Raw genomic sequence first — 121,896 nt, 5'->3', positions numbered from 1 at the left:
CCTTAAGCTCTGTGCTCACACAATTCAACAATATGTTTCCATTTTCATCAGGGTCCAAAAACTGATGTTTTCAATTGATTTGTAGCATTGCTGGGAAATTAAACATTGGAGTTTGTTTATTCAGTCCACTTGCAGCAAATAAGTCCCTTTAAGAGAATTTTAGGGGAGGGGAAGTAGAGGGGAGGAAAGTGAATGTTGTAACAGGAATGTAATAGCTGTTACTGCTGACCCATTCTCCCACTATGGCCACAGCTATCGTAGCCAACCTCTCAGCTGATACAGGAACAAGGAGCCAGCCTTGAGTGAGGGTCTCCATCTGCTTTTATTCCCACTCTTTGGGGAATGATTTTGCTTGAAACACCATCCTCACCCCTCCCACTTGATTTGCTTCCATAAGTGAAACCATAGCATTCTGAGATACTGAAGGACATCTGTCTCAGCCATTTCAGAGGTGCTGATGGGCAGAAATCTGACTCGAGAAATCTGTCTCTCAGCATTGATCCATTTTTGGACCACATGACTTTTACTGCTTTGCATTCCTTGAGCATTACTTTAGAGCTGCAAAGGTTTGTTATTTGCTAAGACTGTGTTCTGTCTACATTTGCTCTTAAGATTTTGACATTTATGGGCGGCACGGTGGCACAGTGGTTAGCACTGCTGCCTCGCAGCGCCAGAGACCCGGGTTCAATTCCCGCCTCAGGCGACTGACCGTGTGGAGTTTGCACATTCTCCCCGTGTCTGCGTGGGTTTCCTCCGGGAGCTCCGGTTTCCTCCCACAGTCACAAAGATGTGCAGGTTAGGTGAATTGGCCATGTTAAATTGTCCGTAATGTTAGGTAAGGGGTAAATGTAGGGGTATGGGTGGTTGGCGGGTCGGTGTGGACTTGTTGGGCCGAAGGGCCTGTTTCCACACTGTAAAGTAATCTAATCTAATCTAATTTATATGCAGCTTTGACACCTAGAATCCCTACAGTGTGGAAATAGGCCCTTTGGCTCAACAAGTCTACACAACCCTCCGAAGAGTAACCCATCCAAACCCATTCCCCTACCCTATATTTACTCCTGACTAATGTACTGAGAATCCCTACAGCTTTGTTCTTATTCAACACCCTGTAAGGAGCTAGTTCACTGTGTCATCAAATCCACAGATGCCTGTGTTTATACCAAAGCTCTTTTCTTCATCATTAATTAGCAACAGGATGATTTCCCAGCAGCATCCCAACCACTAACAACTCTACCCTCACCACTGACTACACACATAAAAGGTCATAAGACAAAGGAACAGAGGTAGGCTATTTGGTCTGTCAAGTATGTTTCACTGTTCAGTGAGATCATGGCTGCTCTGAGAATCCTCAACTCCACTTTCCTGCTTTTCCCCATAACCCTGGATTCCCTTAATGATTAAAAATCTATCTCTTGAATAACCTCATGATCCTGCCTCTACAAGCCTCCGTGGTAAAGAATTCTAGATTCACAGTGCTCTGTGGGGAAAAGAAATCCTTCTCATTTCTGTTTTAATTGGGTGGCCCCTTACTCTGAAATTAGCTTCACTGGTCCTAGATTCTCTCACAAGGGAAACTATCACTGCCCATGTACTCTGGAAAGAATCTTGTCTGTTTCAAGATTTTTTGTTCAATCAAGACTGACATCCCAGCCAATTTATTTTCTCACTTTTCCTTGTCAAGGTGCTCAGTTTTCATCATCCACACCTAGGTGAAAGTGAGGACTGCAGATGCTGGAAATCAGAGCTGAAAAATGTGTTGCTGGAAAAGCGTAGCAGGTCAGGCAGCATCCAAGGAGCAGGAGGATCGACGTTTCGGGCATAAGCCATTCTTCAGATGCTGCCTGATCATCCACACCTACCCTAGCTGAGATCAGCCACTTAGTACATCAAAGGAAACAACCTAATCTAGGTCATAGTGTCATAGAGATGTACAGCATGGAAACAGACCCTTCGGTCCAACCCGTCCATGCCGACCAACTATCCCAACCCAATCTAGTTCTACCTACCAGCACCTGGCCCATATCCCTCCAAACCCTTCCCATTCATATACCCATCCAAATGCCTCTTAAATGTTGCAATTGTACCAGCCTCCACTATTTCCTCTGGCAGCTCATTCCATACACGTACCACCCTCTGTGTGAAAAAGTTGCCCCTTAGGTCTCTTTTATATCTTTCCCCTCTCACCCTAAACCTATGCCCTCTAATTCTGGACTCCCTGACCCCAGGGAAAAGACTTTGTCTATTTACCCTATCCATGCCCCTCATAATTTTGTAAACCTCTATAAGGTTACCCCTCAACCTCCGATGCTCCAGAGAAAACAGCCACAGCCCATTCAGCCTCTCCCTATAGCTCAAATCCTCCAATCCTGGCAACATCCTTGTAAATCTTTTCTGAACCCTTTCAAGTTTCACAACATCCTTCCGATAGGAAGGAGACCAGAATTGCACGCAATATTCCAAGTGGCCTAACCAATGTCCTATACAGCCGCAACATGACCTCCCAACCCCTGTACTCAATACTCTGACCAATAAAGGAAAGCATACCAAACACCTTCTTCACTATCCTATCTACCTGCGACTTCACTCTCAAGGAGCTATGAACCTGCACTCCAAGGTCTCTTTGTTCAGCAACACTCCCTAGGACCTTACCATTAAGTGTATAAGTCCTGCTAAGATTTGCTTTCCCAAAATGCAGCACCTCGCATTTATCTGAATTAAACTCCATCTGCCACTTCTCAGCCCATTGGCCCATCTGGTCAAGATCCGGTTGTAATCTGAGTATTGAGTAGTTTTTTCTTTGACTGGTGCACGCTCAATGGACTGAAAGGTCTGTCCTGAAAATGATACCAAAGTATACTGCAGATGCTGGAAATCTGCTGGAGATAAAGTAGAACTAACCTTTCAGGTCCAGTGACCCTTCTTCAGAATCTCAGGCCTGTTCTGTACTCTGTGATAATATGATTCTAAGCCTCAGATCTTTATTTGATTTGATTTTGATTTTATTGTCACGTATGTTTTACAATAAGAATACAATACAGAGAAAAGCTTTCATTTGTTGCTACGATGCTGTGCCATTTTGAATAATTTAAGAATAAGGAAAAAATGAAAGATATAGCTCGAAGACTCCATCAGTCCTGAGCCAGTTCATCACCACCAGCATCGCCTGTGCCGCCAACCTTCTGCCATCACCTCACCACCGTCTATACCAGACCCAACCAATACCAAAGTCGCTGCTGCTCAGGTGCCATCTTTTCCACTGGGCTGATACTCCTCCAATACAACCTGCGCCAGACCAACCAATGGCAGAGTTGGGCCTACCTCATCAATGTGGCCACAACGCCCTTCTGCTGCTGCCAGTGCCGGACCCAATCAACAACGAAGCAACCAATCTTCAGGTGCCAAATTTTGCCACTGAGCCTACCTCACCAACATTGTCTCGGATGGCATGGCAGATGCCAATTTCAAATCCTGTGATTGCTCTGGAAAAGTAAGTAAGGGCTCACTTAAGGTCTGCGCTGGGCCCACTCTCCTCTGCACCAGGCCTGCTTGAAGTCTGCGCCCTGGGCCTGGCTTGAGACTGTTTGAGGCCTGGACGCTGGGCTCTCCCCGCCGCTGATGCATCCAAGCTCTGGACAAGGTAAGTTAATTAAAAAAGGAAAAATAAGAAAAGTGGTCAGAGCAGATGAGCTCTGGTACAGGAGCCCTACTTCACTGTCATCTTGGACCAGTGACCACCTGGGGTTTGTATACTCCTGTTTACCTCCTGGCTGCTCAATTGACTCTTCCCTGCCTGCAGAAACTTTGTTGACTCAGCTACATATGCACAAAAAAATGCCAGAGTTATGGTGAACAGGGCCAAAGGCCTGAGACCCAATGTGTCAAGAAATCATCAAGACTAAAATAATCTATTATAATTCCCTGCACAGAAACAGGTCACTTGATCCAACTGGTCAATGCTTTTTTTTATGTTTCACACAAACCTCTCCCAACACTACTTCACCACAATGAACCAAGATAACTATTAATTTTTCAGCTTCATGTGGTTTTCTAGATTATCCTTAAATGCTTCTTTGTTATTGTGTTCCATTTTCTCACCACTCTCTGAGCAAAGACATTTCTCCTAATTTCCCTACTGCGTTCACTTGTGACTATCTCATATATTCCAACATTACAGGAGTGATTATATTTCAGGAATGCTTAATTGACTGCAAAGCTATTTGGAGCACCTTGGGTTGTAAAAAGCATTAGACATATGCAAAATTTCTTTTTTTAATGGCCTCTAGGATTTAAGATTCCAGGATAGAAATGAAATTTGAATAACAAATATTAACCTTGTTAGTAACCTAAGTCTTTACAAGATTGAGTCAAAAAAAAGAGTCGAAAAGTGTGGCGCTGGAAAAGCACACCAGGTCAGGCAGCGTCTGAGGAGCAGGAGAGTCGATGTTTTGGGCATAAGCCCTGCATCAGGAATGTGGGTACGCAGAAGGGGGCTGAAAGATAAATAGGAGGGGGGGTGAGGCTGGGAGCAAGGAAACTGGGAAGGTATAGGTAGATGCAGGTGGGGGGTGATGATGATAGATCAGAGTGGAGGGTGGAGCGGATAGGTGGGAAGGAAGATGGATAGGGTAGGACAGGTCAAGAGGGCAGTGCTGATATAAACAGGAGCAAATGATAAATGAGGACAGCTATGACAACCCCACTGGTCTTGGCAAAAAGTGCTTGTCTCCACAATAAGTGAGTCGGTGCATGAAATGGCAACATAGCTGCTATGTTATTGGATGAGTAATCCAGAGGCCAGGCCCAAATGTGCACAGATTTGAGTGAAGGGCTCATGCCTGAAACGTCGATTTTACTGCTTCTCGGATGCTGCCTGCCCTGCTGCGCTTTTCCAGCAACACATTTTCAGCTCTGATCTCCAGCATCTGCAGTCCTCACTTTCTCTTCAAATCCAACCATGATGGCTGGAGAATTTTGAATCAATTCTGCAATTAGGAGAGTAAAAGGGGGTACAGAGAAATGCTAGGACAGGATTAAGAAAAATCCCAAGATATTCCACAAGTATGTTAAGGGAAAGAGCAGGGCCCATTAGAAATCGAGGGAACAATCTGTGCACGAAACTGGAGGACACTGAAGGAGTGTTATGTAAGTACAGAACTTGAAAAGATGGATTGTGAAGCTCTTGAGTGGATTGATGTAAGATGTGAGGGGTTATGAGAGATCTTTACAGGTTTAATAGTGGACAAATTCCTAGATCCTTAAGTTGTACCCCTGCTGCTGTGGGAGACAAGGGGTCCTGACCAAATTTTTAAATCGTCACTGTCTCAGGAGAGATGCCAGGCTGGAAGACAGCTAATGTGGTTTCACTTCACAAGAAGGGTAGTAGAGATAGACTAGTGAGTCTTACATCAGTGCGAGCAAAACTATTGAAGAAAATAGTGAAGGAGTAAATTAATTTCCAGGTTTGACCAAGGAGAGTCAACATGGCTCTGTCAGAGGGAGGTTATGCGTAACAAATTTGAATTATTTGAGGTGATGACCAGGTGTGTAGATGGGAGAAGGACAAATGATGTAGTTAATATGGATTTCAGCAAGGCCTTTGACAAAGTCCTACATGGGAAACTGATTAAAAAAAAGTAAAAGCTCATGGGATCCAGGATAACTTGAAAAGTTGAATAAAAAATTGTTTAGTGGCAGGAGACAGAGGGCTATGGTAGAAGGCTGTTTGTGTGACTGGAGGACAGTGTTGGAAAATGGGACTAGTCTTTTTTTCCCCCAAGGTAGGGGACTCCAAAACTAGAGGACATAGTTTTAAGGTGAGAGGGGAATGATTTAAAAGGGACCTAAAGAGCAACTTTTTCACGCAGAGGGTGGTACGTGTATGGAATGAGCTGCCAGAGAAAGTGGTAGAGGCTGGTACAATTACAACATTCAAAAGACATCTGGATGGGTATGAAATAGGAAGGGTTTAGAGGGATATGGGCCACATGCTGGCAAATGGGACTAGATTACTTTAGGATTTCTAGTCAGCATGATGAATTGGACTGAAGGGTCTGTTTCCATGCTATATAACTCAATGATTCTATGACTAGTGTAGATATAGTGTATTTTTGGTGGTATGGATTCATAGAGTGTATAGCCTTTTCTGTATTGTATGATTATAACTAAATAATGGTGATCATGTAACTAGTTGATTATCCTGGTGGCTCTGACATCCATAATTATGAAGTGCTTCGAGGGGTTAGTCATGGCTCATATCAACTCTAGCCTCCCAGCTTGCCTCAATCCCTTGCAATTTGTCTACTGGTGCAACAGATCCACAGCAGACGCCATTTTCCTATCCTTACACTCATCATTGGAACATCTGGATAATAAGGAAACCTATGTCAGGCTTCTACTTCTTGTTTACAGCTCTGTCTTCAGTACTATAATCCCAACTAAACTAATCTCCAAACTCCCAGACTTAGGAAAGAGAGAGTGCTTGGCTTTGTGGTGTAGATAACAATCTCTCCCTCAATATCAGCAAAACCAAAGAGCTGGTTATCGACTTCCAGAAGCAAGGAGGAGGACACGCCCAACATCAATGGAGCTGAGGTGGAGGAGGTCAAGGGTGTCAAGTTCTAAGGTGTGATGATTACTAACAATCTGTCCTGGACCCCCTAAATTGAGGCATTGGTCAAGAAGGCACAACAACCTCTCTTCTTCCTCAGAGAGCTATGGAAATTCAACATTTACAAACTTTTACAGATGCACCATAGAAAGCATTCTATTTTGAGGCATCATGGCTCGGTAATGGCAACTGGTTTGTCCGGGACCGTAAGAAACTACAGAGAATTGTGAACACAGCCCAGTCTATCTTGCAAGCAAACCTTCCATCCATTGACTATACTTCTCGCTGCATCTGTAAGGCAGCCAACATCATCAAAGCCCCATTCCACCCTGGTTATAATCTCCTCCAAACTCTTCTGTGAGGCACAAGATACAAATACATAAACACACATAACAACAGGTTCAAGAACAGTTTCTTCCCCACATTTAATAGACTTCTAAATGGACCTCTCCAATTTCAAATCCAATGCTGATCTTACTTTTTGTACACTTTCTTTGCAGCACTCTGTTCTATAACCTTGTGATCTTTGTATGTTATAATCTGCCTGTACTGCATGCAAAACATTTCACTGTACCTAGGTACATGTGACAATAATAAATCAAATCATAAAAGTCCATCTAGTTCAATAATGGAAAGAAATCTTCCATTCTTATCCGGTCTGTGTGACATGTATCAACTCCTGAAAGAGAGTTTTGGGAGATCATGACAAATTTGGAATTTCTTCATTGGTTTGTTTATTTATTGGAAACAGCAGATCCTGGAGATTTATCTACCTTCAGTCTCATTCATTTCTCTATTATCATGTGTTAAACTTATAGTCTATTCCCTCCATTGATTTATTTCTCATTTTTTTGATTTTCAAAAATAAAATTAAGCTGTTAACAAAATGAAGGAACATTTATTGTTAGATGAGGCTAATACATTGACACATTTAGATCTAGTGATCCGCTGCATTTGTTTGCAATGTATACATGTTCACTGAGTTGAAGGAGAACAGTGATGGGAAAGTGACATCTTCCTGCCAGGCAGATATTGACATCTCATGTATTCTTTGGGTAGACACTGTAAGCTCTCACTGCAATTTGCAACATCCCTAACAACATATCTCAATCTTGATGGAAGGAAGAATATACATAACTGAGGCAGGCTAAATTTCCAGCTTTAGATAGAGAATGCTGAATTGTTGGCAATTCATTTAGACAAATTTTGTATCTTCATCTGCTCACCTTTGGATGTGCCCTTGCTCTAAAAAAGAGATTCCTATTGGAGTGACTGCAGCATTGGATTTGATTAACATTTTTCTAAAACTTGCATCTCCAGAATCTGCTGAATATGAAAATTGGTATTAAGGTACCAGTGAGATAGGTATCTCATTTTCTCAATCACATACTTTATAAGACACTTGGCACATCAACTCTGTTATTGGACGTCTGCTTCCTATAAGGTGGATTTGCAATCTTTGATATCTGATTGCACAGAACAAAGTGAGCTTAATTTGGAGTTAACCTTAACAGTTGCTGTGTCTATTGGAAAGAAACAACGCTTACAAACCAATTTTAATCCCTTTCATTGACATGTAAGTGTTAGAAAAGGTACAGCTGTTTCTGGTACTAACTGCTTCCTATATTTATTGTCCCTTTTCCGGCATTACTGTAATTGATACATACTTGAAATGGACTTCAACTGGGATTAAAAACCCCAAGAGCAATTTAAAGCACAGTCGGGTAGCGTGATGAGAGTGATCACAGATGGGCTGACTAACTTGCCTCATTTGACATCTTGCATGACTTTAGCTCCTCAGTTCTTTCAGTTAAAAAAGGCAAGAGAGGAACCAAATGATTGTCTGATAATCACTCAATGAGTCCGATGACTAGTTTACAATCGTGTGGGCTAATGTGGCACTGAGTTGGGTTTGTTCCTCTCCTCTTTTCACCATGTCTGTTCTTCAAATGCCTCCTCAACAATAAATCAACAAATGTCTCTTCAGGGGAAGTGCTCAATTTAAGTTTTCTCTTTGTGCTGTCGAAGAACCTGCAAGAAGACCTGCTTCACTTGGGCCACTGTGTCATGGTACAATTTCAGATCTTCTTCTTTAGCTTTTAAAGTGCTTTGCAAAGCGGTTTTTAAGGCTTCATTCTCATCCACCTGTATGGCAAGTCTGAAATAAAGAAAGACATTTCTACATTCAGATTAAATCATCAACACAAACTGACAACTCAAGGAGGAAACAATTTCAGGGTTATACAGAAAGGAGAGTGGGGATAGATGGTTAATTGATATATGTACACAATACAATACAGCACAGGAACAGGCTCGTCAGCCTGTGCATATTCCTAATTTTTATTTAGACCTGATACGTATTGCCTATCCGTGATTTCTATCCCTGTTTGCCTCCCATTCATATGTCAATCCAGGTATGTCTTAAATATTGCTAATGTACCGGCTCCCACTACCACCACCACCACCAATGGCAGTGCGTTCCAGGCACCCACGACCATCTGTGTGAAAGATTTTCCTCATGCTGTCCCATAAACTTTCATCTTCTCACTTGGACCTGTGCTCTCTTGTAGTTGACCTTTCCACCCTGGAAAAAAGCCTCTGACTATCCACCCTATCTATGCCTCCCATAATTTTGTAGACATCTTTCAGGTCACTCCTCACCCTCTGTCTTTCCAGTGAAAACAAACTGACTTTATCCAACCTCTCCTCAAAACTAAACCATCTAGACCAGGCATCATCCTAGTAAACTTTATCTGTACCCTCTCCAAAGCATCCACATCCTTCTGGTAGTGTGGCAACCAGAACTGCAAGCCATATTCCAGATGTGGCCTAACTACATTATATATAATGTCTAAGCAATTTTGAAATTCAGATTTCTTTTCAAAAGAAAAAGGAAGGCAAATTACTTTTGGTTAGTTCCATGAAGTGTTTTTCAAAAAAAAGGTCAGGAAGTATTTTGAACAGTGACCTAAATACAGAATTTCTAATTTTATCCTTTCCTGGTCTGGCCTACATTAGACTCCAGAGCTGTAGAAATGTGATTGAGTTTTAACTGCCCTCTGGACAATTAAGGATGAGAATAAATGCTGATATAAGCAAAGATCCCCACAGCCCATGAATGAATTAAAAACATTTTTTTTAACTATTGAGTTTAACTCAATAAGGCAATTTGTTTGATCTTGACTTTAGAACTTATAGGTCAAAGCTTCAGCTCAGAGGACAGTTTTTCACCTTGTAGTTGAACCATATTTTTCAGTTCAGTTCAGGGGAAAAAGTCACCATCAGCAGAAGTAGTCTCTGGACTGTGAAAGTTTCAAACGAAGATAGCTTGGATTAAAGTCTTCAAGTTGTTAGAACTAAGTAAGCTCAGACCATCAGACATATCAGGTTAGACCATTGTGAAACATGCATGACAGGGACTCAAAGGAATTTTAAAACAAACAACCTCAGCAGTCCGATGGAAAGAAACTGGAAAGTGCCATCTCAGATTTAAAAAGCTGATCTACAAGTATTATTCTCTGGGATTGAATCTCTGTAACAGATAGTGTTGGGAAACATGTTGAAACTTTGCTTTGACACATTTGTATTTTCTTCGATGTAATAAAGTTCTGTTGTTAGAATATATCTGCAACCTTGTCTAAATATGTTTGAGTGGCTAATCACAGAGGATAACCAACAGCAAAAATTAACAATGTGATTTATTGAGCTAGTTTTCATTCTCATGTCTGATTTGTCAAACGTTACCTGGGATCACAACAGTTGTCTCAAAAACTGTACCATAGACATGATGGCCTTAGTGATCTCTTTCTGTAAAGTACGTATCAGCCATATCTCAGTTGAAGCATCCTCATCTGAAGCAGGAGGGTTCAAGACCCACTTTAGGGATTCACATAATTTGGGTTTTAGTGTAATACAGAAAGAGTGCGATGATTTTGACCTGGAGATGCCGATGTTGGACTGGGGTGTACAAAGTTAAAGATCACACAACACCAGGTTATAGTCCAACAGGTTTAATTGGAAGCACTAGCTTTCAGAGCACTGCTCCGCAACCTAGTGCTTCCAGTTAAATGTGTTGGACTATAACATGGTGTGTGATTTTTAACTAAGATTTCAATGAGATGTTAAAACCAAGATAGGTGTAAATGATCCAGAGGCACTATTCAAAAAGGGGAAATATCTTTGTATCCTGACTCTTATTTATTCATCATTCAAAACTAACAAATTCAAAATATTTGGTTGTTTGTCTAATTATTGCTTGTGGGACCTTGCTGTGAGGTCTCACATTACAACAATAACTGTCTTGTACACTTCAAAATTACTTCATTGGCTGTAAAGCACTTTAAGCTCTTCTTCTGTCTAAAAATCTTGGAAAGTAACTAGGATTACTGCCATAACCACACAGGCTGGCAACCTGACATTTGAAAAAAAAGACAAATATAGGAAATACATAGCAGGGTCGTCAGCATCTGCAAGAAAAACGCATCTGCAAAAAACAATTTCCATTTTTTTTGGATGGAACCTTTCAATCCCCTTTAGCTACTTTCCTATATTTGTACATTCTTATTTTAAATTTCTACTTTAGTCTGAAATTTTGGGGCTGAAAACAATGGAACAAAACAAAAGGCATCATCACCACCTCTGCAGCATCAGAAAAACAGAGCCCGGTAACTGAAAGCATCAATCGAGGTCATTGAACCCTACCTTCCTCCCTTTTATTTATCAGATCTTAAACCCTAATAAAATGTTTCTTCTTTGTTCCACTTTGTAATTCACTAAAATGGAGGTCTCCTTTTCAGATTCATTTGGGTTCCACGTGACTGAGGAACTACAGTACAATATCTGAAAAATACCATTGTATGCGCACATTATGTCCTTAATTTATATATAATTACAAATGTTTAAAAGTTCATCCAACTTTAAAATAGGGAAACCATAGTTTCTAGTGTTGGACATACAACCAGCAGTACAAGAAGGCAGCTCACCACTACTCTCTCAAAAGCAGTTAGGGACAGGCAATAAATGCTGACCTTGCCAATCATACCCACATCCCATTAAAAAAAATCACAAGTCACAAGTCAAAGAATAGAGCTACAGGTTTATTTTTCAGTATTGAACACAGCTGTACAGGTGAGACAGCATGTTTTATTAATCTCAAAACAAGGGAATTGAAATGTTAAACTTTTTCCATTCTCTAAACACTATAGAGAGTCAGCAATGTAATGAGTTTCTTCTCTACGCTATGAATTCCCTTTATTGAATTTTTGTGCATACTAAAGAAAGCCTTTATTAATCCACACTGTGAAGAGAATGTTAACAAAACACGCATCTGTACTTAGCCATAGTGTTTTCTATTTATAGTTCAAAACATTGATAAAGAAAATTGCTCTTGCACAGTATTCTTGTTTGAAAGGCCCAAAGGATCTCATGTAAGACAATGTAGATCAGGGACAGTGCGACACATACAAATAAACAACACAAGAAACTGAAATGTTTCTTCATTAATTTTTAATGGCATGTGGATGTTGCTAATGGGGCCAACATTTATTGTCCTAATTGCTCTCAAGGTGTGAATATCTGCCTTCTTCAACTGCTAAAAATCATACAACACCAGGTTATAGTCCAACAGGTTTATTTGGAAGCACTAGCTTTCAGAGCACTGCTCCTTCTTCAGGTGGTTGTGCAGTATAAGATTGTTAGACACAGAATTTACAGCAAAAGTTTACAATGTGATGTAACTGAAATTATATATTGATAAAGACCTGGATTGTTTGTTAAGTCTCTCACCTTTTAGAATTACCATGTTGGTTTCAGTTCTTTCATATGTAAACCGCAAAAACTTTTCTATAAGTTACATTCTCAAGTGAACGTTAACAATTGGCCCAGATAATGCATTGAAGGTGCGAGCTGCCCTGTGTGAGGCTGTCTGAGCCACAATGGTCAGATTGATTCTAATCTAAAACACGGATTTACAGAATCTTACATGGATTCATGCAGTTTTTGAGCAAAGTAAAATGTAATTCTGCAAGTACAAATTCACCCCACAGACTTATATGTGTGTGTGTTTTTGGTGGTGGGGGGGGAGGGGAGAATGAGTGTCTGTGAGAGTATGCGTGTATATGTGTGTGAGTGTAATGAGGTATAAGTCTGTGCGAGGGTGTGTGTGTGGGAGTGTATGAATGAGCATATAAGAGAGGGTCTGCGTGTGTGTGTGTGTGCATGTGTGTGTGTGCGTGCATGTGCATAGTGCAATGGGGTCATCTGTAGTGTGAGATGAACCCAAGGTCCCGGTTGAGGCCATTCTCATGGGCCGAACTTGGCTATCAGCCTCTGCTTGGCCACTTTTCATTGTTGCCTGTCCCAAAGTCCGCCTTGGAGGACAGTCACCCGAAGGTCCTAAGTCCAATGTCCCGGACCGCTGAATGAAGCGTTCTCTGACTGGGAGGGAACACTCCTGTCTGTTGATTTTTGTGCGGTGTCCATTCATCTGTTGCTGTCGCCTCTGTTTGGTCTCGCCAATGTACCATGCCTCAGGGCACCCTTGCCTGCAGCAAGGTCGTGCAGCGTCTACCATAACAAGGTTGTATGATATTGTCCTGAAAGCCCAGCAGTTTGCTACAAACAATGATCTGTTTGAGGTTTGGTGGTTGTTTAAAGGTGAGAAGTGGAGGTGTGGGGAAGGTCTAGCAAGGTGCTCATCCTCATTGATAATGTGTTGCAGGCTGCAAAGAACATGGCGTGGTTCTTCGGCTCCTGGGAAGTACTGAACAACGAAAGGTACCCTGTCGGTTGCAACTTGTGTCTGTCTCCTGAGGAGGTCATTACAGTTTCTTGCTGTGGCACATCGGAACTGGCGATCGATGAGTGAGCATTGTACCCCATTCTTATGAGGGCATCCCTGAGTACTTCCAAGTGCCTGTCACGTTCCTCCTCACCTGAACAGATCCTGTGTATGTATAGGGTTTGTCCATAGGGGATTGTTGTTTTAATTTGTTTCGGGTGGAAGCTGGAGAAGTGGAGCATCGTGAGGTTATCCATGAGTTTGCGGTTGAGTGAGTTGCTGAGGTGCCCATCCTTGATGAAGATGCATGTGTCCAAGAATGAAACAGATAGTGGAGAGTTTGATGGTGAGATGAAAGTCGTTGATATCACTGTGTAGTTGTTTCAGTGACTCCTCGCCATGGGTCCAGAGGAAGAAAATGCCATCAATGTACCTGGTGTGTTGAGTTGGTTGGAGGTTCTGCATAGAGAAGAAGTCTTGTTCGAACCTGTGCATGAAAATGTTGGCATATTAGGGTGCATTCAGGTCCCCATGGCTGTTCCGTGTGTCTGGATGAAGAACTGGTTGTCAAAGGTGAAAATGTTGTGATCGAGGATAAAGCAGATGAGTTGTAGGACAGTGCTTGGAGATTGGCAATTGTTGGTGTTGAGTACTGAGGCTATTGCCGTGATGCCATTATTGTGGGGGATGCTGGTGTAGAGTGCTGAAAAGTCCATTGTGATGAGGAATGTTCCTGGTTTGACTGGTCCATGGGTCTGAGTTTCTGTAAGAAATCTGTAGTGTCGAGATGCCTTCGACACAGCATCTTGAAACCCATTGTACAGGGGACCCCCAGGTTCTGCCGCGACACTATAGATTTCTTACAGAAACTCAGCACCCACAGACCATTTAAATCAGGAACATTCCTCGTCACAATGGATGTTTCAGCACTCTGCACCAGCATCCCCCATAACAATGGCATCGTGGCAACAGCCTCAGTACTCAACACCAACAGCTGCCAATATCTGAGCACCATCCTAAAACTCATCTGCTTTATCCTCAATCACAATATCTTCACCTTTGACAACCAGTTCTTCATCCAGACACACTGAACCAGCCATGGGGACCAAATCTGCACCCTAATATGCCAACGTTTTCATGCACAGGTTCGAACAAGACTTCTTCTCTATGCAGGACCTCCAACCAACACTATACACCAGGTACATTGATGGCATTTTCTTCCTCTGGACCCATGGCGAGGAGTCACTGAAACAACTACACAGTGATATCAAAGAGTTTCATCCCACCATCAAACTCTCCACTATCTGTCTCATTCTTGGACACATGCATCTCCATCAAGGATGGGCACCTCAGCAACTCACTCGACCTCTAACTCACGGATAACCTCACGCATACACAGGATCTGTTCAGATGAGGAGGAACGTGACGGGCACTTGGAAGTACTCAGGGATGCCCTCATAAGAATGGGGTACAATGCTCACTCATCGATCGCCAGTTCCGACGTGCCACAGCAAGAAACCGTGATGACCTCCTCAGGAGACAGACACAAGTTGCAACCGATAGGATACTCTTCGTTGTCCAGTACTTCCCAGGAGCCGAAGAACCACGCCATGCTCTTTGCAGCCTGAAACACATTATCAATGAGGATGAGCACCTCGCTAAGACCTTCCCCACACCTCCACTTCTTCCCTTTAAACAATGGGCGGCACAGTGGCACAGTGGTTAGCACTGCTGCCTCACAGTGCCAGAGACCCGGGTTCAATGCCCGCCTCAGGTGACTCTCTGTATGGAGTTTGCACATTCTCCCCCTGTCTGCGTGGGTTTCCTCCAGGTGCTCCGGTTTCCTCCCACAATCCAAAAATGTGCAGGTTAGGTGAATTGGCCATGCTAAATTGCCCATACTGTTAGGTGAAGGAGTAAATGTAGGGGAATGGATCTGGGTGGGTTGCGCTTCGGCGGGTCGGTGTGGACTTGTTGGGCCGAAGGGCCTGTTTCCACACTGTAAGTAATCTAAGTAATCTAATCTAAACTGCTGGGCTTTCAGGACAATACATACAACCTTGTCACGGTAGACGCTGCAAGGCCTGTCTGAATGTCGACACTGATACCACCATTATGCATAGGGACACTTCCTACCATGTACGTGGCAGGTAATCATGCGATTCAGCCAATGTTGTCTGTCTCATACGCTGCAGGTAAGGATGCCCTGAGGTATGGTACATTGGCGAAACCAAGCAGAGGCTATGACAACAGATGAATGGACACTGCACAACAATCAACAGACAGGAGTGTTCCCTCCCAGTCAGAGAACGCTTCATTCAGCGGTCCGGGACATTGGACTTCAGGCGACCGTCCTCTAAGGCGGACTTTGGGACAGGCAACAATGAAAAGTGGCCGAACAGAGGCTGATGGCCAAGTTCGGTTCCCATGGGAATGGCCTCAACTGGGAGCTTGGGTTCACACTACAGATGTCCACACACACACACACACAAACACACTCTCTCTCTCTCTCCTACAGACACACACTCACGCAGACCTCTCTCATACACTCTCTTACAGACTTATACCCCTTTACACTCACACTCACAAACATATACACACTCTCTCACAGACAGTCATAACCCTGTCCACACACACATAAATTACATTTTACTTTGTTCAAAAACTGCTTGATTCCATGTAAGATTCTGTAAATCTGTTTTTTAGATTAAATCAATCTGACCATTGTGGCTCAGACAGTCTCACACAGGGCAGCTCGCACCTTCAATGCATTATCTGGGCTGACATGAAACCAATTGTTAAAAGTTCACTTGAGAATGTAACTTGTGGAAAAACTTTTGCGATTTACATATGAAAGAACTGAAACCAACATGGTAATTCTAAAAGCCGAGAGACTTAACAAACAATCCAGGTCTTTATCAATATATAATTTCAGTTACATCACATTATAAATTCTATAAATTGCTATAAATTCTGTGTCTTACAATCTTATACTCCACAACTACCTGGTGAAGGAGCAGCATTCTGAAAGCTAGTGGTTCCAAATAAACCTGTTGGACTATAACCTGGTGTTGTGTGATTTTTAACTTTGCACATCCCAGTCCAACACCGGCATCTCCAAATCATGACTTCAACAGTTGCAGCCTATGGTATGTAAATACAACTACAGTGCTGTTGCAAATGGAATTCCAGAATTTTGACCTATTAACAGGGAAGGAACAGTGATATTTCTAAGTTGGGATGGTTAGCAGCTATGAGGGGAATTTGCTATTCATTTGTCTGCTTTCCTGTTCTTCTAGGCGATAAGGTTTGAAAGTGCTGTCGAAGGAGCCTTGGTGAGTTATAGCAGTGCACACCTCGTAGATGGTGTACACTAATGCTACTGTGCATTGGTACTGAAGGGATTGGTTATTGAATGGATGGGCTGCCAATTAAGTGGGCTGCTTTTCCCTTTCTTGAGTTTTGCTGGAACCTTACTGATCTAGGCAAGTGGAAAGTAAACATAGTTCAAAACATTGATGCAAGAAACTGAAGCATTGTTGGACAGACGTAAATAGGGACCAATCCCACCTTATGCCTCTAAATAGTTAACAGACATTGAAGAGACACAAAGTGAGTTACTTGTCACAAAATTCCTAGCCTTTGACCTGCTCTTATAGCCACAGTAACCTTCTTGAACCACTGCACCCCATCTGGTGTAGGTACAGGCACAGATAGGAGGGGCATTCCACAATTTTGACCTAGCGACAAGAGGAATGACAATGTTGTTCCAAGTCAGAATGGTATGAGGTAGGCAGAAGCCTCCCATAACCACCATGCTCCTTTCCTTTTTTTTTTCTTTTTCTTACAAAGTGCATGAATCTTTATTCAAATTCCACCACCAGAAAGATAGGAAAACACCCGGGTGGCCAGTGACAAACACTGCCCTTCACATCAAAGGGCAGTGCTGTGTGATCAAAACAGTGAAGGGGAGGGTAGGGACTAAATCAAAATAGAGTTGGAGGGAGAACTGATGTAATATGACCATTTATTGGCAGGACCTTTCATTCACATGTCCTCACCACATTCAAATAAATACACAATATACCCTCAACACAAGCATTGTTGGACAGATGTAAATAGGGACCAAACATTATGCTTTTATATTTTCACATGGCTCAAGATGGTGAATTTCCCCATTATTTGCAATTTCTTATTTTTGAGTGGTTTTGTGAAATAATTGGAATATACAGGAATGTACTGATATAAAATTATTCTACCATATTTAATTAGCTGCATTACGTAGTACACCAGAACACATCAGCACAAGGACATGGACTCCTTTAAAGCAGCTTACCGAGTATTCAGTTCTTCCACTTGAATATCCAAAGCTGTGGTCAATGGCCTTCCAGGAATTAGGTCCCCACTGCCACACAGGCTCTGACACTGACGGCCTGTGCTGCTGGATGAAACTTCATTGGAGAAAATAGGATTGAGTTCAGTTTTAATTCAGCAATGAGCAGAGAGATAGGAAGTGAATTAGGATACGTGCAGGCTTTCAAAACATACCTGATGATGACATAGCTGCCTTTTATACATTCCACCTGTCAACTTCTAAAGAACTTAATATTGGGTGCCACTTATAAATGGTGGTAAATGCAACGCCATCAGTTTTACGACCCTGATCAATGTCCACTTTCACCTGTTTGGTAAAAGAGCTCATGCTGACAAAACTCAGTAGGTCTGTCAGTATCATGACGCAAACACAATGGGCTTGTGCCTAATCTGAGCACAGCCAATTCCACTGCTGACCGCCAACCCAAGCAGGAGACAGTGAGGTCTGCAGATACTAGAGATCAGAGTTGAGAGTGTGTTACTGGAAAAGCACAACAGGTCATTCAGCATCTGAGGAGCAGAAAAATTGACATTTCGGGCTGGAGCCCTTCATCAGGAAGCCCAAGCAGACTGACCCCATCCGGCCTGAGCACTCTGGGCCCTGAGAGCCCTAGGTATTTCACCCTGATGTGCTCCCCTGTCCCAGGCACTGACTCATTTGGGAAAAAACTTGATAGTGCAGTGTTCCATTAGGAGAATGACATTCCTTTACTCACAGTTACTACCATAGAAATATAAGTTCTCGTTGACCTTGTGGGAAGAGAGGATAAATATGATAATTATATTTGTTATTCTATACTGAAGGCGAGGTATGATTGTACTTTGGGTTTGGAAACACTTCTGCTGCTCTAATTACAAATCTGAAGAAAACTCCCACTGCAGTGCATCGGTGCTAACTCTCAAGAGATCTGCCTCAAACACTACGAAAGCAACAGCCTGACAGTTATGCTCATGGAGTCATACCTTAAACTCAATTTTGAACACATTGAGTTGCCCACGACCTGGGAAAGTTTTGTCCCACCAGCAGACATAGATGTCTGGGAGTTTCCCAGACAGTCATCAACATCGACTCCGGACTGTATAAAATGTCATGGCATCAGGTCAAAAATGGGCAAGCAAACCTCCTGTTGATCACCATGTACTCAGCTAATGAAGCAGTAGTCATAGAGATGTACAGCATAAAAACAGACCCTTCGGTCCAACCTGTCCATGCCAACCAGATATCCCAACCCAATCTAGTTACACCTGCCAGCACCTGGTCCGTATCCCTCCAAACCCTTCCTATTCATATACCCATCCAAATGCCTCTTAAATGTTGCAATTGTACCAGCCTCCACCACCTCCACTGGCAGTTCATTCCACACACGTACCACCCTCTGTGTGAAAAAGTTTCCCCTAGGTCTCTTTTATATCTTCCCTCTCTCACCCTAAGCCTATGCCCTTTAGTTCTGGACTCCCCGACCCCAGAGAAAAGTCTTTGCCTATTTAACCTATCTAAGCCCCTCATAATTTTGTATACCTCTATAAGGTCACCCCCTCAGCCTCCGACACTCCAGGGAAAACAGCCCCAGCCTGATCAGCCTCTCCCTATAGCTCAAATCCTCCAACCCTGGCAACATCCTTGTAAATCTTTTCTGAACCCTTTCAAGTTACACAACATCTTTCCGATAGGAAGGAGACCAGAATTGCATGCAATAGTTCAACAGTGGCCTAACCAATATCCTGTACTCAATACTCTGACTAATAAAGGAAAGCATACCAAACGCCTTTTTCACTATCCTATCTACCTGTGATTCCCCTTTCAAGGAGTTATGAACCTGCACTCAAAAGGTCTCTTTGTTCAACAACACTCACTAGGACCTTACCATTAAGTGCATAAGTCCTTCTAAGATTTGCTTTCCCAAAATGCAGCACCTCACAGTTATGTGAATTAAACTCCATTTGCCACTTCTCAGCCCATTGGCCAATCTGGTCAACATCCTGTTGTAATCTGAGATAATCCTCTTCGCTGCCCACTACACCTCCAATTTTGGTGTCATCTGCAAACTTACTAACTGTACCTCTTATGCTCGCATCCAAATCATTTATGTAAATGACAAAATGTAGAGGACCCAGCACCGATCCTTGTGGCACTCCGCTGGTCACAGGCCTCTAGTCTGAAAAACCACCCTCTGTCTTCTACCTTTGAGCCAGTTCTGTATCCAAATGGCTAATTCTCCGTGTATTCTGTTACATCTAACCTTGCTAATCAGTCTCCCATGGGGAACCTTGTCGAACGCCTTACTGAAGTTCATATAGATCACATCTACCATTCTGCCCTCATCATCCTCTTTGTTACTTCCTCAAAAAACTCAATCAAGGTTGTGATACATGGTTTCCCATGCACTAAACCATATTGACTATCTCTAATCAGTCCTTGCCTTTCCAAATACATGTACATCCTGTCCCTCAGGATTCCCTCCAACACCTTGCCCACCACCGATGTCTCATTGGTCATTGGTCTATAATTCCCTGGCTTGTCCTTAAACAGTGGCACCACGTTAGCCAACCTCCAGTCTTCCGGCACCTCACCTGTGACTATCGATGATACAAATATCTCAGCAAGAGGCCCAGCAATCACTTCTCTCGCTTCCCAGAGAGTTCTAGTCGTCCATTTAGAATACCACTTGGAGGTATAAGGCAGTATCCTCTATTCTGTGTTGTAACAGTTCAGACTGCTGTATCATCCCTGGTCAGAAAACTTTAATAATTTCTGTAGGGGCCCAGCAGAAAAGGTCAGTTAAATACAAATGCACATACTTGCTTTATTTTTACTTGAAGGTTTGTCATGGGTCTTTCCTGCATCCAGTTTGGCTTTTCCAAGTTGTTGTTCCAAAGTCACAGACCACCGCCGCTGCTCGAGGAGCTTCTGTTCAGTTTCCAAAATCTTGTCATTACTATCTTCTAACCTAAAGCATAGTCAATTTAGAAGGAGGAGGGGTGACCTTATTGAAACATTCAGGATTCTTAGGGGGCTTTGATGTTAGATGCTGAGAGGTTGTTTCAAAGAATCATAGAATTCCTACAGTGTGGAAACAGGCCACTTGGCCCAAAAAGTCCACATCGACCCTCCTGAACAGTGTCCCTCCCAACAATTTCCCTACCCTATTACTCTACATTTTCCCCTGACTAATGCACCTAGTCTACATATCCTTGAACACTATGGGCAATTTAGCTTGGCCAATTCCTGGAGCAGAGGGTATAATCTTAAGAGTAAGGGGTTGTCCAGTTTGGACAGAAACAAGCAATGTTTTTTCTCAGAGAATTGTGAATTATTGGAATTTTCACTAAAGAAGGGCTGGCGAGGCTGGATTGTTAAGTATTTTCAAGGCTGAGATTGGCAGATTTTTAATCAGTAAAGAAATTAAGGGTTAATGGGGAAGGGCAGGAAAATGGAGTTAAGGATTATCAATGCAGCCATGACCTTATTGAATGGCGGAGCAGACTTGATGGACTGAATGGCTTTCATCTTATGGTCAGTGGTGTTGTCATTAGGTCTTTTAAATCTCAGCAAATGTCTCAAATTAAATTTAGATTGAAATAATTATCGTACCAACTGTAAAAACTTACTGAAAATACTAAACGATTCTCTTCAAGTTAATTTGTGCCCTGATCTTACCTCTTCTGTAGAATGGTAACTAGCTCCGTTAGTTTGTCCCTTTCTACTTCTGCGGCTTGGTAAAAGGCTTTGTATTCTGTGCACTGTAACTGAAGAGCTTTTGCATCAGTTCCATTCACGCTGTGGAGAAAGAGAAATCATGTGAAGGATTCACAGCTTCATTTGGTTTAAATTCATACACTATTTGTTGAGGCTGTGTTCAGGGGGCCATCCAGTTTAAGCCTATAGCACATTGTGATGGCGTGGGCCAGGACTTGCTTAATACTGTCCTGAAAGTATATCTAAACTTTAATATTTACAATACACCAGTCTGAAAAGGACATTTCCTTGCTCTTATCTTGTAATCCTAACCCATTCCCAATTCAGTCAAAGAATTACCTAAAATGACTTCTCCTTCAGTCCTCGTACTGATAATGCTGGTGTTCCCCTAAGGAAATCTAAGGAACATCAAGGAAATCTTCAGCCTCCACTGATTTCCCATCTACATGCTGCCCCTCAGCTCCATCACCTGAAAAATACAGATTCCATGTATACACTGACAACATTCAATTCTACCTCATAACTACCCTTCTTGACCTTTCCAATGTCTGATTTGTTACACGGCAACACCTCACGCTTTATGAGCAGAAATTACTTCCAACCACACATTGGAAAGACTAAAGCTACAAGTGCTCAGTCCCAATATACAATTTCTTTCCTAGATACCGATATCATTCTCTCACTGCCAACTTTCGAAGTTCAACAAAACCACTTGCAAATTTGGTGTTTAACTTGACCCTAAAATGAGCTTCTGATAACATATACACTCCATCAGGAAGATACTTACTCGGGTACAGAGATGAACCTCTGCACCATTACCCAACACTGCCACCACCACAGTTCATCTGCTGCTGAAACTCTCACCCCTTCCTTTCTTGTGTCTAAACCATATTCTAATATTCACCCATTGGTACCCCAAGTTCTAATTTCAATACATTTGAGGTAATCCAAATCTCTTCTGTGTCACAACTTCCATTCACCCCTGTGCTCTCTGAACTTCCTTAATGCCTGGTCCAGGCAATGCCTCAATTTTAAAATACGTATCCTTCTTTCAATGCAATCCAATTCATGGTCTTCCCTCCCAATCTCCGTAACTTCTTCCAGCCCTACAATCATCCAAGTCATTTGTGCTCTTCCAGCCACACTAAATGAGCACACTCTAAGTTAGGGTTGTGTTCCTGAAAACCTGACTATAAGTGAAGCAGTTGGGTTTGGTGATTGGAAATAACTTTATATCTCTCCTCTAGCTTTTAAGTTGAAATAAGTATTTTAAATGGCTAAGTTCATACATTGGCAAATGAAATAACAAAATAAAACAAATTTTAAAACGTAAAAACAAAATATAATGTTCTAATTACAGTACCTCCTGTAACAAAGCCTCAGAGCGGAAACAGGGAGATTGCTCCCCGGAGTCTGTGCTGGACATTTTGCTCGTCAGGCTCCACTTGCTGGGACTGAATGCTGTCACTTGTTCCTGTGGCCACTGTAAAGCAGTGTTTTCTGGCAAGTCCAAAGATTCTTTCCAACTAGCTACTGCTGCTGTCTCTGGGGTCTGATTGGGCAACTGCTCCTTGGCTGTCTACAGGGCTTGGCTTTCCTCCCTCAGCTAACTAAGTTTTTGTTGTAACTGAGCTCTCACTGACATTTCTTTTATGGTTTTCATTGCCAGGGATCCTGCAGCGAGTTGTGGCTCATGACCACTGGCGCAGTGTGCCAGAGCTGATGGATCCGGGTTAATGGGGGAAGAGGGTGATAACTGTTCTAGTTTAGATAGCATTTAGAGGCTCTTCTGCATTGCTCTATTGGCTGCAAGCTGTGCAGAGCCCATGGTTCTGCCGCTGCCGCAGGTGAATGGTGCTGGGGGAGTCTACTGAGCTCAGTTAAGGATTTTGTTCCTTGTTCAACAGGGAAAAGCTGCACCTGCTGTGACCTCAGCGATGGGGTGCTATCAAGCTAACTCATGGCCAGTTTCCTGAGGACCTTGGGGTGGCTCCATCCTGTCCAGGTGGGACCTGGGAGCTGTGAGTGCCTCTCGCAGCTGTCTGATGACTGCGAGTAAGGGTTGGCACTGATGGGCTGTCCCAGGCCTGGTGAATGTGGGGTCCTTGATAGTGGTGCAACATTGAGTTAGGCCACAAGTCAGAGGGCTTGGAATAGCTTTAAGTCTGAGAAAGAGAGAGGTTGCAGAAAAACATACCATTCAGGCTAGGTAATACAAACAATGTTAAAATGTATGTTGCAACATTAAACAAGATTTCTTTTCCTAATGATTTTAAAGCAAATCAATGCTCAGCAAGCCAATGTTAAACATTAAAAACCAAAATAACTGTGGATGCTGTAAAGAAATGAAAACAGTTGTTGAAAAAGCTCAGCAAGTCTGGCAGCAGCCGTGAAGAGAAATCAGAGTTAATATTTTGGGTTCTGAGGAAGGGTCATCGGACCCAGAATATTAACTCTGAATTGTCTTCACAGATGCTGCCAGACCTGCTAAACTATTTCAGCAATTTGTTTTTGCTGCCAGTGTTAAACATTAGTGGACAGCGAAGAGGGTTACCTCAGTTTACAACAGGATCTTGACCAGATGGGCCAATGGGCTGAGAAGTGGCAGATGGAGTTTAATTCAGATAAATGCGAGGTGCTGCATTTTGGGAAAGCAAATCTTAGCAAGACTTATACACTTAACAGTAAGGTCCTAGGGAGTGTTGCTGAACAAAGAGACCTTGGAGTGCAGGTTCATAGCTCCTTCAAAGTGGAGCCACAGGTAGATAGGGTAGTGAAGAAGGCATTTGGTATGCCTTTCTTTATTGGTCAGAGTATTGAGTACAGGAGTTGGGAGGTCATGTTGCGGCTGTACAGGACATTGGTTAGTCCACTGTTGGAATATTGCGTGCAATTCTGATCTTCTTCCTATCAGAAAGATGTAATGAAACTTGAAAGGGTTCAGAAAAGATTTACAAGGATGTTGCCCGGATTGGAGGATTTGAGCTGTAGGGAGAGGCTGAACTGTAGGGCTGTTTTCCCTGGAGCGTCAGAGGCTGAGGGGTGACCTTATAGAGGTTTACAAAATTATGAGGGGCATGGATAGGATAAATAGACAAAGTCTTTTCCCTGGGGTCGGGGAGTCCAGAACTAGAGGGCATAGGCTCAGGGTGAGAGGGGAAAGATATAAAAGAGACCTAAGGGGCAACGTTTTCACACAGAGAATGTGGTGGAGGCTGGTACAATTGCAACATTTAAGAAGCATTTGGATGGGTATATGAATGGGAAGAGTTTGGAGGGATATGGGCCAGGTGCTGGTAGGTAGAACTAGATTGGGTTGAGATATATGGTCGGCATGGACAGGTTGGATCGAAGGGTCTGTTTCCATGCTGTACATCTCTATGACTCTATTAACTCCTTATAGTCCCAATTTTAATCATGCCAATATTAGTCATGCCTTCAATGGCTTCGACCCAAAGCTCTCAACATTTCCCTAAACACTCCACCTCATTACTTTTATACTCAATTTTAATGGATTGCTTCACATCTCTCTCTTTGACCATTTTCTTTATTTGCTCTAACATTATTGCAAGATGGTGGATGTCAAATCTCTCCAACAATTGAACATTCTACTATGTTAAAATGTACTACATAAACATACTACATAATAGTACGGTGGGGATACATTGGCTCAGTGGTTAGCACTGCTGCCTCACAGCATCAGGGACCCAGGTTTGATTCCAGCGTTTGGCAACTGTGTGGTGTTTGAACATTCTCCCTGTGTCTGCATGGGTTTCCTCTGGGTGCTCTGGAGGAATTGTTTTCTCCCACAATCCAAAGATGTGAAGATTAAGTGAATTAGTCAGGGGTAAATGTAGAGTAATGGGGAACAGGTCTGGATGGGTTACTCTTTGGAGGGTTGGTGTGGACTTGTTGGGCCGAAGGGCCTGTTTCCACACTGTAGGGTATCTAATCTAAACTAATTTCTAAATAGGTGTTATTGCCAATCATCCCAATGGTTATTCAGTAAGAACATTGATTTTTTTCCAAACAGTACTGGATTATGGCAGTTCAACATTCAGTTTCATGTCCTCTCGGAACATTTTGACGGGGCTAAACCTAGTTGGCAAGCAAAGAAAACTTCCAATCTATTAATCAGAAATACTTCTTTTAACATTTGTTTACAGGATGTTGGCCAGCATTTATTGTGCATCCCTTTGAGAAGGCGGTGGTGAATACTTTCTTGAAATGTTCCAGTTGTTAGGGAGTAGGTTCACCCACAGTGCTGTTAAATACCCCTAGATCAGTACAATTAGAAGATTCTGTTCCAACTAATTACACATTCAGGCCTCCAACCATATGAATCTGAGCTTTTCTCTCCCAGTTGTGCACTCAAAGCAAAGGGTCATAAAGCTCAGTTACAAAAACAATAAATGATTAAGGTTATCCCATTGCTGGGTAATTCGGAGTAGCCTTAGTGGGGATACCTACATCCCAACAATGTTAAGCACTATTCTACAGGCTGACACTCAACTTACAAACAGAAACTGAAGCCTGAGGATCCACTACAGAAAGTTGTACAGTGCAGGTCTGGGGTAACAGATGAGTTCCCATGTGATTGCTTGGAGTCGGCAGGCTGGTCCGTATTCAAGAACTCAGTGGCCGACCTAAATGAATATGCCCCCAATGTCACAAACTTCATCAGTTAATGTGTAGAGGACTGTGTGCCAAAGTGGGGAGCATGATTCAGTGTTTAGCACTGCTGCCTCACAGCTCTAGGGACCCAGGTTTGATTCCACTCTCAGGTGATTGTCTGTGTGGAGTTTGGAATTTCTCCCTGTGTCTGTGTGGGTTTCCTCTCACACTCCAAAGATGTGCAGGTTAGTGTATTGGCCATGGTAAATTGCCCATGGTGTCCAGGGATGTGCAGACTAGGTGGATTAGCAACGGGAAAGTCAGGTTTATGGAGGTGGAGGAGGGGTGTCCCGGGTAGGATTCTCTTCAGGAGTCAGTATGGACTTGATGGGCCGAATGGCTGCTTCTAACTGTAGGGATTTTAATCTGTGTTTTCCCCAACCAGAAACCATGAATTAACCAGAAGATCCACTCCCTACTGAAGTCCAGGTCTGAGGCATTCAAGTCAGGTAACCCCGACCTATATAGGAAATCTAGAATAAGCAGAGCTAACCAATCTGAAGAAGGGTCTCTGGAACCTGAAACATAATCACTGCTTGCTCTTCACAGGTGGTTCCGGACCTGTTGACTTTCTCCAGTAATTTCTGTTTTTGTTTTTGATTTCCAGCATCCAGTTTTTTGGTTTTGTTTTTATTTAGAAAATTCAGAACCTTATCCAAAACAGAAAACACTCCATTCAATGTGAAGGATAAACTAACCTGATGCACCTTCCGACTGCATTCCCTGAGAGGGGTCGCACTGTTGCACATTCAATCAGGGTGTGCCCCATTTTGGACAGTGCTCTGTTGAAATCAACAAAATAAATGCATAGACTTCTGGATAACGTATAATTGTCTCAAAGTTTACTGAAAAGATTAGTCACTCAATGTTATCTGAATTTTCAATTTTATCAATATTATCCCTTTACACGGGTTCATGAACAACTTCTTCCCTGCTAGCAAGTTTTGAGAAGATTTGTAGCTCAGGCTGAGGTTCTGGATGTAGGTTTGCTTGCTGAGCTGGCAGGTTCATTTTCAGACGTTTCATCACCATACTAGGTAACATCCTCAGTGAGCGTCCAGACGAAGCAGAGACATGCACGAGAATTCCTAGAAGCACAGCATTCCAATCAGAACTATATCAACAAACACATTGATTTGGACCCTATTCACCACGCCCTGTGAAAAAGAACAGGAAATGACATCACTATATGGAATGATGTCACCACAGGAAATGACATCACCAACCCAAGGAAACCCAAACATATAAATATAAAGCATGAAACACCAGCAGTGCTTCATCTGGAGGCCCACTGAAGATGTTACCTAGTATGGTGTCAAAACATCTGAAAATGAACCTTGCAGCTCAGCGAGCAAACCTACATCCAGATTCTTCCCTGCTGTTATTAGACTTCTAAATGGTCCTCTCAAATTTCAAATCTAATGTTGATCTTGCAGCTGTACCTTGTATTCCTCACTCAGTTCAATCACCTATGACCTTTCTGTTTTTGTATGTTATGAATCTGTCTGTATTGCATACAAAATAAAACTTTTCAATGTACTTAGGTATATGTGACAATAATAAATCAAACCAAATCCTTTCTGCCTCTTTTACTCTTGCTCTTTAAGCATATGTTCATAATTTCATTAAGGTTCACTTACTCAGACGAAAGTAGCTGAAACATAAATTTCACCCAACTACAACTAGTGTTGCTTTCACACCAGCCAACCATGTACTTTTTGGCTAATTAGATTTGGTCTCTGAACTGATTTATTTTCTCCTCCTCTGCACCTGAAGCACTTTTATACTCTGAGTAGCAGTAATTAACTATCCAGGACAAAACACTAGCCAAGGCCACTATTTTGACCTAATAATGAGAGTCCAATTATTTAACGCATTTCAATTGGCAAACACTTAAGGCACTCTGAGCAGGAAACCACCCAGGATGAACAGAAGGGCCACCATAACCCCTACTCCCTGACCTGGGCAACCAACTGGGAGCACTGGAATGCATTCTTTAGCATTTGATCTGCACTCAAAAAAATCAGATACAGAACGCCTAGTTTACTTTCAAAATTGGGGTATAGATGCAATCTGGTTTGCTGATCTGTGCAGTTGAGTGTTGGGACATGTTCCATTACACACTCCACCCACTGCTCTGTATTAGTTATAAGGGTAGCTCATTCAACAGAGAAATGACTCAGCAACATTGGTATCCTACTTTATTTCTACAAAGCAAACACTTGCAAGAATCTTTAAATTGCAACAGTGAGAAATTATCCAACCCAAAGCTCAGACTAAACAAACAGGTCACAAGTATTGCAATAAATTAGAAATAAGATAAGGACAAACTAAGACAGAAAGTGTAAATTTGATAGTGGAGAAAGGGACCACTCACTGGTCACACATAAGAAAAAAATTGGAGAAACTTGGTGAAAAAAATGATGAGACAAGCAAGCCCTGGGGAAAGCACTGCAGCAGAAATCCAGCACAACAAACAAAAAAGATGCAAAATAAAATTGAAACCAAAGCTGAACACAAATATTTAGAATGACTATCTCTTCCGACTGTTCATAATATGTAACTTCCATTTTACGAAAAAAAATTCAATGACTTGATATAAATCAGACAGAAGACTGACGGGAGCCAATTGAATTTAAAGAAAACAAATAAAAAGAAATGTATATTATTTATCTGAGGGTGCAGAGAGAAATTTGTGAAACACTGGCATTTGTTACAAGCAAGTAATTGAATACTGGGAGACTGAAGATTGGAAACAGACAACGTGATGTTGATATTCGAGAAGTGTGTCAGAAGAGACAAAATTCAACTGCAGAACAATTAGTTTAATTAGGCCGTGGTTATCTACGTTAGCTGGGTGGTTTTGCATTACATGTAAAATAATGAAACCAATTGTCAGGAGCAAACTTAAGCTTCAAGAATCTCAATGGCAAACAACATTTTATTGAACAATTGTCAGCGGTCGAAAGAGGAAGTTATTCCCACACTAATCCCACTGACTCCTTTGAGGCAGTGAAAACCCAAGTAAACTGTGACAAGCCTGCTGAAGTGGTGTTGCTTGCCTATCAAATTGCTTTTCATATAGTTCCTTCTGAAGGGCTACGCTTCAACTAAAAGTTGAGAGAAATCAGAATGAACCCCTGATACAGATAAGAAACTGGCTGAGGAATAGGAAACAATTCTTAGTTGAGGCATTAAGTCAGAGTTGAAGTGGGAGTTGACACGGGGCATGCTGACACGGGGCACAGACACAAGATGGCCACTGAGCCATAAATTGGTCACTGAGCACACAGGACGGCTGCTAAGCCATTACATGGAAAAGTACAGCGAAGCATACACAGAGGTAAAAACAATGACTGCAGATGCTGGAAACCAGATTCTGGATTAGTGGTGCTGGAAGAGCACAGCAGTTCAGGCAGCATCCAAGGAGCAGCAAAATCGGCATTTCAGGCAAAAGCCCTTCATCAGGAATAAAGGCAGAGAGCCTGAAGCGTGGAGAGATAAGCTAGAGGAGGGTGGAGGTGGGGAGAAAGTAGCATAGAGTACAATAGGTGAGTGGGGGAGGGGATGAAGGTGATAGGTCAGGGAGGAGAGGGTGGAGTGGATAGGTGGAAAAGGAGATAGGCAGGTAGGACAAGTCCGGACAAGTCATGGGGACAGTGCTGAGCTGGAAGTTTGGAATTAGGATGAGGTGGGGGAAGGGGAAATGAGGAAACTGTTGAAGTCCACATTGATGCCCTGGGGTTGAAGTGTTCCGAGGTGGAAGATGAGGTGTTCTTCCTCCAGGCGTCTGGTGGTGAGGGAGCGGTGGTGAAGGAGGCCCAGGACCTCCATGTCCTCGGCAGAATGGGAGGGGGAGTTGAAATGTTGGGCCACGGGGCGGTGTGGTTGATTGGTGCGGGTGTCCCAGAGATGTTCCCTAAAGTGCTCTGCTAGGAGGCGCCCAGTCTCCCTAATGTAGAGGAGACCGCATCGGGAGCAACGGACACAATAAATGTTATTAGTGGATGTGCAGGTAAAACTTTGATGGATGTGGAAGGCTCCTTTAGGGCCTCGGATAGAGGTGAGGGAGGAGGTGTGGGCGCAGGTTTTACAGTTCCTGCGGTGGCAGGGGAAGGTGCCAGGATGGGAGGGTGGGTTGGAGGGGGGCGAGGACCTGACCAGGTAGTCACGGAGGGAACAGTCTTTGCAGACCTCCGCAAAGACCGTTTTCTCTGTGACTACCTGGTCAGGTCTATGCCCCCCTCCAACCCACCCTCCCTTCCTGGCACCTTCCCCTGCCACCGCAGGAACTGTAAAACCTGCGCCCACACCTCCTCCCTCACCTCTATCCGAGGCCCTAAAGGAGCCTTCCACATCCATCAAAGTTTTACCTGCACATCCACTAATAACATTTATTGTGTCCGTTGCTCCCGATGCGGTCTTCTCTACATTAGGGAGACTGGGCGCCTCCTAGCAGAGCGCTTTAGGAAACATCTCTGGGACACCCGTACCAATCAACCACACCGCCCCGTAGCCCAACATTTCAACTTCCCTTCCCATTCTGCCGAGGACATGGAGGTCCTGGGCCTCCTTCACCACTGCTCCCTCACCACCAGACGCCTGGAGGAAGAACACCTCATCTTCCGCCTCGGAACACTTCAACCCCAGGGCATCAATGTGGACTTCAACAGTTTCTTCATTTCCCCTTCCCCCACCTCACCCTAGTTCCAAACTTCCAGCTCAGCACTGTCCCCATGACTTGTCCGGACTTGTCCTACCTGCCTATCTCCTTTTCCACCTATCCACTCCACCCTCTCCTCCCTGACCTATCACCTTCATCCCCTCCCCCATTCACCTATTGTACTCTATGCTACTTTCTCCCCACCCCCACCCTCCTCTAGCTCATCTCTCCACGCTTCAGGCTCTCTGCCTTTATTCCTGATGAAGGGCTTTTGCCTGAAATGCCGATTTTGCTGCTCCTTGGATGCTGCCTGAACTGCTGTGCTCTTCCAGCACCACTAATCCAGAAGCATACACAGATACAGCCTGAGGCCATAAGGATACCAGCACTATAGACACAGAACATAGATAATTAGTTTAAGGCGGTTGGGGGAGAGAATACACATCAGTAACATCTACTGCCCGCTGAAGTGTCGGAGTCCAGCCACCACCTTTAATAGAAATGTTAACTACCTGAGACTGTGTTAACAGTTTAGATTTGCAGTAATGGAAAACAATCTTCCTTCTCAGGAAAAACGATCACAACCAATTACTGCAGCAATGGACTTCTATGTAGCTGCTGAAACTGACAATGACTCTGTAATGTTTTCTGTAAACAAACCATGCTGCACAAACAACGACTCGATATCTGGACCATTATACCATGAAATGTATAAAATATCATGATATGTGCTCCGAGGGTGACAGAAGACTTGCAGCTGACAACAGTGCTGCTGGACGTATATATGAATGATTACTCTGTCTCTGTATACCAAGAAATGGAATGTTTTCGGATGTATGGCATGACCAATTGTACAGATCAAAATATTTTATGAATAAAGTATATTTTTGAAATAAAAAAAGTCTCTCTCTCCCTGAGCTCCAGTTTCTTTGTACAATAAACTCTGTCACTGAATTCCAATTCTGACTCGGAGACCCCCACAACAACTGGTGTAGTCGGCAGGATCTCTTATTCCTGGTGCTCTGGTCAAAGGCCACGATTGGGGAGCCGGGGTAAGAGACACTTTGAATCTGCAAACGGGAATAGTCAGACCGGGCCAAAGACACAGTTTAAAAGGGTATACCATTGTAACGTGTAACTTGTGCAATATTACTGGGATGAGTATAAGTGCAGGCCTGTGGAGCGTAAGTGGGAAAGTGTACTAACTGGTGTGCTAATCAGCCGCTTGTGCTGAAATGACCAGAGGACAGCCTCAAAAACCCTGCTGTAAACCGGTTGTTAAGAGGGATAGCCCCCCATGCGATGGTTGGGAATTGAAGTGGGAATTGAGGTACCAAGGGCACTAGGAGTTGTGAAGCACAAGTGGCAAAGTCGGGTTACATTGGACTCTGTAGGGGCGAACAATGCAGAGTCCAGTTAGAGCCTGATTGAAGGTTGGGTGCTGTCTGTTATTGTGTTTTAAATTGAAGTGGTGAGGAAAAGGAGCTGGGCCCTCTGACCAAGAGCCAAACTCCAGCGGAGTAGCACGTTACCGAGGTGGGAAGCGTGGACACTGTGAGTAACCGTGATACCCTGTCAGTCTGTAGCAGAATGACAGAGCTTGAATAGTGGCGGTGGCCGGGAGGTAAAAAGACCCTCCGGTAGAGAGCACACCGAGTTAGAAGTAGGTTTCTGGACCTATCGGGCGGTGATGGAAAGTAGAGGTGGCTGGGAGGGTAGAGGAGTCCTGTTAGAGAGCACAACCTATTGAGCCAACATTCCAAGCTGACTGGTACATACCGACTAGAAATAGCGGCCGGGAGGGTAGAGAAGTCCCACCAATACAGAGCACACCTTGCTAGGAGGCTGCTATGGCCATATGGACAGTGCAGGGACAGTATTAGTCGCGAGGAGGTAGAGAAGTCCCACTGATTAAGGACACTTTACTGTTGGTGGTATCCGGGGGCACACAATTTGCGAGATGGCAGATCAGGATTTTAAAGGGGATACTGCAGGTTCCATTATTGAAAAATATAAGACAGACAGACCAATGCTGACAGAACAGATGAAGAAAGGTGGTTGGGACCCATCCCAGACATCAGTACAGTAGCGGAATTGGATTGACAAAGAAAAACTAAATAAAACTAAAAAGGTAGGAGTAATGTTAGTGTACCAATTAGCAGTCCTAACTGAACAAGTAGGTGCCTCCACTAGCAGGTGGAGAAAATACCAAGAATAAATTGAGGAGCTGGAGGATAGGATAAAGGAGCTACAGCAAAAATTAGAAAAAGTACTGGAGGATAGGGAGACTGACTCTCTCCCTTCCTACGAAACTGTACAACAGGGACCAACTGCCCCCTCAGCAGAGCAGGAGGTGTAAGAATATAATCTAGTGCCAGTCACTAGAGGAGGGACAGAGTTGCAGTCAAAAGCCAACTATAAACCCTTTAACCTAGGGGGAAAGGCAACAGATCATGGCCTCCCTGGGCAAATAACAGCCCCGAAGTGAAAACACTAGGTTCTGGGAAGAGCTAGACAGTAAATGGGTAGGGCACTAACTGCACTTGAGGGATATACACCAGCTGGTCCAGGCAGCCTGCCCAGTGGACCAATGGAGACAGGTAGCTGACAGACCCGAAGCCACAGCAGTCTGAGACTATAGGGGAGGACGGTGTTTGGAGGCATGTGGACAAGGCAGTAGCACCAGCATGCATTAAAAAAACCTCGCTTGAGCTGCACCACGGGCAGGGAAGGTATGATAGCAAGTCTAGGGAGAGTGCGCTGGTGGAAGGGAATGGGAAGGGATATAGCCAAACACTGCCGCAGATACATGGTTTGCGCATAGCACAGCCCAGGTAGACCATAAAAGTTAGGATAGGACACCAACCAAGGCCAAGAGGACCCTGGGAACACCTTCAAATGGATTTCACAGGGCCACTATCACCTTCCCGTGGGAAAACGTGCTGCCTGGTCATCATAGACCAGTTCACCAGTGGGTAGAGGCATTCTGACCAAGAACTGTACCGTTACCACTGTAGCCAGGATTCTAACAGAGGAGGGGATACCAAGGTGGGGAGTACCCCTACAGATCGACTCTGACCAAGGGACACATTTCAAAGGCAAAGTTATGAAAATGGTATGCCAGCTACTCCGGATAAAACAAAAATTTCATATCCGCTATCACCCCCAGAGCTCAGAGATGGCAGAGAGAATGAACAGACCCTTAAAAATGCTTTAGCTGAGGCCATACAGACATCAGGGAGGACGTAGGCCAAAGTGCTGCCAGCCATACTAATGAAATTAAGAGCCACAACAAATCAGCCTATAAATTAATGACCGGGCGAGCAATGCAATTATCAGAGACCATTATAACAGGTGGGATCAATGTAGGTCCGCTAAAAGACAAAATTTGGAGATATGTAATGGAATTAAGCACCCAATTAAAAGGGATACGTAAGTTGGTAACTGAGAGACAAGAGAAAAAGGACAAGGCAGGTGAACTCAAAACCTTCCCTGAGATCCCAGCAGCTGGGAGCCACGTCCTCATACGAACCCTGCCTGACCAACCAGGTTTTTCCCCAAAATGGAATGGGCCATATGAAGTTATAATCAGTGGTGACACCTGCACCTGTATCGACACAAGGGGAAAAGGCATGTGGAAGCATTGGACCCAATTCAAACTGTATAAGGACTCCTATGAATGAACTAATATGATTGACCATCTCCCATGCACAGACAGGAATTGCGAACATGACAGTGACCAAGGGGAGAGCACCGAGACTACAATCAAGCAAACCACCCAGAGGCACGCATAAAACTGCTGACAAGACAGAGAAATCACTCACTGTTGACGACTTCCAGGTACCATTGCTTAAAAAAAAGAGACACTGACCATTAACCTCATTTAATTTTAATCATGTACATACTCGAGTATATAGCACTGTTTTTAAATGTTGCGATAGCTGGAAGCCTGTCAGGATTTGAGGATACCTCTTTTACAAAACCCACCTAAATTTACATGGGAACCAAATTGTCTGTTACCCATTGGCACGATTGGTTGAATCACTATTTGTGGCCACCCCTCGCGATTTATACATAATAGATACCTTGGGCACACCATTAAGGGACAGCTAGGAAAACACAAAAGGGAACTCCAGGGTAGGTGTGTGGAATTGGTTAAGCCCACCAGCCAATGGGGTCAGGCGCCCCAACAGAGGGAGGGAAAGACATTAAAACATCGCTCACATTAACTCACTCTGTTTCACAGGGTAGAGATGGGGATGTGTTTATGCCCTGGTACATAGAAACAGTTCATGAGTGCAGACACAACGTACTCACCAGCACTGTACAATCACCCAGGGAAAACTTACCTGCACCTGCAGCAAGCAGGCATACTTGAATGTGACGGCGGGAAAGCAGTTTATACGCGGACAGTGCAATGGCACTCACATAAGCTCTGCCATATGGACATACCAGTTTGATATCTACCAGCTGGGTGGAACAAACAGGAAGTCAGAGGCGAGATGGGTGGACAAACAGGCCCAAGAACAGGACCACTGTATGCTATTGGGCAGCGAAGGGATTTGTTTTCTTATTTAAGGGGATTTATGCTACTAGTACACCAAACCTCCCGAACCTTTTCCCAGTAGTAATGATAGGACTTTTCACTATACCATGCCCCAGCGGGGGACATGTTTGAAGAAGGGGGGCACAGTGGCACAGTGGTTAGCACTGCTGCCTCACAACGCTAGAGACCTGGGTTCAATTCCCGCCTCAGGCAACAGTCTGTGTGGAGTTTGCACATTCTCCCCGTGTCTGCATGGGTTTCCTCCGGATGCTCTGGTTTCCTCCCACAGTCCAAAAATATGCAGGTTAGGTGAATTGGCCATGCTAAATTGCCCATGTGTTAGGTGCTGGGGTAAATGTAGGGGAATGGGTCTGGGTGGGTTGCTCTTCAGAGGGTCGGTATGGACTTGTTGGGCTGAAGGGCCTGTTTCCACACTGTAAGTACTCTAATCTAATTAGCCGGAAATTCTGCACTGACTGGCAGACCCCCACCACTCTGGGATCATCACTGGGGTATGGGTTTTAGGATCTCTGTCTTTTGGAGGAGACAGTAGGGGTCATCAGCGCTAAAAACTGAAACTACATTTTGTGTGTCTTAGGGAACAATACATCAAAGGCTCTAAAAGCAATTAATGGTGAATTGGCTGAACTCAGATTTTACACACAGCAGACGCGTTACGCGGTGGATTTTCAGTTAGCCAAGCAACGGGGTGTATGTACAGTCATTGGTGACAAGTGCATAATCCATGTCATTGACAATTTTTACAATATTACATAGGCGATCAAAAACATTCAGGACCAGCTAGATAACTTCAGACAAGGAATCACAGGAGGAGATAGCTGGCTATAATGGCTGATAGGCAAATTCTGGGGATCCTGTTTGGCACATGGGACTGTTTTCCTAATTTCATTCATACTAGTATTCTGCCTAGGCCTTGGGTGTTTAAAGCTTTGCTGTAAGGTGCTACTGATGCGGGTCGTGCCAGGAGCGAGTGTCACCACAGAAGAGCCCCCAATAAAACTCACACTCCTTGACACCCCTCTGGATGAGGAGACCTTAGAAAAGGCTTACCTCTATATATGAGTTGGGTGGTCTGCGGAAGATCTCTGAAGTCACCTCCTTGGCTACAAAGAGGGTAGTGAAGTGGAAGCTGACGCGGGGCACACAGACACAAGATGACTGCTGAGCCATAAGTTGGTCACTTAGCACACAAGATGGCCACTGAGCTAAGACATGGAAAAGTACAGCAAAGCATACACAGATACTGCCTGAGGTCAACAGGACACCAGCACAATAGACACAGAACATAGATAATTAGTTTAAGGCGGATGGGGGAGAGAATACACATTAGTAAAGTCTACTGCCTGCTGAAGTGTCTGAGTCCAGCCACCACCTTCAATAGAAATGTTAACTACCTGAGCCTGCTTGCGTACAAATGTTAATATGTTAGATTTGCAGTAATGGAAAATGATCTTCCTTCTCAGAAAGAATGATCACAACCAATTACTGCAGCAATGGACTTTTGCGTAACTGTAAACAAGCCATGCTGCAAAAACAAAGACTCGATATCTGGATTATTATACCATCAAATGTATAAAATATCATGATACGTGTTCACGGGGTGATAAATGGCTCGCAGCTGACAGCCATGCTGCTGGACCTCTCTCTCTCTCTCTCTGCCCGAACTTCCAGTTTCTTTGTACAATAAACTCGGGTTGTTGAATTCCAATTCTGACTCCAAGACTGGTGATTTTCCCCACAACAGAGTAAAACTGGTATAATTGTCTGAAGTTGCATCCCTTTGTCCTCCTCTTAGTTTTCAAAGCATCCATCCAATTCATAATAGAACCTTACCTGCAGATGTTTAAATACCTGGGCTCCACCACCTATTTAAAACAACGTTGACTAAACTTGAAATGACATAGGTTGCCGTCATTTCTTTTGTTTGTTCAAAGAGTGTGAGAGTTATTGGAAGAGTCAGTATTTATAACCCATCACTAAATCTTCTCAGGAAGGTGGTGCTGGGTGCTCTTTGTTACAAATGAGTGGCTTCCCAAATCTTTACAGAGGGTCGTCAGAATCATACATATTGCTCCTTAATATATTGCACACAGCCTGGGCTAAATGGCCTTTATTCATTCAATAAATTTTAATGTCTTACCGAGCAGAAAGTGGTCTCCCTGTGATTTCAGCGTCAGCTGAAATAGAATTCTCGGTTGAATGCCCATTGGTCTTATCTAGCTGAGCTGAGGAAGGACGATACTTGGGGAGATTCACCACCATCTGGTCATCTGAAAGCTTCTTCTCTTGATGTTGCTGTGAAGTACAATACAGAAAGGTGATCGTAATCATTTCATAGCAACAAGTGAGACACAAAAATGTGGTGTCTTCAAAATGATACAAAATGATGGCAAGGAACCTATAGTGCCACCAGCTTGGCTTACTGGTTGAAACATAGAAATAAGGTACAGGAGTAGGCCATTTGGCCCTTCAAGCCTGCACCACCATTCAACATGATCCTGGCTGATCATGCATTTTCAGTATCTCACTCCCACTTTCTCTCCATACCCTTGATCCCTTTAGTCGCAGGGCCATGTCCAATATTCCTAATGTACTTGCCTCGATAGCTTCCTGTGCTGGAGAATTCCACAGGTTCACAACTTTGAGTAAAGCAATTTATTCTGTATTGAAACTGCCTCAATTATACCTGCACTATTGATGGTTTGCAAAGAGCACTCTAAGATTGCTGCCAGATATTTAATAACGTCAGAAATTTTATTAGTGTGAAAAAATGGAAGGATCTCTCATCAAGCGAGTGTCAGTATTATAGCTTGATATTTTTCTTGTTGTGATGATGCTGCTCCTTTAACAAGATTACGGTGCCCTTAGATTTTCTTTCAGAGAGGCTGTAAAAGACTGGCAAAAGGCTTTTAAGTTAAAAAAAATCACTTGTATAATGAAAGGGAAGTGGCCAGTTCTCCCAGCTCAGCCTTTCTCTGGTTTGATTCAGTTTTGGCATTTTGGCTATTCACTGAAAGCAGTCAAACAGTTGTGAAGCTGCTGGACCTAAGAGAAGCAGGTCCATGCTGACCCTCCCTCTCTCTCTTTCTTCTCTCCTATAAGACCCTGTGCTTGACATCACCTGTTGTGTCAATTGGGTGTTTGTGGGGATTGTTGGAAGTATTGGCAACAGCATCATTAAGGTGGTAAAATCTGTTGGGTTTTCGGATAGGTTAAGTTATTCGGTATTCTGTTCTCTTTTGTTTGTGTTTTATTCAGAATCTTGTAAGTAAATTCTGTTTTATTTAAAACTACATGGTTTGACCAGTTGCATCCCTCCTGGAATATCCATGTTACACTTGCTTAAAACAACGAGCAAAGTTAGGGTCTGCACTACTTTCTTGAAATGTTTTGAGTAGGTCTGGCCTGGTCTATAACAGATTGGGGGCTCTTTGCGAGATTTGTTCTGTAGTTCCAAATTGGGATTAGGGTTGTTGGACTTGAAGGTAGCGAATGTAGGTGTTAGTGTCTTTTGTTCTGGGTGCCGAATTCAGTTGACTTAAACAGTGCTTGGAATAGCAATGGCTCTTTCAGTCACCACAAGTTTTCCGGGGTAGAAGTGACTGTGAGGGTTTTGCAAAAGGTGATTAAGGCCAAGCTGTTGGAAGTAGCAAACAAGCTGGAGCTGGAGTTGCCTCCTTCCAGGAGGAAAGGAGAGATAATTACAGTAATAGCTCCGCATTTAAACTTGCTGGAAATGCCATCAGAATCTTTAGAGATGGCTAAAACTCAATTGAAAATGAAGCAGCTTGAGTTAGAGGCAATAGGCAAGGAAAGGGCAACAGAAATGAAACATTTTGAATTACGATTAAAAGCAGAAGAGAGAGAAAGAGAGGAAAGGAAGAAAGAGAGGGAATTTGAACTTCAGAAATTGGCACTTAGACAGGAAAATCAGCTTAAAAAGGATGGAGATGAAGACTGAAGGCAAGCTTAGTGAGGGAGAGAGTGAGGATGAGCAAACCCATGATAGCTAAAGGCCTAGTGAGAAACTTAATATATTCAAGCATTGCCTAAATTTAATGAGAAGGAAGTGGAAGCCTTTTTCATCTCATTTGAAAAGCTGACTAAAAAAATACAGTGGCCAGTGACCATGTGGGTTTTGTTGATCCAAACAAAACTTGTAGGTAGAGCTGGCGAGGTATTCGCATCGCTATCAGAGGAGATATCTTGGGCATATGAGGAGGTGAAGAAAGCCATCTTAAGTGCATACGAGCTTGTGCCTGAAGCCTACAGATAACGTTTCAGGAATCTAAGAAGGGACCCTGGTCAAACCTACATTGAATTTGAAGAGATCAAACAAAGTAATTTTGAACGGCATTAAAAATGGAGCAAACCTATGATGTTCTTAGAGAGATGATTATTTTGGAGGAGTTCAAAAATTCACTTCCTGAAGTGGTGAGAACTTACGTGGAAGAGCAGAGAATTAAAACTGCAAGATTAGTAGCTGAAATGGCTGATGATTATGAGTTGGTTCATAAATCAAAGTTTTGCTTCCAAAATAAATTTCAATCCGTGAAGGAAAGAAATTGGGGAAAACAGAAATCCTCACATGAAAAGAGAAAGGTAAATCTCGGTGAAGATCATATGGATAACTTACCACAGGGTAAAAAGGAAACCCTTGAAGGGGAAAGAGAAGTTAAAAAACTCCGGTGTTTTCACACAATAAAGTAGGCCACATGAAATCACACTGTGATTGGTTAGGAATAGCACTGGGAAGCTAGATGTAGTAAAACAGGATAAGCCAGTGAGTTTTGTTGGAGTGGTCATAGAAAGCACAATGGAGGCTAGAAAGCTGCACCAGATCTTCTTAAACCATATACCTGCAAAGGTAAAGTTTACTCGCATAGGCCAGGAACAGCAGGTAAAGAGATCATAACATTAAGAGATACAGGATCATCTCAATCTGTGATGTTGAAAAGTGAGGCAATATGTACCTTTGAAGGACTAGAGCCAGAAAAGGCATCAGTAATGGGAATTCACGGTGAGACAAGAAGCGCTCAACTATGTAAAGTGAGGTTAGATTGTCCAGTGAAGAATGGAGAAGTCGTGGTTGGAGTACGAGACAAACTCTCAGCTCCAGGAGTACAAGTGATCATAGAATACAGATGAGGAAGTTGAAGTGGAATTAGTAGAGACTCTGTTTGATCAAATGGTTAAGACAAACCAGGAGCAGACAGATGACAAAGCAGACATCTTTAGCTCAGATAAATTAACTGAGTCACAGCTGAAAGATGAAAATTTAAAGCAAGTCTATCTGAAAGCATACACAGAAAAATAATATGAATGTATCTCTGAATATTATTATATTAAAAATGATGTCATAATGAGGAAATGGAGACCATCATATATTTAGGCAGATGAGAAATAGGCAGAAATTCATTAAGCCAGTGGGTGACAGAACGAAGGTGTTGCGAGTGCCACATGAGCTACCACTAGGGGTCATTTAGGAGTGAGAAAACCTCAAGCTAAAATACAAAAACATTTTTACTGGCCTGGACTGCACGCAGATGTAGTTGAATTTTGCCAGACATATCATACATGTCAGATAATTGGAAAACCACAGGCAGTAATAAAACCTGCAACTTTAATAGCTATTCCTGCATTTGAGGGACCTTTGACAAGAGTCTTAATTGACTGCGTAGGACTCCTACCTAAAACAAAAAGTGGGAATCAGTATTTGTTAGCAACAATGGATGTGTCCATTAGATTTCCGGAGGTTGTTCCTTTACACAATATCACAGCTAAAAGGATTGTAGAGGAATTACTCAAATGTTTCACTGGACACTGGCTACCAACAGAGATACAATCAGATCAAGGGTCAAACTTCACATCGGAATTATTCAAAGAAATTATGGGCAGCCTGGGAATAAAACAATTCAACTCTACTATGTGCCATCCAGAGTCGTGGGGAGCACTGGAAAGGGGGCATCAGACATTAAAGACCATGTTGAAGTTTTACAGTGAAGACTCTCCAGATGATTGGGATAAGAGAATTCCATTGCTACTTTTTGCAATCAGAGATGCACCAAATGAATCAACCAAATTCAGTCCATTTGAATTAGGTTTTGGGTATAAAGTGAGGGGACCGCTAAAATTGATTAAGGAGAAATTGGTAAGTCAGAATTCAGAGACCACATACTTGGAGTCTGTGTCAAATTTAGGGAACGATTAAATAAAGCAGGGGATTTGACTAGATAGCATTTAGAAGTATCACAGCATACAATGAAATAGGAAGCAGATAAAAGAAAACAAAAACTTGCAATTTTGCTATCGGAGACAAGATATTAGTATTACCTTTAGTGATAGGTGAACCTTTAAAAGCAAGGTTTAGTGAGCTTTATCAAGTTGAAAGGAAATTGAGTGAGGTGAACTTCTTGATAAGGACTCCAGACAGAAAGAAATCTCAGAGTATGTCATGTGAATATGCTCAAAAGGTATTTTGACAGGGAAAGAAAGCAAGAAGAGAATGTGTTATAGAGTCATAGAGATGTACAGCATGGAAACAGACTCTTCAGTCCAATCCATCCATGCCAATCAGATATCCCAACCCAATCTAGTCCCACCTGCCAGCACCCAGCCCATATCCCTCCAAACCCTTCTCATTCATATACCCATCCAAATGCCTCTTAAATGTTACAATTGTACCAGACTCCACCACATCCTCTGGCAGCTCATTCCATACACGTACCACCCTCTATGTGAAAACGTTGCCCCTTAGGTCTCTTTTATATCTTTTCCCTCTCACCCTAAACCTATGCCCTCTAGTTCTGGACACCTCGACCCCAGGGAAAAGACTTTGCCTACTTACCCTATCCATGCCCCTCATAGTTTTGTAAACCTCTATAACATCACCCCTCAGCCTCTGACACTAGGGAAAACAGCCCCAGCCTGTTCAGCCTCTCCCAATAGCTCAAATCCTCCAACCCTGGCAACATCCTTGTAAATCATTTCTGAACCCTTTAAATTTCGCAACATCTTTCTGATAGGAAGGAGACCAGAATTGCATGCAATATCCCAACAATGGCCTAACCAATGGGCGGCACGGTGGCACAGTGGTTAGCACTGCTGCCTCACAGCGCCAGAGACCCGGGTTCAATTCCCGCCTCAGGCGACTGACTGTGTGGAGTTTGCACGTTCTCCCCGTGTCTGCGTGGGTTTCCTCCGGGTGCTCCGGTTTCCTCCCACAATCCAAAGATGTGCAGGTCAGGTGAATTGGCCATGTTAAATTGCCCGTAGTGTTAGGTAAGGGGTAAATGTAGGGGTAGGGGTATGGGTGGGTTACGCTTCGGCGGGTCGGTGTGGACTTGTTGGGCCGAAGGGCCTGTTTCCACACTGTAATCTAATCTAATCTAATCAATGTCCTGTACAGCCGCAACATGACCTCCTAACTCCTGCACTCAATACTCTGACCTATAAAGGAATGCATACCAAACGCCTTCTTCACTATCCTATCTACCTGCAACTCCGCTTTCAAGGAGCTATGAACTTGCACTCCAAGGTCTCTTTGTTCAGCAACACTCCCAAGGACCTTACCATTAAGTGTATAAGTCCTGATAAGATTTGCTTTCCCAAAATGCAGCACCTCACATTTATCGGAATTAAACTCCATCTGCCACCTCTCAGCCCATTGGCCCATCTGGTCCAGATTCTGTTGTAATCTGAGGTAACCCTCTTCACTATCCACTACACCTCCAAGTTTGGTGTCATCTGCAAACTTACTAACTGAATCTCTTATGCTCACATCCAAATCATTTATGTAAATGACAAAAAGTGGAGGACCCAGCACCGATCCTTACTGGTCACAGGACTCCAGTCTGAAAAACAACCCTCCACCACCACCTTCTGTCTTCTACCTTTGAGCCAACATCCTTCAGCACTATCCACAGCTCTGCTTAAGTGCCATCTGCAAATTTACTAACCCATCCTTCTACTCTCTCCTGCAGATCACTTATAAAAATAATAAACAGCAGTGGCCCCAAGACAGATCCTTGCAGCACACCACTGGTAACTGAGCTCCATGATGAATATTTCCCATCAACCACCATCCTTTTTCTTCTTTCAGCTAGCCAATTTCTGATCCAAACCGCTAAATCACCTTCAATCCCGAAACTCTTTATTTTGTGCAACAGCCTATGTGTGAAACCTTATCAAACCTTATTGAAATCCATATACACCACATCAACTACCTTACCTTCATCTACCTGTTTTGCCACCTTCTCAAAGAACTCAATAAGGTTAGTGAGGCATGACCTACTCTTCACAAAACCATATTGACTATCACTAATCATATTATTCCTTTCTAGATGATTATAAATTGTATCTCTTATAACCTTTTCCAATACTTTATCCACAACCAAAGTAAGGCTTACTGGCCTATAATTACCAGGTTTGTTCCAAATCCCCTTCTTAAACATTTGCTATCCTCCAGTCTTCTGGCACTACTCCTGTCGATAATGATAACATAAAGTTCAAAGCCAAAGGCTCTGTAAATTCCTCTCTGTCTTCCCAGAGAGTCCGAGGATAAATCCCATCCAGCCCAGAGGACTTATCTATTTTCAGATCTTTCAAAACTGCTAAAACTTCCTCTTTGTCAACCTCAATCCCATCTAAACTTGTAGCCTGTATCTCCGTATTCTCAGGAGAAAGTGAGGACTGCAGATGCTGGAGATCAGAGCTGAAAATGTGTTGTTGGAAAAGCGCAACAGGTCAGGCAGCATCCAAGGAGCAGGAGAATCGACGTTTCGGGCATGAGCCCTTCTTCTCCGTATTCTCACAACATCACCCTTTTCCAATATGAATACTGACATTAAGCGCTTCCCCATGTCCTCAAATTCCACGCACAACTTTCCACGACTATCTTTGATTGGCTCAAATCTTACTCTAGTCATTCGATTACTCCTGATATACCTATAGAAGATCTTAGGGTTTTCCTTGATCCTATCTGCCAACAACTTTTCATGTCCCCTCCAGGTTCTTCTTAGCCCTCTCTTTAGATCGTTTCTGGCTAACTTATAACTCACAAGAGAGAGAGAGAGAGAGAGAGAGAACCTGCACAGTTACTGCCTTTGTTGTTTTTGAATTCATGTGTCGCTGGACATCGGAGTGCATCTGGGAAAATTAACAAACAGTGAATTTCACATCTAATCTTGGAGGAACCGGTTTGGGCGAAGTTCACAACACAGAATCAGATAAGTTAATTGTTGTTTTCAGTCTGTCCAAGAGAAAGGCTGTATTACTGAGTACAATGGATTCTTTCTTGATTATATGTTTTCAAAGATAAGTCTCTTGATTAAACTTAAAATATAAGCCATAGCTCTTAATTTAACCTGGTACAGACAGTGTTTTGTAGAGGAATAAGACGGTGTTATTTTCTGGGTCTGTAGATTGTGAAGGAGCAAAAATGGCCTTTGCAGTGATATGTACTTCTTGTCAGATGTGGGAGTTTAAAGAGAGTTTAAGGGTTACTGCGGAATATATTTGCATAAATGCTGCTGGATGCAAATCTTATCAGATCGAATGGATCGGTTGGAGAGAAATTTGCAACAGTATGTGATGGATGGCAGTTATAGGAAGGGGGGAAAGTCTCAGATACAGTCACACAGATGGGCTAACTCCAGGAAGGGTAAGAGAGATTGGCACCTAGTGCAGGAGCCTTTTGTGGATATACCAATTTCAAACAGGTATGCTGTTTTGGAAAATGTAGGGGGTAATAGATTCTCAGGGGAACGTAGCACGAACAGCCAAGATTCTGGTATTGAGACTGGCTCTATTGCAACGAGGGGTGCGTCAGCTTCCAAGAGATCAATTGTGTTAGGGGATTCTGTAGTCTGAGGTACAGACAGACGTTTCTGTGGCCAGCAGAGAAAAAGCAGAATGGTGTTGCATTTCCCTGGTGCCAGGATCAAGGACGTCTCAGAGAGGGTGCAGAATGTTCTCACGGAGGAGAGGGACCAGCAAGAGGTCACTGTCCACATTGGAACCAACGATATAGGAAGGGAAAAAGTTGAGATTCTGAAGGAGATTACAAAGAGTTAGGCAGAAATTTAAAAAGGAGGTAATCAAGGGTAGTAATATCTGGATCACTCCCAGTGCTATGAGCTAGTGAGGGCAGGAATAGGAGGATAGAGCAGATGAATGCATGGCTGAGGAGCTGGTGTATGGGAGAAGGATTCACATTTTTGGATCATTAGAATCTCTTTTGGGGTAGAAGTGACCTGTACAAGAAGGACAGATTGCACCTAAATTGGAAGGGGATTAGTATACTGGCAGGGAAATTTGCTAGAACTGCTTGGAGGGATTTAAACTAGTAAGTGGGGGGGGGGGGGGGGACCCAGGGAGATAGTGAGGAAAGAGATCAATCTGAGACTGGTATAGTTGAGAACAGAAGTGAATCAAACAGTCAGGGAAGGCAGGGACAAGGTAGGACTAATAAATTAAACTGCATTTATTTCAATGCAAGGGGCCTAACAGGGAAGGCAGATGAACTCAGGGCATGGTTAGGAACATGGGACTGGGATATCATAGCAATCACAGAAACATGGCTCAGGGATGGGCAGGACTGGCAGCTTAATGTTCCAGGATACAAATGCTACAGGAAGGATAGAAAGGGAGACAGGAGAGGAGGGGGAGTGGCATTTTTGATAAGGGATAGCATTACAGTTGTGCTGAGGGAGGATATTCCCGGAATTACATCCAGGGAAGTTATTTGGGTGGAACTGAGAAATAAGAAAGGGATGATCACCTTATTGGGATTATATTATAGACCCCCTAATATTCAGAGGGAAACTGAGAAACAAACTTGTAAGGAGATCTCAGCTATCTGTAAGAATAATAAAGTAGTTATGGTAGGTTATTTTAATTTTCCAAACATCGACTGGGACTGGCATAGTTTAGATGGAGGGGAATTTCTTAAGTGCTTACAAGAAAATTTTCTGATTCAGTATGTGGATGTCCCTACTAGAGAAGGTGCAAAACGTGACCTACTCTTGGGAAATAAGGCAGGGCAGGTGACTGAGGTGTCAGTTGGGGAGCACTTTGGGGCCAGCGACCATAATTCTATTTGTTTTAAAATAGTGATGGAAAAGGATAGACCAGATCTAAAAGTTGAAGTTCTAAATTGGAGAAAGGCCAATTTTGACGGTATTAGGCAAGAACTTTCGAAAGCTGATTGGAAGCAGAGAAAGTATATTCCTGTCAGGGTGAAAGGGAAGGCTGGTAACTATAGGGAATGCTGGATGACTAAAGAAATTGAGGGTTTGGTTAAGAAAAAGAAGGAAGCATATATCAGGTATAGACAGGATAGATCGAGTGAATCCTTAGGAGAGTATAAAGGAAGTAGGAGAATACTTAAGAGGGAAATCAGGAGAACAAAAAGGGGACATGAGGTAGCATTGGCAAATAGAATTAAGGAGAATCCAAAGGATTTTTACAAATATGTTAAGGACAAAAGGGTAACAAGGGAGAGAATAGGGCCCCTCAAAGATCAGCAAGGCGGCCTTTGTGTGCAGCCACAGAAAGTGGGAGAGATACTAAATGAATATTTTGCAACAGTATTTACTGTGGAAAAGGTTACGGAAGATATAGACTGTAGGGAAATAGATGGTGACATCTTGCAAAATGTCCAGATTACAGAGGAGGAAGTGCTGGATGTCTTGAAACGGTTAAAGGTGGATAAATCCCCAGGACCTGATCAGGTGTACCTGAGAACTCTGTGATTGCTGGGCCTCTTGCTGAGATAATTGTAGCACCGATAGTCACAGGTGAGGTGCCGGAAGACTGGAGGTTGGCCAACCTGGTGCCACTGTTTAAGAAGGGCGGTAAAGACAAGCCAGGGAACTATAGACCGGTGAACCTGACCTCAGTGGTGGGCAAGTTGTTGGAGGGAATCCTGAGGGACAGGATGTGCATATATTTGGAAAAGCAAGAACTGATTAGGGATAGTCAACATGGCTTTGTGCGTGGGAAATCATGTCTCACAAACTTGACTGAGTTTTTTCAAGAAGTAACAAAGAAGATTGATGACGGCAGTGCAGTAGATTTGATCTATATGGACTTCAGTAAGGCGTTCGACAAGGTTCCCCATGGGAGACTGATTAAGTTAGATCTCATGGAATACAGGGAGAACTAGCCATTTGGATACAGAACTGGCTCAAAGGTAGAAGACAGAGGGTGGTGGTGGAGGGTTGTTTTTCAAACTGGAGGCCTGTGACCAGTGGAGTGCCAGAACAATCAATGCTGGGACCTCTACTTTTTGTCATTTACATAAATGATTTGGATGCGAGCATAAGAGGTACAGTTAGTAAGTTTGCAGATGACACCAAAATTGTAGGTGTAGTGGACAGCGAAGAGGGTTACCTCAGATTACAATAGGATCTGGACCAGATGGGCCAATGCGCTGAGAAGTGGCAGATGGTGTTTAATTCACATAAATGCGAGAGGTTGCATTTTGGGAAAGCAAATCTTAGCAGGACTTATACACTTAATGGTAAGATCCTAGGGAGTGTTGCTGAACAAAGAGACCTTGGAGTGCAAGTTCATAGCTCCTTGAAAGTGGAGTCGCAGGTAGATAGGATAGTGAAGAAGGCGTTTGGTATGCCTTTCTTTATTGGTCAGAGTATTGAGTACAGGAGTTGGGAGGTCATGTTGCGGCTGTACAGGACATTGGTTAGTCCACTGTCGGAATATTGCGTGCAATTCTGATCTTCTTCCTATCGGAAAGATGTTATAAAACTTGAAAGGGTTCAGAAAAGATTTACAAGGATGTTGCCAGGATTGGAAGATTTGAGCTATAGGGAGAGGCTGAACAGGCTGGGGCTGTTTTCCCTGGAGCGTCGGAGGCTGAGGGGTGATCTTATAGAGGTTTACAAAATTATGAGGGGCATGGATAGAATAAATAGACAAAGTCTTTTCCCTGGGATTGGGGAGTCCAGAACTAGAGGGCATAAGTTTAGGGTGAGAGGGGAAAGATATAAAAGAGACCAAAGGGGCAACTTTTTCACGCAGAGAGTGGTACGTGTATGGAATGAGCTGCCATAGGAAGTGGTGGAGACTGGTACAATTGCAACATTTAAGAGGCATTTGGATGGGATATGAATAGGAAGGGTTTGGAGGGATATTGGCCGGGTGCTGGCAGGTGGGACTAGATTGGGTTGGGATATCTGGTCGGCGTGGACAGGTTAGACCGAAGGGTCTGTTTCCATGCTGTACATCTCTCTGACTCTATGCTCCATCTATAGCTAATATATACTGCCTTAGGCAAAAACCCTTTTAAGTTTAAAAAATAAACACTTGTACAATGCAAGGGGAGTGGCCAGTTCTCCCAGCTCAGCCTTTCTCTGGTTTGATTTGATTTTGGCAGTCTGGCTATTCACTGAAAGCAGTCAAACAGTTGTGAAGTTGCTGGACCAAGAGAAGCAGGTCCATGCTGACACCCTCCCTGTCAGTCTGACCTCTCTCTTGTAAGGCCCTGTGTTTGATTTTACCTTTTGTACCAAAGGGGTGTTTATGGGGATTAGATTAGATTCTCTCCAGTGTGGTAACAGACTTTTTGGCTCAACAAGTCCACACCACCTCTCCAAAGAGAAACCCGCCCAAACCCATTCCCCTACCCTACATTTACTCCTGACTAACACAGTTGGCAATTTAGCGTGGCCAATTCACCTAATCTGCACATCTTGGATTGTGGGAAGAAACCCACGCAGACACAGGGAGAATGTGCAAACTCCAAACAGGCGGGAATCAAACCCAGGACCCCGGTGCTGTGAGGCAGCAGTCCTAACCACTATGCAAGGGGTTGGACCAAAGAGTCTGTTTCCATGCTGTACATCTCTATGACTCTATAAGTACTGGCAACAGCATCATTATTTTGGTGTGATCTGTTGGGTTTTCGGATAGGTTAAGTTACTCGGTATTCTGTTCTTTTCTGTTTGTGTTTCATTCGGTAATCTTATAAATAAATTGTTTTGTTTAAAACTATATGGTTTGACCAGCTCCGTCCCTCCCAAAATATTTACATTACACTTGCTTAAAACAACTACAAAGTTAGGGCCTGGGTTACTTCCTTGAAATGTTTTATGCGAGTCTAGCCTGGTCAATAACACTGTGTTTATACAAAATATGAGTATCAACGAACTAACCATCACTTAGCAATACTACCCACTCATGCTTCCAGTGACAGATTACGTTTTACCCTTACCCTTTGCTTTCTTCTTCAATATCTCAATTTAATTGCTCTGTAAAATTTCTCTCTTTGACCAAGCTGTCAGCCACTTGAACTAATGTCTCCTGTGTGTTAGTGTCAAATTTGTTTCCACTTCTGCTTTAGTTGAGTCAGTAACCCAGACTAAAATCTGCATTCTACCATTAATAGAGGTAACGCTTGTTAAACCAGGTATGACTTGCTAATAATGAAAACTTTTAAATGGGAGCAATCTAAATTTCCAGTGATGGGGCTGGGTTCATTTCCTTTGGCAGGTCAGTACATTGAGTGCCGCAGTTGGGAAGTCACGTTGCACTGTACAGCATTGGTTAGGCCACTATTGGAATACTGTGCACAGGTTCTGATTTCCCTGCTACAGGAAGGATGTTGTGAAACTTGGAAGGGTTCAGAAAAGGTTTATAAGGATGTTGCCAGGGTTAGAAGGTTTGAGCTACGGGGAGAGGCTGAATAGACTGGGGTGTTTTCCCTGGAGCACTGGAGGCTGAGGAGTGACCTTATAGTGGTTTATAAAATCATGAGGGGCACAGATAAGGTAAATAGACAAGGTCAAAATTGTGGGTACGTTCTCGCATTGGGAAGTTGATTTGTAGACGTTTCGTTCCCTGTCTAGGTGACATCTTCGGTGCTTTGGAGCCTCCTGTGAAGCGCTGCTGTACTGTGTCTTCTGGAATTTATTTGGTTCCGCTCCTGCTGTTTCCAGTTGTTCATTATAGTGGCCAATATATTGGGTCTAGGTCTATGTGCTTGTTGATGGAATCTGTGGATGACTGCCATGCTTTAGAAATTCTCTGGCTGTCCTTTGTTTAGATTGTCCTATGATCATTGTGTTGTCCCAGTCGAATTTGTGGTCCGTGTCATTGGTGTGTGTGGCTACTAGGGACAGTTGGTTATGGCATTTAGTGGCTAGTTGCTGTTCATGGAAGCAGATTGCTAGCTGTCTGTCTGTACGTCCTCTATAGTGTTTTGAGCAGTCTTTGCATGGAAATTATGTTTGTCTTGCACATGATGGGTACGGGGTCTTTTGTTCTGGTGAGCTGTCTGAGCATGGCTAGTGGCTTATAGGCTGTCATGAACTGAGTGGAGATGGGATAAAGGTGATAGGTCAGAGGGGAGGGTGGAGCGGATAGGTGGGAAGGAAGGAAGATGGACAGATGGGACGGGTCATGAGGACAGTGCTGAGCTGGATGGTTGGAATTGGGGTAGGGTGGGGGGGGGGGGAGGGGAAATGAGGAAACTGGTGAAATCTACATTGATGCCCTGGGGTTGGAGGGTCCCGAGGCAGAAGATGAGGTGTTCTTCCTTCAGGCATCGGGTGGTAAGGATGGGGCGATGGAGGAGGCTCAGGATCTGCATGTCCTTGTCAGAGTGGGAGTGGGAGTTAAAGTATTGTTAAGTGTTAAACACACTCCACCCTCCCCCCGACATATCACCTCTGCCCTCATCTCCAACCATCTATTGCACTCTCAGTTACCTTGCCCTAGCCCCACCCCCTTCAATTTATCTCTTCACCCTCGAGGCTCCCAACCTCATTCCTGATGAAGGGCTTTTGCCCGAAACATCAATTTTCCTGCTCCTCGGATGCTACCTGACCTGCTGTGCTTTTCCAGCACCACACTCTCGACTTTTAATCTCTAGCATCTGCAGTACTCACTTTCGCCTACGTGGTTAGTGTGTTAGGTCATGGCATGTCCGCGTCGCATTTTTTGATCTTCAGGCATCTGTGGGTGAAGTTGTGGGGATATCCGTTCTTGGCGAAGATTCTGTAGTGGTGTTCTTCTTCTCTTCTTGGGCCAGGAGAGCTTAAGTGTGTTGTAGCACTTTTGAACAGGGTCCTAATGCAGCTTCTCTTGTGTGTGTTTGGGTGGTTGATGTTGTAGTTCAGGATCTGGTCTGTGTGTGTGGTTTTTCTGTACACTTTTGTGGTGCATTCACTGTACTGTGTACTATCACATCGGCAGCACAGTGGCACAGCACTGCTGCCTCACAGCACCAGGGACCCGGGTTCAATTCCAGGCTTGGGCGACTGTCTGTGTGGCTTTTGCACATTCTCCTCATGTCTGCGTTGGTACCCTCCTGGTGCTCCAGTTTCCTCCCACAATCCAAAGACGTGCAGGTGAGGTGAATTGGCCATGCTAAATTGCCCATAGTGTTCAGGGATATGTAAGTTAAGTGCATTAGTCAGCAATAAATATAGAGTACTGGGTTTGGGTGGGAGACTCTTCGGAGATTCAGTGTAAACTTGTTGGGCCAAAGGGCAATTTCCACACTGTAGGGATTCTAAGAAAATTCCAGGAATGGGCGTTGATTGTTAGTTTCCTCCTCTCTTGTAATTCTGATCCCTGTGAGCATGGCGTTGATAATCCGGTGTGTGTTCTCAATTTCTGTTCTTTTAACAATAACCAAAGTGTTGTCCACGTATCTGATCCAGAGTTTGGGCTGGATTTGTGGGAGGGGAGTTTGTTCCAGTCTTTGCATTACTGCTTCTGCTATGAGCCCAGAGATGGGTGAACCCATAGGTGTTCCATTGATCTGTTCATATATATGGCTGTTGAATGTGACGTGTGTTGTCAAGCACAGGACTAGTAGTTTGAGTACGCAGGCCTTGTTGATAGGTTCCCTGTCATGTTGTCTGTTCTGCTGGTCCAGGAGGTTGGCTACTGTCTCTCCGGCTAGACTTTTGTCAACTGAAGTGAATAGTGCTGTTACATCGAATGAGACCACTGCTTCATCCTTGTCTACGTTAATGTTCTTGATGTTGTCTAGGAATTCCTTTGATGATTGTATGGAGTATTTGGATCCACTGATAAGATCTTTCCGTTTTGACAAAGGTCTTATCAATTTACGTGACGGAGCTCCCGGGAGTGCTACAATGGGTCTAAGTGGTATGTCTGGTTTGTGTATCCTGGGTAATCTGTAAAATCTTGGGGTGTTGTTGCTTTCTGGTTTCATCCTTTGTCGGTCAATCCTGGTTATCAGTCTATTTTTTTGTCAGTTTCGTAGTGTGTTGTTTATTCTATTGGTTACCTGTGGCATGGGGTCACGCTCCCTCTGTAGGTAGGTGTCAGTATCTGCAAATAGTTTCTCTGCTTTCTGAATATATTCGATCTTGTCCATGATAACAGTCATTCTGCCTTTATCCGCTGGTACTATGATTGTGTTCTTGTCATTTTTTAGTGTTTTTAGGGCTTCTCTCTCTTTGGTGTTGAGGTTGTTTGTTTGTATTTTCTTTGTTAGAAAGTATATAATGGTTTGTCTGACTGCTTGCTGTGTCTCTTCGGATAGTCCGTTAGTTACATAGAACACTACAGCACAGTACAGGTCCTTTGGCCCTCGATGTTGTGCTAACCTTTTATCCTATTCTAAGATCAAACTAACCTACATGTCCTTCATTTTACTATCAGCAATGTGCCTATCCAAGAGTTGCTTAAACGTTCCTCATGTATCTGACTCTACTACTACCGCTGGCAGTGCATTCCACACACCCACCAATCTCTGTGTAAAGAGACAACCTCTGACATCTAAAACTTCTTCCAATAACCTTAAAAATATGCCTCTTTGTGATAGCCATTTCCAACATGGGAAAAAGTCTCTGACTATTCACTCTATCTACACCTCTCAACATCTTGGACACCTCTATCAAGTCATCCTTCTTCGCTACAAAGTGAAAAGCCCCAGCTCCCTCCATCTTGTTTCATACTTTTCTTAATAAGACATGCCCTCCAGTCCAGACAGCAACCCGGTTAATCTCCTCTGCACCCTCTCTGAAGATTCTACATCCTTCCAATAATGAGGTAACCAGAACTGAACACAATATTCCAAGTGTGGTCTAACCAGGGTTCGACAGAGCTGCAGTATAACTTCGTAAACTCAATTCCCCTGCTAATGAAAGCCAACACACCATACGCCATTCCTTCTACCTTCTATGGGCCAGCCAAATCTGTATTCAGACAGCCAATGTTTTCATTTCCCACGCCTCCTTACTTTCTGAATGAGCCTACCATGGGGAACCTTATCAAATACCTTGCTAAAATTCATGTACACCACATCCACTGCTTTACCTTCATCAATGTGTTTTGTCACATCCTCAACGAATTCAATAAGGCTTCTGAGGCATGACCTGCCCCTCACCAAGCCATGCTGACTATCTCTAATCAAACTATGGTTTGCCAAGTAATCATAAATCCTGTCTCTCAGAATCCTCTCCAATAATTTGTCCACGACTGACATAAGACTGATTGGTCTGTAATTCCCAGGATTATCCCTATTCCCTTTCTTGAACAAGGGAAAAACATTTGACACCCTGGCATTACTCCAGTGGACAGTGAGGGCTCAAAGTTCATCACCAAAGGCGTGGCAATCTCTTCTCTCGCTTCCCGTAGTAACCTTGGGTCTGATCCATGCGACTTATCTATCCTTATGTTTTTCAAAATTTTCAGCACATCCTCCTTCTCAACACCAACCTGTTCAAACATATCAGCCTGTTTCTCGCTGCCCTCACTCGATGCTAAGAATCTCTTCTTCAGACAGTTCTAGAGGATACAGAACAGCATCTCACCCTCCACAAATGCTATAATGCCACCCCAATCTAACCAATCATTTTCTATATGTTGGAGATTCGCATTCAGTATACAAAGTGAGATGCCAATGAAATTCCTACTGCTAACTGTGAGCTCACCAATGTAAAGGTGACAAATCCGGTTGTGCTGGAGTGAGAACGTTATCATAAGTGCCTGGAGATCACTGGAGGGTTCAATGGAGGTCATCCTACATTAAGAGACAGTGTCAAATGTCAAAATCCCTCTCAGTCATGAATACTGATGTATTAAGGACCTCCCCTACCTCCTCTGACTTCAGGCCCAAGTTCCCTACACTATCCCTGATTGGCCCTACCTTCATTCTGGCCAGCCTCATTCCTCACATAAGGGTTTTCCTTAATCCTTCCTACTAAAGCTTTTTCATGCCCCCTTCTAGCTCTCCTAAGTCCATTCTTCAGTTCCTTCCTGGCTACCTTGTGACCCTCTAGAGCTCTGTCTGATCCTTGACTCCTCAATCTTAAGTAGGCTTCCATCTTCCTCTTGATTAGATGTTCCACATCCCTTGTCACCTAAGGTACCTTCACCCTACCATCCCTTCCTTGCTTCAGTGGAACAAACGTATCCAGCATTATCAGCAAATGCTTCCTAAACAACCTCCACGTTTCTGCTGTGCATTTCCCAGTTCTGCCTAATAGCATTGTAATTTTCTCTCCCCCAATTAAATACTTTCCCATACCGGCTGCTCCTATCCCTTTCCATGACTATAGTAGCAGTCATGGAATTCTGATCACTATCACTGAGTTCTGAGCGTACGTTCTAGTGCAGCTCAGACGTCTGTACAGCTTTTCCCCCAGCCTTACCCCAGTTCCAATCTTCCAGCTCAGCACTGCCCTCATGACCTGCCCCACCTGTCAATCTTCCTTCCTACCTATCCGATGCACCCTCCTCTCCGACCTATCATCTTTACCCCCACCTCCATCCACCTATTGCTCTCTCAGCTACCTTCTCCCCAACCCCACCCCCCTCCCATTTATCTCTCTACCCCGGAGGCTCCCAGCCTAATTCCTAATGAAGGGCTCTGGCCTGAAACGTCGATTTTTCTGCTCTTTGGATGCTGCCTGACCTGCTCAGGCAGCATCCAGCAACACATTCTCAACTCGGAACTCCAGCATCTGCAGACCTCACTGTCTCTTTAGATGAAGAAGGGTTGAGAGGAGGACAGCTGGATTTAATGAACTGTTTCTGGGCTGTAGACTTCCTGTAACTCGATGCTAAGAATCTCTTCTTTGGACAGTTCTAGAGGATACAGAACGGCATCTCACCCTCCACAAATGCTATAATGCCACCCCAATCTAACCAATCATTTTCTATATGTTGGAGATTCGCATTCAGTATACAAAGTGAGATGCCAGTGAAATTCCTACTGCTAACTGTGAGCTCACCATTGTAAGGGTGACAAATCCGGTTGTGCTGGAGTGGGAACGTTATCATAAGTGCCTGGAGATCACTGGAGGTCATCCTACATTAAGAGACAGTGTCAATTAGCAAATAGGACCTGGACCCTGACCCCACCCATTGCTACTATTTCCATGCTGAGTCAACAGAAAGCTGATTTGGGGCTTCATGACAGAGAATAATCAACTAACTCTGCATTGAATCAAATGAAGTTCGGGACGTGGAAGGGATTTTGGTCCATGTTCTAATTAGATACTGAATATAATCAGTGGTGTTTGAATTGAAAACTCTCAAATCTAGAATGACTAAATATTGTTACAAACCAGTCACCAAATGCTTCCATCTAAGATTTCAGATCTCAGAGAGGGCATCATGGTGCATACCTTTAGTAACAGTTGTTTGATCTCTTTCTCAAGATCTTTCACTTTAGCTTCCCGCTCAGTTACCATCTGTTTTAATTCTCCAATCACAGAGCCCTGCTTCTGGGTTTCACAGTTCTGCTGCTGGCTCAGAATTTGGCTGGTGTCCTTATTCTTTGACTCATGCTGACTTAAACGGCCCATAATCTCCTGCATTTGTTTCTGCTGTTTCTGTCAAATAATCCATTGTAATAGGCAAGTGTTAATGTTAAAGTACAAACATTTTCTCTTTATTTATCACATCCAACATTAAAACCCAATATTACCATTCTTGCCAGTGAGGAATAGTGAATGCAGGGGATGCAGGGAATGAAGGGGAAGGAGGGGGAAGCAAACAATTCAGGCATCATTCAATTACTTATTACTTTCACTCCTATTTCAATTTAAGTAAATAATATTGCTTACCAGCAATGCACCAACCAGTTCATCATCGTGCTTCCCTTTTTCAAGAAGGGTCACCACTTGACTCTTCAAAATCTTGAGCTCACTGGACAGAACTTTGTTCCGGGCTTTTGATCCATCAAATTTATTTTTGAGTTCCTCGTGATCTTTTTTCAACCTCTCATGGTCACCAGTCATTTTCTAAGCAAATATACAATCACATACAACTTGTACATAACACAGGATATACAGCGAGATTACTATTGATATGACAGCTTTTCCTATTAGACAATAGACCATCTTGTACTGATGGGGCTAATTCTGCCGTTATGTCTCATAGATTGCTCGACCCTACAAGGATGTTCCAGTATTCCTAATGTGTTGCCATTGTTTTCTTCTTTCATTCAAGGATTTAAATTCTTGGATCACTGGGGTATGTTTTGTGGTAAGCATAAGTTATACAAGAGAGTTAGTTTGCACCTTAATAGGTTCGGGATCAGAATTCTGGCAGGCAGGTTTGCTACTGCAACACAGCTACGTTTAAACTAAGTAGCGGGGGGGAGGGGACAAACTGGATGTTTAAGAAGGAAATTGAAGGGAAAGTTAGAACAAGGGAAGTCAAGAAAGACAACGGTATCAATGAGGCAGAAAACTCAAAAAGGGATCATGCTGTAAGGTTGAGTGAAATAGGAGTTGATGGGAAGGGTGAGGGCAGTAATTAATTAAAAATACTATACATGAATGCACGAAGCATTAGAAATAAGATGGATGAGCTTGAGGCTCTTTTGGAAATTGGCAGATACGATATTGTGGGGATAACTGAGACGTGGCTTCAAGTGGACAGGGCCTGGGAAATGAATATTCAAGACTACCCGTGCTATCGTAAGGACAGATTGACGGACAGAGGGGGTGGGGTGGCCATGCTGGTAAGGGATGTTATTCAGTCCCTTGTGCGGGGGGACCTAGAATCAGGGGATGTAGAGTCAGTATGGATAGAGCTGAGAAATTCTAAGGGCAAAAAGACTCTCTTGGGAGTTATCTACAGGCCTCCAAACAGTAGTCTGAATGTCGGATGCAAGTTGAATCAGGAGCTGAAATTGGCCTGTCGCAAACATGATACTACAGTTGTTATGGGGGATTTCAACATGCAGGTAGACTGGGAGAATCAGGATGATATTGGACTCAAGAAAGAGACTTTGTGGTGTGCTTCCGAGATGGATTCTTAGAACAGCTGGTGCTGGAGCCTACCAGGGAGAAGGCAATTCTGGATCTGGTATTGTGCAATGAACCAGAATTGATCAGGGACCTTAAAGTGAAGGAGCCATTGGGAAGTAGTGACCATAATGCAATAAGCTTCAATCTGCAATTTGAGAGGGAGAGAATACAATCGAAAGTGATAATATTTCTGTTGAATAAAGGGAACTATGGAGCTATGAGGGTGGAGCTGGCCAAAGTTCAATGGTGCAATACCTTAGCAGGGATAACAGTGGAGGAACAATGGCGGATATTTCTGTGTATAATGCAGAAGATGCAGGATCAGTTCATTCCAAAAAGGAAGAAAGATCCCAGGAGGAGGCATGGGTGGCCATGGCTGACGAGGGAAGTTAAGAAACATATAAAGTTAAAAGAGAAAAAGTATAACATAGCAAAGATAAGTGGGAAAACGGAGGACTGGGAAGCTTTTAAAGAACAACAGAGGATTACTAAGAAGGAAATACGCAGAGAAAAAAATGTGGTACCAAGGTAAACTGACCAAAAATAAAAAAGGGGAAAGTAAAAGCTTTTATAGGTATGTGAAAGGCAAAAAAATGGTTAAGACTAAAATTGGGCCCTTGAAGACAGAAACAGGGGAATATATTACAGGGAACAAAGAAATGGCAGAAGAATTGAATTGGTACTTCAGATCTGTGTTCACTGGGGAAGACACAAGCAATCTCCCTGAGGTAACAGAGGCTGAAGGACCTGAACTTAAGGGAATTTATATTTGCCAGGAATTGGTGTTGGAGAGACTGTTAGGTCTGAAGGTTGATAAGTCCCCGGGGCCTAATGGTCTAAATCCCAGCGTACTGAAGGAGGCGGCTCGAGAAATCGTGGATGCGTTGGTGATTATTTTCCAGAGTTCGATAGATTTGGGATCAGTTCCTGCGGATTGGAGGGTGGCTAATGTTGTACCACTTTTTAAGAAAGGTGGGAGAGAGAAAGCAGGAAATCATAGACCAGTTAGTCTGACCTCAGTGGTGGGAAAGATGCTGGAGTCTATTATAAAGGATGACACATCTGGATAGTAGTAACAGGATAGGACAGAGTCAGCATGGATTTATGAAGGGGAAATCATGCTTGACTAACCTTCTGGAATTTTTTGAGGATGCGACTCTGAAGACGGACAAGGGAGATCCAGTAGATGTAATGTACCTGGACTTTCAGAAAGCTTTTGATAAAGTCCCACATAGGAGGTTAGTGAGCAAACTTAGGGCGCATGGTATTGGGGGCAAAGTACTAACTTGGATTGAAAGTTGGTTGGCTGATAGGAAACAAAGAGTAGTGATAAATGGCTCCATTTCGGAATGGCAGGCAGTGACCAGTGGGGTACCGCAGGGATCAGTGCTGGGACCGCAGCTTTTTACAATATATGTTAATGATATAGAAGATGGTATTAGTAATAACATTAGCAAATTTGCTGATGATACAAAGCTGGGTGGCAGGGTGAAATGTGAGGAGGATGTTAGGAGATGACAGCGTGACCTGGACAGGTTAGGTGAGTGATCGGATGCATGGCAGATGCAGTTTAATGTGGATAAATGTATGGTTATCCACTTTGGTGGCAAGAACAGGAAGGCAGATTACTACCTAAATGGAATCAAGTTAGGTAAAGGGGCAGTACAAAGAGATCTAAGTGTTCTTGTACACCAGTCAATGAAGGTAAGCATACAGGTACAGCAGGTAGTGAAGAAGGCTAATAACATGCTGGCCTTCATAACAAGAGGGATTGAGTATAGAAGCAAAGAGGTTCTTCTGCAGCTGTACAGGGCCCTGGTGAGACCACACCTGGAGTATTGTGTACAGTTCTGGACTCCAAATTTGAGGAAAGACATTCTGGCTATTGAGGGAGTGCAGCGTCGGTTCACGAGGTCAATTCCTGGAATGGCGGGACTACCTTATGCTGAAAGACAGGAGCGACTGGGTTTGTATACCCTTGAGTTTAGAAGATTGAGAGGGGATCTGATTGAGACATATAAGTTTATTAAAGGATTGGACACTCTGGAGGCAGGAAACATGTTTCCGCTGATGGATAAGTGCCGAACCAGAGGACACAGCTTAAAAATACAGGGTAGACCATTTAGGACAGAGATGAGGAGAAACGTTTTCACCCAGAGAGTGGTGGTTGTGTGGAATGCTCTGCCCCAGAGGGCAATGGAGGCCCAGTCTCTGGATTCATTTAAGAAAGATTTGGATAGAGCTCTCAAGGATAGTGGAATCAAGGGTTATGGAGATAAGGCAGGAACAGGATACTGATTAAGGATGATCAGCCATGATCATATTGAATGGTGGTGCAGGCCCGAAGGGCAGCATGGCCTTCTCCTGTCTATTGTCTATTCTCCCATGCCTCATGCTTACTTATTCTAATAGCAAACTAGTATTTGTCAAGAAGATTCACCCTTCCCTTGTGACACTCTTGGCTCCTCAGTTCTGCATCTAATTCTTTCTCCATTGCTATGCCCTTCCTTTACTCACTATGCTGATTTCAAATCATTAAGCCTCCTGATTAAAAAATGTTGACAAATGGTCACTTATTAGTAAAGTGAATGTTGCTGAAATGATACCTGCTATCAAAGCTTTTTGTTTCCTATTCACTGGGATAAATGCAAAAATACCAAATTTCAAATGATAGCTACAATCTATACTAAAGGAGAAAAAAGTGCTGACTGATAAGGCACAAGGGTTGAACATATTATTTTCATTTTCCTTGCTCCTTCTTTTAAGTATACGGGAGCTTGGGGCTCTCTATAGCTCCCATTACTTTCTCCATTTGCAATGGCCTTGGCCATTCAGAGTTGACTCACCAGCCAAACAGCACCCTTTACCCTGTAGTGTAATTACTGTGATTGTTTGAAATGTGGCATTTTTGTGTTTCACCTGCTGAGCAAGGTATAAAGTAACATGACAATCTTTGCATCAATGTAAATAATGTTTGTAGAACTTGCTACTTGTCTTCCATAATTGAATGCTTATGATATCACAGAACAATGTTTTGACTAGTGTGAACAAATAACAAGATCCTACAACATTCTTGAAGAGAGATAGAAAAGTACAACCAAATCAAACAGTATACTGAACAATTCAGCATCCTCTATCCCCCTGCATTCGTAATACTTAGGGCAACTCAGCTCTGACTTTGATATTTAGAAATTAGCCTTGAGACCTTTGTGAATGGAAATAAATGGTGAATTTCTCACGGGTAGTGCTGTATTATCCAGAGATTATAAAGTACTTACTTCCAATGCTTCCTTTCTTTCTTTCTCTAGTGTACGAATGTATGCTACATTTTTGTCTTGATTTGACAAACGCCGCAATCCTGAAATACCTAGCATTTCCTCTTCCACACTGTGTTCAGATGACCGTCCCTTCTGGTTATTTAGCCCCATTTGGCTTACCAACTCTTGGATCTAGTTAAACATGAGAAATAATAAGATATGCAAGAATAGACTGTGCCACAATGATATTTTTTGCAATAAAACTGATTACGAACCTCAAATATCCTCGGTAACATTGCTAGTCACCAGCAGTTTCTTTTCTTTAAAACTGAAAAAGTGAGCTGAATTGCCTCAGGTCAATCATGCAGAGCATCAAAAAACTAAAAAAGTGCAGCAGATAGAGATAGTGAAAGAAAGAAAGAACTGGAACTTAGACAGAGGCCTTCATGACTTCAGGACATCCCAAAATGCTTTATGTCATACTAAGCTATCCTCATTTAACACTTTTAATGTGTTCCTAAAAAAAGTTTGCTAATCAAAAATATGCTAAATAGACATTGTTATCTCATAAGAAAATGTTTAATTAGAATGGGTTACATCCTGGCCTGTAATTTTTACATTGATAACTATTGACTAGCTTGACTTACTTCTAGAAATCCACTTACTAATTCTTAAGAACTTATTACCTCTTTCAAATTACCTCCAGCTCACAACCGCTTCTATTGCTTGCCCCCATCATATTCCAACCCTGCAGCTTGCCTCTTTCTTCCCTGATCCTCCGGCTCCCCTCCTTCTTGCCATTTCCCTCTACTGAACTCTCGCTGTAAGCAAATACTGAGGAGGAGGATTTTGGCAAGAGGAGGGAATGGGAGTGCAAGAGATTCAGAAAAAGTAGTGAGAAGGAGGGAAGTGGTGAGCAGGAAAGACAGTGAAGCCATAGCTTGATTCTAAAAAAGAATGAGCAAACTCAATAATCTCACGAAAACAAAAATGACAACAGTGATATTTGGTAAATGTCCCAAAATCTATTGAATGCATAAAAATAAAATGCAGAATGCAGTTTAATTAGGGAATACACATACCTTCAAACTGTTGTCATATAGGAAATAAGGCAACCAATGTTTGCATCGCAAGGTCTCATAGTCATAATACCAAAGGACAATAATGCCAAGAATATCGGGAAGAACTACCTTGCCTTTCTTCTATACAGCGGCATGGGTTCTTTTAGAATCATAGAATCCCTACAGTGTGGAAGCAAGCCATTTAGCCCATTGAGTCCACAATGACCCTCCGAAGAGCATCCCACTCAGAGCCACCCTCTTACCCTTTCCCCTTAACCTTGCACTCTCCCATAATTAATCCATTTAGCCTGCTCATCCCTGTACGCTATGGGCAATTTAGCATGGCCAATCCACCAAACCTGCACATCTTTGGACTATGGGAGGAGACCTAAGTACCTGGAGGAAACTTATGTAGACACTCGGAGAATATACAAACTCCACACAGAAAGTTACCCAAGGGTGGAATTGAGCCCAGGTCCTGGTGCTGTAAGACAGTAACGCTAACCATTGAGCTAGCGTGCTGTCCTCTGTACGTCCTAAATGGCAGACAAATATAATTCTAACATCTCATCTGAAAACTGGCACACTAACAGTGTAGCACTTCCTGAGTAGTGCAGTGAGAATGCTCATTTTTCCAGAATGGGACTTAAACCTACAACCTTTTAACACAGAAGTAAGATTACAACCACTGAGCGACAGCTGACAATTATGAACATACTCGGCCCTTCAAATCTACTCTGCTATTCAATAAGATCATGGTTGATTGATTTTAACCTCAATTCTGCATTCTTACAATATTCCTGACAATATTTCATTTCTTTGGTAATTAAGAATCTATCTAAAATATTTAAAGATTATGCATTAGGTGTAATTTGATAGTACAAAGCTAATCTTTAATAAAGTGTAGATTGCAGGAGTGAGGAAGGACTGAGGGTACTGCTCAATTTTGTAGAAGGTAAAAAAAATGACAGAGATTGGAGGCTAAGAATGAAAAGACAATTGGTTATGAGACGACATACTATTTCTCATATCTCATTTGGGAGTGGCATACCATCAGTGTTACAGACAGGAAACCAAAACCAGAGAATCCAAGTACACAGGTAGACAATGCCAATATTAATTAATTAGACTTGTCTGAGATGTAAAGATACTTGATGCAGGATAACTGAAAAGAAAACTTTCAAAGCCCAGCAAAGATTATGAAGGTGATCAATCTATACTGACTTAGCACAGTGACAGGACTAGAAGCTGTGAGCACTGAGGCTGTAAAGGTGTCAATATATAGCATAAGGAATTTTGGAAGGTATTTGGAAAACTGGTTCAAAAGAACCATAAATTTCAGCCTTGCTTGAAATGTGAATTTATCTTCCAGTTTATAGTGCAAGCGTGCAATTGATTCTTTTGTTCAACCAACATCTTTGATTAATATATAATAGTGGGCCACATTTAACCACATACATTCCTCCAATTAAATTAGGAAAGACAATGGTTTAAGACTTGGTTACATTTAGTAAATTAGTGACAAAGTTCTGGCTCATTGCAGATCTCCTCCTCCAAATGCACAGTGGTTAGCACTGGTGCTTCACAGCGCCAGAGACCCGGGTTCAATTCCAGCCTTAGGTGACTGTCTGTGTGGAGTTTGCACATTCTCCCCGTGTCTGCGTGGGTTTCTTCCGGGTGCTCCGGTTTCCTCCCACAGTCCAAAAGATGTGCAGGTTAGGTGAATTGGCCATGCTAAATTGCCTGTAGTGTTAGGTGAAGGGGTAAGTGTAGGGGTCTGGGTGGGTTGCTCTTCGGAGGGTCGGTGTGGACTTGTTGGCCGCACTGTAAGAAATCTAATCTAATCTAAATCAGAAACAAATACCAATGAATCAGAAATAACCCAACAGTTGCGACCCAGATACTAAAATTTTAGTTACCAGCACAGTTAAATGAGGAACAACCCTACCCTACAACTTGCATTGGGATGCCTTACCTTCTTCTGCAAGATTTGGATCTGCTGAGCTCTCCCGCGCCATGTCCCCTTGTTATTCAATAAATGTTGAATATTCACATCTTCTCCCACTTCATTAGCTAATACCTGGTAAAAATAAGGACATCTTCACTGCATTTTGGGTGACCACTTTGCAGAGCACTTCCATACACTCTGTGACCCTGTGTTTCTGGCTGCCAGTCATTTTAATTCTCCGCTCCATCCCCATTCTGATGTGTCTGAATCTCTGCCTCCTAAACAGTTACATTGAAGCTCAATAGAAATTTGAGGAGTAGCACCTAACTTTTCATCTAGGCATTTTGCAGCCTTGCTGCACTCAGCACCCAAATCAACAATTCCAGATAATAACATTGTCAATTGCCGGAAAAACCCTTCAGGTTCACTAATGCCCTCGAAGGAATGAAACTGCCATCCTTACCACATTTGCCTTCATGTAACTCCAGACCTACAGCAATGAGGTTGACTCTTAACTGCCGCTGGGCAATTAGGGATGGGCAATAAATGCTGGGCTCGCCAGTGAAGCTCTTGTCCCATGAATGATTAAAAAAAAACTTCTGCCCCCATTCTTTTGGACAACAGCTGTTAGCAATGGTTTTGCTGTCCCCATTTAAACCTCTTCTAGACCCACATTTACTTTTTCTACTTTTCACATCATCATCTCCTTTGCTTTACAACATTATTCTTTTTTGCTATTTTTCCCCCTTTCTTGGCTTTCAACTTATTAGGAACCTTTTTATCCTTTCCTCCCTCCCATCCTTTACCTTCACACGCTTGTTTAAGAGCTAATACAGCTTTTATCTAGTTCTGATGAAACTTGAAACATGTACATCAGACCGATTTTTCATCTCCATCAGTGCTGCAATGAAGTTTCAAATGAAATTACATATGGGAGTAACCTTAACCTAACTCTCACCCCTTTCAATTCAGAAAACTGATAAGTTTAAGTGCAATGCCAGTTTAAACCCTGCCTAGTTCTACTCTCAGTTGAAGTCAGTGGATGGGTTTATAATACTGGAATTTCATACTATCCTACATGTTTCCTACATGACAAGTAAAAACATTTCAGGTAACAGTAACTTGCTCATTTCTATGGTGTGGGTGGATGTAGGAGCCTGCTATTGTAATCAACCAATATTACTAGCTTTACCATAATTCAGATGTCATACCTTGTGGGCCATTTTCAACTCTTGTTTGACACTCAGTATTTGGTTTCGAGACTCAATCAGTTTTAGATTGGTTGCTGCAAGTTTTTCATGTAGGGCTTTTGCATCAAGGATGTCAGACTGCTGTAAACAAGCACCAGAATCAACATATAATTACAATGTGTACCAAGGTATAGATTGAGGATCATGATTATCATTGTAGTTTTCTCAATAATTTTTGTGAATAATGCCAAAAATTATTCAAATGAAAATAATTGATTGCGACATGTTGAATGGGAACAGCAGAAATGAGAAAACAAAGGAAAGAGAGAGATTGGGGAGGATGCATTTCCCTGGCCTTTTCCTGATCTGTGACTGTATTACCATTGTATATAAAATAAATGAGCTTCTCAAATGTCTGCTGAAGGCACTGCAATAAAACGGGAATAGAACTGAGGAAAATTCAGAGAGAAAGGCAACTGGAAATGGAAAAAACAGCAAAAACCCATGAAGAGAACAAAGGAAATAAGGAAACACAAAAATAACAAGCATGAGTGATAACAAAGGACAGTGAAGGTTGTGTGAAGCAGCACCGCAAGAGGAGGCCACTTGGCCCATCGTGTCTGCATCAGTTCTCTGAATAAGCATCGTGCCTTCCTGCCATTATTCTGCCCTTTTCTCAAGTGTGACCTTGTACATTGTTTCTATTCAATTAGTCATTTAATACTAATACCCTGTTGAATCCATCAACTGAACCAGCCTCCACATGTCTAAGGACTTGCTGTGTGAAAAGCTTTTTTTCACACATTGCATCTGCTTTTTCTTTTACCAATTACTTACAAACTGTGCCATCTCATTCTCAATAATTTTATAAGTGAAAACAATTTGTCCCCATCTAGTCTGTCCAGACCCCTCAAGTTATTTGAAAACTTAAATCATATTTCCTCTTAGCCTTTTCTTCTCCAAGGGAAACAATCCCAACTTATCCAATCTATCTCCATAATTATGGTGGACAGGATAATGGAAGTGAAGATGATTGGTGAACAACTTGCGAAAAAAAGTGCAAAAGCCAGCTGGAGATGCAGAAGTACAAAGAAACAAAAGAAAAGTAACAGATGACTGTGAAGAAAATTCAGATATTTGCAGCACAGAAAGATGCCATCATGTCCTTGCCAGTAACACAAAGATCTGACTACACTAACCCCATTTTACAGCTTTTGGCCCACAGTTCTGGAGGATAAGGCAACACAAGTGAACATCTAAATACAACTTAAATGTTACAAGAGCTTCACCTTTTAGGCAGTGAGCTCCAGACTTCAACCACCCTGAATGAAAAACTTCTTCCTCAACTTTCCTCTTAGCCTTCTGCCTCTTTCCTTAAATATATGCGCTCTCTCTACTCATGGAATAACATTCTTTCCACCCTATCTCTGGCCGTCATATTCTCATATATCTCTGTCAGGTGTAGATGGGCAGACAGAAGGGAGGCCAATAGCTACAAGTATTGGCAACATCAGAGTAGGAAATAAAGGAAGCATATAAGATGAACAACTAAAGACAGAGGAAAGGCAAAAAGAGTAAGAGAGACACAGTCTTATTATTTCACTGACCAGTGAGCTGTTTTGTATCCTGGGAGACAATTCTTTGTTGGTGCGTCCAGATGATTCTTTGGTGCTGGCTGTTTGAGTGGCATCAAGCTATCAAAACAACCATAATATAATTGAGGGCATAAAAATGTTACAGCTATTAAATATCAAAATGATGACAGGAACAGTAGGCCATTGTGCTCTCACTTTTTCAGCTTATGAAACAAATTTACCTGACAGCAGGAGCAAAAGGAGTAACAAGATTTTCAACATTAGGACTATATGAGATGGCACGAGACAGACATGTGTGCCACTTCCACAACCAACTTTGACCTGCTCTGAAATAGTGGTTTTCTCTGGCATTTGTCCAGGCCACAACATTAAGATTGACAATGAAAAAGCTGATCTCTAATTATCTTTGTACGGTGTATAAACTAGCTACAATTAGTCGGACAACTTGTACAAGAAGGACAGTGCAATGGCTCCAACACTACCCTCCACATAAGGTCTGGGAAACAGCATCAAAGTTTAAAATTGCCCTTTTCAAGCAAATATTCAAGCTGTAGCCACTGCAAGTACAAGTAGTTGATGCCATACCGCAGCTTTGCTATATAAATGTAGAATTCCTACAACAATATTATGTCAAGATATTACAGAATCGCAGCCATTTTTGAAGCATAACCCTCATAAAATTCAAATATTACTTGATATTCAATGATCTGACTCAGGATGAAATGCTTATGTAATAGTCTGAACATCAAACTACAATTGTTTAAAATCAGGTTAACTCAGAGTGCAAGAAGTACTTCTAGCAGAAATCTTGCTGTTTGGTCAATGTGACAACTGTAGAAAACCCACTACCATTTTTAAAAGACACAGATTGAATCAACAGAGATCAACATCTACCCACAGATTTTATGTTCATGGCAGAGCCATATCAGAAGATTTCTAACTCTCAGTACCAAATCCATCTCTCTGGATTTGTAATGGTGTCAAGGATAATCTATTCAACAATACTTCCTGGAGCACAGAGTACATGCTCTAGTTCAGGAATTGCTAATTGTTCCAACCTTACAAAACTCTTTGTTGTTTGTCTGGGCTATGTTACTTAGAAAAGATGAGATGTCTCAAATGACTTCACATATAAGCTACCATGACCGTTATTGTGGAGGTAAAATACATTTATAACTAAACACCTCTCTGTCCATCTGGCACCTTATTTAAGTCAGAGGAACAGTTCTGGTGGAAATATCACATTTCTTTTGTACCCACAGGCTGATACACTGGGGTGAAAGATTGAATATCATTGTTGCCAATTCCTCATTGTGCCTCTGAGATTCCGTGAGAAGGCAGCAGCCACACCACCTTTTCCAGCTCCTGTAACTTGTTGCCCAGCTGCTTGATTTTGGATTTCATGCTCTCATTTTCCACGGTTAGCTCACGATTCCGTTTGGATAGTTCGACAATTTTGGTTGCAGCCACGTCCCCTGCTATACCAGCTGTTCCTGCAACACAGTCATACACTTTAGCTAGTTGGCATAGTGTTTCAAAGAGCTGCCTGCAGAGACTGCCTTTGGCTCATTCATTGGCCATGTTTATTACAGAATAATAGAATCCTTACAGTGTGGAAACAGGCCATTTGGCCCAACAGGTCCACACCAACCCTCCGAAGAGTAACCCACCAGATGTACACCACCTACCCTATTATCCTATATTTACCTCTGACTAATGCACCTATCATACACATCCCTGAACACAATGGGCAATTTAGCATTGCCAATTCACCTAACCTGCACATCTTTAGATTGTGGAAGGAAACCGGAGTACCCAGAGGAAACCTACGCAGACACAGGGAGAATGTGCAAACTCCAAACAAACAGTCGCCCGAGGCTGGAATCAAACCCGGGTGCCTGGCACTGTGAGGCAGCAGTGCTAACCATTGAGCCACCGTGCCACCTAACTAACTCTTCCCTTGTCTTCAATTTGTCCCCTTCACTGCAGCCTTCAAGGGATTCCCAGCACATTTTTTTGCCAGGAAAGGGAATTAAGGGTTATGAATTCATAATGGATGGATGAAGTCAAGATGCTTAGGAGCACAGGAGCAGGAGTAGGCCACTCAGAGCATTGAGCTTACTGTACAATTCAATTAGATGATGGCTGATTATCTGCCTCAACATCACGGTGGCACAGTGGTTAGCACTGCTGCCTCACAGCGCCAGAGACCCGGGTTCAATTCCCGCCTCAGGCGACTGACTGTGTGGAGTTTGCACGTTCACCCCATGTCTGCGTGGGTTTCCTCCGGGTGCTCCGGTTTCCTCCCACAGTCCAAAGATGTGCAGGTCAGGTGAATTGGCCATGCTAAATTGCCCGTAGTGTTAGGTAAGGGGTAAATGTAGGGGTATGGGTGGGTTACGCTTCGGCGGGTCGGTGTGGATTTGTTGGGCCGAAGGGCCTGTTTCTAATCTAATCTAAAAAAAATCTAATCTAATCACTATCCTACACTGTCCTCATAATCTCTTGATGTCGTTAGTATCCTGAAATCTATCAGTTTCTGCCTTGAACATGTTCAATGATTGAGCTTCCATAGTCTTAGAGATTCACCATTTTCTAAATGAAAAATTCCTCCTCATCTTAATTTTAAATGGGCTATATGACCTCTGTTTCTAGATTCAGCAACCAGGAGAAACATCTTATTTACATCCAAAGAATTTTGTAATTTTTTTTTATTAGATTACTTACAGTGTGGAAACAGGCGCTTCGGCCCAACAAGTCCACACCGCCCCGCCGAAGCGCAACCCACCCATACCCCTACATTTACCCCTCACCTAATTGGCAATTTAGCATGGCCAATTCACCTAACCTGCACATCTTTGGACTGTGGGAGGAAACCGGAGCGCCTAGAGGAAACCCACGCAGACACGGGGAGAACGTGCAAACTCCACAGTCAGTCGCCTGAGGCGGGAATTGAACCTGGGTCTCTGGCGCTGTGAGGCAGCAGTGCTAACCATTGTGCCACCGTGCCGCCCCAAAGTTTCAATGAGATCCTAGTCTTTGAAATGTTAGAGAATGTGGGCCCCTTCAACTCTTCTCGTAAAATAATCTCACAATCGCAGGGATTAGCTGGTGAAACTCTGATGTAATCCTTCCATGGCAAGCATTTTTAAAAATTCATTCAATTGACGTGGGCATCATTAGCTAGGCCAGCATTTATACAACATCCCTAATCGTGCTTAAGAAGGTGTGGTGAGCTACCTTTTTAAACACTGCAGTCCTTGGCGTGTAGGGATACCCACAGTGCTGATGGGCAGATAGTTTCAGAATTTTAATCCAGCTCTTTAGATAAGGAGACCAAGACTGAATACACGACTCCAGGTGTGGCACCTTAAGAATCTACAAATTACATTAAAACATCTTGTCTCTACTCAAGTATCCTTGTGATGAAGGCCACATATCATTTGCCTTCCTAATCGCTTGCTGCACCTGTGTGCTGGTGTTTGGTCAGTCATGAATAAGGATAACAAGGTTCCTTTAAACATCAATTCTTCCTAACTCCTCAACATTTGAGAAATATTGAATACTTTTTTCACACTTATTTTCATTACATTCCATCTGCCATGCTCTTGACAATTAATTGAGCTGGTCCAAATCTCCTTATAGTCTCTTTGCTTTCTCCTCATAACTTACAATGACACATATAGTTTTGTATCATCAGAAAGTTTGGAAATATTATTCAGTCCACACATTCAAATCTTTAATATAGATTCTGAACAACTGTAGCTTCAGCAATGATCCTTGAGCCAGAACTGCCATCCTCAGAATGATCCATTTATTCCTACTCTTTGTTTTCTGTCTGTTAACTAATTCTCAATTCATACATTATATTAGCCCCAATCACAAGTGCTCTAATTTTGTTTACTAACTTCCTTGTGGTAACCTTATCAAAACCTTTCTGAAATCCAAAGACACCGCATCCTCTAATGCTCCTTTATCTGAGTTATAATTAACATCTTCAAATAACTCCAAAATATTTACCAAACATGTCTTTCCTTTAACAAATCCACGCTAATTCTACCCAATTACATCATTATTTTCTAAGTAACAGCAAATGACTGCAAATGCTGGAATCTGTACTGAAAACAAACAATGCTGGAAACCACAGCGGATCAGGCAGTGTCCATGGAGAGGCAGTAAGCTAACGTTTGCAGTCTAGATGATTCTTCAAAGCTCTAATGAAAAATTGCACCATGTCGCTGTGTGGGAAACTTAGATTGGGACTTTATTCAATGGGATTCAGAAGAATGAAGGGGGATCCTATAGAAACATATAAAGTTATGAACGGAATATATGAAATAGAAGCAGGGAGGTTGTTTCTACTGGCAGGTGAAATTAGAAATGGGGCAAAGCATCAAAATAAGGAGGAGAAGATTGGGAACTGATTGAGGAGGAACTCCTTCAACCAAAGGGTTGTGAATCTGTGGAATTCCCCACCCAGTGAAGCAGTTGAGGCTACCTCATTGAACATTTTTAAGGCAGAGACAGGTAGATTTTTGAACAGTAAAGGAATTAAGGGTTACGTGAGCAGGCCAGCAACTGGAGCTGAGTCCACAAAAAGATCAGCCATGATCTTATTAAATGGTGAAGGTGGTGTGTGGACCTGATGGTCGACTCCTGCTCCTATTTCTTATGTTCTTATGAAACATACTTTCCAGATTACTGAGGTTACAGCTAATCCATTTCCATCGCACATTTAAAATGCTGGAATATTTTATCCAGACAATTACTAATGTGATGAAGATTTATAATGTACACTTATTATTATTTGGAACTTGGATTCATCACATTCACCCCCCCCCTTTCCCTTTCCTAGTCTTAGCAAAATATAGTCCTGGTTCTCAGTCACCACTCTCTTCCTCCTCTATGCTTGGTCTCTGGCAGGCACATCAGCTTGTAACTCTGCCATTGCCAGTATATGACCAACTGCTCACTGCTCCTCCATTCACAGGTTGCTTCGCTATTTCAATTCATTAGCACCTATTGCCCATCCCTAGGTGCCATTGAGAAGGTGGTGGTGAGCTGCATTCTTGAATCACCACAGTCTTTCCATATATAGTCCCATAATGCTATAGAGCAAGAATTCCAGAATTTTGACCCAGTAACACTGAAGGAGCAGCTGTTTATTTTCCAATTCTGGATGATGAGTGGTTTGGAGGGGAATTTGCAGGTAGTGGCATTCAAATGTATTGGCTGCACTTATCCTTCTAGATGGAAGCGATTGTGGGTTGTAAGGTGCTGTCTAAGAAGCCTTGGTGAATTTCTACAGTGAATCTTATAAGTAGTAAATATTGTTGTTACTGATTGTCAGTGGTGAAGGGAAAAATGTTTGTGGACATGGTGCCAATCAAGCTGCTGCTGTGTCCTGGGTAGTTTCAAGGTTCTTCAATGTTCTTAGAAATGCATGCAATCAGGCAAGTGGGAAGTATTCCATCACACTTGTGCCTTGTAAATCGTAAAGCAACTTTAAGGATTGAAGATGTTAATTATTCACTTCAGGATTCCTTGCCTCTGACCTGCTGTTGTGGCCACAGTATTTACATGGCTAGTTCAGTTGTGTTTCTGGTCAATCATAGTTGCCAGGATGTTGATAAACATAGAACACAGAACAGTACAGCACAGTACAGGCCCTTCATCCCTTGATGTTGTGCCGGCCTTTTATCCTACTCTAAGATCAGACTAACCTACACACCCTTCATTGTACTATCTTCCATGTGCCTATCTGAGAGTCGCTTAATATCCCTAATGTATCTGACTCTACTATGACATGGTTCCCCATAGGAGACTGATTAGCAAGATTAGATCTCACGGAATACGGGGAGAACTAGCCATTTGGATACAGAACTGGCTCAAAGGTAGAAGACAGAAGGTGGTGGTGGAGGGTTATTTTTCAGACTGGAGGCCTGTGATCAGTGGAGTGCCACAAGGATCGGTGCTAGGCCCTCTAATTTTCGTCACTTATATAAATGATTTAGATGTGAGCATAGAGATATAGTTAGTAAGTTTGCAGATGACACCAAAATTGGAGGTGTAGTGGACAGTGAAGAAGGTTACCTCAGATTACAACAGGATCTTAATCAGATGGGCCAATGGACTGAGAAGTGGCAGATGGAGTTTAATTCAGATAAATACGAGGTGCTGCATTTTGGGAAAGCAAATCTTAGCAGGACTTATACACTTAATGGTAAGGTCCTAGGGAGTGTTGTTGAACAAAGAGACCTTGGAGTGCAGGTTCATAGCTCCTTGAAAGTGGAGTTGCAGGTAGATAGGATAGTGAAAAAGACATTTGGTATGCTTTCCTTTATCGGTCAGAGAATTGAGTACAGGAGTTGGGAGGTCATGTTGTGGCTGTACAGGACATTGGTTAGGCCACTGTTGGAGTATTGCATGCAATTCTGGTCTCCCTCCTATTGGAAAGATGTTGTGAAACCTGAAAGGGTTCAGAAAAGATTTACAAGGATGTTGCCAGAGTTGGAGGATTTGAGTTATAGGGAGAGGCTGAATAGACTGGGGCTGTTTTCCCTGGAGCATCGGAGACTGAGGGGTGACCTTATAGAGGTTTACAAAATTATGAAGGGCATGGATAGGATAAATAAACAAAGTCTTTTCCCTGGGTTGGGGGAATCCAGAACTAGAGGGCATAGATTTTGGGTGAGGGGGGAAAGATACAAAAGAGACCTAAGGGGCAATATTTTCACGCAGAAGGTGGTACGTGTATGAGTGAGCTGCCAGAGGAAGTGGTGGAGGCTGGTACAATTGCAACATTTAAAAGGCATTTGGATGGGTATATGAATTGGAAGGGTTTGGAGGGATATGGGTTGCGTGCTGGCAGTTGGAACTAGATTGGGTTGGAATATCTGGTTGGCATGGACGGGTTGGACCAAAGGGTCTGTTTCCGTGCTGTACTGCCGGCAGTGCATTCCATGCACCCACCACTGTCTGTATAAAGAACCTACCTCTGACATCTCCCCAAAACCTGCCTCCAATTACCTTAAAATTACCCCTCCTCATGACAGACATTTCCGCCATGGAATAAATTCTCTGGCTATCAATTCTATCTATGCCTCTCAACATCTTATACACCTCTATCAATCACTGCTCATCCTTCTTCTCTCCAATAAGAAAAGCCCTGGCTGCCTCAACCTTTCTTCACAAGACATGCCCTTCAGTCCAGGCAGCATCCTGGTAAACCTCCTCTGCACCCTCTCTAAAGGTTCCACAACTTTCCTTTAATGAGGTGACCAGAAATGAACACAATATTCCAAGTGTGGTCTAACCAGGGCTCTACAGAGCTGCAGCATAACGAGGCTCTTAAACTTAATACCCCTGCTAATGAAAGCCAACACACCATAAGCCTTCTCAATAATCCTATCAACTTGGGTGGCAACTTTGAAAGATCTATGGACATTGACTCCAAGATTCCTTTGTTCCTCCACACTGCCAAGAATTCTGCCTTTAACTCTATTCTGCATTCAAATTCAACTTTCCAAAGTAATTGACTTCACACTTTTCCAAGTTGAACTCTATCTGCCACTTCTCAGTCCAGTTCTGCATCCTGTCAAACTACAGCAGCCCTCCACACCATCCACATTTCCACCAACCTTCATGTCTTCGGCAAACTTACTAACCCACCTTTCCACTTCCTCATCCAAGTCATTTATAAAAATCACAAAGAGCAGACGTCCCAGAACCTATCCCTGCAGAACGCCACTGGTCACCGAGCTCTAGGCTGAATACTTTCCATCTACTACCACCCTCTGTCTTCTTTGGGCCAGCCAATTCTGTATCCAGACAGCCAGATTTCACTGTATCTCATGCCTTCTTACTTTCTGAATGAGCCTGCCATGTGGAGCCTTATCAAACAGCTTGCTAAAATCCATGTACACCACATCCACTGCTCTACCTTCATCAACATGTTTTGTCACATCCTCAAAGAATTCGATAAGGTTTGTGAGGCATGACCTGACCCACATAAAGCCATGCTGACTATCTCAAATCAGACTGTGGTTTTCTAAATAATTATAAATCCTGTCTCTCAGAATCCTCCTCAATACTCTGCCAAACACTGACATAACACTCACTGATGGGGATTTAGTGATGGTAAAATACCACTAAATATCAAGGCACAATGGTTAGATTCTCCCCGTCCCTTTCATTGGAGATTGTCATTATCTGGCTTTTGCATAGCACAAATATTACTTGCTAATTGTCTGTCCAAGCCTGGACAGTGCACAGGTGTTGTTGCACTTGGACATGGACTGCTTCAAAATCTGAGCAGTTGCAAATTATGTTGAACATTGCACAATGATCAGTGAACATCCCCATTTATGACCTTAACCTGGAGGGAAGATCATTGATGAAGCAGCTAAGAATGGTGGGGCATTTGATAATGCCCTGGGAATGCCTACAAAGATATCCTGGAGCAGAGCTGGCTGACTTTCAATATCGGGGTAAAAACAATGACTGCAGATGCTGGAAACCAGATTCTGGATCAATGGTGCTGGAAGAGCACAGCAATTCAGGCAGCATCGAGGAGCTTCAGCAAAATCGACGTTTCGGGCAAAAGCCCTTCATCACTTTCAATATCTACAACCATTCTCCTACATGCCAGGTATGACTCCAACAGGTGGAACGTTTGCCCTCATTCTTATTGATTATTGTTCTGCTCTGGTTCCTTGATGCCATACTTGGTCAAATGTGGCTGTGACATCAAGAGCAAACACTCTCAGCTCACCTCTGGAATTCAAGCTTTTTGATCTGTGTTTGAACTGAGGTTGTAACAATGTCAGAACTGGCCCTGGTGGAACCCAATCTGTGTAACAGTGAGCAGGACATTGTTAAGCAAATGTTGCTTGATGACACTGCTGATGATACTGTGATGATAGCATCTTCTTATCACATTACTGATATCTGAGAGTGGATTGATGATGCGGTAATTGACAGGATTAGATACATCTTGTTTTTTGTGGACAGGTCACACCTGGGTAATTTTCCACATTGTTGGAAAAGCTATACTAGGGTAGCTTGGCTGGAGCCCAGCAACTTGAATACATTTCTTCAGTAACATTGCTGGGTTGTAGTCAGGGTTCATAGCCTTTGCAGTATCCAATGCCACAGTGATATGACATGGAGCGAACTGAATTGGTTCAAATGGTATCCACAATGTTGTAGGTCTCTGGAGAAGACTGAGATGGATGGCAATTCAGGCTGAAAATGGTTCAACCTTATCTTCTGCATTGATGTGCTAAACTTTCCCATCACTAGGGGATTTGGGATATTTACGGAGCCTTTTCAACCAGTCAGTAATAGAGTCATAGAGATGTACAGCATGGAAACAGACCCTTCGGTCCAACTCATCCATGCTGACCAGATATCCCAACCCGATCTAGTCCCACCTGCTAGCACCTGGCCCATATCCCTCCAAACCCTTCCTATTCATATACCCATCCAAATGCCTCTTAAATGTTGCAATTGTACCAGCCTCCACCACATCCTCTGGCAGCTCATTACATACACGTACCACCCTCTGCGTGAAAAAGTTGCCACTTTGGTCTTTTTTATATCTTTTCCCTCTCACCCTTTCCCCTATGCCCTCTAGTTCTGGACTCCCCGACCCCAGAGAAAAGACTTTGTCTGTTTATCCTATCCATGCCACTCATGATTTTGTACACCTCTATAAGGTCACCCCTCAGCATCTGACACTCTAGGGAAAACAGCCCCAGTATATTCAGCCTCTCCTAACAGCTCAAATCCTCCAACCCTGGCAACATCCTCGTAAATCTTTTCTGAACCCTTTCAAGTTTCACAACATCTTTCTGATAGGAAGGAGACCAGAATTGCATGCAATATTCCAACAATGGCCTAACCAATGTCCTGTACAGCCGCAACATGACCTCCCAACTCTTAGCCTGTATACCACTTGCTCCTCTTGCTGTTTGGCACACATGTTGTCCTGTTCTGTGGCTCCAACAGGTATTTAACACCTTTTTAGGTAAGCTGTTGCTACTCCTGGTATGCCCTCATGCACTCTTCATTAGAACATAACAGTACACACAGGAACAAGCCCTTCAGTCCACAATGTTGTGCTGAACATGGTAAGCATGCCATATACCTTCTTTACCATCCTTTCTTATTTGTGTGGTCACTTTCAGGCAACTATGGACTTGAACCCAAAGATCTCTCGGTACCTCAATGTTGTTCAGGAGCCTGCCATTAACTGTATGCTTTTCCTTAACATTTGATCTCTCAAAGAACAGCACCTCTTGCCCAGATTAAACTCCGTCTGCCATTTCTCCGTTCATATCTGCAACTGATCCAGATCCTGCTGTTCCTTTTGACAACTTTCTACACTATCCAAAACTCCACTGATCTTTGTGTCATCTGCAAACTTAGTAACCCACACATCTACATTTTCATTCAAGTCATTTACATATATCACAAACAGCAGAGGTCCCAGTATGGATCCCTGTGGTCAACCATTAGTCACAGACCTCCAACCAGGAAAACATCCTTCCACCACTACCCTCTTGTCTTTTATGGGCATGTCAATTCTGAATCCAAGCAGCTAAATCACCATGGATCCCATGCATCTTAATCTCCTGGATAAGCATACCATGACGTACCTTGTCAAAAGCCTTATTAAAATCCATGTAGACAACATGCTCTACCCTCATCGATCATCTTCACTGCCTCCTTGGAAAATTCAATCAAATTAGCAAGACATGACCTGTCCTGCACAAAGCCACGCCAACTGTCCCCAAATAGGCCATGCTTTTCCAAATGTGCATAAATCCTACCCAAAGAATTCTCTCACCAATGTGAGGCTTGGCAGCTTCCTGGATTATCCCTCTTTCCCTTCTTGAACAGAGGAACAACACAAGCTACGTACCAGTCCTCTGAGACCTCTCCAGTGGCTAGCAAGGACACAAAGATCTTGGTCAATGCCCCAGAAATCTCCTCTCTTATCTCTCTCAATAACCTGGGGCATATACCATTAGGTCCTGGGGAATTATTCACTTTCATGCTCTTCAAGAAACCTAATACCACTTCTTTCTTGATCTCAAAGTGCCTTAACATATTAGCATGCTCCGCACAAGTCTCACTATCTTCCATGTCCATCTCCTGGGTGAATACCGATGCAAAGTACTCATCTAGGGTCTTGCCCATGTCTTCTGCATCCAAGTACAAGTTCCCTCGTTTATCCTTGAGTGGTCCTTTCCTCTCCCTAGTTATCCTCTTGTTTTTAATGTATGTCTAGAAAGCCTTGGGATTCTCCTTTTTATCTTACTTGCCAAGTTCATTTTATGGCCCCTCTTTGTTCTCCTAATTCCCTGCTTGAATTCTTTCCTGTTTTCTTTATATTCTTCACAGGCCTTGTCCGAGTTTAGCTTCGTAAACCTTACATACGCATTGAACCTGGCTTGACGGGTTATATAAGCTCATGATATATGAGCTCATGACATTATAGATTATGATTAATACATTTCAGCTTTTGATGGCCCACAGTATCTCATGGATACTAAGTCTTGAGTTGCTCAAAGTCTGTCCCATTTAGCACAATGATACCTCCAATCAATACAAATGGAGGATATTCTTAAGGTGAAGATAGGACTTTGTGTTCACAAGAACTGTGCTCTGGGCTGTCTGAATTTTCCACGGTGATTTGGGGACTTACAGGGTGGATTTACTTACTGACTCTGTGTATTTTGAGTGGGGGCGGTGCGGTCAGGGAAATATTTTCAGGAATCCCCAAACAGGAAAATTCAAAGTATACTGGCCTAACAGTCTTCCCCTTCTCCTACAAATGTATATGTACCAAACATGTTGCACTTCATAGTAACGCAATTCCATTTATTGCTGTTTGGAAAATAACTGATAAATCACCACAATCTCAACCCAAGGGCATAGATTTAAGATAACTTGCAAAACTAAAACAGAAATCAAGTGTAGTAATTTTTTAAATAGCCAGCCTTTGTTTCGGAGCTTAAATGCATAGCTTGATACAATGATGGACTCAATACAGTACAGGTAGACAACCCTTTATCTGAAATCCTGAAATCCGATAAGCTCTGAAAGCCTAAGGTTTCTTCGTGAAGTTTTTTTTATTAAGGTGGTTTGGCGTGCAAACAGTTAACCTAACTCCACACCAACTCAATGCGTGCCACTCAGATGCGACATGGATGGGCATGGCGCAGCACGGGCATGGCCCAGCACTGGCAGGCCTCAATTCTGTCTCAGTACCCATAGTCCTCACAGTGAATCTGCTTTTCGGTAAGATCTTTTAAAAATTTCACCGTCAAGCTGTCACTTATTCAGAAAAATTCCGAACCTCGAAAACCAGCTGTTCCCGAGTGTTTCGTTTAAACGATTGTGTATCGGCAATAGTCTTCAATGATAAACTGAATAAATAATTTGAGAAGAAATTAAATTGTATAGATTTGGCCAGAATAAGAGAAGTGGGATAGCTGGATTGTCCACACAAAGAACTGCACAGACTCAATGAGCCAAATGGCTTCCTTCTGTACTGTAGAGCTCTTAGAATAATGCAAAAATACTGGAGGCCAATCAGTGCTTTTCATTCAGGAATATTTTTAAAAATTAAAGAAAAAATGAAAGAAAATATTCTTATCTTAGCTCGTGGACAGATGATCAGTCACATTTATAGTTAATGCCCCACTGAACAAGTTCCAAGATTGTGGTTTTATATTTCCGCCAGGTCTTTGTTAATTTTCTAATTTCTGAATTCAATAAGGTTGAATTGCATGTCACCTGGCTAATTCTAAGAATCTACCCTTCTTGATAATTACTTTATAAAATTGATATATGGTATTCCCAAAGCATCTCAACATCCCCATCAGAGGTAAAAATAGAAGTTGCTGGAAAAGCTCAGCAGGTTTAGCAGCATCTGTGAAGAGAAGTCAAAGTTAACGTTTCGGTTCCTGTGTGCTGAGGAAAGGTCACCGGACCCAAAACGTTAACTCTGATTTCACTGCACAGATGCGTCCAGACATACTAAGCTTTTCCAGCAACTTCTGTTTTTGTTTCTGATTTACAACACTGGCAGTTTTTTAGGTTTTTAACCCCACTAGAGGTGCAGCTTCATTCTTTTGGAAGTCATTCAGACAGAGATCCACATACCAATACACTAGAGCACACCCCCAGTGGTACGTTTACCTGCCAGAGCAAGTCGATCTTCCTCACTTTTCTTTTTCAGGTGTTTGATTTCGAAATTTTTTTCATTAACGAGTTTGTAAAGTCGTCCATTCTCATCCCTTAGCTCATGGATCTGCTCCTGTAGCAGCTCGTTCTCGTTCTCCAGCAAGCTGGAAAGTTCAAGGTTTCAAACAAAAGACTACTTACTACAGACATGCAAACAAGGATGGTCAAGGGAAGAACCTCTGCTTCAGCCAGCCAGTCCTAGACAATGGTGATACCTTGGGACCTCACAGCAGATACACTAACTCCCACCACTCCCAGAAAACCCATTAATTTATAGTGACAGGAGAGAACCCAGACTAAACACCCAGGTTGATTTAGGGAAGCAAATCTCTGAGAACTTTTTTTTCAGGCCCTGAGACAATTGGTACTAGTCCAGCAGCTCACTCAGACATGAATAATTCTTTTCAGTGCCTATCTTTCATACAAGGTGATCTCCACTCCTGCCAGAAATAGGTTCAGCTTGCTCTTGTAGGAATTCAACAATATACCAGCCACTGCACTAGTGGGCAACCTGTTCCAGAATTACACTATTTTCTGGGAAGAGCTTCTGGCATCTAACCTGCAACAACTTAAAACTGTGGCCTAGTCCTCCCTAAACTATTGAACTGGAACAAACTGTCATCTTGAACATAATCTATTCCCTTCATCATTTTATAAACCTCAATCTGATCATTCCTTAAAGTTATATTGGCTCAAATGATTAACTAAAATTCTTCAAACTGGAAATTAATCTTGTGGCTTTGATTCCTGAGTTGGCTGGATGAGTGCAGCTCCATCAATATTCGAGAAACTTTATATCATCCAGGATAAAGCAGTCTCTTTGACTGGTACAAAAATATCCATTTGTCTACCAGTGATGCTCAGAATCAGCTGTGTATACCATCTGAAAGATGGCCTGCAAAAACTCACCAAGGCTCCCTTAGTCAGCACCTTCAATTCTCATGACAACTGCCATCTAGAAAGACAAGGCTTATATGCCCTCCTGCAAGCTCCACTTCAAGTCACTTGTCATCCTGATTTGGACATATATCACAGTTACTTCAAGGTAAAAACAATGACTGCAGATGCTGGAACCCAGATTCTGGATCAGTGGTGCTGGAAGAGCACAGCAATTCAGGCAGCATCCGATGAGCAGCAAAATCGACGTTTCGGGCAAAAGCCCTTCATCAGGAATAAAGATCTCTTCACACTTCAGGCTCTCTGCCTTTATTCCTGATGAAGGGCTTTTGCCCGAAACGTAGATTTCGCTGCTCGTCCAGAATCACAGTTACTTCAGTCTAGGTCAAAATCCCGGAACTTGCAGCCTAACAGCACGATGAATGATCTACGCCAAATATGATGTGGAGGTGCCAGTGTTGGACTGGGGTGGACAAAGTTAAAAATCACACAACACCAGGTTATAGCCCAACAGGTTTATTTGAAAGTACAAGCTTTCGGAGTACTGCTCATTTGTCAGGCAACTAGTGGGACAGGATCATAGAACACAGAATTTATAGTAAAAGATCAAAGTGACATACAACTGATGTGAAGTTTTGAGCAAACCTGGATTGCTATCACTTAGAATGGGGATTAATGAATAACAAAAACGAGTTCAATCTGATCAGGGCAGGAACAAACTGGGTAGATGGCGTAACTTGAATTCAGTTGAGAAAATGTGGCACTGAGAGCTAGCAACAGTGACTATGACAACTACCAATAATTTTTGTAAAGACCTATCAGGCTCACTAAGGTCCTTCGGAGAAGGAAATCAGTCTTCCTTACCTAACCTGACGGAGGTATGATTTTGCATCCACAGCTAAGTTGGCTCTCCATTGCTCTCTCAAATGGCCTAGCAAGCTACTCAGTTAAGAGAGCTGGGGATAGGCAACAAAATGCTGGCCTTGCCAGCAATGCCCACATCCCATAAAGGTTTTTTTTTTAAAAAGGAAGCATAGAATTAGAAAACACTCCTTATCATTTGTTCTGTTAGATTTCATATTTTCAAACACCATGATATATGATTCCACCCAGTAATATTCTGGTGCAATTGCTTAACCTAATCATACTGAAATAATTACAAACAGATGAATCAACACCCAAGTAAAAAGCAGCAGAGTGAAATTAATTTCAACAACATTCTGTCTGTAAATCTTTGCATTTTTCTATTTCTTGCTCCCACTTTTAAATGCCAATAAAAGTACTCCTTTGATGGAGCTAGTTTATATTGTAGCTTTATCATAGCAAAATGTCCAAAGATGATTTACAAGAGTGTTATCAGACAAAAACTGACAGCAAGCTAAAAAAGGAGACATTAGGATCGGTGATCAAGTGCTTGAGATACAGTCTAAGCAGTTTATGCCAGATGTACGTGTGATAACTGTGTCTACTATTCATACAGCATTAGCTCAATTCAAAATACTTCTACTCTGTACAAATTTCCCTGTTGAAGATCCTGTCCAATTTATTTTGGCCATTTTGACACAAATCACTACCAGCAACAAAAGACAGTGTCAGAACAGCTCAGAATCTTACAAGTTACATCAATAAAACCCAAACTGATTTCCATAAAAACATTTCCACAATCCTAGCTTTGCAGGATCTGTTAATGATGGTGTTTTGGTTCTCATTAGTAGCCAAGATTCACAGTTTTAACGTGAGGAGCAGGTGGTTTAGAGGAGATTGAACGAAAAATGTTTTCACCCAGAGGACTGTGGATGTCTAGAACTCACTGAAGGAGGAATAGATGCATTTAAGAAATATTTAGAAAAATACCACAGCATTCAAGGCTATGTGCCAAGTATAGGAAACTTTGTTCCAAGCTGTAAAAACTGTGTCTCAGTAAACTTTCACTATTAGAGTGTGTGAACTAAACTGGAATATTGCTCATTGTTTTCATTGCTTACCAATTGAAATGCAGAAGTTGGGTTGACTTCTCAATGCAACATATCTGAAGCGACATCTGCTGGACATATTGGAGCATTACAATTTCTCAGGACAAATACAGTAAGTATTCAACCTGGACGCAGAGAGGTCAGTGTAGTCAGAGGATCAGAAACCAGTGATTTACAGATATTGGAGTATCAGAAGCAAAACAAAACCCAGAAAATACTGGAAGCACTTAGGTGCATCTGTGGAAAGAACAGGTGTGAACCTTTCCTTATAGTTAACAGTCCTGTCTCTGCTCAACGATCTGCATTTGAAACATAATCTGTTTCTCTCTTCATGTCAGTTGCCTTACATGGAAATTTTTCAGTATCTTTTCTTTAATTTTCGGATTTACAGCATCTGCAGCAATGCTTTAATAGGCAGGACCAAGTTTAACAGCTCTACTTCCGGGGGATGGTCTAGAACAGGGCTTTCCAAATTGGGGGCTGAGAGATGAAATTTTGGGGTGCAAACTCTGATACAAAGAATACTGTTGTGGACATCAAACCAAGTTACAACAATGCTTCTGCTCTAACAGGCACTTGCTTTCATTGCACACCTCCTCGCCCCTGACCCTCCACAGGTCAGCACCACATCCTTTAATTCAAAAAGGGAGCCAGAGTGCAGGAAGCTACAGACTAGTTAGATTAACATCTACCACTGGGATAATTTTAGGAAGTTTTGTTTTTATTCATTCATGCGCTGTGGGCCTTGCTGGCCAGCATTTATTGCCCGTCCCCATTTGCCCTTAAGATGGTGGTAAGCTGCTTTCGAGAGCAGCTGCAGACCACATGCAGTAGGTTGATTCACAATACCATTAGGGAGCAAATTCCAGGATTCTGACCCAGCGAGAAGTGGCTTGGAAGGAAACTTGAAGGTGATGGTGCTCCCACATATCTGCTGCCCTTGTCCTTCTAAATTGAAGTGGTTATGTGTTTAGAAAGTGTTGTCAAAGGATCTTTGGTGAATTTATGCATTGCATGTTTTAGATTGTACATAATGCTGTTTCTGAGCATCAGTGGGGAAGGGAGTGGATGTTTGTGGAGGTGGTGCTAATCAAGAGGACTGCTTTGTCCTGAATGGTGTCGAGCTCCTGGAGTGTTGTAGCTCCCCATCCAGACAAGTGGGGAGTACTCCATCACATTCCTGACTTGTGCCTTGTAGTCAGTGGATAGGCTTTGGGGAGTCAGATGGTGAGCTATTTGCCATGGTACTCCTAGCCTCTGTCTTGTTCTTGTAGCTACTGTATTTATATGGCAAGTCCAGTTGAGATTCTGATCAGTGGTAACCTCAAGGATATTGATGGCGGAGAAATCAGTGATGGCAATGCCACTGAATGTCAAGGGGCTGTGGTTAGATCGTCCCTTATGGTAATTTCCTGATATTTGTGTGGTGCAAATGTTACTTGCTGCTTGTCAGCCCAAATCTGGATATTGGTCAGGTCTTGTTTTTTTTAAACATGGACTGCTTCAGTATGTGAGGAGTTGCAAATGGTGCTGAACATTGGGCAATCATCAGCGAACATCCCCTTCTGACTTTATGATGGAGGGAAGGTCATCAATGAAGTAGCAATGACACTACCTTGAGGGCAATGACACTACCTTGAGGAACTCCTGCAGAGATGTCCTGGAGCTGAGATGACTGACTTCCAATGACCTCAACAATCTTCCTACACAGGCAGAAATGGGTGTTTCTATGTGTCAGATATGACTCCAACCAGTGGAGACCTTGCGCCAATACTTACTAATTCCAGATTTTCTAGGATTCCGTGATACCACACTCAGTCAAATGCAGCCTTGCTATCAAGGATGAGACTCTTACCTCACCTCTGGAATTCAGATCTTCTATCCATGTTTGAACCAAGGCTATAATGAAGTCAGGAGTTGAATGGCCCTGGCAGAACCTAAACTGGACATCACTGAGCTGGTTATTGCTGAGCAGATAGCATTGTTGACCGCATTGTTGACAACATCTTCCATCACTTTACTGATGATTGTGAATAAACTGATGGGGCAATAACTGGCCAGAATGGATTTGTTCTGGTTTTTAAGGTGCAGGATATGCCTGGGCAATTTTCCACGTATTTGAAGAACTTGGCTAGGGGAATGGGAAATACTGCTGCGCAAGTCTTCAGTACTTTTGCTGAACTGTTGTCAGGACTCATAGCCTTTGCAGTAGCCAGTGCCTCCAACAGTTTTTTGATATTGAGTGGAGTGAATTGAATTGGCTGGAGACTGATATCTGTGATACTGGGGGATATGCCAGACCATGAGGTGACAGATTGTGCTTTATATAATTCTGCTGCTGTTGATAGCCCGTAGTGCCTCATGGATGTCCTGTCTGAAATTGTTGGATCTGCTCGAAATCTCTTCTATTTAGCAGTGATGGTGCCACATGACATATAGTCGTAGAGTCATAGAAATGTACAGCATGGAAACAGACCCTTCGGTCCAACCCGTCCATGCCGACTAGATATCCCAACCCAATCTAGTCCCAGCTGCCAGCACCCGGCCTATATCCCTCCAAACCCTTCCTATTCATATACCAATCCAAATGCCTCTTAAATGCTACAATCGTACCAGCCTCCACCACATCCTCTGGCAGCTCATTCCATATACGTACCACCCTCTGCATGAAAAAGTTGCCCCTTAGATCTCTTCTATATCTTTCCCCTCTCACCCTAAACCTACGCCCGCTAGTTCTGGACTCCCCAATCCCAGGGAAAAGACTTTGTCTATTTATTCTATCCATGCCCCTCATAATTTTGTAAACCTCTCTAAGGTCACCCCTCAGCCTCCGACGTGCCAGGGAAAACAGCCCCCGGCTGTTCAGCCTTTCCCTGTAGTTCAGATCCTCCAACCCTGGCAACATTCTTGTAAATCTTTTCTGAACTCTTTCAAGTTTCACAACATCTTTCCGATAGTAAGGAGACCAGAATTGCACGCAATATTCCAACAGTGGCCTAACCAATGTCCTGTACAGCCGCAACATGACCTTCCAACTCCTGTACTCAATACTCTGATCAATAAAGGAAAGCATACCAAACTCCTTCTTCACTATCCTATCTACCTGCGACTCCACTTTCAAGGAGCTATGAACCTGCACTCCAAGGTCTCTTTGTTCAGCAACACTCCCTAGGACCTTTCCATTAAGTGTATAAGTCCTGCTAAGATTTGCTTTCCCAAAATGCAGCACCTCACATTTATCTGAATTAAACTCCATCTGCCACTTCTCAGCCCATTGGCCCATCAGATCGAGATCCTATTGTAATCTGAGGTAATCCTCTTCGCTGTCCACTACACCTCCGATTTTGGTGTCATCTGCAAACTTACTAACTGCACCTCTTATGCTCACATCCAAATCATTTATGTAAATGCCAAAACATAGAGGGCCCAACACCGATCCTTGTGGCACTCCACTGGTCACAGACCTCCAGTCTGAAAAAAAACCCTCCACCCTCTGTATTCTACCTTTGAGCCAGTTCTGTATCCAAATGGCTAGTTCTCCCTGTATTCCATGAGATCTAACTTTGCTCATCAGTCTCCCATGTGTAGCCTTGTCAAACGCCTTACTGAAGTCCATATAGATCACATCTACTGCTCTGCCCTCATCAATCTTCTTTGTTACTTCTTCAAAAAACTCAATCAAGTTTGTGAGACCTGATTTCCCACGCACAAAGCCATGTTGACTATCCCTAATCAGTCCTTGCCTTTCCAAAAACATGTACATCCTGTCCCTCAGGATTCCTTCCAACAACTTGCCCACCACGGAGGTCAGGCTTACCGGTCTATAGTTCCCTGGCTTGTCCTTACCACCCTTCTTTAACAGTGGCACCACGTTTGCCAACCTCCAGTCTTCCGGCACCTCACCTGTGACCATCGATGATACAAATATCTCAGCAAGAGGCCCAGCTATCACTTTTCTAGCTTCCCACAGAGTTCTCGGGTCAACCTGATCAGGTCTTGGGGAATTATCCACTTTTAACCCTTTCAAGACATCCAGCACTTCCTCCTCTGTAATCTGGACATTTTGCAAGATGTCACCATCTATTTCCCTACAGTCTATATCTTCCATATCCTTTTCCACAGTAAATACTGTTGCAAAATATTCATTTAGTATCTCCACCATTTTCTGTGGCTCCACACAAAGGCTGCCTTGCTGATCTTTGAGGGGCCCTATTCTCTCCCTAGTTACCCTTTTGTCCTTAACATATTTATAAAAACTCTTTGGATTCTCCTTAATTCTATTTGCCAAAGCTATCTCATGTCCCCGTTTTGCCCTCCTGATTTCCCTCTTAAGTATACTCCTAACTTCTTTATACTCTTCTGAGGATTCACTTGATCTATCTTATCTATACCTGACATATGCTTCCTTCTTTTTCTTAACCAAACCTTCAATTCTTTAGTCATCCAGCATTCCCTATACCTACCAGCCTTCCCTTTCACCCTGACTGGAATATACTTTCTCTGGATTCTTGTTATCTCATTTCTGAAGGCTTCCCATTTTCCAACCGTCCCTTTACCTGCAAACATCTGCCACCAATCAGCTTTCGAAAGTTCTTACCTAATACTGTCAAAATTGGCCTTTCTCCAATTTAGAACTTCAACTTTTAGATCTGGTCTATCCTTTTCCATCACTATTTTAAAACAAATACAATTATGGTTGCTGGCCCCAAAATGCTCCCCAACTGACACCTCAGTCACCTGCCCTGCCTTATTTCCCAAGAGTAGGTCAAGTTTTGCATCTTCTCTAGTAGGTACATCCACATACTGAATCAGAAACTTGTCTTGTACACACTTAAGAAATTCCTCTCCATCTAAACCTTTAACACTATGGCAGTCCCAGTGGATGTTTGGAAAGTTAAAATCCCCTAACATAACTACCCTATTATTCTTACAGATAGCTGAGATCTCCATACAAGTTTGTTTCTCAATTTCCCTCTAACTATTGGGGGATCCATAATATAATCCCAATAAGGTGATCATCCCTTTCTTATTTCTCAGTTCCACCCAAATAACTTCCTTGGATGTATTTCCGGGAATATCCTCCCTCAGCACAGCTGTAATGCTATCCCTTATCAAAAATGCCACTCCCCCTCCTCTCTTGCCACCCTTTCTATCCTTCCTGTAGCATTTGTATCCTGGAAAATTAAGCTGCCAGACCTGCCCATCCCTGAGCTATGTTTCCGTAATTGCTATGATTTCTCACTCCCATGTTCCTAACCAGGCCCTGCCTTCCCTGTTAGGCCCCTTGCATTGTAATAAATACAGTTTAATTTATTAGTCCTACCTTGTTCTTGCCTGCCCGGACTGTTTGACTCACTTCTGTTCTCAGCTGTACCCGTCTCAGATTGATCCCTTTCCTCACTATCTCCCTGGGTCCCACCGCCCCACCTTACTAGTTTAAATCCTCCCAAGCAGTTCTAGCAAATTTCCCTGCCAGTATATTAGTCCCCTTCCAATTTAGGTGCAATCCGTCCTTCTTGTACAGGTCACTTCTACCCCAAAAGAGATTCCAATGATCCAAAAATGTGAATCCTTCTCCCATACACCAGCTCCTCAGCCATGCATTCATATGCTCTATCCTCCTATTCCTGCCCTCACTAGCTCGTAGCACCTAGAGTAATCCAGATATTACTACCCTTGAGGACCTCCTTTTTAAATTCCTGCCTATCTCTCTGTAATCTCCCTTCAGAATCTCAGCCTTTTCCCTTCCTATATCGTTGGTTCCAATGTGGACAATGACCTCTTGCTGGCCCCTCGCCCCCGTGAGAACATTCTGCGCCCTCTTAGAGACATCCTTGATCCTGGCACCAGGGAAACAACCCAACATTCTGCTTTTTCTCTGCTGGCCACAGAAACGTCTGTTCTGTACCTCTGACTACAGAATCCCCTAACACAATTGATTTCTTGGAAGCCGGCGTACCCCTCGTTGCATTAGAGCCAGTCTCAATACCAGGAACTTGGCTGTTCGTGCTATTCTCCCCTGAGAATCCATCACCCCTACATTTTCCAAAACAGCATACCTGTTTGAAATGGGTACATCCACAAAAGACTTCTGCCCTATGTGCCGACCTCGCTCACCCTTCCTCGAGTTAACCCATCTATGCGACTGAATCGGAGACTTCCCCCCACCCCTTCCTATAACTGCCATCCATCATATACTGTTGCTGTTGCAAATTCCTCATCGCTTCTGTCTCTCCAACCGATCCACTCACTCTGAAAAGATTCACATCCAACAGCATTTATGGCAGATATAATCCGTAGTAACCCTTAAACTCTCTTTAAACTCCCACATCTGACAAGAAGTACATATCACTGCAAAGGCCATTTTTGCTCCTTCACAATCTACAGACCCAGAAAATAACACTGTCTTATTGTGGAGGGTTTTCTCAATTTAATTTCGTCTCCAAAATCACTCTTACTGATACTGACATAGAATCCCTACAGTGCAGATAGAGGTCTTTCGAGCTATTGATTCTGCCCCAACCCTCTGAAAACATCCCACCAAGATCTCATAACCCTGCATCCACCTAGCTTACTTGACTCTGGACACTATGGAACAATTTACCATAGCCAAGCCACTAAACCTGTTGGAGGAAATGGGACAGTGGCTCAGTGGTTAGCACTACTGTTTCACAGTACCAGGGACCCAGGTACAATTCCAGCTTCGGGTGACTGTCTGTGTGGAATTTCCATGTTCTCCCCATGTTTGTGCGGGTTTCCTTCCACAGTCCAAAGATGTGCAGGTCAGGTGGATTGGTTATGCTTAATTGCCGATAGTGTCCAGGGATGTGTGGGCCATGGGAAGATTGTAGGGATAGGGCAAGGTCGCCTTACCACCTGCCACAGGCTATGTTCTTTAGGACTTGACCAGCTCAATCAGTCGTGCTGCTAGCAAGCTATTCTTGGTAATGAACACTGAAATCTCCCACCCAGAGCACATTTTGTACTCTTGTCAATGTTTTGGTTTCAACTGCTTTTTCTAATAGTGAATTCCACTGGCTCACCACTCTCTGGGTGAAGAAATCTCTCCATATCTCAGTCTTGATGGTTTAATCCCATTTCCCTTGACTGTGACCCATGGTTCTGGACTCCCCCATGATTGGGAACATCATTCCTGCATCAACAGAAGTGTTATGGCATTTGGCCCATCATATCTGCACAGGCTCTTTCAATAAGCATCACCATTTTGTGCCATTCTCCTGTCTTTGCCTATTGCACTCTGTTTTATCCAGTGCCCTCTTGAATGCCTCAACTGAACCCACATATCCACTTCCAGGCAGCGCAATCCAGGCCATGATTGCTCACTGTGTGAAAATGTTTACTTGTGCCTTACATTTGTTTCTTTTATAAATTATCTTCTGACTGTGCTGACTATTTGAGATTAAGATTTGCTACAGTGCAGGGGTGGGGACAGCATTCATCCCCTTGCGGTTCTCCCAAATGAACATCATCACTTTGCACCATTCTCCTGTCTTTGCCTCTTGCACATTGATTGTTTAAAATAGAAACACTGAATGCCCACTTACACCTGCATGTGGATGTGTGTGTATGTGTATATGCGTGTGGGTGTGTATTTATGTATCTGTTTGTTTGTCTGTGTATATCTAATTCTGTGCATTACATGTGTGTATGTGTGTGTGCGTTGGTGCATGTATGCTTGCATGTGTGCATATATCTACCCATATATGTTTATTATATATGCTTCTATGTATCTACATATATATGTATTAGTATGGATATTTGTATGCATCAGAATGTGTATATTTGTATCCATGTGTATTATATGTATGCATGTGTAAGTATATGTGTATGTATGACAAGGGCATTGCAGGCTGGGCCAGCACTTATTGCCCATTCCTATGCCCAAAGTTTTAGTTAAGAGTCATGCGGGTCTGGATTTACATGTAGGCCAGACTACGTAAGGATGGCAGTTTCCTTCCTAAAGGACGTTAGTGAACCAGATGGGGTTTTCTGACAATCAAAACAACAGATTCATGGTCATCATTGACTCTTGATTCCAGATTTTTAAAATTGAATTCAAATTCCACCATCTCCTGTGGGCAGGTTTCAAACCAGGGTCCCCAGAATACTATCTAGGTCTCTGAATTAACAGCTGGAAATGTGTTGCTGGAAAAGCGCAGCAGGTCAGGCAGCATCCAGGGAACATGAGAATCGACGTTTCGGGCATAAGCCCTTCTTCAGGAATGGGGAAAGTTTGTCCAGCAGGCTAAGATAAAAGGTAGGGAGGAGGGACTTGGGAGAGGGGCGTCGGAAATGTGATAGGTGGAAAGAGGTCAAGGTGAGGGTGATAGGTCAGACTGGGGTGGGGGCGGAGAGGTCGGGAAGAAGATCTCAGGTTAGGAAGGCGGTGCTGAATTTGACTGAGACAGGGTGGGGGGAGGGGAAATGAGGAAACTGGTGAAATCCGAGTTCATCCCTTGTGGTTGGAGGGTTCCTAGCCGGAAGATGAGGCGTTCTTCCTCCAACCGTCGTTTTGTTGTGGTCTGACGATGGAGGAGTCCAAAGACCTGCATATCCTTGGTGGAGTGGGAGGGGGAATTGAAATGTTGAGCTACAGGGTGGTTGGGTTGGTTGGTCCGGGTGTCCCAGAGGTGTTCTCTGAAACGCTCCGCAAGTAGCCGGCCTGTCTCCCCAATATAGAGGAGGCCACATCGGGTGCAGAGGATGCAATAGATGATATGTGTGGAGGTGCAGGTGAATCTGTGGCGAACATGGAATCTGTGGCGGCTAGGAACCCTCCAACCACAAGGGATGAACTCGGATTTCACCAGTTTCCTCATTTCCCCTCCCCCCACCCTGTCTCAGTCAAATCCAACAAATTCAGCACCGCCTTCCTAACCTGAGATCTTCTTCCCGACCTCTTCGCCCCCACCCCAGTCTGACCTATCACCCTCACCTTGACCTCTTTCCACCTACCACATTTCCGATGCCCCTCTCCCAAGTCCCTCCTCCCTACCTTTTATCTTAGCCTGCTGGACAAACTTTCCCCATTCCTGAAGAAGGGCTTATGCCCGAACCTTGACGATTCTCCTGTTCCCTGGATGCTGCCTGACCTACTGCGCTTTTCCAGCAACACATTTCCAGCTCTGATCACCTCACTTTCTCCTCTGAATTAACAGTCCAACCAGGATACCATTAGGCTGTCCCCTCCTCCGTATTTATGAGTAAGTATCAGTATACTGTATGTGCATATCTGTGTGTGTGCGTGCATTTATATGTCAGTATGTGTGTATTATATGTTTGTATATATACGTTCCTATATGTATCTGCTGTCTATATATATGCATGTGTGTACTATATGTCTGTTTGTATATACCCCGTACACGTTCCTGTCCGTGCGTGTATTTACCTTTTGCTGATGTCGGTAGTGCTGCAGATCTCGGCCTTCACCAGCTGCAGCCCCAGGTCTTCCTCCGACAGTGTAGAGGTGCCCGCGGGGCCGTTGCCCTGCTCCTTCTTCTCACAGCGTACAAGCGCCATCCTCTGCCTCCTCCTCTGCTGCTGCTGCTCCTGCAGGGCCTGGAACTGCTGCCTCAGGCCCTGGGTCACCAGCTCGTCCGAGCTGTCCATCGAGTTAAACCCCCCGCACGGCCCGGCCGCTGTTGCTGAGCCGGCCTTACCCTCTCCCTCCCTGGGACGCTCCCCGGTGCGGATTTTTTCTGCTGATTCCCTCCTAACCCGGTCGCTTTCGAGGCCTCTGATGGCGGCCGCCGCCAACGTCGCGTAGCAACAGTAACCAGGGGAAACACGGCCTACCTGGCCACCCCACCTCCTCATCCACTGACCACATGCTCATCGTCAATCGTTTTTACTTTTAAATCCCACTCCTTTTTACTTTTCCCGATTGTGACTTTTAAAAAAAACAAATGCCCTTTCTGCCCCGTCAAGGTTCTTAAAAATGTATTTAAATTTAGTCTCATGCAGGCTTTCAGCAACATTGAAGATTCACCATCCATCCTCCACAAATCTGAGAGATGGCAATTGTCCCCTTCTGGGATATCCAGCCTTCCGTACGTCATTCATTTGTTCCAGCTCTCACCCTCCATCCCAATTCCCCATTCAGTGCAAGTTATAGTTCATCCACTATCTGCCCTAGGCACCTCTTCCTACCGGAGAAAATGAGGACTGCATGAAGGGCTCCTGCCCGAAACGTCGATTCTCCTGCTCCTCAGATGCTGCATGACCTGCTGTACTTTTCCAGCACCACACACTCTTGACCTCTTCCAATGTACATCCTGAACCTCATTCACAGTATTCCATTCACCTCGTTCAGTTCCCTCATCCACCTCCAGCATTACACACCCTGTATTCTAAACACTTCGCTCGATACTAAAGTTGCACCAAATCGACTTCTCTCAGTAAAGACCCAATGCATTTCCTTTTGCAGTAGGGTTAGTTAACAGCTCAGTTATGCATCTCTCACTATGACAGAACAGTTAAGGTCTTGCAGGAGTGTGACAAGACATTTGACGCTCCTAAAAGTCTCTAACAATGTAAATCAAATCAGTGTAACCTGTAACTGATTACTAACATGTAAACTATATTTTGTTAAATTCAAGAATTTTTCGCAGTTAGACCAGCAACTGGTTTTCCCTCTACAACATAGCCATGCAAACCACAGTCTCCTGCAATTAAAGGGGATGGTGATAGCAACCTTCATGAGCAGGTCATCGAGCACTGTAAGATAGTATGCCCATTCAAAATCACCCAACACAGATGTGCCCGCTCCACTTGACATCCTATAGCCCATCGAATTCTATCATTTTGGATCTCAGGATGTCCTTTTTGTTAAAGGCTACTTCATCTCCTTTCCTCGAGGCATTGTAAGTACTACTCTCTCAAAAAATCCTCCAATGGAAGCCATATGCCTTCTGGTAAAATGAATATATTGACAAGCAAAACAATGATTTTTTAATCATGTATTTCTAACACATCTGACCCTTGTACTGTTTTTCTTTCTGCGACTAATGCACATCAGGGTGAAGAGCATTAATATTAGAAACAACCACAGATCATTTTTTATAGTTCGTGGTATCTTTAAACCTTTGCTATTCATAAGCCTATTTCAAGGAGACCATATTCATAGGAGTCATGATTTGGAGATGCCGGTGTTGGACTGGGGTGTACAAAGTTAAAAATCACACAACACCAGATTATAGTCCAACAGATTTAATTGGAAGCACACTAGCTTTCGGAGCGACGCTCCACTTGCACCTGCAAATAAGAAACATTCTGGATTGTTTATCTTATCAAACCCTTTCAGAATTTTAAAAGGCTGCTACAGGGTCCAGAGTAAAGAGCTCCAGTTTCTCCTACTCTGGTAATCATTATGGTAAAATTACCAAAGTACCAAATATCAAGGGTGGGAAGTAGAAAAGAGGAAACTTTAAGTGAGTTAGCTTGACACCAGTTGTGGGGAAGGTGAGAGTTGATCATTGATGTATTTACAGATTAAACACAAATAATCAGAGTGAGTCAGCATGGTTTTATCAAAGTTACATCACACTAAACCAATTTACTGGAGTTATTTGAAGGAGAAACATGCACTGTGGATAAAAGGACAGCCTGTAGATGTACTGTACTTGAATTTCCAGAAGGCATTTGGCAAAGCGCCACATCATCAATGTCTTTAGAACTAAAGCTCATAGTATAGTATAGGGGGCAACAGATGAACATGGACAGAAGATAAACTGGCTGGCAAAAAACAGTGATATGCATAAATAGATCTTTGTTTGATCGGCAAGAATGTTATGAGTGGAGTCCTGCAATGGGCTGTGCTAGAAAGTCAACATTGTTAGTTACATCAAAGATTGGGGAGCAAAGGCACGGTAGCTAAATTTGCAGAAGACCACAACGATAGGAACGTACAATATGAAGGAGGAGACAGATATAGATGGATGGAATGACTAAGCAAAAAAATTGACAGGTGGAGTATAATGTGGGAAAACTTGTCATTATAGAATCAGATTTATATAGCATGGAAACAGACTCTTTACCTAACTTGTCTGCACTAACCAGATATCCTAAACTAATCTAGTCCCATTAGTCAGCATATCCCTCTAAACCCTTTTTTTCATTAACCCACCCAACAATTAAATGTTGTAATTGTACCAGCCTCCACCACTTCTGCTGCCAGCTAATTCCGTACACGCACCACCCTCTGTGTGAAAAAGCTGCCTGTCAGGTCCCTTTTAAATCTTTCTCCTCTCACCTTACTCCTTTGCCCTCTAGTTTTGGACTTGCCTATCCTGGAAAAGAATTACATTGGCTATTCACCCTACTTATGCCCCTCGTGATTTTTATAAACCTCTAGCTTGTCCCTCAGCATTCAACACTCCAGGGGAAAATAGCCCCAGACTATTCAGCCTCTCCCTATAGCTCAAATCCTCCAACATCCTTGTAAATCTTTGAGAGCTTTCAAGGTTAACATCTTTCCTGTAGCAGGGAAACCAGAACTGAATGAAGTATTCCAAAAGTGGCCTCACTAAGTATTCTGTGCAGCTGCAACATGACATCCCAACTCCTATACTCAATACTGACTAATGAAGACAAGCGTGCCAAAGAACCTCTTTCACTACAAAGAACATTACAGTACAGGAACAGGTCCTTTGGCTCTCCAAACCTGCGCTGATCGAGATCCTCTATCTAAGTCTGCCACCTATTTTCTAAGATCTGTATCCCTTTGCTCCCTGCCCATTCATGTATCTGTCCAATAAACAATGCTATCGTTCCTGCCCCTAACACTTCTGTTGGCAACGCATTCCAGGCACCCACCACCCTGTGTAAAGAACTTTCCACGTATATCTCCCCAAAACATTTCTCCTCTCACTTTGAACTCATGACCCCTAGTAATTGAGTCCTCCACTCTAGGAGGAAGTTTCTTGCTATCCACCCTGACTATACCTCTCATGATTTTGTAGGCCTCAATCAGGTCCCCTCTCAAACTCCTTCTTTCCAATGAAAATAATCCTAATCTATTTACCCTCTCCTCATGGCTAACACCCTCCATACCAGGTAACATCCTGGTGAACCTCCTCTAAACACTCTCCAAAGCATCCACATTCTTCTGGTAATGTGGCAACCAGAATTGTACGCAGTATTCCAAATGTGGCTGAATCAGAGTCTTATACAACTGTAACATGAGCTGCCAACTCTTGTACTCAATACCCTGTCCGATGGAGGAAAGCATGCCATATGCCTTCTTGAACATGCTACTGACAAGCGTTGCCACCCTCAGGAACCTGAACACAATTTTCCCCAGGACTTTTCCATTTACTCTATAGTTCGCTCTGGAATTGTATCTTCCAAAATGCATCACCTCGCATTTGTCTGCCATTTCTCCATCTGCCATTTCTCTGCCCAACTCTCTAATCTAACTATATTCTGATGTATTCTGACAGTTCCCTTCACTATCTGTTACTCCACCAATCTTACTGTCACATGCAAACTTGTTAATGAGGCAACCTACACCATCCTTCAAATCATTTATGTATATCACGAACAGTGGTCCAGCACAGATCCTTGTGGAACACCACTGGTCACAGGTCTCCATTTTGAGAAGCTCCCTTCAACTACTACTGTCTCCTGTTGCCCAGCCAGTTCTCTATCCATTAGCTAGAACATTCTGGGCCCCACGCGACTTCACCTTCTTCATCAGTCTACCATGGGGAACCTTATCAAATGCCTTACTAAAGTCCATGTATATGACATCTATATCCCTTCTTCAATCAACTTTGTCATCTCTTCAAATCATTCTATTAGGTTTGTAAGACGTGACCTTCCCTGCACAACACCATGCTGCCTATTACTTATATTTCCCATTTTCTTCCAAATAGGTATATATCCTATCCCTAACTATCTTCTCTAGTATCTTCCCTACGACAGAGGTCTGTAATTACCTGGATTATCCCAGCTACCCTTAAAAAAGGGGACAACATTAGCAATTCTCCAGTCCTCTGGGACCTCCCCAGTGTTCAAGGATGCTGCAAAAATCTGTTAAAGCCCCAGCTATTTTCTCTCACTTCCCTCAGAAACCTGGGATATATCCCATCCGGGCCTGGGGACTTGTCCAAGTTAATGCCTTTCAGAATACACAACACGTCCTCCCTCCTTATGTCAACATAACCTAGAGTAATCAAAGATCTATCCCTAACCTCCGCCATGTCTCTCTCTCTCCTCAGTGAATACTGATGCAAAGTACTCATGAAGAATCTCACCTATTTTCTGACCACACATATTATTTCTCCTTTGTAGGGTGTAGGTTTGCTCGCTGAGCTGTAGGTTTGATATCCAGATGTTTCATTACCTGGCTAGGTAACAGTGGCGACCTCCAAGTGAGGCTTCAAACCTACAGCTCAGCGAGCAAACCTACACCCTAAACCTCAACCTTAGCTACAAATGTTCACAAACTTTGCATTTCTCCTTTGTCTTTGAGTGGGCCAACCCTTTTCTTAGTTACCCTCTTGCTCCTTATATATGAAAAGACTTTGGGGTTTTCCTTAACCCTGCTTGCTAAGGATCTGTCATGTTAGTCATTGGCGACTCAATAGTCAAGAGGATCAGATAGGTCTGTTGGGAATGAACGAAACTCACAATTGGTGTGTTGCCTCCCTGGTGCCAAGTTTCGTGATGTCTCAGATCGTGCCTTTGGGGTCCTGAAGGGAGAGAGTGATCAGCCTCAAGTTGTGGTCCACATAGGTACCAATGACATAGTTAGGAAGAGGGATAGGGATGTAAGGCAGGATTTCAGGGAGCTAGGGTGGAAGCTAAGAGCTAAAACAAACAGTTGTTACCTCTGGTTTGTTAACTGTGCCATGTGACAGCAAGGCAAGCAATAGGGAGAGATAGCCGAACACGTGGCTGCAGGGATGGTGTAGCATGGAGAGTTTCAGGTACATGGATAATTGGGGCTCATTCTAGGGAAGGTGGTACCTCTACAAACAGGACAGTCTTAACTTGAACCAGAGGGATACTCATATCCTGGGTGGGAAAGTTGCTGGTGTTATTCAGGTGCGTTTAAACTAGCTCAGCAGGGGGATAGGAACCTGAGGTATATAGAACATAGAAGAATACAGCGCAGTACAGGCCCTTTGGCCCTCGATGTTGCGCCGATCCAAGCCCACCTAACCTATACTAACCCACTATCCTCCATATACCTATCCAATGCCCGCTTAAATGCCCATAAAGAGGGAGAGTCCACCACTGCTACTGGCAGGGCATTCCATGAACTTACGACTCGCTGAGTGAAGAACCTACCCCTAACTTCAGTCCTATATCTACCCCCCCTTAATTTAAAGCTATGCCCCCTTGTAATACCCGACTCCATACGCGGGAAAAGGTTCACACTGTCAACCCTATCTAACCCCCTAATCATCTTTGTACACCTCAATCAAGTCACCCCTAAACCTTCTTTTCTCTAATGAAAACAGCCCCAAGTGTCTCAGTCTTTCCTCATACGATCTTCCTTCCATACCAGGCAACATCCTGGTAAACCTCCTCTGCACCCGTTCCAGTGCCTCCACATCCTTCCTATAGTATGGCGACCAAAACTGCACACAATATTCCAGATGCGGCCGCACCAGAGTCTTATACAACTGCATCATGACCTCAGGACTCCGGAACTCAATTCCTCTACCAATAAAAGCCAGTACGCCATATGCCTTCCTCACCGCACTATTTACCTGGGTGGCAACTTTCAGAGATCTGTGTACATGGACACCAAGATCCCTCTGCTCATCCACACTACCAAGTATCCGACCATTAGCCCAGTATCCCATCTTTTTGTTATTCTTCCCAAAGTGAATCACCTCACACTTAGCTACATTGAATTCCATTTGCCACCTTTCTGCCCAGCTCTGCAACTTCTCTATATCCTGCTGTAACCTGCCACATCCTTCCTCACTGTCAACAACTCCTCCGACTTTCGTATCATCCGCAAACTTGCTCACCCAACCTTCTAACCCCTCTTCCAGGTCATTTATAAAAATGACAAACAGCAATGGTCCCAAAACAGATCCTTGCGGAACACCGCTAGTGACGGCACTCCATGAAGAAACTTTGCCATCAACTACTACCCTCTGTCTTCTTCCATCCAGCCAATTCCTAATCCAAACCTCCAACTCTCCCTCAATGCCATATCTCCGTATTTTCTGCAGTAGCCTACCATGGGGAACCTTATCAAACGCCTTACTAAAATCCATATATACCACATCTACCGCTTTCCCCTCATCAACCTCCTTCGTCACCTTTTCAAAGAATTCAATAAGGTTTGTGAGGCACGACCTGCCCTTCACAAAACCATGCTGACTATCCTTGATCACATTATTCCTATCCAGATGTGCATAAATCCTATCCCTTACAATTCTCTCTAAGACTTTGCCCACAACAGAAGTGAGACTCACCGGCCTATAGTTACTAGGGTTATCCCTACTCCCCTTTTTGAACAAGGGAACCACATTTGCTATCCTCCAGTCTTCTGGCACTACTCCAGTAGACAAAGAGGACATAAAAATCAAGGCCAATGGCTCTGCAATCTCCTCCCTTGCTTCCCAGAGAATCCTAGGATAAATGCCATCAGGCCCAGGGGACTTATCTATTTTCACCTTTTCCAGGATTTCCAACACCTCTTCTCTACATACCTCAAAGCCATCCATTCTACTTATTTGTGACTCAGTATTCACATCGACGACAATGCCCTGTTCCTGAGTAAATACTGAAGAAAAGTATTCATTCAGTGTCTCCCCAATCTCTTCCGCCTCCACACGCAACTTCCCACTACTATCCTTGACTGGACCTATTCTTACCCTAGTCATTCTTTTATTCCTAACATACCTATAGAAAGCCTTAGGGTTTTCCCTAATCCTACCGACTAAGGACCTTTCATGTCCCCTCCTTGCTGCTCTTAGCTCTCTCTTCAGGTCCTTCCTGGCTACCCTATAACTCTCAATCGCCCCAATTGAACCTTCACGTCTCATCTTGAGATAGGCCGCCCTCTTCCATTTAACAAGGGATTCCAATTCCTTATTAAACCACGGCTCCCTCGCACGACCCTTTCCTCCCTGCCTGACAGGTACATTATCAAGGACACTCAATAGTTGCTCCTTGAACAAGCTCCACATATCATTTACACTCTTGCCTTGGAGTCTACTTTTCCAAGCCACACATCCTAAGTCATGCCTCACCGCATCATAATTTCCCTGACCCCAGCTATAACTCTTGCCCTGTAGTACACACTTATCCCTCTCCATCACGAGAGTAAAAATCACCGAATTATGGTCACTATCCCCAAAGTGCTCACCTACCTCTAATTCTAACACCTGGCCTGGTTCGTTACCCAGAACCAAATCCAGTATGGCCTCACCTCTTGTTCCAGTGCACAGGAGGAGGAGAGTAGAGAGGGTATGGACAGGATTTCAGAGTCACAAGAATGTGCTGGCAGACAGCAAGCTGGTTTGAAGGGTGTCTACTTCAATGCCAAGAGTATCTCAAATAAAGTAGGTGAGCTTGCAGCATGGATAAGTATGTGGGACTTTTGGTGTTGTGGCCATTTCAGACACCTGAATCGAGCAGGGTCAGGAATGGATGTTGCAGGTTCCAGGTTTTAAATCTTTCATGAAGAACAGGGAAGGTGGTAAACAAGGGGGTGGCATTGTTAGTCAAGGACAGTATAACAGTAGCTGAAAGGACTCGTCTACTTAAGTAGTATGGGCTGAGGTTAGAAACAGGAGAGGTCACACTGCTGGGAGTTTTTTTTAAAAATAGGCTTCCACAGAGTTCGAGGGAGGTGGAAGAGAGGATTGGCAACACAGTTCTGGCTAGGAGTGAAAGGAACAGGGTTGTCATTATGGAGGACTTTGACATCCCCAACATTGACTAGAAATGCTATAACTGTAGTACGTCAGATGGATCAGTTTTTGTCCAATGTGTGCAGGAGGGTTTTCTGACACAGTATATCAAAGGGCTGACAAGAGGGGAGGCCACACTGGATCTGGTACTTAGTAATGAACCAGGCCAAGTGTTTGATTTAGTGGTAGGGGAGTACTTTGGAGAGAGTGACCATAATTCGGTTCTGTTTAGTTCAGCGATGGAAAGGGATAGGTACATGCCAAAGGTCAGGAGTTATCGATGAGGGAAGGGCAATTATAATATGATTAGGCAAGACTTAGGATGCATAGAATGGGGTAGCAAAATGCAGGGGATGCGGACGAACGTGGAGCTGGTTTATGGAACAGATATTGCGTGTCCTTGATGGGAGAGGACGAGAGAGACTTTAGCACGTAGAATAAAGGAGAACACTAAAGCTTTCTATTGGTAGGTGAGGAAGGGATGACTAGGGTTGGAATAGAGCCAAAGACAGAAGTGGGAAGTTGTGTGTGGACCCTGTGGAGATCAGGTGTTAAATGAATATTTCTCATTGGTTTTCACTCAGGAAAAGAATATTGTAGACAAGAATGAGATATGGGATATTGGACTAGAAAGGATTGAGGCTAGTAAGGGAGTGGTGTCCTCAATTGTAGAAGGAGTGAAAAGTAGAGAAATCCCCTGGGCCAGATGGGATTTAATAGAGGAATCTCTGGGAAGCTAGGGAGATGGTGTTGGAGCCTTTAGCTTTGATATTTGAATCATCGTCTACAGGTTAAGTCCCACAGACTGGAGGATTGTATATCTTGTGCCCTTGTTCAAGGAAGGCAGTAGAGATGACCTAACAAATTATAGACCAGTGAGCCTTCCATCTATTGTAGAAAAGGTTTTAGAAAGGATTCTGAGAGATATGATTTGTAATCATCTCACAAGCAACAATTTGATTGCAGGTAGTCAACATGATTTCATCAAGCAAAATCGACGTTTCGGGCAAAAGCCCTTCATCAGGAATAAAGGCAGAGAGCCTGAAGCATGGAGAGATAAGCTAGAGGAGGGTGGGGGTGGGGAGAAAGTAGCATAGAGTACAATAGGTGAGTGGGGGGAGGAGATGAAGGTGATAGGTCAGGGTGGAGTGGACAGGTGGAAAAGGAGCTAGGCAGGTCGGACAAGTCCGGACAAGTCAAGGGGACAGTGCGAAGCTAGAAATTTGAAACTAGGATGAGGTGGGGGAAGGGGAAATGAGGAAGCTGTTGAAGTCCACATTGATGCCCTGGGGTTGAAGTGTTCCGAGGCGGAAGATGAGGCGTTCTTCCTCCAGGCGTCTGGTGGTGAGGGAGCGGCGGTGAAGGAGGCCCAGGACCTCCAAGTCCTCGGCAGAGTGGGAGGGGGAGTTGAAATGTTGGGTCACGGGGCGGTTTGGTTGATTGGTGCGGGTGTCTCGGAGATGTTCCCTAAAGCGCTCTGCTACGAGGCGCCAGTCTCCCCAATGTTGAGACCGCATCAGGAGTAACGGATACAATAAATGATATTAGTGGATGTGCAGGTAAAACTTTGATGGATGTGGAAGGCTCCTTTAGGGCCTTGGATAGAGGTGAGGGAAGAGGTGTGGGCACAGGTTTTACTGTTCCTGCGATGGCAGGGGAAAGTGCCAGGATGGGAGGGTGGGGCGTGGACCTGACCAGGTAGTCACAGAGGGAACGGTCTTTGCAGAAGGCGGAAAGGGGTGGGGAGGAAAATATATCCCTGGTGGTGGGGTCTGTTTGGAGGTGGCGGCAATGTCGGCGGATGATTTGGTTTATGCGGAGGTTTGTAGGGTGGAAAGTGAGCACCAGGGGTGTTCTGTCCTTGTTACGGTTGGAGGGGTGGGGTCTGAGGGCGGAATGTGGACGAGATGCGTTGGAGGGCATCTTTAACCACGTGGGAAGGGAAATTGCGGTCTCTAAAGGAGGAGGCCATCTGGTGTGTTCTATGGTGGAACTGGTCTTCCTGGGAGCGGATATGGCGGAGGAATTGGGAATACGGGATGGCATTTTTGCAAGAGATAGGATGGGAAGAGGTGTAATCCAGGTAGCTGTGGGAGTTGGTGGGTTTGTAAAAAATGTCAGTGTCAAGTCGGTCGTCACTAATGGAGATGGAGAGGTCCAGGAAGGGGAGGGAGGTGTCAGAGATGGTCCAGGTAAATTTAAGGTCAGGGTGGAATGTGTTGGTGAAGTTGATGAATTGCTCAACCTCCTCGCGGGAGCACGAGGTGGCGCCAATGCAGTCATCAATGTAGTGGAGGAAGAGGTGGGGAATGGTGCCAGTGTATTTGCAGATCAACTTTTCTACGTAGCCAACAAAGAGACAGGCATAGCTGGGGCCCATACGTGTGCCCATGGCTACCCCTTTGGTCTGGAGGAAGTGGGAGGATTCAAAGGAGAAATCGTTAAGGGTGAGGACCAGTTCGACCAAACGAATGAGAGAGTGTCGGTGGAAGGGTACTGTTGGGGACGTCTGGAGAGGAAAAAACGGAGGGTTTGGAGGCCCTGGTCATGGTGGATGGAGGTGTAGAGGGATTGGATATCCATGGTGAAGATGAGGCATTGGGGGCCAGGGAAACTGAAGTCTTGGAGGAGGTGGAGGGCATGGGTGGTGTCTTGAACGTATGTGGGGAGTTCCTGGACTAGGGGGGGATAGGACAGTGTCGAGGTAGGTAGAGATGAGTTCAGTGGGGCAGGAGCATGCTGAGACAATGGGTCGGCCAGGGTGGTCAGGCTTGTGGATCTTGGGGAGGAGGTAGAACCGGGCAGTGCGGGGTTCCCAGACTATGAGGTTGGAAGTTGTGGGTGGGAGATCTTCTGAGGTGATGAGGTTCTGTATGGTCTGGGAGATGATGGTTTGGTGATGGGGGTGGGGTCATGGTCGAGGGGGCAGTAGGAAGAGGTGTCCTCGAGTTGGTGTTTGGCTTCAGCGGTGTAGAGGTCAGTGCGCCAGACTACCACTGCGCCCCCTTTGTCCGCTGGCTCAAGGGCAGGTCATGTCTCAAACTTTTGTTTTTTTTTTTAAAAAAGGTGACCAAGCATATGGATGAGGAGTTGATGTGGTGTACATAGACTTCAGTAAAGCCTTTGATAAGGTTCCACATGGTAGGCTTTTGGAGAAAATGCAGAGGCATGGGATTGAGGGTGTTTTAGCTGTTTGGATTAGAAACTGGCTTTCTGTAAGGAGGCAGGGAGTGGTGGTTGATGGAAAATATTCAATCTGGTTACTAGTGGTGTGCCACAAGGATCTGTTTTGGGACCACTGCTGTTTGTCATTTTTATAAGTGACTTAGATGAAGGCACAGGTGGATGTATGAGTAAGTTTGCAGATGACATTAAAGTCGGTGGAGTAGTGGACAGTGTGGAAGAATGTTGCAGGCTGTAGGGTGACTTGCCTAAACTGCAGAATTGGGCTGAGGTGGTAAATGGAGTTCAATGCAGATAAAGTATTTGAGGTGATTCACTTTGGGAAGAACAGGCAGAATACTGGGTCAATGGAAAGATTCTTGCTAGCGTGGATGTGCAGAGGGATCTTGGAGTCCATGTACATGAATCCCTGAAAGTTGCCACCCAGGTTGATAGTGCTGTTAAGACAGCATACAGTGGGTTTGGTTTTATTGGTAGAGGGACTTAGTTCTGGAGCTGTAATGTCACACTGCAACTATACAAAACCCTAGTGCAGCCACACTTGGAATATTGTGTACAGTTCTGGTCACCATATTTCAGGAAGGATGTGGAAGCATTGGAAAAGTGCAGAGGAGATTTACCAGGATGTTGCCTGGTCTAGTCTACAGGGAAGGTCTTGAGGAAAGGCTGAGAGACTTGGGATTGTTCTCATTGGAAAGGCTGCAGCTAAGAGGGGATTTGATAGAGACATACAATCAGAATTAGATAAAGTAGACAATGAATGTCTTTTTTTCCTAGGATGATGTCAGCTTGTACTAGGGGGCTTGGCTACAAGTTGAGGAGTGATAGATTTAAGACAGATGTCAGAGACAGGTTCTTCACTCAGTAGTAAGGGTGTGGAATGCCCTGCCTGCCAGTGTAGTTAACTCAGCCACATTAGGGAGATTTAAAACAATCCTTGGATAACCACATGGATGATGGGATAGTGTAAGGGAATGGGCTTAGATTAGTTCACAGGTCAGATCAACATCGAAGGCCGAAGGGCCTGTTCTGTGCTATATTGTTCTAAGTTCAAAAGATTAAACAAAAATTGAGCTCATAGAAATTCAGTTTAAAATCAATCTGACAATAGATTTTGCCAATTTAGGTACACCGAAAGTGTTGTAAAATCAGGAGAAAGTAAATTCATTCTTACTGTACTATATCGATCAGTGATGATAATTACCCAACAGCCTCAAATTCCATTGCTTTGATGTTTTTATTTTAAAAATATCTTGAGAAATAAAAGCTACTTTATTTCATTATGCATTAACATCTGTGAAATGTGGTGATGTAAATATATTGAATAAATATCTGTTTAAGCAATATACAGTTTCGATTTAAGTGCATTTAAATACAAGACTTCTTTTGCAACATGGAGTCTGTTCTCCAAATATCATTGAATGATGTAGCACAGTCCCATTGCAACCTAAGGTAATTTGATTGCAAGTACAAACAAACATTGACCCATTTTCAGTGAAAATAACCATCTTTATATTCATAATTTACTCTAAAACAAGAAAGATCATCCTATATTTAAATTAGTCTGAAATACATCAATTTTACACACTAACATTTTCTAAGTATTAGGTCTCCAGTTTAATCTGTTACACTTAAAATACAATGTTGAATGCAAGCTGTAAAAAAGTTACCAATTATTAAAAGCCCTGCTTCAAGATACTGAAATAAAAGTCCAGCGTATCATTTTTTGCTCACCATTTCCAAATCAAAACATTATTCAGTTTGTACAAGTTCAAGTGAATTTGACATTAGAATTAATAATGCTGCAGACTCCAGAATGCACTGGAGACTTCCAATGTCTTTCAAGAATGAATAAAAATGAATACAATGGAGTAATAACTGCTTCTTGACCAATTGAAATTCAGTGGAAATACTCGAAACAAACAGGGCTCGTGATCTACTTGGAATAAACTTTGCCCAAGCATTGAGCATCTCATGTAATTTCAAGTGTCTGAAACGGATCTGAATTGCAGCAAACTTAAGCATCTTAAAGACATGAATGCAGCCAAAACAGAGTGAAATGCGATCTCAAATACTGGATTGTGCAACAACCAGCCAGTTGAATGATGTTAGTCTAACCTCTGCAGCTAACACCCTCCAAACAAATAATGACGACAAACAGGCTAAAATGTTTAATTATATTTGCCAATGTGGAGCTGATAAATTCTTCAAAGGATTGCAACGTATAACTATGAAAAAGAGATTAAAAACAGTTGTTTGTAAATTGGGCAAAATCGGATAAAAGTGGTGTTCTGCACCCAGCAGCACTAATCATGCCTGTTGAAAGATCATTCCTGGGCAGTATAAATTAGTATACTGTCTAAAGCAAGTTTGAAAAATCTAAAGTTTTAAATATCTAATAAGTACTTATCCAAGGTGAAAGGAAAAATCCTGATCACCTCAAAGTGAGGTACATTTGAAAGCCTAAGATTTTAAATTCTAAGAACGACGGTAAACAGGTCCAACTTCATTTCTGAAGCAGAGCAATTTTCTGTTCCCTGGGCTTCACAACATATTCTTTGTACATCGACCAAAGAACACCTGTAATAGCAAAATACTAGTTAGGATATATCTCCAATATTAGTATTTGAATCAGAGACCATGTTAACATTTAACACTAGGTTAGCTAACTGCTTAATAGAAAGGGGTCAGCACTGGAGGGACTGAAGGAATTGTGGAAAATATACAGGTGAGTACAGATCTGTTCTTGCCGTGGAGTCTAAACATCAACTAATTGGAATGAATGACCTGTTCCTATTTTCCAACAGAAGTTAGCTTAAAAAAAATTGAAACATGAAATTCCAAATAGTTTTGCAAACTGGGTTTTATTTCAAAGGTCAGACTTATAAGGTGCATATACAGGAAACAAAATTGACAATATGGGCCCTCTTGTAGCACAGTGCTAATGCCCCTACCCCTAAACAAGGAGGCTAGGTTAAAGTCCCATCTGTTCCAGAGATGTAACAACATCTGAACAGGTGAATTAGAAAAAAATTTAGATCCTCAAGCTCTAAATGTGGGCGGCATGGTGGCACAGTGGTTAGCACTGCTGCCTCACAGCGCCTGAGACCCGGGTTCAATTCCCACCTCAGGCGACCCACTGTGTGGAGTTTGCACGTTCTCCCCGTGTCTGCGTGGGTTTTCTCCGGGTGCTCCGGTTTCCTCCCACAGTCCAAAGATGTGCAGGTCAGGTGAATTGGCCATGCTAAATTGTCCGTAGTGTTAGGTAAGGGGTAAATGTAGGGGTATGGGTGGGTTGCGCTTCGGCGGGTCGGTGTGGACTTGTTGGGCTAAGGGCCTGTTTCCACACTGTAATGTAATCTAATCTAATCTAAAGGCAAAACTGTGTACCCAATTCTCCACTGAGATGGCAAATTCAAGATGGCACCAGAGTAGGAATAGTTGACCCATTTTGAAATTGTAACAGCCCAGTATGGATTTTTCTTTTAAAAGTGGGTCATTATGCTTTCCTTTTCCCACTTGAATATCCTAGAATATAAATGTCCTGTGGTAGTGACAGTCTCTCCACCTCTGGTCCAGAAGGGGCAGCTTGAAGTGGTGGGTCAGAAGGTTTTAAAACAGATTGATTAAAAGTATCCAGGCTTAGAAGAATTCAGCATTCAGAGCACACCTTCTGGTAAATTAGTATCAAAAGAAAATGAGGAAAAATGCATTTTGGGGAATTTGGTAATGGATATTTTGAAAGCAAGCAAAATTCATCCAATATGTCCAATTAGCATGATATTGTTCATTATAATGGCGATCTTACAAATACTGGAAATTATAGAATACCTATAGTCATGGCTCCTACTACACATCCCTGGGCAGCCACACGCATGTGGATAAGATGTACAGACATTTTTCTGTTTCCTCTTGTCTTCAGTTTGTACAGTCCATAAGCCACCACAGATGCAAACCCAGCAATCCCTGGAACACAAATAGAATGTTTACTTTTTCCCTGGAGATTAAATACTACTCAATAGCTAAACCCATAAAGAATCATGGAACTCTTCAAATCCATTTCTACAACACTTGGCTCTTTTTTTGTAAAAGGGGTTACACTGTAAATAATCATTGATTAAATTTGAGAGATTTTCTATTGTGAACTGGTAGCCATGTGGCAAGGGTTGAGTCACTAAAGTCTAAACTCCCTTCAAGATTTTGAAGAGCTAGTTGAATGGCCACAGAATTATAGTAACAAATGGAAAATTTGATATGCTTGGTTTCAGCACACCTACTCCACTCTGTTTACATTTGCTTAGTCATTCAGCATACAAGGACCAAATATAGCAATTGATAAAATGGAGAAGAATGATTTGTACACAGCAACTTACCAATAGGGACAAATGGGGACTCCTTGGATTTTCGAATAAGCTTTGAAGTTTGGTCATCTTCTGTTGGAAGCATAGGAACCAGGCTCACATTGTTCGAAGACATGGTGACTGCAAAAATAATTAAAGTTAATCAACTAAAATAAAAGCTAATGTGGAGAGCTACTAGCAGCAAGGAGATAGCTACAAAACACAGGTTACCTTTAGATTAGCAAATAAAAGGTCAGAGAAAAGGAAAGGAGAGGCACTATATTTCTAGTCAACCTAGTACACTGACTCTTATCCCTGAAGCCAACAGACGTCCCTTCTCGCTTACTGCTTTCAAACAAATATCATTTCCTGACAAAAATTGGTGTCTTGTTTCAATTTGATTCAGAATCTGAAAATGACTCGCACAAATGCGTAATTCAAGCTAGCAAAGCACACACTTCCCATAAACCACCTGATTGTCTGACTGTCTCAACCACTGGGTTTGGTTTACAGGAAATCCTCATTTACATGGAACAAGGAACATAGTCCACGAATTATTCATGTGCAAGTCACAATGACATGACAATTTCTGGCTATTTCAGTGAACAATGCAGATTGGAAAAGTAAAACCAGAGGAGTGGAGAGAGTTGTAAATTAAATACAAAGAGGCTGAACAAACAAAGGAATTTTCAGGGAATACATTAGATTATTACACAGCCGGGATGTGCGAAATTAACTAGATCATACTAATACAAGGAGATCACAATGTTAAATCACCATAATAATGGGCTGTTTAGGGACTTGCTGTCACTTCAAAAGGAGAACCTTTATAGAACGGGTTAGAGAAAAATAAATGCAAATCCAAAGTAGACAAACAGGAGACTGAAAGAACATAGCAAGTCAGGCATCAGGAGATGGAGAACCTTTCGTGCTTTTCCATGAAGGTTCACTGTAAATAAGATTTTGTGAACTGCTTTGCAGCTGAGTATTTTTGCTGTGTGTAGATATTATAGTAATGTAGGAGTTTCAATAAACAATTCACACAACATGGCACCACAAAAACATTGCGATAATAAGACCATAAGACATAGGAGTGGAAGTAAGGCCATTTGGCCCATCGAGTCCACTCCTCCATTCAATCATGGCTGATGGGCATTTCAACTCCATTTACCTGCATTCTCCCCATAGCCCTTAATTCCTTGTGACATCAAGAATTTGTCAGTCTCTGCCTTGAAGACATTTAGCGTCCAGATATGATCAATCTATTTTAGGGATGTTAGTCTAAGTATAAATACAAACAATCAAATCTCTTGCATCCATCTGGCAAACAGATGAGGCTTTGGGTTAGCATCTCATTTAAATGTGGCCAACACCTACAGTGCAACACTCACTCAAATGTGAGCAAGCTCAAATTTGTTCCCAATTTTTGGAGGGAAACTCAAACCCATAATCCGCTGATTAGAATGCCTTCTAGACACGAATTTTATCAATATCAACAAAGCAAGTCACCATCTCATCATACCACTGCAAGGCCTAGGATGGGGTTGAGCTTGCTTCAGGTGTTTGGGATCTACACACTGGAACTTTGACTAATTAACACTATGAAACTACACTTTGGCCACACAGACTGCAGCAGCCCAAGTAGCCAGTACAATACTATTTTCAAGTCCAATTAGGTGATGGGTGGTAAATACCAGCCTTGATACACATCCTCAACCTTTATAAAAAAAAATATTCTTTAGAAGTTGTGTATGGTCATGCACCCATGATGTTTTCAGCAGTTTCATGGGACAATGCTTTCAAGGATATATTCATATGCCACACAAACTAAACTTTCTCGTTCTAAGGATTACATTATAGAATGGAGATTTGGGAACACTTAGATTTAGAAGTTGAGAGATTGAAAATCTGCAAAGTCACTCCATTATTTGAAAAGGCAAGGAAAGAGAAACTCTGTCAGCTGTCAGTTTAATTGCAATTTGGGGAACTTACTGGAATCAATGAGTGATAAGAAAAATTGAACAGAAAAACTGATATACAAGTGAATACTGGTTTTGTAATGATAAATGCAAAATACTACAGATGCTGGAACTCCAAACAACAGTCATTTGGGACACAATATTAACTGTTTCTTGATCCACAGATGCTGCCAGGCCTGCTGAGTTTCTCCAGCATTTTATGGGTTTGAGGGGTAGACCTATCTTTTACTAGTTGATTTTTTTCATGATGGACAGAAGTCTATATAGGGAAGCGGGAAAGTAATTGGACAAAGCTTTGTACAAGTTTAGCAAAAAAATTGAAAACAGTTTAGTAAATGTTTACGAGACAGGGAGCAGCAATAACTGGTTTGTTGATTGGTGGAGTACATCAAATCTGATACCTCATTTCCTCCATCACTTTAAAGTAATAACTTGGACAGAGGACAAAGTTGGGCGGCACGGTGGCACAGTGGTTAGCACTGCTGCCTCAGCTCCAGAGACCTGGGTTCAATTCCCGCCTCAGGCGACTGACTGTGTGGAGTTTGCACGTTCTCCCAGTGTCTGCGTGGGTTTCCTCCGGGTGCTCTGGTTTCCTCCCACAGTCCAAAGATGTGCGGGTCAGGTGAATTGGCCATGCTAAATTGCCCGTAGTGTTAGGTAAAGCCTAAATGTCGGGGGTATGGGTGGGTTGCGCTTCGGCAGGGCGGTGTGGACTTGTTGGGCCGAAGGGCCTGTTTCTACACTAAGTAATCTAATCTAATCAAAGTTAATATTCACATCCAACCAGGTTATAATCCAACAGGTTTGTGAGAAAGCACAAGCTTTTGGAGCACTGCTACTTTGTCAGGTAACTAGTGGGGCAGGATACATAGGGCACAGAATTTAAGTAAAGATCAAGTCTCATACAACTGATGTGATATATTAGACAAACCTAGATGGCTAAGTCTTTAATCACTTAGAAAGGGGATGTAGGTTTTGGTTGATTAATGCGTAAACCCCAGAATTTCTTTCAAGTCACTGCCAGAGATAACTTAAGAGTCAGATGTACAGCAAGGATACAGACTCTTGGGTCCAACCTGTCCATGCCATCCAGATATCCCAACCCAATCTAGTCCCACCTGCCAGTACCCAGCCCATATCCTTCCAAACCCTACCTATTCATATACCCATCCATATGCCTCTTAAATGTTGCAATTGTACCAGCCTCCACCACATCCTCTGGCAGCACATTCCAGACACATACCACCATCTGCATGAAAAAGGTGACCCTGAGGTCTCATCTTTCCCCTCTCACCCTAAACCTATGCCCTCTAGTTCTGGACCCCCCAACCCCAGGGAAAAAGACTTTGCCTATTTATCCTATCCATGTCCCTCATTTTGTAAGCCTCTATAAAAGGTCACCCCTCAGTGTGGTGCGGGAAAAGCAAAGTCAGGCAGCATCTGAGGAGCAGGAGAAGCGACATTTCGGGCATAAGTCCTTTCTGATGAAGGACTTATGCCCAAAATGTCGCTTCTCCTACTACTCAGATGCTGCCTGACCTGCCGTGCTTTTCCAGCACCACACTCTCGACAACTGCCTACAGATTGTGCATTTTTTCAATGACTAGCCCCATCAGCTACCTGACGAAGGAGAACATTCAAAGCTTGTACTTTCAAGTCAACCTTTTGGACTATAACCTGGTGTCGTGCAGTTTTTAAACTTTGGCACATCCACATCTTGGATGAAGGGGTAAGTGTTGTGCCGGCAAGTTTGCAGATGACTGCGCTAGGTTAGGCAAAGTATAGAATGCATGGGAGGGACAATTTCCAAAAGGGAAAGCTTAAGTGAGTTTCATCTGTCCTAGGCTTGCCCAATGCAGGGTTAACATTTTGGATCAGCGAAAGATGAACTAGAATTTACTTAATCAGTGGGAAATTAGTAGTTGCTTAGAAGCAGTGGTTAACATCCATGTTTGGCAAATAGAAATGCTGCACATAGTACAAAAAGTTAAAGAGGTACATTTGCTTCTTGGTCAGATGTGCATTCAAGGTTTGCTCTATAATGAACAAAAATCAAGACCAATGTTCCAGCAGAGTATTGAAGGGGTACTGCATGATGTTTCAATTAACATTAATAAAGGCCCCATCTCAATAAAACTATTTCAAAAGAGCAGGAGAGTTCTCAATCTAATCAATACTTAAGCCTCCTTCAACATTAAAACTGATTCTGATCAATGTCAGATTTGTTTTCAGAAGTTTGCTATATGCAAGTTAGCAGCTACATTTCCTACACAGGTTGATCAATTTGTCTACAGCCCAAAGCTTACAATCTGAATTTTGACCGCTCAGGCCAAGTGCCTGTTCTGTCTCAGAATACTGCAACTGCATGTCAGCCTTGGCTTAGTTGGTCTCAGTCTCACTTGAGCCACAAGGTTCCAGTTCCACAAGGAAAGGCAAAGTCTTACCAATCCGATACTAAGCACATGATCTGTTTGGATGGTGTGAATGAGAGATAGATACGAATGGAAGTTGGGAAAGCCAGAGTGTGGCTTCAGTTTAATGTTTCATCCAACCAGTACCAGAGAGGTTGGCTAGCTCAGCTGGCTGGATTGGAATGCAGTGTGACACCAAGAGCATGGGTTCATTTCAGGTTTTAAATACTGAAAACAAAAATGCTGGAAATCACAGGTCAGGTAGCATCCATGGAGGGCGAGCGAGCAAGCTAACATTGGAGTCTTGATGACTCTTCAGTACAGGTTCCAACATCTGCAGTAATTTACTCATTATGAAATACTCTCCTTCTCGACCTCGCCCCTCACCTGAGGGGTGATGACCTGCAGATTAAATCACCAGTCATCCCACTGTAACAAAAGAACAGCCCAATAGTGACTTTTACCTTTACCACCCTAGATTGCATGTTTAGCTTGCTGAAACAGAACTTAAACACAGTGACTCAGAGGTGACAGCGTAACCACTGAACCTTGGCTAACCCACACACGATCATCCAATCAAGAACAGCAGCACACTAAAATCCTAAATATGGTATTTGTATGTAATGCAAATGGAAAGGAAGCAACATCTTCAATCTCACTGACCCAAACTGATCAATTAAAATGTACACTAATCAGACAATTCCACATGTTGGTACAAATTAATGCTTCTAGGTTTAAGTTATGACACATTTTGCTTAAAAACAGTATATAAAATTTCTCTAAAGCAACAGCATGAGTCCACTTTAAAAGAACACACCAAGCCAACAATAAATTAAGAGTGACAAATGTACCAAAGCTGCCTATTATCTGCGATGATGTGGAGGAGCCGGTATTGGACTGGGGTGGACAACAACTCATCTCCAGACTCTACTCGCTGCCACAGCCACATCTCCTTCCCCAACCCCACCCCCGCTTCCATTTATCTTGCCAACCCCTCAGCTCACAGCCCCATTCCTGATGAAGGGCTTTTGCCGGATTCTCCTGCTCGTCGGATGCTGCTTGACCTGTTGTGCTTTTCCAGCACCACTCTCTCCCAGGTTTAGTCAAACAGGTTTATTTGGAAACACTAGCTTTCGGAGCGCTGCTCCTTCAGCAACACTAAAAACTACTGCTTCCAAATACCCTGTTTGATTGTAACCTGGGGTTGAGAGATTATCATCCGCAAGAACAAGTCTGGAGTATCATGGAATTGTCCACAGCTGTCTACATTGAGTGTAGTTGCCAAAACAACAAACTCAATATATAATTCAGAGTAAGCAACCCAATGATTTGACACTCCATCACTTCCTTTGACATACAAAATACACTACACTAATTGGACTGCATTTTAATAACATTCAAATCCATGACCCCTAACATCTAGAAGATTGAGTGAAACAGAAAAATCTGTATACCATCTCAAGGTTCTGCATAGGTCATACACCTTGATTTTAGACATGCTTTCTTTCATCAGCATTGGGTCAAAATTGTGGCAGTCCTTAAGAATAACTGGTATCACATGGATTACAGCTGCTCAAAATTTTGCATTTACAAAATCTCTCAACATCAGAATGCCCAACAGCACTTCTCAGCCAGAGTACTGTGGGTGACAAATTATGGAAGCAAATATGCATATAGTAAGGGCCAGATAAACCACAACAGCATCAGTGGTGGGTAAACATTGTCCCAAGAGAATACTGATAGGATCGTCATCAATATTAAAGTGGGCAATGGGTGTGGAGGAAGCGGGTAGAGAAGAGAGAAGATAGACATCTTTGAACAGAAAAATGTCTCCTCTGACAAGGCAACACCCCTAAAACAGGGCAGGGTCAACTTAGATTTTGTATTGATGTCACTAGAGATGGGAGGAGACATGAAGCTGCTAACTGAAAGCTGGTAACAGCTTGACAGTTCACTTTGCCCTGTGGTGGTGAGGACGGGGTAACACTGCCCATTTGGCCACAGTGGGGGAAGAATAGCTGGACAACACTGTGGGCTGAGCCAGGCCAGAGATTGATGAACAATTAGATGGGTGATGAATAGCTGGATAGCTCACTGAAGCAGAGTCAGTTGGGTATGAACTGGACTGCGCATTAACCTGGGGTTAGTTTGTGGGGGGGTGGGGTAGAAGAGGAAGAGAGAATAGGACACCACACAGGGTAGGGGATGGTGTAAGGTGCAAGTTCCTGCACAGCTGGTCCAAGACAGGATTCAATCCCCAGCTTTCCCCTCCTAGCTCCCTCTCCCAGGGTAAGTCCCAGAACACAGTCATACAGTACAGAAACAGACCCTTCGACCCAACCAGTCCATGCTGAACAAAATCTCAAACTAATCCAGTCCCACCTGCCTGTGCTTAACCCACATCTCTCCTAAATAGTTCGTATTCATGTACTTACCAAATGTCTTTTAAAGATTGTAATTGTGCCACATCTACCACTTCCTCTGGAACTTTACTCCACACACAAACCACTAAAAAGAATTATCCCATGTCTTTTTAAAATCTCTCATCTTAAAAATATACCCTCAAACTTTAAATCCTCCACCTAGAGAAAACACACTTGCCATTCACTTTATCTATAGTCATTAGTTTATCAGACTCTAAAAAAGTCACTGCTCAACTTTCTACACTCCAAAGAGTGTATCCTTAGAACTCAACTCTCCATTCCGGAGAAATCTCTTCTGAACTCTCCAGTTAATATAACAGCTTCCTCTAACAGGGAGAGCAGAAATGGACACAGCATTCCAAAAGAAGTCTCACCAACTCCTATACTCAAGTCAGAAGTCAAGCATGTTAAAACCTCATATGAAAGGGTCAATTAATTATGTACCTAAAGCCCTAGCTCTCTGTTGTACAACATGGGCATGGTGGCACAGTGGTTAGCATTGCTGCCTCACAGCGCCAGAGACCCAGGTTCGATTCCCACCTCAGGCGACTGACTGTGTGGAGTTTGCACATTCTCCCCGTGTCTGCGTGGGTTTCCTCCGGGTGCTCCGGTTTCCTCCCACAATCCAAAGATGTGCAGGTCAGGTGAATTGGCCATGCTAAATTGCCCGTAGTGTTAGGTAAGGGGTAAATATAGGGGTATGGGTGGGTTACGCGTCGGCAGGTCGGTGTGGACTTGTTGGGCCAAAGGGCCTGTTTCCACACTGTAATGTAATGTAATCTAACCTAATCTAATCACCCAAGGACATCGTGAGATTGAGAGAACTGCAGATGCTGGAGATTCAGAGTGGATAAGTGCAGAGCTGGAAAAAGCACAGGGCAGAAGTGGGTACTGCAGATGCTAGAGATTAGAATGGTGCCAGAGAAGCACAACAAGTCATGCAGCATCTGAGAAGCAGGAAAATCAGCGTTTCAGGCAAAAGCCTTTCATCAGGGCTTTTACCCAAAACATTGACTTTCCTGCTGCTTGGATGCTGCCTGGCCAGGTCTGCTTTTCCAGCACCACCCTAATCTTGACTGGAAAAGCACAGCCGTGGTGTGCAGAAAAATAAAACCGATCCACAGGTCCCGAGGAGGTGAACCACCATTTCAGACGGAAGCTTCCAACCTGAAACAGCAACTCCCTCGATACTGCTTGGACCTGCTGTGCTTTTTTTCAGCTCCACTCTAACCGTTCCAAACTTTACCCGTTAACTGTGCAAGTCTTGCTCTACCAAACCTCACATTCACCCAAAGCAAACTCCACCTGCCATTCCTCAGCCCATTGACCTCTGTCACCCCTGGTAGCCCACCCTCACTGTCCACTATACCACCAACTTTGGGGTCACCTGTAGTTTCAACATTCCCCCCTAAATGACAAACAAAAGTGGACCCAGCGCCGACCGCTGGTCAGAAATAGGCAGGAGTCTAACCCAGCTCACCTGATCTGATCTGATCCGATTTGAACGCCCAAACGAGAGAACAAGCAGCAACCACAGACACCGGCTCCAACTGAGCTCGTGGCCCCGCCGAGCCGGTGAATGTCACCTCGTGGGGAGGGGCGGAACCGGAACTGACGTCACACCGCGGTGGGTGTGTGACGCCATGAGCACGGATCTCGGGCCGCCCTGCTCACGTGGCATTGACATGTTAGTGACATTCTCCTCTCCAGATCTACCATTGACAACGATAATTTCAGAATCAGGTTTCGATTTCAGAATCGATATTTATTCAATCGATCAGGTTTATCCGAAGTGGCTGTCCGTTTCTCTTTGAAAAGGGTTCTGAGCTTGCCGGCTGGTTGCTATGGCGACGCCGGCCTGCCATCCGACCACGGCTCCCTCACTTTTAAGATTCAGGAAAAAGAACAGCGAGCGGTTGAACATTTACGTCGTTCAGATATTTAGAGAGTGGCAGTTTTTTTTAAAAAAGAAAAATATAATCGATCCGTGGATTCCGAGGAAATTCGGCTTCATTCATAAAATAGTTTACGTCATGGCACGCCTGTGTGATTGACGTGAGGGAATAACCAATCGGCGGCCGGAGGCGGCTGTGACGCGGGGCAGATGTTGTGCAAGTGAATGGGAATTTTTGTTATTGGGAAACTAACCTGAATTTCTGTAGGCACACTCACACCCCTGTTGCCTAATACTTCGAAAGAGCTTTCCGGGAAAGGCTTCGCCCAAAAGTAATGCATAATTTTTAAAATACTGCACAATTATAATATCTTCTGCATCTTTCTTTCCCATCCAATAAGGAGGTAGCTGGGTTTTCCCCAGTCTCAACGTGACTATGCAGTTAAAATGTCAATTTTATTAAGGAAAGAATTAATAAGGAATTAACCATGATTAAGAAAAACACTACTTTTACACTTAAGGACAATAATATTAGCTTATCACATGCCCAGGTAAAAACAATGACTGCAGATGCTGGAAACCAGATTCTGGATCAGTGGTGCTGGAAGAGCACAGCAATTCAGGCAGCATCCGAGGACAGGCAAAATCGATGTTTCGGGCAAAAGCCCTTCATATTCCTGATGAAGGGCTTTTGCCCGAAACGTCGATTTTGCCTGTCCTCGGATGCTGCCTGAATTGCTGTGCTTATCACATGCCCAGTCCACACATCCTGCACTGACCAATGGTCATGAAGGCCTGAATACGTCGTGTGTACACCTTATGGGTCATCTGTTCTTCAATGAAATAGAGGAAGAGGGATAGATTACAACCATCCCTAACCCCTTATCCTTCCCCTCCCCCTTCCACTAGACCCTCATTTTGTTAAGGAAGACAGAGTTTTTTTGCCCGAAATGTAGATTTTCCTGCTCCTCGGATGCTGCCTGACCTGCTGTGCTTTTCCAGCACCACACGTTCGACCCTCGTTTTGTTAATCCTTCCCGAATGCATTACATTTTCAAGGTGAATTCCATTTGCCAGTGTTCTGTCCAGTTGAGAGGTCTGTCAATTCTCATGCTCCTCAGATGCTGCCTGACCTGCGGTGCTTTTCCAGCACCACACTCTCAACTGGGGAAGGGGTGCAGCCTTAGAGAGATGGTGGCCAATCAGACAAGCTGGCAGCTCTGCAGTCACTGCAATGGGAGATTCAAGAAGTAGCCGCAGCTGGAACTGCAGGCAGTCCCTGAAGAAGAGGAACCCAGATTTCAGGTTCATCACAGACATCAGCCGGACCAGACTTTCAGACTGCAACAAGATGGAGGTTTTGGACAACGTGTTGTGCTGTGCCAGGTTTGAGAGGTCAAGTTGAGGATTAAAGGGATCGTGTGGTTCTGATGTGCAGGTTTGGGAGTGCCTCCAATGGGTTCGGGGTCGCCCGAAAGAGCTTCCTCCTTCTGTGCAATACAACAGTGTAAGCTAATAGGCTACCCCACTGCGGTGGGGCTACCCTGCTATGAGTAACACAGCGACAGATCCACATTGAGACATTTCTGTGGTCACTAATTGGTTGCATAAGAGCTTGAATAGACAAGCAGAAGGCTGGGAGAACACAGCAAGCCTGGCAGCATCAGGAGGTGGAGAAGTCAATGTTTTGAATGTAACCTTTCTTCAGGACTGGCAGTGTGTTTAAGGGGAGGTGCAGATAAACGGGGTGGGGGGTAGGTGGTGGTGAGGTAAGGACAGGTGGAGACAGGTAGAGTGTACAACCTGGTTGGTCGATGAGAGGAATGGAAGGGTTGGGGGCGGGGTTGGGAAGGGATAGGAGTCCGGCGATGCAAAGGGAGGTTATTTGAAATTAGAGAACTCAATGTTGAGTCCTCCAGGCTCTAAGCTGCCCAGGCAGAAGATGAGGTATTGTTCCTCCAATGTTGATTCGTTGTGGCAACTAAGGAGGCCAAGGATGGTCATGTTGGAAAGGGAGTGGGAAGGGAATTAAAATGGGCAGTGACTGGGAGTTCTGGTTGGCCCCTGCAGGCTCTGCTGAGATGCTTGGAGAACCATTCCCTTAGTTTATGTTTCGTCTCCCGATTTAGAGAAGACCATATTGGGAGCACTGGATACAGTAAATTAGGTTGGAGGAGAGGCAGGTGAACTCCTGTCTGGATAACAGAGGCGGGGAAAAGCACATTGTTTGAAATAGGCGGACATCTGGGATGCTGGGGAGTGGAAAGTCTCCTCATCCAAGCAGATACTGTGGAGGTGGACGAATTGGGAGAACGGGATGGAGTTCTTGCAGGATACTGGGTGGGAGGAGGTGTAGTCCAGGTAGATGTGAGAGTCTGTGGATTTATAGTAAACAGCCTTCTGGAGACTGTCGTTGGAGATGGAAAAGGAGAGGTCAAGGAAGGGGAGGGGGGGTGTCCGAAATGGACCAAGTAAATTTGAGGTTGGGGTGGAAGTTGTGGGGGAAGTGGATGAATTGCTCCAGTTCAGCCTGTGTACAGGACACTGCACCAATCCAGTCATCAATGTAACTGTATGAAAATATTGCCCCCCATGTCCCTTTCACATTTTTTGCCCTTTCACCTTAAACCTATGCCCTCTAGTTCTGGACTCCCCCAGCCCCGGGAAAATACCTTGTCTATTTATAATATCCATGCTCCTCATGATTTTATAAATGTCTATAAGGTCACCCCTCAGCCTCTGATGCTCCAGGGAAAACAGTCCCAGCCGACTCAGCCTCTTCGTGTAGTTCAAATCCTCCAACTCTGGCAACATTCCTTGTAAATCTTTTCTGAGCCCTTTTGAGTTTCACAACATCCTTCCAATAGGAAGGAGACCAGAATTTCACACAATATTCTAAACGTGGCCTAACTAATGTCCTACACAGCCGCAGCATGACCTCCCAACTCCTGTACTCGATGCTATGTCCAATAAAGGAAAGCATACCAAATGCCTTCTTCATTATCCTATCTACCTGCGACTCCACTTTCAAGGAGCTATGAACCTGTACTCAAAGATCTCTTTGCTCCCTGAACCTTACCGTTAAGTGTATAAATCCTGCTCTAATTTGCCTTTCCCAATTGCAGCATCGCACATTTATCTAAATTCAACTTCATCTGCCACTCCTCAGCCCATTGGCCCATCTGATCAAGATCCCATTGTACACTGAGATACCCTCTTAGTTGTCCACTACACCCAATTTTGGTGTTATCTGCAAACTTATTAACAATACCATCTATGTTCATATCCAAATCATTTATGTAAATGACGAAAAGCAGTAGACCCAGCACTGATCCTTGTGGCACACCACTGGTCACAGGCCTCCAGTCTGAAAAACAACCCTCCACCAGCACTCTCTGTCTTCAACCTTCGAGCTAGTTCTGTATCCAAATGGCTAGTTCTCCCTGTATTCCTTGCTAACCAATCTACCACGACGAACCTTGTTGAACGCCTGCCCTCTTCGTTATTTCTTAAAAAAATTCAATCAAGTTCATGAGACATGATCTCCCATGCACAAAGCCATGCATGTAAATCCTGTCCCTCAGGATTCCCTCCAACAACTTGCCCATCACCAAGGTCAGAGCTGAAAATGTGTTGCTGGAAAAGCGCAGCAGGTCAGGCAGCATCCAGGGAACAGGAGAATCGACGTTTCGGGCATAAGCCCTTCTTCAGGAATGAGGAAAAGCTGAAGAAGGGCTTATGCCTGAAACGTCAATTCTCCTGTTCCCTGGATGCTGCCTGACCTGCTGCACTTTTCCAGCAACACATTTTCAGCTCTGATCTCCAGCATCTGCAGACCTCACTTTCTCCACCACCAAGGTCAGGCTCACTGGTCTATAGTTTCCTGGCTTGTCCTTACCACCCTTCTTAAACAGTGGAACTACGTTAGCCAACCTCCAGTCTTCTGGTACCTCACCTGTGACTATAGATGATAGAAATATCTCAGCCAGTGACCCAGCAATCACTTCCCTCGCTTCCCACAGAGTTTTAGGGTACCCCTGATCAGGTCCTGGGGATTTATCCACTTTTGTGCAATTTTAGATATCAAGCACCACCTCCTCTGTAATATGGACATTTTTCAAGATGTTACCATCGATTTCCCCACATTCCATATCTTCAATGACCTTCTCCACAGTAAACACTGATGCAAAATACTCGTTTAGTATCTCACCCAACTCCTGCAGTTTCACACATAGGCTGCCTTGCTGATCTTTGAGGGTCCCTAGTCTCTCCCTAGTTACGTTTTTGTCCTTAATATATTTACAAAATCCCTTTGGATTCTCATTAACCCTATTTGCCAAAGTTATCTCATGTCCCCTTTTTACCCTCTTGATTTCCCCCTTAAGTATACTCCCACTGCCTTTATACGCTTCTAAGGATTCACTCGATCTCTGCTGTCTATACCTGACATATGCTTCCTTATTTTTCTTAATCAAAACCTAAATTTTTCTTGTCATCCAGCATTCCCTAAACTTACCAGCCTTGCCTTTTACCCTAACAGGATACTGTCTTTGGACTCTCATTATCTCATTTTTGAAGGCTTCCCATTTTCCAGCTGTCCTTTTAACTGCGAACATCTGCCCTCAATCAACTTTTGAAAGTTCTTGCCTAATACCGTCAAAATTGGCCTTTCTCCAATTTAGAACTTCAAGTTTTAGGTCCTGTCTATCCTTTTCCATCACTATTTTAAAACTACTAGAATTATGGTCGCAGGCTCCAAAGTGCTTCCCCATTGACTCCTCAGGCACCTGCCCTGCCTTATTTCCCAAGAGTAGGTCAAGTCTTGCACCTTCTCTAGTCGGTACATCTACGTACTAATACAGAAAATTTTCTTATACACACTTAACAAATCCCTCTCCATCTAAACCTAAACACTATGTCAGTCCCAGTCTATGTTTGGAAAGTTAAAACCCCCTACCAT

General features: G+C 43.3%; 2 protein-coding genes across 4 annotated transcripts; both read right to left on the bottom strand.

Moving 5' to 3' along the window:
- Window positions 1-2,986: 2,986 nt before the first annotated feature.
- ccdc13 (coiled-coil domain containing 13) lies at window positions 2,987-92,489 on the bottom strand. Its single transcript, XM_043690811.2, has 15 exons — window positions 92,213-92,489; window positions 79,889-80,037; window positions 68,030-68,169; window positions 66,689-66,775; window positions 65,103-65,222; window positions 63,919-64,023; window positions 60,904-61,074; window positions 56,435-56,611; window positions 55,994-56,200; window positions 37,504-37,658; window positions 26,832-26,915; window positions 21,421-21,540; window positions 20,562-20,710; window positions 17,725-17,839; window positions 2,987-8,768 (listed from the first exon to the last, which is right to left on the bottom strand). Exons 1-15 carry the CDS (start codon window positions 92,431-92,433, stop codon window positions 8,612-8,614), a joined length of 2,157 nt encoding a protein of 718 aa, XP_043546746.2. The 5' UTR covers window positions 92,434-92,489; the 3' UTR covers window positions 2,987-8,611.
- Window positions 92,490-105,107: 12,618 nt separating this feature from the next.
- Window positions 105,108-116,650, bottom strand: LOC122550152 (HIG1 domain family member 1A, mitochondrial-like). 3 transcript variants are annotated; one of them, XM_043690813.2, is made up of 4 exons: window positions 116,523-116,650; window positions 108,263-108,370; window positions 107,721-107,855; window positions 105,108-106,469 (listed from the first exon to the last, which is right to left on the bottom strand). In XM_043690813.2, exons 2-4 carry the CDS (start codon window positions 108,363-108,365, stop codon window positions 106,396-106,398), a joined length of 312 nt encoding a protein of 103 aa, XP_043546748.1. In that variant the 5' UTR covers window positions 108,366-108,370; window positions 116,523-116,650; the 3' UTR covers window positions 105,108-106,395. The 3 variants fall into 3 exon arrangements, with proteins under 3 accessions (XP_043546748.1, XP_087843737.1, XP_043546749.1); XM_087987611.1 differs by having other exon boundaries at window positions 108,263-108,373; window positions 116,531-116,575; XM_043690814.2 differs by lacking the exon at window positions 116,523-116,650 and adding an exon at window positions 108,461-108,633.
- Window positions 116,651-121,896: the final 5,246 nt, after the last annotated feature.

The sequence above is a fragment of the Chiloscyllium plagiosum genome, unplaced genomic scaffold, assembly GCF_037043375.1.
Source record: "Chiloscyllium plagiosum isolate Xiang-an unplaced genomic scaffold, Cpla_swu_hap1 HiC_scaffold_5, whole genome shotgun sequence".
NCBI classification, from domain to species: Eukaryota; Metazoa; Chordata; class Chondrichthyes; order Orectolobiformes; family Hemiscylliidae; genus Chiloscyllium; species Chiloscyllium plagiosum.
Note: the sequence above shows the minus strand (reverse complement) of the source record. Positions and strands in the feature narration are given on the sequence as shown.

Excerpts from the sequence above, each read along its gene's own strand:
- ccdc13 (XM_043690811.2), bottom strand. The coding sequence starts at position 92,433 with ATGGACAGCTCGGACGAGCTGGTGACCCAGGGCCTGAGGCAGCAGTTC. Across the intron at positions 68,170-79,888 it reads AGATCGACTTGCTCTGGCAG|GAACAGCTGGTATAGCAGGG; the intron begins GTAAACGTACCA and ends ACTGTGTTGCAG. Across the intron at positions 65,223-66,688 it reads GGATACAAAACAGCTCACTG|CAGTCTGACATCCTTGATGC; the intron begins GTCAGTGAAATA and ends GCTTGTTTACAG.
- LOC122550152 (XM_043690813.2), bottom strand. The coding sequence starts at position 108,365 with ATGTCTTCGAACAATGTGAGCCTGGTTCCTATGCTTCCAACAGAAGAT. Across the intron at positions 107,856-108,262 it reads GTCCCCATTTGTCCCTATTG|GGATTGCTGGGTTTGCATCT; the intron begins GTAAGTTGCTGT and ends TTTGTGTTCCAG. Across the intron at positions 106,470-107,720 it reads AGTAGGAGCCATGACTATAG|GTGTTCTTTGGTCGATGTAC; the intron begins GTATTCTATAAT and ends TTGCTATTACAG.